The sequence below is a fragment of the Ictidomys tridecemlineatus genome, chromosome 4 (assembly GCF_052094955.1).
Source record: "Ictidomys tridecemlineatus isolate mIctTri1 chromosome 4, mIctTri1.hap1, whole genome shotgun sequence".
In the NCBI taxonomy this organism is placed as follows: domain Eukaryota; kingdom Metazoa; phylum Chordata; class Mammalia; order Rodentia; family Sciuridae; genus Ictidomys; species Ictidomys tridecemlineatus.
Window position 1 is genome coordinate 59,618,332 of NC_135480.1, and position 144,179 is coordinate 59,762,510.

Here is a 144,179-nt window from a genome sequence, read left to right on the forward strand (position 1 = left end):
GAAGGATTTATCTTCTCCCTGACCCCTTCTTCCCGCTCCTTGTCCCTATCTCTCTCCATCTCCTTCTCTGTCCTTCCTGGCTATCATGAGCTTAATAGATTTCCTTGGCCACACTTCTACCGTGATGTTTTGCCCCACCTCAGGCCCAGAGCAGTGGAGCTGGCAATTATGAGCTGATTACCTCTGAAGCCATGAGCTAAGTTGTTCTTCTTTGGGGCAAAGTGATGCAAAGCTGACTAACACAGAGATCAAGAGTTACCTCATATCAGATGACATCTCTGGCCAAATAACAGCAAATCCTTGGTACAATACAACATTCTCAAAAACTGAACACAATAATTTGGGAGAACCCCGCATTATTATGATTAATTTTCTTCTACCTAAGGGATTGGAACTTCAAAATAGAAAATAGATCAAATCAAGAAAAATTAAATAAAACAATTTAATTGTTTTAAGTTGTGGGCTGAGATTTTGACCCATGGTATTCATCAAGCACTTGCTTTATGCCTCTAAGAGAGCCCTGTCATTGGTTAACACATACTCATTGGTTGATCATATTTAACACTAAAACCCTGGACAGTAAGAGGTATGTTGTATTCTTTTTTTTAAATCTCTAGCATTTACCAAGATGTTTGGAATATAAGTGTTTTTTAATATGTGTTTTAATATATGTTTTTTAATATAAGATAGTTTTTCATCACTCTGACTAAAAACCTAACAATAACAATTTTAGCAGGGGAAAATTTTATTTAGTGTGAGTAATTTCAGAGGTCGCAGACCACAGACTGCTGACTCCATTGCTCTGAACACAAGATGAGGCAGAACATCATGGCAGAAGGGTGTGGAGGAGGAAAGCAGCTCATCACATGGCATTTAGGAAGCAGAGAGAGCTCCCCTCACCAAGGACAAAATGTAAACCCCTAGTGACCCACATCCTCCAATTATATCCACCTTCCCACAGTTACCACTCAATTAATCCATGTTAGTGGATTAATCCACTGACTCAGTTAAGACTCTCACAACCTAATCGCTTCACCTCTGAAAATTCCTGCTTTGTCTAACATATGAGCTTTTGGGGGGCACCTCATATTCAAACTATAATAATAAAACACTCTTATAAAATACCTATGGATATATGCATGCATGAATAAATGAATTATTGTTCCTAGCTGTAAAAGATTGCTGCCACTATAAAAAAAATCACAGGTAATGAAAGAATACCACACTAACGAACCAGTACTACTGTGAATATGACAGATGGTAAGGAGTTATGGGGGACAGTATTACTCACACTCGTGATAGGAGATGCCTTTACGCAATTTGGTGTAAATTTCATATTTTAAAGTCATCCCCTTTAAAAGGACTGCTAATAATGATGGGGTTTCTTTTGTGGGGTGTTAAAAATTTTTCCAAAATTATGTTATAAAGGTAATTGCTGCATAAGTCTGTGACTTTGCTAAAATCTTTTAAATTATACACTATAAATGGATGAGTTTTATAGCATATTAATTAGATCTCAATAAAGCTGTTAAGGAAAACTTTTTAAAAATAAAATGGCACAACAGAAGAGTTACATAATTAGCCAGGCCTATAATCCCAGCAGTTCTGGAAGGTAAATCCAGAGGATCACAATCCCAAAGCCAGACTCAGCAAAAAGCCAGGCAGTAAGCAACTCAGTGAGACCCTGTCACTAAATAAAATATAAAATGGGGCTGGGACTGTGGCTCAGTGGTCAAATGCCCCTGAGTTCAATTCCCAGTACAAAAAGAGTTATATCGGCCCATAAATCATGAAGCTACAATAAATAATTGCATAATGGAACAAATATAAAAAGACTGTATCAAGCAAGTCCTCTGGGAACCCATAACCCAGAGACACGGTGAATTAGCACCACCAATGGGAACTGGCCTCTCAACTGTTTGCCTTTCTCCAACCAAGCTGAAATAAGTTCAGTCATCATCTGGAATCTGAAGCTTCCTCCAGCATCTGAGTCAGACTAAGAGGACAGCAGAACTGCTGGATGTGCTCTGTGAGTAACTGTTCAGTGAGCATGCCTGACTCTAGGTGAGATGCCCCTTCTTATCCACAGGAAAGAATTTTATCACAATGGGCAGAAATAGATCAGATGATGGGATGGTGAGATAAAGAGGATGATACAATTTGTAGGGTTATTTATTCCCAGGAAATCTGCAGAAAATGGACAATTTGTTCTGCCTGGCAGGGCTTGGATACTGTTGTTAGATAATTTAATTAGTGCACTATTACATTTATCATGATCAGTGAGCCTCATTCCTAAGCCCAATGCTTTTTACTAAACCTTTAAAATTAGCAGTTTGGAATACCTTCTGCATGCCAGAAACCTGTTACGCATAGTATCTATCCTATCTTATAGATGAAGAAACTAAATCAAAGGATGTTTACATTTTTTGTAGGCATTAGTGAAATAAACTTTCCTGAAAACATTGGAATTAAAAAGCACTGAGTTAAAAATCCCAACTCTGACATTCACCAGTTGTGTGTGATCCTGAATATGTTTTTATCAGTTCTCTTAAATTCAGTTTATTTATCAGAAAAGTGAGTTTAAAGTGAATCTACTAATAGTTGCCATATGTGTTCTAGTACAAATTAAAAGAATCTTATAAAGCACAATAATGTTTGCTGACCAAGTGTCAAAAAAAAATGTAGATTTGTATTGCTATACAAGGTCTCAAAACCTGTTAGTATTTGAGCAACGAGCTAAACCCAGGTCCATCATACACTATAACCATGCCATCAGTGATGGTTTAGAGAATACTGATGAGGCCATATGGTCTAACTTGGCAGCTAAAGACAGCCACAAGCTACAGCCCTTAACAGTGCAATGAGAAAAGAGTGTCTTTGAGATCTGAATAGGAAAATTAGTTGAAAGAATATAGCTTATTTCACACAAAAGAGAATTTCAGTGTATGTGGATTGGAGAAAATGAGTCAGATTTGAGAGTGATGGAATTCAAAAAAAAGCGGGGGGTAGCTTGAGAGAAGTATAGTGCTTCCCTCAATGAATATTCATCAATCCCTTTTTTTTATTGGTTGTTCACAACATTACAAAGCTCTTGACATATCATATTTCATACATTAGAATCAAGTGGGTTATGAATTCCCATTTTTACCCCAAATACAGATTGCAGAATCACATCGGTTACACATCCATATTTTTACATACTGCCATATTAGTGACTGTTGTATTCTGCTACCTTTCCTATCCTCTACTATCCCCCTTCCCCTCCCCTCCCATCTTCTCTCTCTACCCCATCTACTGTGATTCATCAATCCCTTTTTTATTCTCTACTATGATCAGTTTAGGGTTTTTTTTAACCAAAGTAAGAAAACTGCAATGAAATACAATTTTATTTTCTCAAAGTAAGAAAATTGCAACGAAATACAACAAATACACCAGCAACAGTTTGCCACAGTTTCCTATTCTTGGTGGTTTACATATAGATCTCCTGAGGCTCCAGTTTTTGACATTTTGGAAGTAGAATCAGTATAAATTAATGAATATTTGTATGTAGGACATGAGAGACAGAAAAAAAGAGGAAGAGAATGTGTATATGTTGTGGGTGGAGACTAATTCTAATTAGATGATTACTAGAGCTTCATGCAATTTGCTGAAAAATGTAACAGAAGAAAGAGCTGGGTTTAGAATGGGGCAGAGAATGATTTCTGTTTGGCTTGCATTGAAGGTCAAGTACATGAGGGTTTATGGATGGGGATGTCCCTCAGAGATAAAGTGCTTTATTCACCTTTTATTTACTAAAAGTGAGAGTTCTGATTTTTTTTTCTCCAAACTGCTGCCAGAATTTCTCTAATTGGAAGATTTGATTGCCTACTTTCACTTTTCATTACTGCCTTCAGTTTAAGCCCAGACATGTTGCCACAACAGTCTGCTAACTTTTGAAGCATAGATCTCAGGATATGCTATAATTAGATTGCAGACTTGTGAATTATCTGGATGCAAGGTCTGTTTAAAGCCATGGAAATAATTAGGGTATCCTAAGTACATTATATGGAGAGAAATAAGAGGAACTTTTTGGAAGAAAAGCACCCTTTAAGGATACCACAATTTGTAAGATAGAACAAAAACGTTGCTTGATAAATAGGAAAAATGCCAGAACAACTGGCATTGAAGCCACTGAAGGAGAAAATTTCAAGGAAGAGGTAATCCCCCGTTGCCAAAATTTGAGATGATGGAAAGAAAAACAAATCTGAAAATAAACTATTATACTTGGTATTTAGAAAATCATCAGTGACATCAGTTGGGGGAGTCTCTGAGAGTTATTAGAGAAAAACATTCTGTTACTGAAGGTGAAGGAATAATGAACAAAAGCAGACTATTCTTCAAATAACTTTTTAGCATTATAAAAATGTAAAGAAGAAAGAAGATTTGTGTTTTATATTCTTTGCTATCTAAGCACAGAGGTCAATAATAAGGCTATTCAATATATACTGATCAAATTGAATGTGTGGAAAATAGCTATACTACAGTGTAGGAAGCTTTCATTTTTGAGTTGGGACAAAACTTGAGTATTGGAGACTGCAGAAAATGAATCAATGGTAGCAAACAAGATACTAAAGAAGGAAAGGAATTTTGTTGGAGTTAAATTAGAAGAGATGGAGAATGATTTGCTTATTTATTCATAAAATATTTGGAAATGCCTGGTTTTTGATGTTGTGCAACTAAAATCAAAGTCCTTCTTCCTTCCCTCAGAATTCAAGTTGTGTGACCTGACCCTGATGATTCCTCTAGCTTCATCACCCACAGCACCCTGCCTCACGCTTAAGTTTCCATCGTGTTAATTTTCTTGCAGTTATAAGATAAATTGATTGCTATTATTTTTCCTTCATATCTCATGTTACCTATGCTCCTGTTATCTACGTCGAAAACACCCTTCTCCTGTTGCTCATCCTTGTAAATTCACATACACCCATCAAAACTTTACACAGTTACAATTCATCTACTCTGTTCAGATTTCTTGGAACTTATTCTTCTTGACACACAGAAGTAGACACACATACTCCGAATCTGTCACTCCACACAATTTCTCTGCCTTATCTCTCAGATATCTGATATCTTTGTGCAATCTATAGCTAGTGACTTTCTTTCTTTGTCTCTTATTCCTTTGAAAAGCACTGTCCCTAATACAGTGTCTGACATGCAGCAGGTGTTCAAAATCAATTTTCATTTTTATAAGAATCACCAGACTCTTAATAAACATAATAAGATATTATAAGAAGATATAATAATAATAATAATAATAATAATAATAATATAATTCATCCTTCTAAGCATGGGGTTTTCAGCCCTTGGCAAATGCCGTGGCTTCCATGGACACAAAACTGCTGTTATTTCACTTGCTTCCTCTTCTTAGTGGCTGACACAAGATTCAGTGAATGCCCAATGTGTGTTTGCTATTGAACTGAACTAACATTTATGATAGGAGGCTAAGTAGAGCTATTGGCCATGAGAAGGAACATGTAATCAATCACCTGTCCCTGAACCCAGCATGGATGAGGACAGAATGCAGGAAGATATGGTTGAAGAGCCATGAAAAGGAGAGGACTTGAAGACAGACCAGATCAAACTGTGCTCTGTGGTTTGGTGTCAGGTTTGGTTTATGATTTCTCAGCAAGAAAAGGGAGGAAAAAGAATGAAATTGGCAACAAATAATGAATTATTGAAACAATATAAAGTGAGCTATTAAAAGGTTAGGGTGAAAAATAAATTGTTCAGGTAGCAGTTTAATTTTTAAAGTGTTTTTTAATAGGATTTTAGAACTCAATGATGAAAATTGAAACTCAATAATTGCATATGAAATAAAAGTGATGATATCCAGAGTTAATTGGTATGTACAGAAAGTCCTCTGTGCTTCCATAACCATTTTAATATTTATCTTATACACTAGATATTGAAGTTATTAAGAAGCAGTACTGATCTTTCTCACTTATTTGATTGTAAACTCTTTAAGGGATTTTTATTTACTTTGTTCCTTAACTTTTAACAGCACTATGCAAAAATAGGTACTCAGTAAATGTCCTGAGAGTGAAAGGGAAGATCAAGGTAAGAAATTTCATGACAGCATTCCTACTCAACATTTTTACATATTGCATTCTAAAGGACCTGTAACTCTTCATCTCAGTTGAGACAACACACAGAAATGGTTGATTCTTTTTAGTGATACATAACATTAGGATTCATTTTGACATAATCACAAAAGCACGGAATATAATTTGCTCTAATTCAGTCCCCAGTACTTCCCTTTTCTTCCCCATCTCCTCCCTCTGTTCCCTTCCCTCTACTCTATCAATCTTTCTGCTATTTACACATAGTTTTTTTTTAATTAGTGTCTTGTGGATGTGCATGATGATGAGATTTGCTGTGGTATATTCATATGTGTGCACAGGAAACTTAGGTCAGATTCATTCCACTGTCTTTTTTTTTTTATCCTATCCATCCTCCCTCTCCTTCAATTCCCTTCATCTACTCCAGTGATTCTGTTTTATTTTATTAGCAGCACTTTTTCTAGAAAGGCTTCTCCAAATTCTACAAACCTATTGAATGTTCACTTTATGTCTGTCTCTTTTAGTTTACAAAATTAGTTTACTTCTAACTGACCAATAATACTGTGTATATCTATGGGACACAATGTGGTATTTCCATACATGTATACCTTTTGCAATGGTCAAATCAAGCTAATTAACATATCCTTAACTTCAAATATTTATTATTTCTTTGTGATGACAACAGTTAAAATCCTATCTTCTAGTAGCTTTGGAGTAAACAATGCATTGTTATTAAATTCTCTTCCTGTTGTGAAGTTCCATTATACGTTTAAGACATTACATCCATTACTCTCCTGTAGACACTCATTACTGTCAATATCAAAATATAAACTTATAGTTTACTTATTTGGTCAGCTTATATAACACACTTCTTTTTTCCCTCTAATTTTCTGATAATTTTAGCTATTTTTTTCATTTTTTTAATAAGGTTTCTTCAGGTGATCTTTAAATTAACACTTTTCCTGGGTGAGTTCTTGGGGTCTGGAAATTTGGGATCCTTTCATTCCCCTTTTTATCTTACATTTACTGTCAGCTGCTTAGTACCTTTTTTTCCCACTGAAAAAACCTATCCTAAAATTGCTGTCTCATTGATGAGCCTTCTCCAGAAAAAGTCATAATTTCTCTATTTTTCCCATTTGTCCCTATTTTAAACTCACGTACATATCTCTCTACCTAGTCTACAACTCTCTACTCAATAAAGAAAGAATTGTGATGCTATCAACAAAGTTGTATCTGCCCCTTCAAAACAAAACAGTGACATTCTGTTAGGTATCTCCTGTGTCTTAACAAAATGGTGAACATCTGTTCTGGAGAACAAGTCTTCAGGCATAAACAAGACAGATATATACTTGAACATGGCAGCCCATTATGCCAGGTGAAGAGCAGCATTCTCTGTCTCTAAGCCTAATGGGAGGTTTGTGTTCTTCCTCTCTCTTTCTTCCAAATGTGATGGCAGGTGCTGTGGTGTAAGAGCCCCTTTAATGATTGGATGCTGCAGGCAAGTGCATGACTGCCCTAGTTTCTAGTTTGTTTATTTGTCATTTCATATATGTTACTTTCTGTAATAATTATCTCTTTCTCTATAATTTCTGGCTTCCAATATTGTCTGTGTCTCTGCTTTCCATACTTAAGCTAATTACCATTAACTCCACATTCCCAATCTATTTTTCTCTGTTGCCAACTATATAGAAAAAAATTAAATGGCTACCTCTTTCTTACAAAAAAAAATCCCAGGAAGAATGAAATATGATTTGGCAATCTAGGATAAAATGTCTATTTTTAGTCCAATCATCTACAGCTGTAACAGTGGAAGAGAGGTCACATGAGATAAATATAGCTAACAGCAAAGAGCCCCAGAGAAGGAAAATTGTGGGCTGAGGCAAATATTTTTAGGATATCTACCATAGTGGTTGAAATCTTACATGTCATTTTTATCAATTTAAGTGATCCATTCATATTTTTATATATTATATAGATATTCATCTTTGGTCAGTTTTCTGTTTGAATATTTATAATTAGAAATAATCCTAATGTAGCTTTTTTGTTTCAGACTTGTTCTGAGTACTTTTAATCCAGTATGTCAAGTTTCCAGAACTTCACATCCTCTTCCATCATTTTCCTGCTTACTGGTGTTCCTGGGCTGGAAGCCTTCCACACCTGGATCTCCATTCCCTTCTGCTTTCTCTATGCAACTGCCCTCTCAGGGAACAGCCTTATTCTCTTCGTCATTGTCACGCAGCCCAGTCTCCATGAACCCATGTATTATTTCCTGTCCATGCTGTCCACCACAGACCTTGGGCTGTCCATATCCACTCTGGTCACCATGCTTGGAATATTTTGGTTTAATGCCAGGGAGATAAGCTTCAATGCCTGCTTATCACAAATGTTCTTTATCAAACTCTTCACTGTCATGGAATCTTCAGTACTGTTGGCTATGGCTTTTGATCGTTTTGTGGCCATCTCTAATCCACTTAGGTATGCCACTATTTTAACCTACTATAGAATAGCTCAAATTGGAGTGGCAATTGTCATCAGGGGAACCCTAATGTTGACACCAATGGTAGCACTTCTTAAAAGATTGTCCTTCTGCAACAGCCACGTGCTGCACCACTCCTACTGCTTCCACCCTGATGTGATGAAGCTCTCATGCACAGACACCAGGATCAACAGTGCAGTTGGATTGACTGCCATGATTTCTACTGTTGGTGTGGACTCAGTCCTCATCCTCCTGTCCTATGTTTTGATCATTAGGACTGTGCTCAGCATTGCTTCCCCTGAAGAGAGGAGGAAAGCCTTCAGCACATGCATCTCCCATATTGGGGCTGTGGCTATATTCTATATTCCATTGATCAGTCTATCCTTTGTGCACAGATTTGGAAAAGGAGCCCCGCCATATGTACACACCATGATCGCCAACACCTACCTGCTGATCCCTCCTGTAATGAATCCCATTATCTACAGTGTGAAGACCAAACAGATACGTAGAGCTGTGATAAAAATTCTCCATTCTAAAGAAACATAGAATCGTAGTAGTCTAGAGATAGATGGATCCTTCCACCTCCAGCCATGTTATCAATTAAGAAATCAAAACAAAATCTGTTGCTCATTGAAGCTGAATATACAATTATTTAAAGTTAAAGCTGGAATGTTTTCTAGAACATCAGCTATTCTAACCTCCCTAGTTTATAGAAGAGGAGGCATAGATATACAAATGGGAAGCATGCACATTATTAGCCTTAAGTCTAGAATTTCTCCCTCTTACTACTTTTTCTTCAAATGTTGCCTTTGATCCCTTTCGATAGCCATTTTATTCTTGCCTCAACCACCTCATAGAAGTTAGAATGCACATGAAGAAGTCCCTCCTTTGTGAAAAGTAGATGTTTTCCAACTATACTAATAATTTAAACTAATATGTATTATTTCCTTTGACAGGTTATGAGTTTTAAGTATTTTTACATTAATTAAAATATTTTATTTCCAAATCCACATTATAAGATAGTTATTCCATTACTAACAAGAAATTTAAGTCATAAAATATTAAGTAGCTGGCTTAAACATCTAGTAAGTGGCAGAGCATACCCATGCAATCTGACTCCAGGGTCCCCACATTCTTAAATTAAGTGCTATACTGCTACCGATAGTGTAATATAATATATATGTATATATAATTAGTATATGTACATCAGTCCACATGATTTGTTCTGGAGGACATAAAGAAGTAAAAATACAAATAATTTTTCAAGAAATAAATGCCTCTGTCCTCTAGAAATTTTCAACCAAATTAGGAAGAAAACACTCAAATCAAAATCTTTAGACCTTACAAGTATGTCCTATCTGATGATCTTTCCTGACTGAAACATATACTGAAATTTCTCTCAGCCCTCCATCAATTTTCACTTGAAATAACCATAAATTGCAAATTAACTAAAATTTGCATCATTTACTTAGAAATGTTCAGATCTGTGTCATGTCATGTGACAGCTTACTCTAGAATGTTAATCATCTGTACCCTGTATATTTACACTAATTCTCAAGTTTTTAAAGCAGATACTTCAATGACATAGGCATCAGAACATTCTAAGCCTTAAGTCTAGAATTTCTCCTCCTTGATATCACTCAGGTAAGTTGGGCTCTAGAGCTGATATCAGGTCCAGAAAGAAAACAGAAGTATTCATTCATATTTACAGGGAATTTATTAAGTAACTATAGTACTGGCTACTAAATAATAAGGGTGATGTAAGAATTCTCAACATGTATACAAGAATAATTTCATCTTGGTTGTCATTAGTCTTCATTTTCATGTGTTGGAATACCTTGGTATTCTGTCCTCAGACCTTTTTCTTTTCCCTTTGTCATATTCCCATTTCACCTAACATCATGGCTTTAAATATCACTCATATCCTGATAAAACCCAAGTTAGTATTTATACTCCACATTCTCCCAATTGCCTGTGCATCAATATCTATACTAAAATGTCTCAAAATTCTTAGACTCAAGATGTACAAAATCCTACTATTCCCATCAAGGAAAACACAGGCTCATCCAGTCGTCCCTAACCAAGAATTACCCTAATGCCTCTCTTTCACTTTTATTCTAAAACCAACCTATCAGCAAGTCAAGAATTCACCCCCTTACCTCACCTCTACTGCTACCACCACAATGCCAGCCATCATCTCGGACCTGAAGTCATTTCTGTATAGCTTCCTAGAGGGTCTTCCTTCATTCATCCTTGCTTGATAGCCCATTTTCCCTCACAGCAGCATGGGGTTTAATAGCAATCATAGCAGAGTGCTTGTTTTAATCCACAGGCAGATCTTGTCACTTTCTCTGTACAGCATGTTCCAATGGCCTCTTGTTTTATCTGTGGAAAATTCACAGTAATAGTTCATGAGCAATCTGTCTGATCTGACTTCCCCCCACCATCCCAACCAACTCCACCCTCTGTTACTCTCCCTTGACTAATTCTACTATACCCACACTAATCTGAATATTTTTTTTAGTTCATCAAGCAGGTTTCATCATCACATTTCACACTTGCTATTCTCTCTGCCTGGAATGTTCTTGCCTCATCAACCCACATGGCTGACCTCCTCACTTCATGCAGGTCCCTTCCCTGTTCGAGTGCCTTATTGCAGGATTCTTGATGGTATGAAAATAATAACACCATCACCTCTCCCTCAATTCAGGCGTTGTATCCACTCTCATTCTTACCTGCTGTTTTTAATTTCTAGCACTTTTATAGACCAACATATTAATATTAATATTTTTTTCTGGTTTCCTCATCAGAAATAAGGTTTGTTAAGGATAAGGAATTATTTCATACATGCTATCTTCCAAGGATTTGCCACATAGTTAAAACAATAAAATGTTTCAATGACCTGACTCTATTGACCTCTCAAGTTTCACTGCTTCTCCTCCGCATAATGCTCCAGGCACAATGAATACCCTGCATTTCCTTAATCCTGACTGACTGCTATCACCTGCAAGCCTTTGCACAAACTGTTACCTCTACTGATAGCACTCTGTCTCCCTCCCCCTGATTTACAGGAGAGGTGGCCCTACTTCAAAACCTTTCCTGATCCCTTCTGTCTTCATGGTGTCCTCCCAGATACACCTGTAATACCTTGTGCTTCTTGACAACCCTCTTCAGACTCTCCAGTATCCTTTCTCCCCACAGCAGGCTCTGAGCTCACTTTTCAAGACAAGGAACTGTGTCATAGTCATGGTTGTTCCTACATTTCTATCCACAGTGTCGGTCCCACAGTAGCTTTTAATCTTGGTTGGATTAACGAATAAACAAACTACATCTTAAAAGGTACATAAGGCTTTGGAGGGCACACGAGAAGATAACGAATCTCTCCAATATCAGAAAATTATTCTTAGTGTCTACAGATAAATTTTCATGGAGCTCCACATTTTGAAGGAGACATTAGGAGATGCCCCCTTCAATATGAAAGTTTCACCATGACTCATGTAGCTTCATGTAAGCTTGCCCTCATGCCATACAGCCTTAGTTCTTCCTTAACACACCTTATCTAGTTACTAATGCCATACAGCCTTAGTTCTTCCTTAACACACCTTATCTAGTCACTAATGAGTGCTGATAAAAACATAAAAGTGAGAAGGCCATTTTAAAGAGGTAATTTATATTTTGAATCAAAAGCCAGTTTCTGCTTATTTCTATCCCTTTCTATTCCCTCACCTGTACCCTATGGATCATCCTCATTACACACACCCCAAAAAGCTACAGAAGGTCCAGGATGGAAAGTAGAAGAGCTCAAATGACATAGGATAAGACACTAGATTTTTGTTTAATTGTTTCCACATACTACATAAAGCGGGGTGTGGAGAAAGTGGGGAAGGAAAAGGAATGATGTGGGCTGGAGAAGAAGGATGGAGGTACTCAGAGTCCTAAAAAAAGGAGAAGAAGAAGGAATTTCAGTCTCAAGAACCAAACATCTGACTGTTCACACCACTTCTACAGATTTCTCCCCAACCCAGCACCTCCCCTCCTATGCACTAACCTGGACACATCCCTAAAGTCCAGCAATCCAATCCTAGAAAATGGTGAGCTTTCATCACTAAGAAGTGAGCAAGTTGGATGCTTACAGAATGGGTGAGCTGCAGAGAAAATGCCATGCTTCAGCCAGGACGGACAAGCTCACAGTGTGCAGGGACCCAGAAGCCAGAGCAGTAGCAGTCATAGGCCACTGTTACAGCTACTTGAACACAGTTGTGGGGGTAAAGATGAGAATAAAAGCAAACATTCAATAGATTATTAGAAAATTTACACAAGATTAAGAATTAGATGTGAGGAATGAAGAAAATTATGTAATTTAAGTTTTCATTTTTCTTAACTAAATTTGTAAACATATCCAATCTTATCTTCCTCAAATTCACCCTCCCAGCAGTCTGGAAATTCAATCTATAACACACATCTGGATATGATGTCCCTGCTAAGACCTATTCATTCTCCCCCCAACTCCAACAGAAGTCCTTGAGTTCACAAACTACCATCTGCTCACATCTATTTGCCTCTCCAGTTTCTCTCTTTCCATTTGTATTTCTTTTATGCTCCAGCAACACTGAACCACACCTAATAGTCCCCCCAAAGAAAATTGTTTCCTTCCTGCGTTACTTTTTCTCTGCTCAAATACCCTCTTGGATCTACCTCCTGTCTAAATAAAGGCTCTTTCTCAAGTTTTCATAAAAAAAAACAGTGACTCCTCCTGCTTTTCCATATTATTTCAAGATTGAATCAATATCTATGATCACATTTAAAGCAAAGACTTAATCTTATTTACCTCTGCAGCATCTAAGCACAGCAATGGTACCCACATAAACTAGTACTAAGGAAATGTTTGTTACACAATGAATAAACTCCAAGGCCAGATACAGGTGAATAATAAGAAACTCTTGGTGTTTCATTGGTGAGAAAGTATTTCTTTTCAGAGATTGCAGTGAAATGATAAGTGTAGACTAATGTGCTTAGCTCTCTAAGTGTGGAGAGGCTGGGGGATAAAGTACTACATAAAGTACAAAGATAGCCCTGTTGGGTATGATGCAGAGCACATGTCATTGGAGGATAAAGATCAGGGGGTCAAAGGGCCTGGGGATGCTTGCTGGAGCTAGGTCGTAAGGGCTCAGAGCATGAAGAAGTCACAGAAAGGAAATGAGGGAAGAAAGATCAGAATGGGCAATGACATACCAATGCAAACGAGTCTAGAGGGCAATTAGAGAAAACCATTCTGATAAAATTTAAAGTCTAACTCTCTTCAGATCCTTTTTTATAAATCTTTCCTTTAAATAAATCTTTTTATAAATTTTTCCCATGGACCCTCAGCACACCCAGAGGCTAAGTAAAAGTCCTTAAATGGCCTGTAAGTCCTCATAAGGCCCAATATGGCCCAATTCCCAGAACCCTCGATTCATTCCCTTCTACTTTCTACCTATTCTCTCTGCTCAGGAGCACTGGCTTTCTACCAGATATTACAAGTAAAATCCCTCCTCAAGGATTTTACTTGTAATATCTGTTCCTTCTTGGAATGGTCTTCCCTGTATATCCATAGATATATTCCTCACTTCTTGGGCCTCTCCTCAAATCGCTCCATTATGTGAGGCCTTCCTTGACAACTTCATCTAAAGTTCAGTTCCTTCCCCCTGATAGTTATCTGTTCCCTTCTCACTGATATTTGTTCTTCTTATGAAAACCTAACATCTTATTTAGTTCATGTATTAATTTCTTTATTGTCTGCCTCCCTCATCAGAATGTACACTCCGTAAGGTGGGGATTTTTTGATTATTTTGTTTATGATATTATAGGCACTTGATAAATATTTGTTGAATATGAATGAATGAAAAGTCTGCATATAGATTTCTCCAACCATTGTGAACACTGTAACCTACAGTCAAGAGTTCTTATTGCATCTGTCATTTATCTGTGACACAGGTGCAATAAGGAAAGATTTCACTACCTCAAAGGCTGTTTTTCAACTGAAAGAGAAACTGAGGAAACATATGGAGATGTGCATGACCCTATTTTGAATTGTAGGGCTTCTTTTTTTGTGTATCTTGGTTTTTAAAGATGTGAACTCCAAGAGCCCAAGAAGCATAACTGTTCACCCATTTACCTGTCGTGTCCTGCAGAGTGGCTAATGAAGAAACACACTACCCCTGGGGCTAACTGTGAGAGCTTGGGTTGGCTGAAAGAGTCAGGCCACATTGTCAAGAGACCTGTGTGATGTTAATGGCAGAGGAAAGGAGCCCTTTGAGATTGCCCCACTAGAAAGAAACAGTAGGAAGCTATGAGAGTGGCACACAGTGGACATGGAGATTTTATTCCTCTGCTGACAAGTCCCTGGGGCCTCAGCTCCTACTCCCACAGCCTGTTCCCATGGGCCTTCCAGGGAGCGTTATAAAAAAAAAAAGCCTGTTACAGAAATAGAAGGCCAACTCCAGCTGCTTTCTCTGAATTGGACTCACCATTCTCAGGTGAGTATATCCTCACCTGGAGCCTGACAAACTAAGGCTCCTGCCAGTCTCACAGACCTTGAAGCTCCCACAAACTGATTCATGATAGGACAACACTTGTAACCTACCCACACCTTCACAGACTTAAAAAGTCCCTTGGCTGCCAGTCCAGAAAGACAGGTGAGAATGAACCTAGCTGTCACATTCAGATCCAAAGAGAAGCTGAAGCTGGGTATAGCAAGGAGACTCTTCAGGCAGGAAGCCAGAAAACATGAGGTCTTCTTGGATAGAGACATTGGGAGACAAGATGACTGGCCAGAGTTCCTGGACTTCAGTAAGGAAGTACATGTACCAGCAAAGCAGAAAAGGTGCTCTGTGAAGAGAGGGGTTAAGGATCCTGTGGCCAGCAGAGGCTCTGCGTCTATCAGCACAGGGAAATATCATGCTCTCCTTGATACCCGTCCATGATGGACTACTCTTCACCCTGGGCCCCACTGCTTTTGGGCATAGTGACCTGGCCTTTCTCCAGAAATGGTTCCTTGGCTCTGTCTCACATTGTTCAGCATGATTTGTTTGAATTACTACATCCCCCCACAAGTTCTTTATCATAGAGACATAGATGGATGGATCTAAGATACCAGCTCCTCTATCTTCCTGAAGAATATAATTGTTTGCCTCTGAAAAGTGCTCTTTGTGTTTCAATAACACTGGTAGAATAACTGGGATTTGATATTTGTCTAGAAAGAGAAGCTATTGTGCCTCTGTACAAATTCTAAACATGGAGACGAGAAAATAGACGTGAACCCTGGATCTGTTTGCCCTTGCTCATCCAAGACGGGGAGAATCCAATTCAAATCTGTTAGTATTCACTTTATCATATCATATTTTAAGACTGCTGGTCTCTAAACCCCTCTCCATTAAGGCACATTGAAGGGTATCTCCCAGCTGTAGTAAAAACCCAGGTTAGACATAAAAAAATCCTTCGAGGGATCACATGAAAACCTGAATACTGTCAGTGGAAACACCTGAAGAATTGATTTCCAAGAGTCAGAGCCTCCTTCTAAATTGGCTTTTTAGAGACAATTACCTCTTAAGGCCTGGTACTAAAGGAATGTAGCAGAGAAAAAGATTAATAAGATCAGAGCCCAGGTGTTTGAGTGGAGTAGGAGGTTGGGACAAAGCAACATAGGGCTTCCAAAAATGCAATATCATCCTTGACATGAGCAATTTGTTAAGACAGGTTCTAGGAAAGACAAAGATCTCAAAATATCACTGTAAAATCAGGACTTCCAAAATCAGGACTCAAACCAAGCTCTCTTTGGGGGAAATGGGAATGGTTTAGAGGCACCTTTCAGGTGGGGTGGTATCTAACAGGCAGGAGCAGAGTGAAGAGTCTGCACAGGGAACATGCTAGGATCTGCTGGGAGGCAACCTTGGGGTGAAGAAGTTATCACAGGAAGTAACTACCTTTGATTTTACAATTCCAGGTGAGTTTTCTTTTTTCCTTAAGAGATTGACTTTGGGCCTTTTTCTCTTACCTGTGGTTTGTTTTCTTTTTCTTATTTTTCCATTGCAATTGCATTTGTTTTCCCACTTACTGATCTTAGAACTAAGGACCAACTATTTACCTAGAAAACCTGTGGTGTTGCCTATCCCCACTGCCTTGTTTTTACTCCCTTCTCTAACTTTCTCTCATGTTTCAAGACTGAACAAAAGAATCATTTTTTCCAGGAATTTTCCTCTGATCATGCCTCTCCCCCTCCAATGCATTAAATGTGTACTTTATGCTAGCACTTATCACAATACTCAAATTCATTCATTGTTTGTCTGTCTTCCACCCTAAGCAAGCGATGTAGAAGGCAAGGAAAATGTTTTTCATCTCTAAATCAACATAACCATGTGTTGAAGCCTTGGTTCTCAATGAAGCACTGTTTAAAAGTGAGGCTTTTAGGAAGTGATTGAATTATAAGGACGATGGTCACTGAGGGTAAATGCCCTGGAAGAATAGGTCTTGTCCTTTGCTTCTCTCTCTCTCTCTCTCTCTCTCTCTCTCTCTCTCTCTCTCTCTCTCTCTCTCTCTCTCTCTCTCTCTCTCTCTCTCTCTCTCTCTCTCTCTCTCTCTCTCTCTCTCTCTCTCTCTCTCTCTCTCTCTCTCTCTCTCTTTCTCTCTCTTTGCTTTCCAGTCACCATGAGACCATGAGATGAGAAACTCTACTCCACTACACTCTCTCTGCCATGATTTCCTGCCTCGCTGTAAGCCTACAGCAAAAAATAAGTCAGTTGACCATGAACTGAAACTTATGATGCCATAAGCCAAAATAAATGTTTCCTCCTTTAAATTGATTTTCTCAGGTTATTTTGTCCCAGTGACAAAAAGCTGAATACTATATCATACAAGAAATGCTTATGGAATTCAAAATAAATATAAGGAATAAAGAAAGGAAGGGAGGGAGGGAAAAAAGAATGGAGGGAGAGGCAGGGAGAGGAAGGAAAAAAAGATAGGTTTACCTAAAAGGAGTGTACCTATTTAAAAAAAAAAAAAAGCCACCTCCTTCTCAGACAATGAAGGTATGGGCCAGAGGAAAAACCTGAGAAAATTTGGGAATTCTTCATTTAGGGATAATCATGTGTCTCCCTGGGTCCCCTTCCAAAAATTTAAATCTTCCTGGAGGGCAGTGAATAATCAAAGAATTTGAGCTGTCACAGTCCTTCCTTTGGAAAAGAGGGACTTGGAGCTTAAAAAAGAGCATAAGTGGTGGTGGGGAACAGGAGGGAAGGAAAGCTAGAAGTACTCACTCCCAGGTTTCCAGGGGACTCTCTGATTGTGCTTATGTCTTAACAGGCTGCCAGTGTGACCTCTGCAGTTCCCCCTCCTCAGGGCCAGCTATGAGTTCCTGCAACTTCACACATGCCACCTTTGTACTTATTGGTATCCCAGGACTAGAGGAAGCCCATTTCTGGTTCGGCTTCCCACTGCTTTCAATGTACGCTGTGGCCTTGTTTGGAAACTGCATCGTAGTCTTTATTGTAAGAACAGAGCGCAGACTGCATGCTCCCATGTACCTCTTTCTCTGCATGCTGGCAGCTATTGACCTGGCCTTGTCCACATCCACCATGCCCAAGATCCTTGCCCTCTTCTGGTTTGACTCCCGGGAGATTTCTTTTGATGCCTGCCTTGTCCAGATGTTCTTCATTCATGCTCTCTCAGCCATTGAATCCACCATCCTACTGGCCATGGCCTTTGACCGTTATGTGGCCATCTGTCACCCACTGCGCCATGCTGCGGTGCTCAATAATACAGTAACAGCCCAGATTGGCATGGTGGCTGTGATCCGCGGATCCCTCTTCTTTTTCCCACTGCCACTACTCATCAAGCGGCTGGCCTTCTGCCACTCCAATGTGCTCTCACACTCCTACTGTGTGCACCAGGATATGATGAAGTTGGCCTATGCAGACACATTGCCCAATATGGTCTACGGTCTTACTGCCATTCTCCTGGTCATGGGTGTGGATGTCATGTTCATCTTCTTGTCCTACTTTCTGATTATACGAACAGTTCTGCAACTGCCCTCCAAGTCAGAAAGGGCCAAAGCCTTTGGGACCTGTGTGTCACACATTGGTGTGGTCCTGGCCTTCTATGTGCCACTCATCGGCCTCTCGGTGGTGCACCGCTTTGGAAACAGCCTTGATCCCATTGTGCATGTTCTCATGGGGGATGTCTACCTGCTGCTGCCTCCTGTAATCAATCCCATCATCTACGGTGCCAAGACCAAGCAGATCAGAACACGGGTGCTGGCTATGCTCAAGATCAGTTATGACAAGAACATTCAAGCTGTGGAACATAGGTGACCCTTGCCATCCTAATTCCCCTTATTCTTACTGGTTTAATATAATTATTTCATAACACTAATTTAATTCCAGTTGCCTGTAAACACATCAGTGCTTTTCTCCATCTGGAATAGTAAACTACAGTCTAGTTGCTTCATGGAATAATAAGTGGGATAATCCATATTAATGGAATATTATCTGGTTAAAAGACTGATAAAAATGAAACATTGTAATATTAACTAAAATAATAAGGATATTTGATTGAAACTAGGTTGAAAAACAGCCTATGCCTTGGAGGAAATGTATTCAAATGATTGATGATTTAGTTTTATTCCTGCTTTTTAAACTTTTTGTCATGTAGTTATTGTTTAGTTGACATGTACAGTTTTTTTTTTAATGTGGGAAATTAAACTGACAATTTATGGAAGCCAGGGCTTGCCACAGTCCCCACTTTTGGTTTATAATGCACTACCTGGGAATTTATCCAAGCCCTTAATAATAGTGTTTATACACTTATCTTGTGTGCTTGCAATGTTCCAGTCTCTATGATAAGTGCTTTATAGCTTTTTTGTGATCCTCACAGCTTTATGGGATTGGTGCCATTTTTGTCTACTCATTACAGGTGATAGAAATGAAGCTCATAATAGCAAAGTGACTTAACTAATCACGTAGCTTTTGTGTGCTGTGCCAAGGTTTGAAATTAAATTTGATAATTGAATCCAGTTACTTTACTGCCATTTATATTGCTTCCTGTTTAACATCTGCCATTTATTTCCTCTGCCTGTGCAAACCCTGTTTTCTCTCTGCTGTGTGCTAAGATGGTTATCTTTGTTTTTTGTGCCTGAGAGATAACCCTGTCCTGGTTGAGGGTGACAGAACCAGGTTAGTTCACGCTTCATGTTTAGTAGCCATGATCTGATAGCTTACTTCTTTCCAAGCTAAAGGAAAATGGTTTTGTCTATTTGTCTCATTCATATATTATATCTCTTGGATCATGTCTTCCCTTTATTAGTGTGTCCTGTATCTGTCCAATATTTTGAATGATACTGAGTTTTAATATAGGTGTCAGAAAAAAATTTAAATTTTGTTATGCTTGATTCTTTATTTTTATAGAATCCTATAAATTGATATTTGGAAATATGTGAGAGTCTCCAGTCTTCTTTTCCATCAGTACAAGGGTCCCTGACATGTATTGTTTGCAGAACTGTAAAGATGTTAAATGCATTTTATTTCAAGGTAGAATATTCTCATTGTATGGATTAGAAGCTCTAATGAGTAGTTGAAACTGGAATGAATACAATTGCTGGGCCTATGTGAGCTTGGGAAGTTACAGAGTTTCAGTTTGAGATGTTAAAAAGCTCTGGAAATGGATAGTGGTGATGGTTGCAAAGCAGTGTTAATATACTTGATGCTATTGAATTGTATGCTCAATTACTTAAATGGTGAATTTTATATTATCTGTATTTTACCACAATAAAAAATCTTCAACACTTAATGGAAAATATTTCATTATTAATTTTATGTCAAGAACATATTTAAATAATTTTATTTTGGCTTTATTGGATGGAGGAAAATATTATTTCTTAAAGGATGGTATGTATTCCAAAGTAACAAAGTTTTAATAGCAGGACTACTAATGTTGTAATTGGCCCATGATTTCAGTAGCAATATTTCCAGGCTTCAAATCCCATCATGAAGGACACTAAATATATTTATATCTGCATATAGCCTAAAAAATGAATCAATAAAAGGGAGACAGCAAGTGTTACTGTTACTGTGTATACTTGGGCAAATCACCCATGTTCTCAGATCATCTTTTTCTGCCTATAACTTTATAATAAGCTTCATTTCTGAGGTAAAAATACAGAAATAGAAAAAAATTCCAAGTTCATTTTATATATCCATCAACTAATATTAGGTAATAAGTTAGCAAGTTTTTTCTAACACAAATATTTAAGCAGTGATTATGTGTTGGGACAATCATATGACCTTGTGATGGTGAATGTTGTGTAATAGCTTGCCAAGGTCATAGAGTCAGACATTTTGGTCAGATGCATTTTTAGATATTTCCATGAGAATGTTTTTGGATGTCATTAACATGTAAATTAATGGACTTTGAGGTAAGCAGATGGCCCTCCATAATGTGGGTGTACCACATCCAATCAGTTGAAGGTCCTCAGAGACGGAAGATGGATCTCCTCTAGGCAAGAGGGAATTCTGCAGCAGACACAGCCGTAACCTTTAAACTGTAGTGCTGATACTTCCTTTACTCTATCTGCCCACCCTGCAGGTTTGGGATTTACTAGCCTCCATGAACATGTAAGCCAGTTCCTCAACATAAGCCTCTCTTTCTCTCTCCATTTCTCTATTTCTGTTTCTATTTATCCATCCATCCTATTAGTTCTACTTCTCTGACAAACCCTGAATAAAAGAGATATATGAATTGAAAAAAAGGAAAAAAATCATCCCTGTGGCCAGCCAAGCCATGACAGGAGAACTGAAAATTGAAAGAGAAGCCATCTGTACTATGTCATGTCAAACATAAAACAGATTAACTGTGCAAATTCAATATTCAATAGACATCAAAAGCTATCTATTCAAGCTCAAAATTTTGTAATGTTAGTATGTCCAAATCATGTGTCTCAAAACCAAGGACAGACTGATCACCAACTCTACATGATTCACATCTTCTAAAGCTATTACAGGTTGCAGCCCTGAACAGTAGGTACTTGGCTCTCTCAGGACTTCCTTAAAGATGTGTTCAATCTAATGTATGAAATATGATATGTCAAGAGCTTTGTAATGTTGTGAACAACCAATAAAAAAAATAAAAAATAAAAAAATAAAAAAAAAGATGTGTTAGGGAAATGTCTATCTAAAAGGAAAGTGAGAGCATTTGTCCATCACTTCTTACTCTTATAGCCAACTAGTAAGTTAAGGCACAAAGGAATTATAATTTTTTCAAAGTCACTCAGTAGTAAAATGCAGAGTCCAGGCTTGAAGCCAGGTCTTTTTGATATTGGAGTCTTCTCTTTCACACTTTATTATAGCACTGGCTGAGACTATAGCCTCATCAGGCAGGCATGGATTGACATACGAAAAGCTGTAGAGATTTAATGTATACAGCTTCATGCAGTTGGATATGAGCATACACTCCTGAAACTATCGTCACAATCAACACAGTAAATTTATCACCTCCAAGTTTCCTCCTGCTCCCTCCTGCTCCTCGTCGTTGTTTTCCTTCTGTGGTAAGAGCATTTAACATAAGATCTACTCTCTTGACAGATTCTTAAATATACAATACAGTATTGTGACTCACAGGCCTTGAATCCAGTTGCTTGTGAAGAACTACCTACTCTCCTACCCCATATTCTGTGCTCCTAGAACAGGACCAGAGAGATCTGGAGAGGGACAGAAGCTTAGCCTACCCTGGACACTGCCTAAGGAGCTGTGAGATGGGGTTTGTGAGCTCTGAGCTATCTTTCTGTTCTGCCACTCGGTGGGTGATTTTATGTAATTTATACAATGTCTTTGGATCAATATGGTGCCTGATTCAGATAATCTCTAATTCCCAGCCCCAATATATATATATATATATATATATATATATATATATATATATATATATATATGAATATATATGATACATTCTGAATACCATTAAGAATCCCCAGATAATTCCAAGGCCCTGCAAGACTGACACTCCTAGGCCTCCTTGGAACTGCCCCCTGGCCCACAGGAGAAAGAGCCAGCTCTCTTCCCTGTGGTTACACCTGCTATATGCCCAAATATGGCATTTCTCAACTTGATCTCCTACCCACTGTTCCTGCCAATTATGGTTGTTTCTAAACTTCAACGCTGCTCCCAGAGACTGGGATTTTCCACCTGGGAGATATTCATAGACTCTCTAAAAGGAAGCTTGGGGCAATAGAAAGAGCAGATGTTCTGTGACTCACCCTGTCAATTCATTCTCTGTGAGACTTGTTTCCCTCATTTCAAAGAAAGAAAATGGTACCTACCTCTCAGTGCTTTTGTGAGAATTATGTGCAATAACTCATGGATAATACTTACTTAGTACAGTATTTAGCACATAGTATGAACTCAAAAAATACTTATTATGATTACCTCGGAGCAGGCAAAAATCTCAGCCTCTCAGGGATGTCAAAGGGCTATGAATGAGCATTGGAACTGTGACAAGAAAGCTACACAGATTTTCTTAAAATATTTAAAGAACTCACTTGATGACATTAGCAGGGAGCTTAAAATTTAAGAACAGAATTCTGTCTTGTCTTGTTCTGTCTTATCTTATCATCCCATCTTATCTATCATCTATCTCTCACCAGCACCAGGACTAAGGTTGGGGGTTGGGGAAAAAGAGGAGAGCACAGCGAGTAAGAGAGATGAAATTCAAATAGAATTGAAAGGACTGATTTGTGCACTGGAGGAAGAAGCTAATAAGAAGACCAATTCCTAAAGTTTTCCCAGGAAAATGTGTTTGCATTGCAGAAGGTGGCAATCTTATGGAAGAAGTAATGGCCACGGCTTACTCCTCTTTCACACAGACCAGGGTCCTGGGAGAGTGCATGTCTGCTCCCATTTTCTGGAAGGGTTTCCTGGTAAGAGGATTTCTGGGTGCCTGGGAGGCTGAGTCAGCTCACAGAGATGGCCCGAGGCAGCCTGTGCTGTGAGAGGCCTCTGAAATTGGGAGTCTCAGGCAAGTGGTCACTATAATGAGAATATCTTTCCCAGTAAAACAGCGTCTCTAGGGACTGAGGATCATAAAAACACTGCCTGTGTTCCCAGCCATGTTTATGTTGGCCTGGTCAGCGGAGGGCACCCATTTAGGTAGCCAATTCCCTTTGAGAGCCACAGTCGAGGTTGCCCAATTAATAGAACAGCTCCCATCTCCCAGTGATTTTATGTAGCCCCCATCTCTAAGCAACACATCATTTATCCCAGACTGGGTTGGTCAGAAATAAAAGAAAAACTTAAATTTGTTTCTGAGGATAGAAATTTCCCTAGCTTTTTTTTTTTTTTTTTTTTTTTTTTTTTTTTTAAGATTTACACTCAATATATATTTACAACCAGATTTTACCAGCATCACAAATTGGGGATTCTTTTCAACAGTAATCACCAATTCTTCTCCCTGATGTTAAAGTTCATGCCCAATATTCTTTTATTTATTTTGTTGTGCTGAGGATCAAACCCAGGACCTTACCCATGCTAGGCAATGTTCTACCATGGGTCTACCTCCCCAGCCCTTATCCATTTCTTAATATCATTCAATAATAAACATTCAAGAATCATTTATAATGTTCAACATCCTGAAACACAAAGGAAAAGCAAAAGTAAATGATAGTGGATATCAGATATAAAACAAAATTTATTAATATTGAGCCCTCAGTGCCCCCACAGACAGATTTATGAGGTATAGTGGCCACAGAGGAGGGAGAAAGTAGCTTTACTATAAGAACTAGGGAGAGATTCATGAGCAGGAGATATTTAAAATGAGGCTAGTCTGGGGTTGAGTAAAGTAAATGGAGAAGCATAGGGACAATATAGAGGAAAGAAACAGTGAGATTAACTCTGACATTACAAGAGTTTTGATTGCCAAAGAACAATCTGTGTCTTCCCCTGGTTCCCCTTAAACCAAAGCCTATGTACTACTCTTCTGGATCTCAAATCCAGTGACCAGATGTGAGAGATAGTAGAACTGAAGCAGGGAAAAGAGAAATCCAAAAAATAATGCATGATAGAGTTGTCCATCCAAAAGGCAACTGTTGATACATATTGCAAGACTGCCTAAAATTTGTCTCAGAATCTTCTTCCTATTAAAAAGAAAGGAGAAGTAGTTTTCCCTCTTATACCCTGAAATAGTAAAGAATTGCCCCACAGAGCACTAACTCCTGCTACTACCATGTTGCCTGTAAGCGAATATTCAGTGGATTCCCATTGTCCCCATGACATAGCATCAAAGGAGAAACCCCAGGTGGAAGGGAGGAGGTGCATATTCGAGGCTGAGGTGAAACTCAGACAGTTTGCACCTTGTTGAGTTGACCAGAGCCTGCTAAGAACTAGTGGACATAACAGTGATTGCAATAAAAAATATATATTCATGAATTTTAAGTGGTTTACAACTGTACCAGGAGCTAAGCCAAAAAAAAAAAAAAAAAGAAAAGAAATAGTTTTCTCCAGTTTTATTGGGATATAATTGACAAATAATATTATATGTATTTATAATATAAAACTTTTAGTTCTCACATACAGGTACTTAATGAAACGATTATCACAGTCTGATTGATATATCAAGTTACATTTTTGTGGTGAGAACATTTTAAGTTCTACTCTTTTAGCAAATTTCAAGCATACAATGCACTGTAACTATAGTCACCATGCTGTACAGGAGAACTGTAGAATTTATTTATCCCACAAAATATTGAAACTTTGTATACTTTGAACACTTTTTCCCACCCCACTCCCCAGTCCCTAGCAACCACCATTCTACTCTCTCCACACTACCAACCAAGGGCTTATTTCCTGATGTTCATACAAATAGATACTATGGCACCAGTGTTTACAAAAGGAAAGAGCTTTATTTTATGCAGGTGAACCAACATGGAGATGGGAAGCACGCACAAATCTGTCTCTCCATTAGCCAGTGGTAAAGGAATTTAGATGGCCCTAGGGTTAGGGGAAATATAGGGCTAATTAATTGTAAACAGGAATCTCAGTGGAAAAGTCTGCACCACCCAGTACATGGGTCCTCATGGAACTTGTGGATAATTCTAGTCCATCTTAAAACTGTCAGCACTCCTTGCTTTTAATCCAGCTCCATGAGGCCCTGTTCTTATTCCTCAGGTTCTGCAAGTCTCTTAATGTCTTTTAGGTCAGGTCCTAGGCTTCTGTATCTGCATCTTGAAAAACATCTTGAACAATTTTAAGGAACAAGTAAATTGCCATTTTATGAATCAGTTTCATCTATTTCTATGTGTTTGACCTTTTGAGATTCTGCATACAAATGAGATCATTCACTATTCATCTTTCTGTGCCTGGTTTTTATCAACATATTATTGTTTTGATTCATTCATGTTGTCATGAATGATTGGATTTTTCCTTTTAAAGGCTGAACAATATTCCTCTGTGTGTATATGTGTTTTACATTTTTCTTATCAATTAATCTGTTGATTGACCATTTGATAAAATATGATACCATATTTTAGCTATTGTGAATAATACTAAAAGAATCTGAGAATGCAGGCAGCTCATCGAGGTACTGGTTTCATTTCCTATATATGGTAATTCTATTTTTAATTTTGGAGGAAACTCCAGGCTATTTTCCATAATGACTGGACCAATTTACGTTCCCACCACAACTATATAAGGTAAGTGTCTCCTTTTCTCCACTTCCTCACCAACTCTAGTTATCTTTTTTATTTCTTAGACTAAGCACTCTAACAGATGTGAGGTGATGTCTCACTGTGGTCTTTATTTGCATTTCCCTGATGACTAGTCATGTTGACCACCTTTTCATATACCCATTGGCCATTTGTGTGTGTCTTCTTTTGTGAAATATCTACTCAAGACCTTTGCTCACTTTTTAACTGGGTTATTTGTTTTCTTGCTATTGAGTTGTTTATGCTTTAAATATATTATGGATATTAACTTTTTATTGAATGTGTTTTCTCCCATTCCATAGGTCATCTCTTCACTCAACAGATTGTTTCTGTACAAAAGCCTTTTACTTTGCGAAATTCCACTTGATTGTTTTTACTTTTGTCATCTATGCTTTTGATATCATCTCCAGAAACAAAAAATATCAAATGGTTCAATGTTGGAAAAATTTTCCCTGTTTTTTTTCCCCTATAGTTTTACAGTTTGGGGCCTTAAATTCAAGTTTTTAATTCATTTTGAGTTGATTCCTGTACATCAGATGAGGTATGGATTCAATTTCATTTTGTGGATATTCAGACTCCCTACATGATTTATTGAAGAGACTATTCTTTCCCCAGTTTGCATTCTCAGTAATGTTGTCCAAAGATCAACTGATTATAACATGTGGATTTATTTTTGGGCTCTCTATTTTATTCCATTGTTTTGTATGTCAGCTTTAATGTCAGTATCAGGATGTTTTGGTTACTAAAGCTTTGTGTGATGTTTCTAGCTTTTTTCTTCCTGATCAACATTTTACTTTGGCTATTCAGGATCTTTTGTGGTACCATAAGAATTTTAAGATTGTTTTTTTCTACTGTGATGAAAAATATCATTGGAATTTTGACAGGGATTTTATTGAGTCTATAATTTATTTTGGGTAGAACAGACATTTTTAAAATATTGATTCTTCTAAGAAATAGGACATCTTTCTATTTATTTGTGTCTTTTCATTTTATTCATCAAGATATTTTATAATTTTCAATGTAAAGGCCTTTACAAAACTCTTTGATTACATTTGTTCTTAATTTTTTATTTGGGAGAATTTATAGTTTGGGTGGTATTTTGTTCTGTTATGTTTTGTTGTTTTTGGTTTGGGTAATGTTTCTTAAATCCAGGGTTTTATGTGTTCTATGCCCACATTCTAAAACTAAACAACAATTCCAGGCCCCTACATACTTATTTTTTAAAAGTTGTCAATGGGGTTTCTTAATTTCTTTTTCAGGTGCTACACTGTTAGTGTATAAAATGCAACTGATTTTTATATGTTGGTTTTGTGTCTGGCAATTTTACTAAGTTCACTTATTTGACAAATTTTGGGGTGGACTGTTTAGGGTTGTCTATATATTAATCTACAAACATAGACAATTTTTCTTCTTTCTTTCAGATTCAGATAACTTTTGTTATCTTATCTAATTTCTCTGGCTAAATACTCTCATACTATGTTGAACATAAGAGGAGAGAGTTAGCATCCTGGTCTTATTTCTGAGCTTAGAGGAAATGCTCTCAGTTTTTCACTACAGAGGATGACATTGCCATATATGGTCTTTCTTATGCTGATGTAGCTTCCTTTTGGACCATCAATATCCTTATCTTGAGGTTGTACTATTGTTTTGCAAGATGTTACCACTGATGAAGTTGAGTAAAATGCACATAGGATCTCTTTGAATTAGAAGTACATGAGCATCCACAACCATCTATACATAATAAGCTTTATTTTTATTTTTAAAAAATCATAAAGAGCTTTCAGTGCCATAATATGATATTCAAATTTTTTTTTTCAGAAAGTGATAGACAAAAAAGAAGTAAACTGGTGGAAAAGTAGTTTGCATGAAGCAACATGTTCATGTCTCTCTGATAGGGTGTGCATATAGGGATGGAAATAAATATCAGGTGGGTTGGGCAGGAAGTTTAGGAAAGGCCCACTCTGTGTGAAATGGGAGCTATACCAAATTAGCTACTGAGAGAAGAGTGGGCAAGTTGGGTAAAGAGTTCGAGAAAAATGGTGATGGTCTAGAGAATGAAAGAAAAGAATTATGAAGTAACTATAAGATCTCAGCTCAAGCCTTTGATATAAATTTTCAATATTATGTGATTTTTCTGTAAGTTTACTTATCTCTTCATAAAGAGAAAGGTAACCAGGACAGGCCTCATTCATCCTGGGAGAGTACTGCCAAAGTCAAAGACGAGAGTATGTCAAATGTGCCCATAGAAAGCAGTTCCAGGTGAATAACCATGGTCTTGTTTGATTTAGCAAAGAACTAAGGTCAGAGCTATTATGGAAGTTCTCTAGAAAGTGAGGCAGGATGGGGGGAAAAAAACCCTCATATGTGTACCAGAAACAGAGTGAAGTGTTTGAATCCAGAATTACTTGTGTGTAATTGTTCTTCCTTTGTCCAAATTCTCTCATTTTTGAACTGCTTGATTCAGTGGGTCAGTCCCAGGGAGGAATGTGGGCAGAATCTGTGCTAGTTTCCTTCCAGGGACTCAAGTTCTCAGTCCTGGTATCTGTCCCAGAATGAGAGCTCTGAATTTGTCATGGGACCTTTGAGTCTTCCAGAACCTGTACCCTCTCCACTTCCTCTAATGTTCTCCCTGACTCCCTTAGGCTAAGTCAGGTCACCACTGGGTCCCGAACCACATCTCGCCATATCCCTGCCCTCTGCAAAAAAAAAAAACTGCAAGTTCCTGTAGGGTTAATTCTGTGGTCTGGCTCAGAGGAGGCTTCAGGAATATTGTCTTTGGAGGATCGCAAATTCAGAGGGGCCATTGAAGATAATAGTCTCCAAAGACAACTTAATTCGATGGAATATTATCCAGCCTATGATTCTGGACTCTATTTCTTTTGTATGGTTTTATTTCTCCAAACACTTGACCCATGATTACAAAGCCAGCCTCAGCTTTCCCAGTCCACAGGGACCTGAGTAGAATTACTACTCTGTGGCTCACGCCTAGCTTTCCCTGAAGTCAGGTGCTCTGCCAAGGTGCCCTGTGCAATGAGATAAAACTCTCTCTGCTATGCTCACCCTGGGCTCCTGCAGGATGTGAGTGTCAGGGCAGCCTGGAATAGAAGCCAAGGGGTGAGTACCTGGGGCCTCAACTTCCCAGATGGATGGCTACTACATCGCAGCCTCAGATGGCAGTATCAATGGGAAAGTGCTGGATATAAAACAAAAAGAGGAGAAATACAAAATCAAGGACAATGAGAGAGAGAGTAGTCCTATCCCAAGAAAAAGGGCTGAAGGAGAATGCCTTCAAAGGTCCTGGAGTTTATAGCTCAGATAAAAATTGGAATCCCAGACCATATCTTTGGAGAGAGATGCCCCTCATAGAGTAAATGAGTGGATATGTGCACTTCTCTTCCATTCTCTTCAGAGTGCCATTCTCAGAACTGGTTCAGCATCTCATCTACCTTTATTTGGAATTGCATTGATCCAAAGGCATTCCTGGTCATGTTCTTCCAGCTAGGAGGGCCCAAGGTGCCCCTCGGGTGGGGACTCTGTGAACCAAGTGGGGAGACCTTGGCAGTCTTGCCTTTCCTCAGGTCACTTGTTTTTAATATTGTGTATCTTTCCTTTCATTCTGGCATCTCTGGGCCCACAGCCTTGCTAGTGGAGTTTTTCCAGGAAATATTCTGTCTTCTGCAAGAATGGAAGATCCAGTTATTTTTTTTGAAGTGGATCTGTAGTGTGACCTCTCTACAAGAAAGTAGACCATTTCTGCCAGTGTCTTACCACTCTTCCTATTTTCATCCATAAGCCATAATGTTGTTTGCATCCCTTATATCCATCCTGTTCTTTATGAGTTAATGACTTCACATTTCACTTTCACTTAAATGAGATTTTCGAAAGAGTCGTGATAAATTTTTGTACAAATCTCCTCATTTGATTCTTTCCACTAATGTTACTTGTCATAGAGTTTTAATGTTACTATATATAGAGAGGATGCTATTGATTTTACTAATATTTTACACAAAAATATAATTAAAATTGTAGAAAGGATAAAATGGATCTTTGTAAACCTGTATGCAAATGCTGTAATCATTAGTTCCTCGCCACTCTTGTAGTTGTAAGTGTTCCAATTATTTTGAAATTAGTCTAAGTCACAGTGTCATTCTATAGGCTTAAAATGTTTTCAGATATTATAACATTCAACCAATATTTATTCACATTTCCTTGATTATCCTGTGAAAGTATTTTTCTGTGTTCATTTTTCACTTTTTTACATTCGGTTTACTCAAAACAAGATCCTAACAAAGTCCACACATCTCACTTGGTTGATATGAGTCAGGTCTCTTTAAATCTATAGGTTTTTCCCTCTTCATTTTTAATTTTATTGTCATTTATTTGTGGAAGAAACTGGCATTTTGTCCTGTCAAATTTGTTGGGTTTGTAGTGTGTGTGTGTGTGTGTGTGTGTGTGTGTGTGTGTGTGTGTTTATTGGTGCATATTATTTATACAGAATGGTGGGTTTCATTGTGGCATGTTTGTATATACATTAAAAAAATGATTTGTAGAATTTTATTCCCCAAATCTCCCCTTCCATCCCTACCTCTCCACCTGTGGCCCCCTTTCTCTACCCTAATAGACTCCTTTCTACTTTCCTGGCATGCCATTTTTCTCCTGGTTTTTCTTTCTAGCTTTCACATATGAGAAAAAAACACAGGATACTTCTCTCTATGTACCTGACTTACTTCACTCAAAACCATGGTTTCCAGATCCATCCATTTTCCTGCAAATGACATAACTTCCTTCTTCTTTATGACTGAATAAAACTCTATTGGATTTTTCTGATTCAATCTGCTAGTAACTTTTAACATGCCTAATTGTTTGCTCTCTCCTATATTTTCCACAAACTGTTAGTTAATTATGACTCAGACTTCTTATTTTGCTAAAGTACCCAGTTTTATTATTTGTATTAGTTATAATTCTTCTATAAAGAGAAAATTTCCCTCGTCTGTTTTTTGTTTATATCATGTAGCAGTTTGAAGAATAAAGAGCAGGCTGTTTACCAGTGTTCATAGTATTGAATTCCTAGCATCACTGACCAATGCAGAGTGACTAATGAGTACATATTTAATGTGTTTCATTCCATTGCTCTCTGATGACAACATTTTTTTACTTTTTTATTTGTTCTAAGTAGTTATACATGACAGCAGAATGCATTTCAATTAATTGTACATAAATGGAGAACAACTTCTCATTTCTCTGGTTGTACACGATGTAGAGTCACATCATTCATGCAATAATACATGCACATAGGGTAATAATCTCCATCTCTTTCCACCATCCTTCTCACCTCACACCCCCTCCCCTCCTCTCACTCCTCTCAGCCCAAACAAAAGTTTCTCCATTTTTCCCTAGCCCCACCACCACCCATTATGGATCAGCATCCACACATCTCAGAAAACATTTGGCCTTTGCTTTTGGGGGATTGGCTTACTTCACTTAACATGATAGTCTCCAGTTCCATTCATTTACTAGCAAATGGCATAATTTCATTCTTCTTTAAGGCTGAGAAATATTCCATTGTGTATATATACCACATTTTCTTTATACATTTATCTGTTGAAGGTCATCTAGGTTGGGTTCTATACTTTAGCTATTGTGAATTGAGCTGCTATAGATATTAATGTGGCTGTGTCACTGTAGTATGATAATTTTAAGTCCTTTGGGTATAAACCAAGAGTGAGATATCTGGGTCAAATGGTGGATCCATTTCAACTTTTCTAAGGAATCTCTATACCGCTTTCCAAAGAGGTTGCACAAATTTTCAGTCCCACCAGCAATGTTCGCGTGTACATTTCCCCCCACATCCTCACCAGCACTTCTTGTTGCTTCTGTTCTTGATAATTGCCATTCTGAAAGGAGTGAGATGAAGTCTTAGAGTAGTTTTGATTTGCATTTCTCTAATTACTAGAGATGTTGAACATTTTTTCATCTGTTTGTTGATCAATTGTATATCTTCTTCTGTGGAGTATCTATTCGTTCCTTAGCCCATTATTTGATTGGGTTATTTGTATTTTTAGTGTTAAGTTTTTTTAGTTCTTTATATATCCTGGAGATTAGTGCTCTATCTGATGTGCATGTGTTAAAGATTTTCTCCCATTCTGTAGGCTCTCTCTTCGAATTATTGATTGTTTTCTTTGCTGAGAGGAAGCTTTTAAGTTTGAATCCGTCCCATTTATTGATTCTTAATTTTATATCTTGTGCTTTTGGAGTAGTGTTAAAGAAGTCAGGTCCTAAGCTGATATAATAAAGATTTGGGCCAACATTTTTTTCAATTAGATGCAGGGTCTCTGGTCTAATTCCTAGGTTCTTCTTACACTTTGAATTGAGTTTTGTGCAGGGTGAGAGATAGGGTTTTGATTTCATTTTTCTACATATGTATTTCCAGTTTTCCCAGGACCATTTGTTAAAGAGGCTATCCTTTCTCTAATATATGTTGTTGGAATCTTCATCTAGTATGAGATAACTGTATTTATGTGGGTTAATCTCTGTGTCTTCTATTCTGTACCATTGGTCTACATGTCTATTTTGGTGCCATTACCATGCTGTTTTTGTAACTAGAGCCCTGTAGTATAGTTTAAGATCTGGTATTGTGATGCCTCCTGCTTCATTCTTCTTGTAAAGGATTGATTTGGCTATTCTGGGTCTCTTATTTTTCCAAATGAATTTCATGATTGCTATGAAGAATGACATTAATATTTTAACAGGGATGGCCTCTTTCACCATTTCTATTCAACCTAGTCCTGGAAACTCTAGCCAGAATTACTAGACAGACAAAAAAAATCAAAGGGATCTGAATAGGAAAAGAAGAACTCAAACTATCACTATTTGCTGATAACATGATTCTATATTTAGAAGATCAAAAAATTCTACCAGAAAACTTCTAGCGCTAATAAATGAGTTTAGCACAGTAGCAGGATATAAAATCAACACCCATAAATCAAATGCATTTCTATACATCAGTGATAAATCTTCTGAAAGAGAAATTAGGAAAACTATTCCATTTGCAATGACCTCAAAAAATAAAATAAAATATTTGGAAATAAATTTAACAAAAGAGATAAAAGACCTCTTCAATGAAAATTGCAGAACACTAAAGAAAGAAAATGAAGACGACCTTAGATGATAGAAAGATCTTCCTTGTTCTTGGATAGGCAAAATTAAGGTTGTCAAAATGGCCATATTACCAAAAGAATTTTACAGATTTAATGATGACAAAATTTCAACTAACTTGTTTGATTTTAAATACACATCCTTTTTTCCTTAGGTTAGTGTTTATTTCCCAATATATGATAAGAATATTTATATAAAGATTTCTTTAATTTTTCAGAAAAATCTTATTAAAAATTGAAATATATTGTCAATTTTTTATACTTAATTCTCTTCAGGAATATATGTTATATTTGTAATTCTACTCTATTCAATGTATCTCATGTTAACTTAAATATTATCATCATTTTCGTATTATTTTGTTTATCCTCAATCATATTCTCCATAAATCTTAGTGTTTTAACCAGTGTGTCATTTTGTAATAAAAATATTTCAACTTCATATTGAATCTTATAAATTATTTTCTTTAGCATACTATGTTAATCTTCATTTTCTCTCTTTATTATCAATTCAATTTTACCCTTAAATATAACACATTTTAATTTGGTACTTGCTTTCTTTAATTTATTAGAAAAATTACATAGAGAAATTTCTTCTTTCTTTTAATAATGCTTTACCTCAAAAACTTACTTTGACATATTGTTACCTTATTTTGTCTCTTTTAGCTTTCTTAAAAAATGTCCATACAAATTCTATATTGGAAGTTCTTTATTCCTTGCCCATCTTTCTGATTGGACAAACACAACTAACAATTTTACTACATGTTTCTTAAAATTCTACTAATATATACACAATCTTCTATCCCATAGGCCCAGATGACCAAAGCTTGTCAACCTCTACATCATTCTGCTCCCACACTCAAAAGAAAAAAAAAAAGGGTCATTTTTACCATTCCTTCAGAGTAAGATAATTACATTGCCCAGATTTGGCATTGAATGTAGACTTCAGTGATCATAATAAATCTTTAGCTCACAGATCTATAATTCTGTCTTTGGCATATTTTTAAATATGTGCTAAGATATGTAAGAGTGACTGTTTCCCTTGGGTTTTTTGTTTGTTGGTTTGTTTTGTTTTTTACTGACCTACCTTCAAGCTATTTTTTATATTCTTCTTTACTTGTTTCTTATTTGAAATTTAAAAAATAATCCAGGAAAAGAAAAATAAATCCCTAATATCTACCCTTTGGATGTCCACATATGTTTGCGGTTTATTTCCATGAAGTCACTACTTGCTATTCAAAATACACTGTTATTCACTGGGCTCCTCAGAATTAGTTTGCATGTATGTAAAGCAAATGTTGTTTTGTTCAATTGTGGAGAGAACTGTATTCCACACAATAATGTGATACTTTGTAGTATTTGGGTTTATAGCACGCTTATAGGCATTTTTCTTTAGAATGAAACTATACTTTATTTTTAATCTGCTTCATATCGGTCATACTTGCTATTCTGCTTGAACCCATGTCACCAGATATCAAAATTTATTTTGTCAATAACTTATTTTATCTCCTTACATTTCTTCCCAGATTGGAGAGATCACATCTGTCTGGAGCCCTCAGCTGCCTTCCAAGGATGCTCCCTTCCGAGTCTTATGGAAATATCACCTTCTTTCAGCCACCTGCTTTCCTCATGATTGGCATCCCAGGACTGGAGGACTTTCATGGTTGGATCTCCATCCCCTTCTCCTCCATGTACACTGTGGCACTCACTGGAAACTGCCTCATCCTCCTGGCTGTGAGAAGCACACCCAGCCTGCATCAGCCCATGTACTACTTCCTGTCCATGCTGGCTCTCACTGATGTGGGCCTCACCTTGTCCACACTGCCCACAACCCTGGCTGTGCTCTGGTTTGACCATCGGTTCATTGGTTTCAATGCATGTCTGGTCCAGATGTTCTTCCTGCACTCCTTTTCTGTAGTGGAGTCCTCAGTGCTCCTGGCCATGTCATTTGACCGCTTTGTAGCCATCTCCAACCCCTTGCGCTATGCAGCTGTCCTCACAAATAACATCATAATCAGGATTGGGATGGCCATTGTGGCTCGAGCCACTCTGTCCCTCTTCCCAGTTCCTTTCTTGCTAAAAAGACTAAACTTCTGCCCTGGCAAGATCCTTCTGTCCCACTCATTTTGTTTCCACGCAGATGTCATGAAAAGGGCCTGTGATGACATCACTGTCAACATTCTGTATGGGCTCTACGTGGTTCTGTCCACAGTGGGTGTGGACTCCTTGCTTATTGTCCTGTCCTACACCCTTATTCTTCATACAGTGATAGGGCTGGCCTCTCCCAAGGAGCGTGCCCGGGCCCTCAACACTTGTGTCTCTCATATCTTAGCCGTCCTGGTTTTCTACATCCCAGTCATAGGTGTGTCCATGATCCACCGTTTTGGGAGGCACCTGCCCCCCATTGTACATGCTCTTGTTGCCTATGTGTACCTGGTGGTGCCTCCTGTGCTCAACCCCATCATCTACAGTGTCAAGTCCAAGCCCATCCGGGGGGCCATGTTCAGGGTGTTGAGGAAGACAGGCCAGAGATGATGATGTAGGATGCTTACAGGACTTGGAGCCCTGTAAAGAAATTGCTAATCCCATCCCACCCTCACCTCTGCAAAAAAATAAAAATGAAGCAGCCAACTCCTGGTTAGATCAAATTCTACCCATGACTTCATTATATGTACATGAGAGGGAAGGTGTCAGATTGTGGTTAAAAATCATTATTGTTATTTTTTTGTTTGTGTGATACAATGCTTTGGTCTAATCAGATATAAGTGGCACTATGATTTACAGGGTTATATGTGCTGGGGATCCAATTCAGGGATTTATACATTCCAGACAAGTGCTATACCACTGAGCTACCCTCCTAGCCCTGAAAAATTATTTTTCTTTATTATATTATTTATTTCACATGCATTTTTTGTGACAATTATTTTCTTGCCCCATGCTAGGTAAAAGAATCTCAAAAATGAATTCTGCATTATTTTGCCCCTCAAAAGCTCAAATCTGATTATACATCCAAAACATATATATGGGTACATGTTTAATACAGTGTAATAGACACAATGTTACAATGCTAGGTAAGCACAAGAACAAGTTATTTAGTTCCTTCTATGATTAAATGGAAACAATTACAGCACCTATCTTATAGTGTTTGTGAGTATAATTTTATATTAAGTGACCTATAACATATAGTAAATATAAAGATATTCTATTCTTTTTATTGTATTCATTGTTCATTCATCAAAAAATACTTTATTTGTGCCTATTTAAGGTTTTGAGGTTTCAGAAATGAGTAAGACACAATGTTTTTTGCTTTTGAGACTCACATAGTCCATTGGAGTAAAGAGAGAAATAAGTAAGGAACTACAATGACAAGATAATGGTACTGGGTGAGAACAGAAGAATGGGGGGGCAAACAGGAACATGGAGTTCAGAATTGTTCTGAAGGTTCTAATTCAACTTGAAACAACAATTTAAAAAAAAGGCATACTTTGCTGATGAAGGGATGTGAAGTAGTATGGAGAAGTAGAGAAATGTAGAGGGAGAAGACATTGCAAATTGAGGAGTGAGTACCCTACCTGCATGGGTGGTTAAGTATAAGGAGAGAAGTCAGTGAGGTGGCAGAGGGTGAGGCTGGAGTGGAAGGCCAGACTGGCTCAAGGAGAGCTTTCTCAGGCTGTGCCAAGAGAGTTGGATCTGTTCTTAAACATGAGCTACAGTCTGACTTCATTGGTCAGATCCCATCTGAAAGGCAAATGGGATCCCAAAAGAATACTTGTTCTTTTAAAAAGCACTTACTATCATCTGCTCTGAATTCTAATGATTATAAATTTGTAACCACTTCCAAATAAAAGAGGTTTTTTTTTCCTCTTTTATGTCTACATACCTCCAAGTTATATCTTATTTGGGCTTGATAAAGACTCCACACAATGTCTTTGTCTACCACAGATAAAACTGGAGCTATGGTTTTACCAGACTATATAATACTAACACCAAAACTGCTTGTACCACAGACTTTATCTGCTATATAGCCTTCTCTTGTTCTCAGCCCTTTAAAAACTAACAAAAAAAAAACAATAGAGAGAGAGAGAGAGAGAGAGAGAGAGAAATGAGTTATGGTAGATGAGGTAGAGAGAGGGGAGGGGAGGGAAGGAGGGATAGGAAGGGGATAGGAAGGGCAGCAGAATACAACAGACACTAGTATGGCAGTATGCATAAACGTGGCTGTATAACCAATGTGATCCTGCAATCTGTACACGTGGAAAAATAAGAATTCATACCCCATTTGAAACAAATGTATGATATATGATATGTCAAGATCAATGTAATGTTTTCAGCAACTAATAAATTTCTGATGTTTAAAAAAAACTAACCTGATTACCTGATAAATGAATCATAGAATTATTTCTAAGTGCAGTACGTGCTATCTTTGAAATCCAAAGAAAACTATCAAGGGCTAAGCCTCTTTTTTTTCTTTCATTTTCTTTTCTTGCAGTACTCCAGGTGTACAAAACTGAGAATGTAGTTCTACCACTGAACTATATTCTCAGTTTTGTTGTTGTTGTTTTGCTTTGTTTTGTTTGGGTTTTTTGTTTGTTTGTTGTTGTTTGGTTGGTTGCTTGGTTTTTGTTTTATACTTTTGTTTTGAGATAGGGGTTTGCTAAGTTGCCCAGGCTGACCTCAAACTTATGATTTTCCTGCCTCAGCCTCCTGAGTAGCTGGGTTTAAAGGTATGTGCCAGTGCCTCCTCCCTGGCCTCTTTCCTAGTGGTAAGAAGTATAAGGAGTAATAACCTCCCCTAACTCTGAAGAAAGTGCACCACCAGGACAAAGACCACTGAACCCATAAGAACTTCACTAATGTGATATGCTGCTGAATTTTCGAGGAGTTCATCAAAACAGTGTCTTACTGGGACATTTAGACATTTGCTACTTGGTGATTTCTGATACCTTATTCAGCAATCTCCCTGTTCATATTGATATATCATGTTTCTTTGGGTTTTGAAGCTCTTTTGGTGCATCGTGTTTTTTCCATCTGTGTCATATCCATTATTTCCTTCCTCAGACTCCTATTGAATCTTTATTGTTAGTCCTATGCAGTCTGATTTCAGGGTTAGCTAAGTCTGTCTTCTTCCAGTAAATAGAAAGATATACTTTCTAAAACCAAGGTAAGAAGTTAATTGGGCCACCAAAGAATCAAAACCTGCAGGAATTGTGTCTTGGAGAAAGCTGGGCTAGACAGTTCTGATTGCTCTCATTTCTAATACCTCTCAGCTTTCTTTTCTCCTCACTGCTCCCTCAAGCCACCTTACCCTCTCCTCAAGTATTGCCATCCCAAGAGTAAAGGTGAGCAGAAAGCAATTTCTCTGTGACCTAAAGCCTGTTTTCCCTGGAGACTGGATGTGTTTTCCTGTTGCAGAATAAAATAGCATCTTAGCTGTCCAGGGTTCCTTGGCCTCTATAGATGTGATACAACAGAACAGCTTAGACCAGCAGCTAGGGTAAGTAATCCCAGCCCAAACTTAGGCTGTTCTCTGCTTTCCAGATTGCTGGAGGGATCCTTTTCCCTTCCCTCAAAAGAATAGCCAAAGGAAAAGAAAAGCCAAAAAGCAGAAATATCAGGGAAATAAAGAGACCTAAGTATTTAATATCTCCAGTATAGCAGTTACATACTTTGCATAAGAGAAAAATAAAAAATACCAAGAAGACTAGCTCCCTTTCTGTGGCCCATGGATAAAGTAGCTCAAGCAAGTGCTCAGAAGCCCTGACAATGCTTCAAAGCAAGATACCTATGTTGATGACCCAAAGTATTTAGGCTGAGGGGCTACTCAAAGTCTATATACATGGACTTGAATTCTAGAAAAAATATAATTGTTCATAATTGACAACACATAAGTATGGTCCATAGATTTCTCCAGTGATTTTTTTTATGCTTTCATTTAAATGATTCAATTTTTGATAGGTGTTGTGTATTAATTAAAGCTCTCTAGAAAAACAGAACCAATAAATGGTGTGGAGAGAGGAGTTGAATGGGCTTTTATGAATTGGCTTGTGCAGCTGTGTGGGCTGACATCTTAAATATATTGGGCAGGCTAGAAACTCAGGGAAGAGTTGATGTTACAGTCTGGAGTATGAAAGCAATTTGGAGCAGAATTTCCCTCAAATGATTAGATGAGGTCCACCCACATTAGAGAGAGTAATTGCCTGTATGATAATCACATATTTTTTTCATATTCTTCAATGTGTTTTATTTAACCCAAACAAGTAAATTATTCATCTGAAGAATACAGAATTTTTCACTTCCTCTTCATCCTCTTCATCCATCCACAAATATTTACAAGTCATAACATTGGGAAAAGAGGTATGTGTGATTCTGCATATGTCCAATGGCTTCTGGACAAAGTTGCCATGAATAAAAATAGCAAGACTTATTTGAAGAAGTTAATTATTTGGCATTAATGATGTTTTCAAGTCCATTCATAATTCTTTCATTTGTAACTGTCAATAATTATGAAATAGTTTCTAAATTGAGTTGTATGATTCTGTAGGAATTCAATAGTTCAAACAAGATATATAATTGTCCACTCTATGTCTTCTAATTATGTTCAAATACTATTGTGATTTTTTAAATTAAATTAATTTTTTTGAAATTAAATTCACATCCTAATTATGTGAATTCTATATAGAGACATGGAAAAATTATACAATTATTTTTCACTTTTAACAAATATGACCTATTTCAACTATCTCACCTTAATCATGGGACCCTGTTTCTTTCTGATTATCTTAAACATACACACATCATGTAGACTCTGTATAGTCAAACTAATGGGAACAGTAACCTTAACTCATTGACTTGAGCTGAATTATTGAAGAAAAGCATACTATTTGCTTGAAATTGTCATGTTAGTATTTTGAATAATATGATAAATTTGTGCCAATTGGTGTGATAGAGTAATGATATCATTGTATATAAAATATCACTATATAATATTAAGTTAGTAGAATTAGATCTGATCATTCTATATACATGAATATTTTAACTTGATAGTGAAGGTGAGAATGATAATGTGAAAAAAGTTTTTTGTTATGCTATTTGGAAATGAGGTATTTCTCTCTCTTTCTCAGCTATTAATCTGTCAGATCCTACATGTCATCTAATTTCAATTTAGGATAAAGAGAACATAAAGAAAATATTTTGAAGTTGAATTAGTTATTGAATATTCTGGAAAGAGAAACTCAGTTTTCTTTAGTTTTGTTCACAGTTGTGCCTTTCTTCATTCTAATTGTCTCCCAATTCTGTAACTCAGTCTCATAGTATGTGTCCAATTTGTGAAATCAGTAAACAATGATAACAGATCATATCTGTTGTTAATGATAAAAATGTCATATCACTAAATCAATTGTGATATTGAACTTCTTCAGGATTTGAGAACAGATCTAAAAGACAAAGAACAAAGATAGTGAGAAGATAAAATGGTTCTCACTACTCATACCAAAGTCAGAAATTGAGTGGCTTCCATTAGCTTTCAGTTTAACTAGGGGTACAACAAGAGAGATATTGAGACATATTTTTAACAATTTAGGGACAGAACATACACAGGTAGGGAAATAAATGACCAAACCAAAAGACACCAATCATTTGAGAGGCAGAAATGTATTCAGGTTAAGGACACAGGTACTGGAAGCACTTTGCCTGGCTTTGAATCCTGCCTCTAAAACCTGACCACTTGGAACCTTGAGTAAGCTACTTGGCTGCATTTGTATCTCAGTTGCATTTATATGAAACGGATAAAATAAAGTACTTAACTCACAGAGTTGTTGTTACATTTAAATAAATTAATACTTTATTTTATAGACTATGAGGGGGTTTTTTGTTTGGTTGGTTGGTTTTGTACCAGGGATTGAACCCAGAGGTGATCCATCACTGAGCCACATCCCCAGCTCTTTTTTATTTTTTATTTTGAGACCTAGACTATAACATTTGATGAATCAAATAAACTATGCCAAATAATGGATAACTTCCTGTAGATTTTCATACTAATCCCAATTTCAGATGATAAGCATCTGGCAAATTTTGTATGCATATAATAGACAAGCAATTATTATTTTTAATATTCAGGTAATGAATACATACAAATATATGCTTGGCAAATTCCATATGCATATATTAAATGTTAGTTATTATTTGTAACAAGTAATAAATATACTAAGATGATCCATAATCTGTATTTGTATTGTTGTGCTCTATATGTATAATAAGAATTGTAACACCTTCTGCTGACATATATAAATAAAAAATAAAAAACGAAGGACAGGGCCTTATTTTACTTTTATTGCAGAACAATTCCTTTACCCAACAGGAAAGGTTCTACCCTCCATCAGTGTGTGGCTTTGGGAAGGGTAAATGGGGAACATTGAACAAGTGTGGCCCTTCCTGACTACCACTCCACATATCAGTGAAATACAAACTATCATTACCAGATAAAATATTTACCTTCCAAACTATTCTGTTTTATGGATGAACACAATTGTTCCTTCTACAGAAGCTAAAAAATGGAGACAATATGATAATCACATATTTAAAAAGACCTTCACAACAACATCTAGACTGGTGTTTGACCAAAAGCTGGGTAGCATCACTTAGCCAAATTGACACAAATCAATCATCATCTGTACCATATGCTGTTAAGCAGAGCTTTATCGATAAGAATCAGACATACTAGTTTTAGAAAATTCAAACTGTTGAGAAGAAAGAGAAATCACAAATTATTGAGAAAATGTATATGCAGGGTTTTCTAAAGTCATGAACTGATGAACAGAAGGAAAAAATGCTCATAGGTTTTTGTCAAAATAAACAGAAAGGAAAATGGATAAATGAATGAATGAGCAAAGAAATCTTAGGAGGAAGAGACTCAGAGGATAAAATTAAGAGCTAAGTGAAGAGGTAGGAAAGTAAAATAGAATTTTATTTTAGGAACACAGGATATTGCAATCACCAAATGCCAGGGTTTGAAAGAAAAACCTAGTTCTATTTTTACAGATAAGGAAATTGAGAACCATAAGGAGAAAATGATCCTGGCACCTAGCACCATATGCAACAAACAGTGTAGTTCATTTGAAAAAACAAGGTAATTTTTGTCAAAAAGAACCAAGATTGAATTGCCCTTCCAATTCAATAAGACATTTGATTCCCTAGATTTGACATCTTTGTCTTTATGTACAAATAAAGAAAGTTATATCTTGTATCTACCATACAGTGCTGCATTGGAGCTGAGGGACAGTATATTGAAGTTATTGTAGCAGTTATGTAGCACATGTGTAGCACATTAAAATTACTGAAAAGAAAGTAGCATCACTGAATTTATTGTTCCTCAAAGCTTAACTGGATTCTTAATATATATATCTACCATAACAATGTTGCAAATAGAGTACTGAATCAGCAGCCTCTTCTCTCTCAACATTGTAAAAAGTGTTGAATTTCATTTCTTCTGCTTCATACTGTCTGTTAGTGTTTCTCAACCATAGTGAGACATGGAGAGAAAGCCTCAGGGATTCTTCAGCTGTGGTCATCCCAAATATCCCAGTTCCAGAGTCGTACAAAGAAATGCATGCAAGTGCCAGAGCTGAGCTCCAACTGAAGACACTGATGGCCTGGCATAGAAATTGATGATAAAAATTATAACAGTAAAGCAACTGCTTAAGAAACTGAGAGAAACAATGAAATTATGAGTAGTTTACTTAGGGATTGAACAAGGGGAAGGAGAGCATAGATGCAAGGCATATTGGTCAGAGAAAATGAATTGCTAAGAAGATGTTCATCAGCCTTAACCCTATGCAGATAATCTGACAGCAAGCTTAAGAATGCCTTTTTAATTGGTTCTATTTAGTTATGCATGACAGTAGAATTCATCTTGGCATAATGATAAAAGCATGGAATATATCATGTCTATTTCAGACCCCAGTACCTCTCTTTCCCTTTCCCTTTCCCCACCCTCTGCACCCTTCCTTCTATTGATCTTTTGCCATTTACCTATAGTTGTTTTTTAATTAATTTCTTGTGGATGTACTTGATGGTGAAATTCACCATGGTGTATTCATGTATGTACATTGCAAAGTTCTATCAGATTCATTCCATTGTCTTTCCTTTCTCCTTCCTGCCTCCCTTCCTTTCAATCCCCATTGTTACTCCACTGAACTTCTATCCCTCCCCCTTATTTTGGATTAGCTTCCACATATACTTGAAAACATTCAACCTTCCGTGATAATCTCCAGATCCATCCATTTACCAACAAACGTCATAATGTCATTTTTCTTTATGGCTGAGTAATACTCCATTGTGTATATATACCAAAATTTTTTTTATGTAAGGATGCATCCCCACCAGGCATCTCAGAGTAGGGTATAGATCCATCAAATACCTGAGATTCCTTGTTGCTTGATAAAAATCCATTTTTTTCAGAAAATTAACTAAGCCCATTTTTGGAAATTTCTTCTGTCTGAAATCACCTATCAATTTAACCTATGTGACATTCATCCCAAGTGAATAATAACTCATGATCTTCAGAGATAGGGCCTCATTTCCCCTCATCTTCCAAGCCAGTGCTGAACCTAGTATTTAAAACCTAGGGACTCACAATTTATCCTGACTTCCTTTTCCTTCAGGTGTTTATAGGTTTGGTTATTCGTTCTATTATTTATTCATTCAAACAAGCAAATGTTGACTGAGAATTTCCTTTGTTCCAGGTACAGCACTATACAAGAATTATGTGTTAGCAAACAAACCCATATGATTGCTGTGTTCATGGATCTTACAATCTAATGTGAGAGAAGTAGAAAAACATTACAGAAAGAAATAATCATAAAATTAAAAATGAACTGAGTAGTATAAAGGAAATTAAGAATATTTAGTGAACATAACAAATGGGTGTATAGCTCAGAGCATCTACTTGGTGTTACCTAAATGGCTCTGAGAAGACAATGTTTAAGATCTAAAAGAATGAGGAGCCAGCCACATCAAAAGCAAGAGGTGAGTAGAGATAGCACAAAATTCCAAACTGAAATAATTTGGCCTATCCAAAAAACTGAAATAAGATCAGCATGGCTAAAGATTATTGAGCAGGAGATAGTCTAGCTTACAATGAGAGTGGAGACTAGGCAGGCCCTAGATCATTGGAGTGTATGGGTCATATCCTAAGCATTTTGCTAGAGAGCACAAGGGAACCCTTGAAAGATTTAAAGTAGAGGAGTAACACAGACAAGTGTTTCCTTGAATCTTAGTTACATCATCCCTGAAGTAGGAATAATAATCTTTCAGGTCTACATTTAAGAATAACTGTGAGGATTAAATGAATTATATGCAATGAAAGAACTTGAGAAATAAAAAGTGTTAGTACAATTTAAAAAATCATGTTTGGGGTGTTTTGCACTTCAGGAGATTTTTCTCATACTTTGTACCATCAGAAGAGGCCATCATCAGAGGAAAGAATATTAAATTTGGAACCAGACACACATATTCAAACTCCAAGACTGTAACACATGAGTCACTCACCATTGGTTAGTCACTACAGCCTTATATCATAAAAAAAAAATAAATCTGCCTAACAGAAAGTCTCTGTTGATTCTGAGCATGAAGAAATTTGGCCCAAAATGTTTAATCACAAATCATGTAACTTATTACATATCAAAAGTGTATTATAGAAAAATCAAGGGCAAGATAAACAGATGATCTCAGGAATAACTGACTTTAGAAAAAGCACGGCAACCTCTCATTCTCTCAGATTCTGCTTATACCCTGCATGAATTCTTACCCTTCCTCATTCTTCTCTACTGATTTGAATCAGTTGTCTTTGTCTCTTTCCAAACAGGCATTCTTCATTTCCATCTATGCATGTGAAAATAACGCATCCTCAATTTGAGCAAAAAGTACATACCAACTGCATTCTCTGAACTCTAGTTACTATTTCCTGGCAGACTGAATCTCATCCCACCAGTTCAGACCCCGTGTCAACCTTAGAGATAATAATCGTTGCAAAATAAGATTTTGGAAGTAACATTGACATGGCTATAAGGGCCCAATCCTGTGTTTGAAAGGAGCCAGATCTTCAAAATGAGAGTTTATAAGATCAGAGAGTCTACGAGGATTTGAATCATTATCATTATTATGCTTTCTTACACATATCAGTAAATGGTAGAACCAGCTCTGAAACTTGATTTTTTTAAACTTTAGATTTAGCACTAGCTTGTTCTTTTTTGTCATCTAAGATCATCTCAGTGTCTATTCAGATTGGAGAGGTCACAATTCTAAGGAGCCCTCAGCTGCCCTCCAAGGATGCTCCCTTCCAAGTCTTATGGAAATATCACCTTCTTTCAGCCACCTGCTTTCCTCATGATTGGCATCCCAGGACTGGAGGACTTTCATGGTTGGATCTCCATCCCCTTCTCCTGCATGTACACTGTGGCACTCACTGGAAACTGCCTCATCCTCCTGGCTGTGAGAAGCACACCCAGCCTGCATCAGCCCATGTACTACTTCCTGTCCATGCTGGCTCTCACTGATGTGGGCCTCACCTTGTCCACACTGCCCACAACCCTGGCTGTGCTCTGGTTTGACCATCAGTTCATTGGTTTCAATGCATGTCTCGTCCAGATGTTCTTCCTGCACTCCTTTTCTGTAGTGGAGTCCTCAGTGCTCCTGGCCATGTCATTTGACCGCTTTGTAGCCATCTCCAACCCCTTGCGCTATGCAGCTATCCTCACAAATAATGTCATTATCAGGATTGGGATGGCCATTGTGGCTAGAGCCACTCTGTCCCTCTTCCCAGGCCCCTTCTTGCTGAAAAGACTAAACTACTGCCCTGGCAAGATCCTTCTGTCCCACTCATTTTGTTTCCATGCAGATGTCATGAAAAGGGCCTGTGATGACATCACTGTCAACATCCTGTATGGGCTCTACGTGGTTCTGTCCACAGTGGGTGTGGACTCCTTGCTTATTGTCCTGTCCTACACCCTTATTCTTCATACAGTGATAGGGCTGGCCTCTCCCAAGGAGCGTGCCCGGGCCCTCAACACTTGTGTCTCTCATATCTTAGCCGTCCTGGTTTTCTACATCCCAGTCATAGGTGTGTCCATGATCCACCGTTTTGGGAGGCACCTGCCCCCCATTGTACATGCTCTTGTTGCCTATGTGTACCTGGTGGTGCCTCCTGTGCTCAACCCCATCATCTACAGTGTCAAGTCCAAGCCCATCCGGGGGGCCATGTTCAGGGTTCTGAGGAAGAAAGACCAAGGGTGATAAAACTTAAGATATAATAGATTTTTTTGTTAAATGAGAAAATCTTTGCAAGCTACTCTTCCAACAGAGGATTAACTTCTAAAATATATTTTTTTAAAAAACTCAAAATACTCAGCACACACCCACATACCAAATAACTCATTCAATTCCTGGGCAAATGAAATAAACAGATACTTTTCATAAAGAAGTGCAAATGGCCAAGAATTACATGAAAATAAATGTTGAACCTCTTTAGTCATTAGGGAAACAGGAATCAAAACTATACTGAGGTTCCATCTCATTCTATCAGAATAGTAATCATCAAGAACACAAATAGCCAGAAGCACTGTTGTGGATGTGGGAGCAGGGAAGGAAGCCTTACACCGTTTTGTTGGGCATGTAAATTAGTATAGCCACTGTAGAAATCAGTATGGAAGTTCCTCAAAAAACTAAAAATAGAACTACCATATGATTCAGCTATTGCATTTCCCCACATTTATCTAAATAATTAAAGATAGCAGATTCATGCATTTTCATGTTTATAGTAGCACAATTCACAATAGCAAGTTATATAACTAACCTATGCATCAGTCAGCAAATGAATGGATAAAGAAAATCTGGTATATACACACAATGGAGTTTTACTCAGCATAAAGGAGGATGAAATTATGTTATTTGCAGGAAAATGGATGGAACAGTTTATTAAGTGAAATTACCAGACTCAGATAAGTATCATCTCTTTTCTCTCAAATGTGGAAGCTAGAGCAAGGGGTGAGAGGATCTCATGAAAATAGAAGAAAGACGTAGAGTTAAAAACCCTGTATGCCCTTTTGTTCCCTTAGGAGAGTAAGTAGAAAGTAGAGAAAGAGGACTAGGCAGAGGAAGGAAGGAGGCAAGGGGAAGTACTAGGGAGTAAAATTAATCAAAGGATGACATGTTCATGTACAAATATGACACAGTGAAACCTACTATTATTTATAATTAATATGCACCAATAACAGAGAAAGACTAAGAAGACCCTGCTATAGACTCATAGGAACCTGTAGGGCTCAGCGAGCACTGAAAACCCCTAGTCCATGCTAAGACAGTGGGAATACCATAAAGTTCAGTTATGTTATAAATCCATGTCTAGCATTTACTTTGCAAAGAAGTAAGGAGGATTAAACTGAACAATACCTCCAGAGCTTATAATCTTATGGAAGGGGTTAAAGCCTGAAAGGTAGGTGACCAGGTTGTACAGAATTGCACAGACTATGTTAAATAATTTGGCTTGTACCTAGTACATAAAAAATCTCTTATCAGATATTTTATTGTAAAATAAGTTAGTATTTGTATTTAAGAAGTTTGTATATTAAAAGTTTGTTGGGCATATGCAAAAGACTGGATGCAGGAGGAACAATCTTTAATACCACCACTCCACCCTACAACTTCAGTGGAAGAAATTAAGAGATGCTTTGGAGTCAGGAAGCTAGCTCACAAGATTACTATTTACTATTAAGAGACTATGTAGTAGCTAAAAGTCTCCTAAGGTTAGGTTCTCTGTCTTATTCTTCTCCTTAGCCCTTGCCGCTCTGACTCATTGCCTCACCTTATTAGCTTTTTCTTCCAGACATGTTTATTGAATAAGTGGATAAATAAATGTGTTGATCAGATGATATGGTGCCATATGCCTTAGCACTGATTCTTCTTGAAATTTCTTTCGGAAATGTCCATTTCTCCAAAAGACTCCCTTGCCTTTCAGCTTTCACAGTGAAGGCTGATATTGAAGATTGCTCTCTCTTCTGGGTCCTTATCTCAGATGTCTAGATTCTCCACACCCACATCCTTCACTTTAACTTACCTAGAGTTGAAAACCCTGCAGTATAAAAGACAAGACCACAATTTTATTCTGTATCAGATTCACCATTTTTGAATCAAGTCTAAAATAAAAACCCATACAAATCCAGGCAAGACCAACTTTGAGGGTTTCATATGTAAAAGAGAGATCACACACATCAGCACTGAAACCCTAAATCAATGGTATAACATAGTTCTTTCCCAAATTCAGGTCTGCCTGTAACCAGAAACCCAGATACAATGGAGGGGGATAGCACTCCTCAGGTGTGTCCATCACATCCAAGGGGGTCTTATTTCAATTTGAGGAGTGGAATAAGGCAGTTTATTAACCTGAGTAGACTCAGCGATGACAGGTTTTCTCCAATTCTTGTGAACTAGAAATGGTCAGGTTGTAAAGTTGAACAAAGAGATCTGGGAACACTATAGCATGAAGGCTTTGGGGTCCTAATGAATCACCAAGAGCTTTATTTTCTTTGGTATTGCTAAAAGAAAAATGGCAGCTGTCAATTCAGACAAAAGAAACAGTGAACCAGAGACTTTAAAGTACATGAAACATTGAGAGTCAGCAAGTATTGTAAAGTATCAGAATGCATGATATGTTGAAAAAATAAACCAAAAAAAATAGGATAAGAACAGATATGGAAGGGAAGAGGAACTACTGTATGATAACCTACTGTTAATTCTAAGAAATTTGTATGCTAGTGTCTGTTGCTAGTATGGCTGTATGTATAAATGTGGCTGTATAACCAATGTGATCCTGCAATCTGTACACGTGGAAAAATAAGAATTCATACCCCATTTGAATCAAATGTATGATATATGATATGTCAAGATCATTTTAATGTTTTCAGCAACTAATAAAAAAATAAAAAGAAATTTTATACTATTTGAGAGGCAATCTTTAATGGATTCCAAACAGGGTAATAAGATAATCAGAGCTGTGTTTAGAAATACTTATGTAATCTACATGGGATTTAGGACTGAAGCAAAGATGTTGAAGATCAGGAGAGCAGTGTGCAGGCTGTGGGAACTGCCAGTGTAGAAGATGAGCATCTGGGCCCCAGTGTTGATAGTCAGAATGGAGAACATAAGACACATCAAGAATCATTTCTGGATTAAACCTGAAAAAAATCCTAGAAATGACTTAGATACTAAGTTTTAGTATTATTCTGACTTCTCCAGGACCCAACAAATATCTGGGATTATAGGGCCAGAGGCAGAAAGATCTGAACAAAGGAACCAGCGGAGGTTAAAAGGATGTCCATGGGAAAGGCATGTAATGAAGGTTTGTCCAGAACATATCCCAACTTTCCAACCAAATCTCCTAAAAGAAGCAACATTTCTCCTTCATCCTACTTCTTTCTCCAGACCCTTCCAAGGAACCCCAGAAAGTATTTATAAAGTAAATCACCAGAAATCTGGTCTAGTTTTGCCAGTATCTGGAATTTAGTACTTGTTGGGAAAAATGAGAAAGGGGTGGGAGTGGTGGTGGTGGGTATATTTACATTCACAGAACCAGTAAAGTCGTTCAGGATCATAGCCATGAGTCTTTGTCGTGGGCATATTCACTATCATAGACTAGGAATTCTTTAGAAAAGTCTTTAAATGTGTCTATCTGATTCATCTATTATCCATCTATGTTTGCCTCCAAAAGGATTCCAAATGCAAAACAGACACATACAGTTATCACGTGCCCATGGAGAAGCACTCACACAAATGCATACTAAAAATCCAGAAGAATTAACACCAAAGTGCTAATAATGTGTTTTAAAAATATTCAAAGGTGACAATTTTATTGAAGGTTTTCATTAAATTTTTATTTCTTTTATATTTTCAGGGTGTCTACGATTTTTGTTTACAGAGATTTATATTGTTTTCCTCATTTAAAAAAAAATCTCTTTTCTCTTTTCATTCTTTTTCTCAGTTCCAATGCCAAGGCCCTTGTGGACAATAGCTGGTCCTCTATACAGTTCAAAGTAACCATAGCTTGCAATAACCCCAGCTTATGCTCTCATTTCTATTAACCACCACTCACCTGGACTTAGTTAATTCCAAAGTACCCCAAATCCTCATTCTTCTGAGTTCTTGGACAAGAAGTTGGATATGCCGCCTCTATGCTCTCTCTATCAGGTAGGCCTCTGTGCTACTCAATATAGCCAGAAAATTATGAGTAGCCATGTGCCCTGATCCCCACTATGCTCCCTGCCCCCCAAACTTGCCTGCTCCTCTTTGGATCTGACTAGGACTCTCCCTTCAGGTGTTGATCTCAAATCCTGCCCAGGCCACTATTGCAACTGCACAGTGCCCAACCCATTTCTGGAACTGCTATGCTTGGCTTGTAGGCTTCTTGGGTGGACATCAAGGCCATATCCAAGCTGTAGGATTTTTACTGGCCTCTTTCAGGGTGGTGTTATATAATCATCTGACAAACTTCTCCTGCAGGACAACTCAGAGTCCTAGGGATGTGTTGTATCCACCTATGTGCTCTCCTCACTCTCTGAGGACTCATTTTTCCCCTAACCTTGCTTCCTGGCCAGCCATATGAGCCACTGGCCCTACTCAGTTTCATGGTCCCCTTTGTGCTTGATTCTGGTCTGTGATAACAAGTCCTGACATTATGTCACAGGCTCCTGGATGTTCTCAGCTGCTTCTCTTCCTAAAGTGTCTCTCAGATATCCTAGTGCCTCCAGTGTTAGTCATACCATTCCCAAATAAGCCACTCTTTGGGAACTCCCCACACAGACTCCTGCTTCCCCACACACAGGTACAGTGGCAACTGGACCAGGACAGTGAGCAAGAGCTATTGGGATTAAGGCTATGAACTCAATTGACAGGAGTTTGCTCCATAAATAATTTGGGTTAGTGACAGACAGGAATAAATACTTCCTCTAGAAAATGCAAGACTCTGGAAATACCTTACTCCTTATCTTACTGGTCAAACAGTCCTTCCACAAAATATAGGACTGGGCATGAAAATTCCATTTTTTTAATTTTTTTTTTTTTTTAGTTTTTGTGTCTTATGCAATTTGCCAGTCCCCAGAACATCAATTTCCCCATTGATATAATGAGGGTACTAATAATATCCCTGCCTGAATCAGAAGCTGAAAGAAAGAAAATTAAAACTCTCAGAACAATGTGTGCCCTCTCTCTTTAATGAAGGCAAATGTAGTCTTTTCAAGGCTTCACTTTCAGTCTTCCTCTCAGAGCCTCATACCCAGAAGAAAAGCAATTATTTCTTCTCTGTGGAGTTTGTTTTGAAGAAGGAAATCCAGGTACATCTTTTTCCTGCATGTGAAATGATGGGGAATTCTGAAGAGGAAGTCATCTTTTGGAGCCAAATTATCTAACCTTATTTTATTCTTGGGTTTATTTTCTTTTGTCAGGCCTAAGCCTTTAGCAAGTATTCTTTAGATGAATTATCCTTGTTTCAGGATGCAGCAGACTATCAATGGAAGCAATTTGCTGGGTGGCAAAATGGGAAGTAACAACTCACCCATGACTACCTCAGGGTTTTCGTTATAAAGTGAAAAACAAACAGGATGATAATATTGGAAAATGGGGAATGGCGATATATGGTCCTGTCATCTCTTTCTACATGAAGACTCCCCCACCAGTTTCATCTTCAAAGGATCTGAGTTGTATTTTGTTGTTGTTGTTGTTGTTGTTGTTGTTAAGATCTTTTTCCTTAATACTGTCTTTCAAACTATTTCTATTAAAATCAGAATTGGAGGATTTTGAATGAAAAAAAAAATGTGATCACTGACTCCTAGGGATCTGAAGTATGCATGTTCACATGGAGAAGACGAAGGATGCGCTGTCGGATCTGCTTTGTCTTCACTCCATACACAATGGGGTTGAGCACAGGAGGGACCAGCAGGTAGATGTTGGCCATGATGACGGGCAGGAGAGAGTCACGCCGCTTGCTAAAACGGTGCACCATAGACAATCCGATGAAAGGCACATAGAAGATGAAAACAGCACACACATGAGAGACACATGTGCTAAATGCCTTTGCCTGGGCTTCACGTGTCAAGCCCAACACAGTCTTAAGGATAAGCAGATATGAGAATGAGATGAGAAGTGAATCCAAGCCAATGGCAGAGATGATGACAATGAGGCCATAGATGACATTGACACTGATATCAGCACAGGCCAGCTTCATGACATCCTGGTGTAGGCAGTAGGAATGGGAAAGTTTGTTGGAGTGGCAGAAGGGCAGCTGTTTGATAAAGACAGGTAGGGGTGCCATTAGTGCAGCACCCCGTACCACAGCAGCCATGCCAATCTTGGCAACACGAGGCAATGTAAGCACAGTGGCATGGCGTAGTGGATGGCAGATGGCCACATAGCGGTCAAAGGCCATGGCCAGCAGCACTGTGGACTCCATGCCCGATAAGGAGTGGATGGCAAACATCTGTACCAGACAAGCATCGAACTGGATGGTAGTGGAATTGAACCAGAAGATGTCCATCATTTTGGGCATGGATGAGGTGGAGATGAGGATGTCAAGGCCAGAAAGCATGCAAAGAAAGATATACATGGGCTCATGTAGGCTGTGCTCGGTCCGTACGATGTAGATGATGGTCAAGTTACCTAGCACAGCAATAAGGTAGAGGCTGCACAACGGAAAGGCCAACCAGAACTGAGCCTCTTCCAAGCCCGGGAGGCCTATTAGGATGAAATATGTGGCACTAGATTCATTGCCATTGGGGACCACCATAGTGAAGAAACTGAGCAGTGACCAATGCCAGGCAGGTAGAGGCTGGAATGCAAAGGTAAGCCATCGTCAGATCTTCCAGAATCCCAAGGCACACCTCCCTTAATCCTGATGTCCTATTTGAACTCAAATTATAATTCCATTGCCTACCCAAACTCTAAACTCTGGATCCCGTTCTAAACTCAATCTAATAGAAAAGTATCATATGCAGATTCACCCAGTTCTACTTACTAACCTCATCTGTACAGTCAATCTTAATAACAAGTAAAATACTAGGACAAAATTCTAATCATATTTTAAGTTATTTAGTTCTAAAAGAAAGACTACTAACTGAGTATACATACATTGGTCTCAGATGATTTTTTTTCTTTTTTTTATTGGTTGTTCAAAACATTACAAAGCTCATGACATATCATCTTTCATACATTTGATTCAAGTGAGTTATGAACTCCCATTTTTACCCCAAATACAAATTGCAGAATCACATCAGTTACACATTCACATTTTTACATAATGCCATATTAGTGACTGTTGTATTCTGCTGCCTTTCCTATCCCCTACTATCCCCCCTCCTCACCCCTCCCATCTTCTGTCTCTACCCCATCTGCTGTAATTCATTTCTCTCATTGTTTTTCCCCCCTTTCCCCTCACAACCTCTTATATGTGATTTCGTATAACATTGAGGGTTTCCTTCGGATGATTTCTTAAAATACCATCAGTTCCTCTATCTTGTTCAGCCTTATGCTTTTTTATGCTTAATACTGACTGAGATTCTTACCATATCATTAGACTAATAAATTCCAAACCAAATATAGCAATATTAGTATTAACAAAGAATCACATTAAAATTTAACCTCACCACTAATCTGATGACATCCCCCATTCCAGCCTTAACCCCTTTAACATTAACCCAATACTTAATCATAATAACTGTTTCAATTTTAGCCTGATATTAATAACAGCCATTTTACTATGATAAATCCTACTGTAAAAAATACCCCAATTAACTTTACTCTGCACTCTAACTATACATTTCAACTTTGCCCAAATGTTCAAAGTTTTAAACTTGTCCAGACCACTCAGATTATCTACAGTAGATATCACTACTGACTTTATCAGATCCCACTTACAAAGCCAAAGCACCAGCTCCAATATGCAGTGGATGTTAAATGCTAAGAGCTCACAGTTCCCTCTTTTTCCACAGACTTGACCTTGATCAAATAGGAGGCACTTCCTCCAGAAGATTTCACAAGGCCCCAAAGAGGCATATCTAGAGGCCAGTGACTACCTGACATAAGGATACAAAAGGTCAGCCTCCTTGACTCCAGGTGGTAAAGGTAGTGATGCTGGTAATTTGGAACTGCCAAACAGAATCCACAAAGGCTCCCTTTAAGTGAAAAGATAAAGGCTTACTGTAGTTATGTATGTGTCCAAAAAGACATAGTATATGTATGGTTCAGTTTCAGGTATTCATTAGTGGTCTTCGACTATATTGCTCACAGATAAAGGGTATGTCATTTGATCAGAAACACCTCGTCTGTTTCCAGGAGACTCACTCAGTTTAAAACAGAGAAGTTGACACAATTAGAACACTAGTCCAGAGCTGATGGCATTAGATAATCAATCTTATAGTGGAGTTCAGGCTGACTCTGAACTGAACCTGGCTATCAAAGTTATATGGAGATAGAGATAAGAGAGATGGAGATAGAGGTGGAGATAGATACTTTGTTGAGGGAGGAGATGTCAGACACTTGAGTTATCACAGATTGCATCTCTAATAAGTTAACCAACCCGCCTTCTTTAAAGAGCAAATATTCATGTATACTTACTATTTATTAGCTTATTTAGACTAAGTGCATTGTAGTTTTCAAATATATTTACACACACACTGGAGAGAAAGAGAGAGAGAGAAAGAGAGAGAGAGAGAGAGAGAGAGAGAGAGAATGCCATCACACAGCAAATTGTTTCCAAAACCCCTACAAGTATGAAAACCCATGAGTGATCAATCTACTTATATAAAATTGCCACAGTCCAGCTGCAGCAAAATAACCGGGCAGTGACGAGCAACTTGTGTACATTGATACAGCAGGAGTAGGAGCCGTTTATTGTAGGACAGGAGGGGTATATATACATTCCACACAGCTTATCTTAATTAGCATAAACTAGATACAGCAGTCAACCAATAAGGAATCTCCACTCTTAATGGCTCCCTGGCATTACTTCACAAACCACTCCCTGACCTAATATTTGCATATAACCTCTGCATATCCTGCCATATACTTTCAATAATCTCTAGATTACTTACAGTACCTAATACAATGTAACTGCTCTGTAAAGAGTCATTAAACAATACAGCACCTCTAGTATACCAACACCCAACATAATTAGTGCATCAGTTCCCCTGGAAACAGGCTGAGGCTGGTCTCCAGCTGAAGCCTCAGCCTTACTTAGCTTTCTTCCCTGCTCTATCCTGCTTTCCTCATGCTTTTCACGTCATCTTTCCCTCAATGCGATGATTCATAGTTGCTCTTTCCATGATTTCAATCACTCATGGTCAACTGAGATCTAAAAATATTAAATGGAAAATTTCAGAAATAAGCAGTTCACAAGCTTTACATTGTATGTGATACAAAGTACTATAATGAAATGTGCCACCATATTCTGGTGTACCTGGGACATGAATCTTCCTTTTACCTGGTGTATCCACACTATTTATCTTACTCACCCATTAGTCACTCAGTAGCCTTCTTAGTTATCAGATCTACTGCCTCTACTGACATGGCTTCAAAGTGCTTGTGCTCAGGAAACCTTTATTTTACTTAATGGCCCAAAAGTTCAGTATTTTCTATTATTTTTGATCCATAGTTGGTCAGGTCCCCAGATGTAGAACTCATGGACACAGAGGGCCAGGCATGTGTGTGTGTGTGTGTGTGTGTATGTGTGTGTGTGTCTATGATACATATGGTCAGAACTTTAGGATTTGGCCCTTAAGAGTTGGGAAGGGGCTTTGTACATATCCATTTTTCTATGTATAAACTCTCAATTCCAAAATCTATTTAGTGTGTGCTGAATTCTCTTTTGTGGTTCAAATTCATAATTCCGAAGTCTTACTAAAAGTGTCTACCGGACTATCTCTCAAGCACATCAAACTCTTTCTGTCCAAAAAATAACCTCTTCCATGGCCATTCAGAGAATGAACTTTGAAGTCAATCCTACATTCCAATCCCAGGCATGACCTGTGTGATCTCAAATAAGTCATTTAAACTTTCTAAGTCTCAGTTTCCTCATCTTTAAAATGATAACAGCCCTTGCCTCATGGGGTCAATGTGAGAATTAAATGAGTTGAAGAGTGAAAAGCATTTAACTCAATACATCACAGAAGAAGCATAAAAAAGCATAACTATTATTTAATGTTTTCCTCCAGTATGTCTTTCTCCTGTTGTGGTGGCCTCGCCAGTCACACCAGCTACACACTCTGATCCTGACTTCCCTGCCTCTAGTATAGCCTTCCTCATCAGCACAATCTTCGTAATCTAACTGTCAATTATTTTAAAAATGTGCTTGAAAATTCCAAATGGATTGTAGAATAAAGACAAAAGTCCTTAGGATGTAGCTAAAGAACTGCCTTTCAGAATCTGGCCTTAGGCCTCTCACCATGGCCCCTGTGTTCCAGCCACATTGGAATACATGCTGCTTCATAAAAGTAAAACTGATTCTCGGGACTGTTTCATTTTGCCTGTTTTATTTCTCATCCTTTGATCAAGAGAAACGGTTCCTCCCAGACCTCCCTCCAACTTCCCACACTCATTTTTTTATGTCCTGGCTTACTTTCTCTCTCCTATGTTACTTTTCCTAAGCTTCTTTCCCCTGGGCATAATTAAATGTTTCCTGCTCTGTGCTCCCAAAGAACTTTACTTAGGTCTCTTTTTATGCATTTACCCTTCTGATAATAAGAAATCTAATTATTGCTATATTCATTTTTCCCTGAATTTTAAACTGCTGAAAGCCAGGCAGGCATCCTACTATATTTATTAGTGTTAAGTCAGTGTTTATTGACTATAAAAATAAATTTTATCAACAAAATAATCCCCCAGTGAGCATCTGAGGTTAACATGGTTAAGAGGGAGGTCGGTCTGCCAAATGTAGGAATGTTAGAGACTTTTGAGAGGGAGGAAAGAATGTTTGCAAGGTCAGAGCAGGGTGGTCTTAAGTTTAGAACAAGAATCTTTAGGGTCAAACAGAAAAGCCCTTTCTTACTCAGGGAGCCAGAGGGCACAAGAGGACATGCCGAAAACAGAGTAATTGCAATGCCTTGGCTTTAATAAATGCAAAGAGGATATGAAGCATAGTTTGCACCTGATAGCAAACCTAGGATCCCTCACCTGAAAACATTAGCAAGAAGGTTCTGATGCTCCAGAGGGGCCAAGTATCCATGCCATCCACCAGTTTCACATGAGCAGACATGGTAGAGCAAACAGATCCCCATAATAAAAATGTGCTGCATTAAAAATGTATTGGTGGGCCTAGGCACATTCCCACCCTGCTAAGTTGTTTATCTACAAATAACAGGAAAGATCTGCTGCACCAGGTGTCCCTGACTCAGTCAGGCTAGCAATCCCCTAGGAGCCACCAATCTGCATGAGACAGGGAAATACCTGGGATACCAGATGACCCTCCCAGTAGTTTATGGTGTTGGGAAACCATGTAGTTCAGCACAAACACCCCCTCTTGGCTTAAACCAATCAGTTCAAATGAATCCCCCTCTTGTAGTAACCAATCACCCCTACCCAACTTGTTCCTGCCAGTGAATGTGCTAATCATGTTTTAGAGTTGTTGTTTGATTTTCCCGCGGTGTGTGATGATTTGCTAAGAGATGCTATGATGTATGTGGGGGTCCTTGCCTTCTCAAAATAATGTATAAAACTCTTGCAAACCCTGGACTCAGGGCCTCTCAGCGTCACCAGTTGCTGTGTGTGCGTGGAGGACTGAGCTAGCTCGCAATAAACACCTCTTTGCTGTTTACATCAGGGAAAGAAAAAAAATGTATTGGTGGGGCTGGGATTGTGGCTCAGTGGTAGAGCACTTGCTTAGCATGGGTGGGACCCATGCTAAAATAAAGGCATTGTGTTGTGTCCATCTACAAAAAAAAAAAAGATATTCTCTCTCTCTCTCTCTCTCTCTCTCTCTCTCTCTCTCTCTCTCTCTCTCTCTCTCTTCCCTCTCCCTCTCTCTCCCTCTCTCCCAAAAAAGAAAAAAATTTTAAAAAAAACATACTGGTGGTCTGGTGCAGTGGCTCATGCCTATAATCCAAGCTAACTGGGAGGCTGAGGCAGGAGGATCACAAGTTTGAGGCCAGCCCTGGAAACTTAACAAGACTCTGTCTCAATGTAAAAAATAATGAGGGCTGGGGGTACAGTTCAATAGTAGAGTGTCCTTGGATTCAATAACCACCTCCCCTCCATTACCATGGTGGGTAGAGTGATGTGGTGAGCAAAATCTTGGAGCTAAGAATCTTCTCCCTAAAGAATGAGGAGAATAATAACAACCTCATAGTGCTGCTATGAAATTATATTATAAGGCATATCAAAAGGTGTTGTAAAAACAATCACAGCACGAAAGCACTTTTTTTCCATCAAAAAACTGGAAAATAAGATCTATGAAAATGTTTGAAGTTTCCAAGAATTTTTCATTTCACCCAATTTGTTATCTTAATTACCACTCAACCTCTGGCACACTCATTCTTTCACCAATAGACACACACAGTGATAACAGTTAATCTCTCACAATGGCAAGAATGGGCACTGATGTACAGATGCCCAAAATCTAAAAGGGAAGAGTCAGCTGACCTTGAAGGGGGATGTGCATGAGTAGCACAAAATGGGCTGCTATTGCTGGAAGTTGGATACCAATCTGGACCCAAGAAGACTATAGCAATAGAAAAAGAAGGAAGAGAGAAGGAGCCAGCCAGAGAGCCCAAGTAGTGCTCTTCAGGCTGCCGGCCCTGAAGCATCTCAATCTCACAGTCTCCCCAAGAGGTAGCAGAGGACAAAGAGAACTCCCAGGTAGCCTTCCAGCCTGAGCATCTGTTAGTAATTGAAACCATTTGCATGCACTCAAAAGATGCTTTGAGCTCAGAAGGAAGTTGGAACTAAATCACTCTGTTATGAAAAAAAAAAAAACAGAATTAAGGAAAAATAAACAAAGAAATCATTTTTTTTCTTTTTCTTTCTTTCTTTTTTTAGAAAGCCCACACACTGCCCTAACCCCCAAGGAATAACTCTGCCCTTGAAATTTTCTCTAAAAAGTCAAACTATCTTAGCAAGTCCCCGGAATGTTTCTTGGAGAACCATGAAGAATATCTTAGCCCTTTCTCAGAATGAGGAACAAGGGAGTCCCCAGCTATGGAGTAGAGATTCACTTTGAGGCCCTCAATCCTCTTCCTTCCTTCCTTCCTTCCTTCCCCCTGGCCTTCAGAACTCTGCCAGCTAGAGCCAGCTTAGCACTCATCCCCTATCCAACCGCTTCTCATAGATCCATGGAAAAGCACACAGAGAGGAAGATGGCACTCTTCACTCTCTCTTCTGACCCAAGGAAACAATGAAATCACCCACAACACTGATTTTGTTGTTTTTAATAATACTTTAGCAGATTTCATTATATACCTACAAAATGCCAGACACTATACAGTACCTACTGTATATTTTTATGTCTAATCCAAGAACAACTTTGCATGAGAGGAGTTTTGTGTGTCCTTTCTACATTGTAGTTGAAAAAACTGAGGTTCCAAGGAGTTAAACAGCATTCTCGGGGTTTAACAGTTGATGAGTAAAGCAGAAACTTGACCTAGACTAACTCCAAGACCTGTACACTTTTCCTGATCCAGGCTCCCTTTAACTGTGCTATACCTTCTGAAAGCTAAAAAAATCTTCCCAGGAGGTAAGGTAAAAGAATAGCTTGATAGGTGTAATACCTGGCCCAAGTATAATCTCAGAGGGAAACCAGGAGGGCAGAAAGAGGACTCTCCTGGACAGGGACTTGAGGCGGCATCCTCCTCTTCCAGCCCCATCTCTACTCTCTCTACACAGGGAGGAACCATAGTGGAGATTAAAAGATTTGTCCTCTGCCAAGTATCTCCTTGCTACCTAATTAGAACTTTTCATCAACCCATCAAGTTAGTATTATTAGTCCCATTTGGCAGATAAAACATTAAAGGTTAGAGCACAGAGTGGCAAATCTACATGTTTTCCAAAATGTCAGGCTACTGCCCTGCTCATATCCCAGTTTCCTTAAGAATAAATAGATGGGGGCTGGGATTGTGGCTCAGAGGTAGAGCACTCGCCTAGCATGGGCAGGACCCGGGTTCAATCCTCAGCACCACATAAAAATAAAGGCATTGTTAAAAAAAAAAAAGAAGAAGAAGAAGAAGAAATAGGTGATTTGTTAAGGGCTATTTCATGTTGTTCTCCATTGAATCTAAAATTGAGGACCTTGAGTCCAGGTGCCTCTCTGAAGTTCAAGACCTCCAGCTAGCTCTCCCCACTTAGGTTCAATGTGAAAGGAAAACAAGGGGTAATGGGAGAGGGGGTTTATGGTGTCTGTCATTATCTGGACACATAATGTCTCATGCCTAGAGTAACAAAGTGGGGACACTGGTGCTACTTCCAGATTTAATGGGAATATTTGGAAGCAAATTCTCCTGGAGAGAATCTTAGACATACCTGGGAGCCTCTGGTTCCCACTGCCAACCCAGGGAAGGAAGGCAAATCTCCGAAGCAATACTGTGGCTGGCAAAGACTGCAGGGTCTTTTTACAATTATTGAAGGAGACTTTATCCTAACTCTACATAAGGGCAGTCTTGCCAGATCATGTCCACCCAAATTATCTGCACCCAATGTGCCCCATACCTTGCTTAGATTTGATCAAGCTGATGAACCCTTGAAGGAGTTTGGCCATTATTTTTTAAATGGCCAATATGAAACTGGAAAGATGAAATAGTGCAATTGATAACTACAAAAAGTTGAGTGAAATTTCCACCTTATCCTACTCACTCAAGTCAAACTGGTCCCCTAAAGTTAGCCCAAGGAGGAGCTGCTAGGGTTCAGGTCCCTTTCCATTCTCCTCATAAGTAGGATCAGTCTTGCGAAGTTTGACCTAGTTATCTATCAGTGCCCCATGGAGTTAGGCTAGCTTGTGCCTAACTGAAGGCAAATGTGGAGCAGGAGAAACACCTGATTTGGGATTTGGGTCAGTACACATTGTTTCCAGCAATTTTTGATTGCTGACTACTATGTTCCAGACAACTCACTAAGCACTGGGGACACTGAGGTACAGGGGAAACAAGGCACAGCTCCAGCCCTTTAGGTGTGGGGAGAGATTGAGGCAAACATACAGTTCTCACAGCACGTTATGATAAGTGCTAGGACAAGGGTAAGCATCAGGATCTTGGAAGCAAAGACAACCATGGCTCTCCATATTTAGGCTCAGAGGGTTCCGTAAAGAGGTGACACTGAACCATGGCTTGCAGGACCAGTTACATTTAAACAGGGAGTTGGGGTGGGGGAGGGCAGAGATAGTAGGATTCAGTTAACAAAAACATACTGTCGAAGCTGGAGATCAAACAGTATATACAACAGATGAGATCATGCTCATGCACCTCATATACCAGGAGGACAACAACTAAAAGTAAATATAGAAACAGGAAAGAAAATTTCATATAAAGACATTATTAGTCAGCAATCAAAAAGTGCATTAAGGACCAGAGAGATGGATAGAGAAAGATAAGATCAAGACACAATAGAAAGCTTCTGTAAAGAGGTGACAAATGACTGAGAGCCCTGTGGTGAGAAAATACCCACCACTCTGAGATCTAGGGAAAGCATTTTCCAGGCAAAAGAGACAATAGACGAAAATGGCATTAAGGTCAGAATATCTTGGGGAGCTCGGGGAACAGAGAGAAGCTCAAGATGGCCAGAACACCAACAGCACAGGAGAGTTTAAGATGAGCCAGAGGAGACAGGGGCCAGCTTGTGTCACTATGATTTGCAAGACATAGTAAGGAGCTTAATTATGAGTGACTGAAAGGAATTTAAGCAACAGCCTTTGTCTACTTTGTTTTTGAAAGCATCCTCTGGCAAAGGTGAAGACTCAATGTAAAAGAAACCAGACCTTGTTTGGAAAGCTGCAAGGCTCTAGTGTGGTTGGGGTAAAAAGTGCAAGGCAGGGGAAGTTGCAGTGTGGATGCTGAGCTGCTTTTTAAATGGACTGAAAGATGAACCCTGATCCTAGACACAGACTGAGCCAGCATTGAAGCCCCAGGAAGATTATTAAATCACAGTTTCAGCCACAGCCTGACTCCTGGTACAGAGTATAGAATGAGCCCTGATCCCACTCAGAGTTCCCCATATGCCCCTAGCTGCAGCCTGATCCCTAGTCACACACTGAACTTCAATCTTAAAATTAGGGATGGCCCTGTCCACACATCAAAACACAATCTAACCCAAATCAACCCCTATCTAACCCCACCTCAATCTGTTCTTTGTCCCTACTGACATTTATACTCTTGCCAGCCTCTGGACAGGTACATCAGTACACTGATTATTGAAAAATTGGTTAAAAACTATTCTTAGGCAACATTTATCACCTGCCTACTTCCCTTCATCACACAAAAAGAAATTACTGTCTGTCCTCGGAGTGGATGGCTTTTCCCACATCCCCAGCCCCACCCTTGTACATCTGGTTCTTCAGCCTGGTTTCTCCGTCTCTCAGAAGGACTAACAAGTGATCTCTAGCCACAAGTAACCCACACACCCCTACACCCCCTGGTCTCTACTCACCTCAGCTGTCCTGAAGGGATGGAATGTGTGCCTTTTCCCCCGGAACTCTTTCTAAAGAGGTCTGGGAAATTGCACTGAAGCCCTGCCCTCTCTTGTCTCCACCTCCTCCTCTGGACCTCTCTTGCAGGGATTATTTATTCTCTCTCTTCCCTCCTTCCTCCTTCTGCTCCTGCCTGCTGGGGGTGCAAGGTTATGTCCAGAGGGTCCATCAGCATATGCACCTCACTAGCAAGTTTTGATGTGAGTTTCTTTCCCAGCTTCTAAGTCCTAGGAGGATGTGCCTGGGGGTATAGAGAAGGAGGGGCAATGTGTAGAATGAGTCTCTAGAGTCCTCCCCAAATGGGCTTCTGCCAGTTTGGATACTTATGTCAGCTCTCAGTGTGCAATGAAAGTAAGAAAAGGTTAGAAGAATCTCATTTTTATGCCCAGAGTCGTCTTGAGAATCCTTCTGCCAGTTTCTTCACAGGCTTATTAAACTCAGCCAGAAGAAAGGCAAAATTAATTTGCAGGAAAACCCTATGATTGACACCCCATTTCCACCCTGAAACTTTCTTTACCCTCTGCCTTCTTTCCTTTTGTGGACCATGGATCCTAAGAGGTCCATCCTCCCTTCCTCAAAGTGCTAGGAACTCCTTTGTCTCCAAGGTTCTGGCTTCTGTGTCTGACTAACTCATACCAGGGATCCCCAGGGACAGTGCCTCTGTCTACCACTCCCTGGCCTTGATCTACTGAACTACTGGCCAAGGCAGGAAGATATGGTTTTTTAACCATCTCCTACCTGCAATACCAGCCATGTAAGACCAATGCCCTCTGGTGTCTCTCTTAAAGGCAAAAGTAGTAAGAACATTTTTTAGAAAGTTAGAGAGTAATTTGAATATGAAAATAATATCTTAAATTTTGAAATAAGTTAAAACTGTTTATAAATAAAGCAACATGATTTTTATTTGGTTTCTCTTTATTTTCCACTGATCAATGTCATAGTTGAACATTTTAATTTACAACAGAGGGCATGTTAACTCAAACTTTGCCAAAATAAATCATGTGAAACCAGGCCATTCTGTCTCAGATTTTATCAAAATTACCAATCATAAAATCTTCCCAGTGTCTGCAGAACTTGTAGCCTGATAGCCCCTGTCATCACCCTAGAGCCACCTCTGCTGCCTCCATTAACCACCCCCCCAGGCTTAGATGGTGAAAAGACTTTTCTGAAAAATAACCTAGGAACTTCTACTTCCATCCAAGATGAAGTAACAAGAATTACATCCGCCTGAAGGAATGAAAAAGAATAGAATAACCATAAAACGACGGTTTGCAAGACACTAGACATCAGGCAACAAAGGACAGTGGGACATGAGACAAGGTAATCGAGTGAGGTAACCTCTACAGCTTACCTGTTTATGAACTTGAGAGTTTCCATGCTGCATCAGAAAAGGGGAACCAGGCTGTCTATAGCGCTGCCTGAGAACAGAAGGTGGAGTAAGGGTTTAAGACCAAGCCAGTTAGAATTTGAAGGTACAGTATCAGAGATGAGAGATCTTCATAGAGAAAGAACACATAGAGAGATACATAGAGAGAGATAAGCAGAGGCTCTTCCTTCAGAATTCATCTGAGTAATAATCACCTCTTCAGGTGAGTGAGTTACCTAAAGTGAGGGAAAGAATCTCATAAAAAGATCAGTGCTAACATTGTCCAGTGCTCAAGGGTAGTGACTTTCTACCAGTCACACTAGAAAAACCTCAAGATCACAGGGCATACTTCAGTACTGAGAATATAGAAGGATCATGCCTCAGTGGTAACCAAGTTCCACCTAACAAATCTCAGAATGAGATCCAAAATAACCAAACTAGTTCCAAGCTACTTAAAAGCCTCTTGAAAAAAAATCACAAGAATATCTATACGGAGAGTAAAATATTTAGCACAGATGTAAAATTTACAGTGTCTGTAAATGGATCAATTATCAGGTATGCAAAAACATGACCCAAAATGAAGATAGTAATTACCGATCCAAACCTAGCAAGAATTAAAACAGATGTTAAAACTAGAAGACACAGACATTAAGATTGATTTTTATAACTGTAATAAATAGGTTCAAAAAGTTAAAAGCAAAATTGAAAGATATCTTAAACCCAACTGAAAAGTAGGCATCATCATTTTAGATAAAAATGTAAGACTGCCAGACACAGTGGTATACAACTGTAATCCCAGCAGCTCAGGACGCCCAAGCAGGAGGATTGCAAGTTCAAAGCCAGCCTTAGGAATTTAGTAGGCCCTAAGCAACTTAGTGAGATCCTGCCTCAAAATAAAAAATAAAAAAGGCTGAACATATAGCTCAGTGATTAAGTGCCCCTGAGTTCAATCCTTGGTACAAAAAAAAAAAAAAAAAACCCACAAGACTAACAATGTGCTGTCTATGAGAAAAATACTTCAAACATAAAAACACAAATAGATTAAAATTAATAAGAAAAGATAGATCTTGGTTACACCAATCATAAGACATCTGAAGTGGTTTTATTCATACAAGACAGTAGATTTCAGAGCAAAGAAGAGTGACACAACTAAAAACAAGTGACATAATTACAATAAAAAATAAACAACTTCAAAATTATAGTAAAGAAATTTCAATAATTCTCTCAATAATTGATAGAACATGCCTAATAGTAAAAGACTGGATTTTTTTCCCTTACTATGATAAATAATAAAGGCAGTTCATAGTTACCTTCTCTGTGTCCTGGTATTCCTGGTCAATGCAATAAATCAAAAAACCCATATTTTTGTGATGTATTTGTGTGTGTCATAAAATTAATTTATATCAAAAATGCTATGCACAACACACATATACCCAAGGATAAACAGCACACATGCTAAAAGGCACAGCCATCCCAACACTACACATTCCACAAGATTGTGCACCACATCCCACATTTTACAAATATGAAGAAAAGACAGAGGTGGCATTCTCACCACGCACACATAAAGACATTTCCCACCATACAGATGCATATATCAGTATTCTCATATAAATACACAACACATACCAACTGCCATATAGTACATAAACACAGGAAAGGCACAATCAGAGACATTATTCACGAAACTTATATTCCAAGATACAGCTACTACACTCACCAGAATACATATTCTCTCTCTCCTTTTCCCCTCTTTCTTTCTTTCTCTCTCTTGTGAATGCACATGTACACACACACACACACACACACACACACACACAAACACACATACAAAGTACATATGTCCATATATACCACACAATCACACCCACAACCAGAATACATGGTGTCCTTATGAACTTACACAGATGAATATTGGAAGATTCAACACATACACACACACACACACACACACACACACACGCATAAAAAAAACTTTAACCTTTGTGTCAACTTGCCTCCTCTCTTAATACAGTTTCCCTCCAATTACTATCCCCCCATTACTTTCACTAACTCTTAATTATGACTGTGTAACCACTTCAGGGTACAAGCAATAAATTTTATAGCCAACACAGATTAGCTGATGTGAATATATTTTGGCAAACAAAATTAAAAACCATGTATCAAGTCCAGAATGAATCATGAGATATAGCATTTATAGTCTTTCCAAGCCAAAACCATGTGTATTTTCTAGTTGGAAAAGAAGGGGAAGTCAAGGTCATCATAACAGAGACTAGAGCAGTCATTTTCTAGAATAGCCTGTCCAGACTGGGTCATAAATTCTTCTATATTGATAAATCCCTAAAGGCAGAAATATAAGGTCTATTTAGGTAACTGGAAGCAGAGATCCCAGTGGGTTGGTTACTCCAATCACCAAGACATTTTACAGATTCTCATCCTCTCGTCTTTGGTAGTATTCTGGACGCTTAGGTGAGATTCTTTTCCATCTGCCACCTTGTGAGAACATATGGACGACCCTTGAACGGATCTCCTTGGTCTTGGCTCCATAGACAATGGGGTTGACTACAGGTGGTAGCAGTAGATAGATATTAGCCATAACCACATGAAGTAGGGTGGTGGGACCACCCAGCCTGTGAACCACTGAGAGCCCAATGAGGGGCACATAGAAGACCAGGACAGCACAGAGATGGGAGATACAGGTGTTGAAAGCCTTGAGTGCTGCCCCTTGAGAGGACAGCTCCAACACAGCCCGCAGAATGAGGATGTAGGAGAAGCCAATGAAGAGGGAGTCCACACCCATGACTGAAAGGATGATGAAGAGTCCATAAACCACATTGACGGTGGTGTCAGTACAGGACAGCTTCATAATATCTTGGTGCAGACAGAAGGAGTGTGTGACAGTATGCGTTCTGCAGTATGACAACCGCTTCAGGATGAAGGGCAGAGGGAAGAAGAAAACAAATCCCCTGGTAAGGGCAGCTAGTCCAATCTTGGCCACAGTAGGCCCTGTCAGCACAGAAGCATGTCGCAATGGGTGACAGATGGCCACAAAGCGGTCAAAAGCCATGGCCAGCAAGACAGCTGACTCCATGGCTGAAAGAGCATGGATAAGAAACATCTGGGCCAGGCAAACACTGAACTCAATCTCCTGAATGCCCATCAGGAAAAGGATGGTCATCTTGGGCATGGTGACAGAGGAGAGGACAAGGTCAATGGTGGAAAGCATGGCCAGGAAGAGATACATGGGCTGATGCAAACGCCTCTCCATGCGAATGATGAGGATGATGGTCAGGTTGCCCAGAGTAGCCAAGGCATACATAAAACACAGTGGGAAAGCCAGCCAAAAGTGTACATCAGGCCCCACACCAGGGATTCCCACCAGTAGGAAATAGGCTGGGTGGACTAGAGTTCCATTTGAGAAAGCCATGACAGGGACCAAGGGACCAAGAAGAGCTATGCCTTCTGCATCCTAAATTCAGGGTCTAGGAAATAAAAAAAAAAAAGGAAAAACATGGTTCAGTCATGGCTCAAAGAAGAGAAAAAACTTGTACACAAAAGGCATTGGAGCAGTGACAGTTGCAAACAGGACTGAGTACATCTATTATTCTATACCTCTGCCTCTCTCTGCTCTGACTCTCCTTATACAAGCTTCCCTGAACATTCCAAACCTTATCTTTACCCTCCAAGGTCCCAGCACTGCATGAGCAAATTCTTTTTTTTTTTTTTTTTTTGCACGAGCAAATTCTAATCCTGTCCTATTAGTCTCAGCATGTGAATGTCCACTCATAAGAAATGTAAAACAATTTTCATTTTCAAAGCTGATGTGTCTCACCAGGCCATTGCTCTTGTCCACTCCCAAGAGAGTTAAAAGGTTTCCACTAACCTTCCACTCTGACCCTGGCTCTTCTGGGGCATGTCAGTGTTAAGGTGGGTTTAGGTCCCAAGTCTGAGAGTTCAGTTTGTGATTGCCTCTAAGACCCACTATAACCAGATTTAGGGCAGGATTTAAAGATGGACTTATGTTTACCTCTGTGTGTTTTTTCTCAAGCTTCTCTGGTAGAATCATCAAAAGTAGCAGCAAACACCATTCCCCCCAAGGACTTGCTCCAAGAGAAACAGAATTTCCAGGGGAAGGGCCCAGAAATATGTTTGGAAAAAAACATTTAGTTCCTTTCCCTACATGATTTTTTTTTTCAATCAGAGAAAATTGGGGGAGGTTTTTCTCTCTGGAGAGTGGTAAGGTAGGGGTAAAAAGGAATTGTATTTCCAGCCCTAACAAACAAGAGAACAGAATCTGCCATTGAGATCTCTCAAGTCCAAAATTGTACTTGGCTGGGGTATGACATGGAAACTAGATGCAGCCTGGACACAGAAAGAGAACCTTTCACTGCTGCTCCATTACCATCTGGAGGTCACAGGCACACCCCTTCTTTCTCCCTCTCTGCATGGTGATCTTGCATCACTACAGGCTCAACTTCTCTTTCTACACAGACCACTCTGTTCTAAGCCTCTAACCTAATTTGTCTCATGCTCATTTGCCCCCAATAAGATCCTTTCGAAACCAGTGCCTCAGCTCTGATCCTGAGCTCAGTGAGTAGACCACCCAGCACCCAAGTCACCAAGGTCAAGGCAGCTAGTCCCATCTCCACTTACCTGTCCTTTCACTCCTACATGTGACTTTACTTTTGCAATTAATCTGTTAGGGCTTTTCCTCTTATTTGACATAAGTTCCCTGCTCCCAATCTCATTAAATCAATCCCTTTGTCCTGATTATGAAAAGAGCCTTCTATCTCACCTCCCTGCCTCCAAACCCAGCCTACTGCAATCCTCCTTCCACACCACTGCCTGTAAACAGCAGGAGGACATATTGAGTGATTCCGGAGACTTTGAGACCAAGTGGGAATTCCATAGTCTGCACACAAGCCTCTTCCCAGTGTGACTCCAACATAACTTTACAGCCCGACTTCTGGGTTTCCTTCTTTGTTACCAATTACCAATCCAAACAACAACAACACTACCACCACCACCACCACTACCCCCCCCCCACACACACACACACAGCACACTTGACATTTTTCCTGGAAATTAATTCCCCTTGCCTTGCTTCTTAAGTGAAGGGTAGGAGGCTGCAACTCAGGGTCCTGTTCAAGGGGTCTGAAAAGCTTGGAACTGGCCTCAAAGAGGTTTGAAGAAATTCTTCTTTGGGTAGGTCACTGAACACAGGGTAGGGTCTGGGCTACTGTAATCTGGAAAGGCTGCTTACTGTCAGACCTTGCCAAGCAGAGCAGTCAGACTGCTCAGAGGTCGGGCTCCCTCATATCATGAGACCTCTGTGCAGTGCTCAATCTGCGCTGATTTCCCAAAGCCAAGCAAGCCTCGCCTTGCCTCCTCCGTCTGGTCTAAGCCTGGCATATTCGCATCAAAGTCTCTCTCTGCCCAAGGGCGCCACGCATATATAGCTTCTCTGGGGACCCTAGAGAGTGCATGGAGTGATGAAGAGTGAACTGGGACCGACAGGCGCCTAAGGGCAGCTGATCCCTGACTCCTACCTAATTCTTCTGAGGCCAGTGTAGGAGACTAAGGGGAGTAGTAGTTGCGTAGGATGGGGGGAGAGAGGAGGAATGGTCGGGATGGAGGAGAGGAGTTAATGGAATGGGAATGTGGACGCGCATCAGAAGGTGCAACGGGGATCCCGCGCTTGGCTTTGAAGGCACTCTCCAAGGGGATACCAAGCTGCATCAGGGACTCTCTCGCGTCTTGATGCTGCCCTCTTATGGTCACAGAGGGGAGTTACAATCGCGTAGCTGACTGAGCAAGGCCTCTTAGGATGAAGCCTCCAGGGCCAAGACTCAAGACTCAAGGACTTGGAAGTCTGAGCGCCTCATCGCAGCAGCACTACCTTGCACTTCAGCTCTTCCTCCCTTACCTCTCATGCCAACCTTTTCTTTTTTGGGACACCATTCATTGCTCACTTGTCCCTCCAGAAAGAGACAGTGTAGTGTGTGGTTTGAATATGGGGCTGAAACACTCATTAATGATATGAGCACCCTAAAGCTCAGTTTGATGTGAAAAATAAGATAATAGCAATTCTCCAGTGAATGTTTTTGTTTATTATTAGTTGAAACAACTGCCAATGGAGTCAAAGGAAACCCGTGAGAGAGTGTTACAATTGCCTGAAGTTAAGAGGGACAAGTGTGAGGCCAGAGAACAAAAGGTCAAAAGGTCCCTGGTCCCCTTAACAAGTGTGGGGTGGGGACAGAAGCTTGAAGGCAGCAGAGTGAGTGGGTTGGAAGCAAATGGAGAAAGTAGTTGAAGATGACTCTTTAAGACGTTTGTATGTGAACAGAAGGAAGTGAAATGGGCAAGACCTGAAGAATTAAAGCTCCACAGAGGTTGAACACAAGTAAATATCAGCAGAATGGAGTTAACAGGGAGGCCACCTGTCCTTCACATCTCACACTATTGGTGGGGTTCTTCTAGGCTATGACCCAGGTAGACCCTCTGTATAGCAACCATGAGCAATTCTACTTGATCCCATAGTTTCCGTCACCCAAACAGGCCAGACCACTCCCCTAAACTTAAGATATAATAGTGTGTATTGGGCATTGAAGTCCCTCAAGCACTTTAAACTCAATACTTAACTCATTATCTCTAAACTCATTCTCATTATCAACTAAGCTTATTATTTCTGATGCCCAGTGTGAAACCTGTTCTCTGTTTCCTGTCCCTGTCCTAAAAATGACTCTCTTGGTGCTATAACTTGGATCTGGAATGTCCCCCAAAAGCTCATGTGTTGAAGGCTTGGTCCCCAAGGCAACAATGTTTAGAGATGGGACTTTGGGGAAGAGATTGGATCATGCAGGCTCTGATCTCATCCATGGGATAACCTCTGGGTGGGCTCATCATTGAATGAGCTACTGGGAAGTAGTGGAAACTTTGGAGGTACAGCCTGGTTGGAGGAAGTAGGTCACTGGGAGCATGACCTGAAAGGGTATATCTTATCCCTAACTCCCTTCCTCCCTCTTTCCCTTTTCCTTTCTTCTTTTCTTCCTTCCTTCCTTCTCCTTCCTTTTCCTCCTTCTCTTCTTCTCCTCTTTCCAGATGCCATGAGGTGAGCAATTGTGCTGTGCCAGGCCTTCCCCTCCCCTATAACGTTAGGCCTCACCCCAAGAACCAATGGAATTGAGTGACCATTTACATAAACTTATAAAACCATGAGCCAAAATAAATATTTCCTCCTGTAAGTTGATTTTTTTTTCAGGCATTTTGTTGCAGCAACACAAACTTGACTAACACAGTTGCCCAAACCAGAAATGTTCAAGTCATCATTCTGGCATGCTCTCTCTCTCTCACCTCCCTCTCCACCATATCCAATTAATCATTAAGTCCTCTTTTTTTATGTACTAGAAATATTGTGAATCAGATTATTTTTCTCTATCTCCTTCAACTTTTATTCAGTCCAAGCCAAGATAATTTGTTGCCTAAATTATCAGAATAGTTTATTCACTGGTCAGTCTCCCAGAAGAGCTTTCCTACCAATCCTTTGTCCATATTATGGCAGCAAAAGTTTCCAAACACAAATTCAGTTCATAGAAATTTCCCACTGCTTTAGGAATGGAAGCTGGAAGGTCATACTCCATAACCCAGCTCATTAGAACTCCATGAGCTATCTTAGTGCAAATTACTCATCCCCATCTCTAACCATTCTACCTTCTTTTTTGTATGCTAGGTCCAAGATGTTCCAAAAGAGTCCAACCACCTAAATATGGCATACTCTGTCATCCTCTGCCTTCATATACATTCTCCTCATGGTAAGAACACTCATTTCTTCCTTGTTCTGATTCATTCTTACTTTCATTTATCTGTTTAAATATCCTTCTTAGATTTAGGATGCCAATTCAGATACTAGGAATAGGAATATAAAGAAGAGATGCCACACTGAATCATTATGATGAAGAGGTCTGATAGCAAACATAGCAAAGGTAGAGATTCTAGAGTTAGCTTCTAGTTAGCTTCTAGTGGCAGGTTTGGGAGTAAGATCTGAAGATGGAGTGAAAACTCCACTGGAGTGGAACTCCAGGGTAGTTTGATGATATTGCTGGCTGCATCATCAATAAGTCACTGAATATTTTTTAATATGTCATTTTCATATTTAAAATAGGTTCCTGTCATATTTTATTGTTATTTTTGGTCAGCATTTTGGTTGGCCTCAGTCCCTTGCCTCCTGCCTAAATCTTCTGCTATTCACATCCATAGCAATGGGTCAATACAAACAAACACTATACTGGTATGAGGGCACTATATAGTCTTTAACACTATAGAGCCTATGTTTTTTGTCCACACCTCGTGAATAATTATATAACGCAATTACATTGTTGGTCACATAACATATTCTCACAGTAGAATTTATAATGACATTTTTAAAGTTGTTTTTTTAATTTTTTTGCATTGTGGTCATATAGCAAACCTAAAAAATTGTATATTTAAAAATTCAATTAAATGATATTTAGCCAGGCACAGTGGCACATGCCTGTAATCCCAGCAGATTGGGAGGCTGAGGCAGAAGGATCTCGAGTTCAAGGCCAGCCTCAGCAAAAGCAAAGCACTAAGCAACTGAGACCCTGTCTCTAAATAAAATACAAAATAGGGCTGGGGATGTGGCTCAGTGGTTGAGTGCCCCTGAGTTCAACCCCCAGTACCAAAAATAAATAAATAAATATACATATATTTTGTAAAAAAAACTAAATTCAAAACTGTTCTTACGGTTCTTTTAGTAACTATTGAAATAAAAGTACCAATGTGATTTATGGAAGGTAGCCTGACATATTTAGAGAAAATTTTATACTCCTCAGTAAAGGAATTTAAAAGTACTAAAAGAAGCCAGAAAAATAAGACAATGAACATAAGTAAAACAAATCAAACACAAGTAATAAAGTTAAAATTGGAATGAATAAGTTAAAATAATAAACAATTAACAAAGTTTTTAAATGGGACAATCAACTAAATTGATCTCTGGGAAAAAAAGATAATTCTCTCAGAAAATATAATAAAATGTTGGCAGACACATAATATTAGGGACCAAAATCCAGAAAAAATAAAACTCAGAAATCAAGGGAAATGAAAAAAAAAGGTACTACTTTGTGTAATTCAAATCATTATTGATGGAGACATTGGCACTTGAAGAAAAAACAGCTTATTGAAACAGATTTAAAGTTAAAATAAATATAACTAAACAATAATACAATAAATTGTGAAGCTATTTCTTCTTGTTTTAATCCGACATAACATTGACATCATGTACCAAGATTTTTCTGGCTTATTCTGAGCCAACTCTCCAAATATCTTGCTGTTAGTAATCTATAATTAGTAATAGTTGTTATTGTAATATTTGATTATGTTCTGATACATAGTTATAATTTATTTATTTTTACATCAAACACAACATACACATATGCTACTATATTCCCATCTGTGGCAACTCATACTGAAACGTGCCCAGCACATTCTTGTAAAGGTCCTCTCCGTTCTACTCTCTGACTGTTGGGACTCTTAAAGCCTAATACACACTCTTGGTGACCACCCCTCTAACCCAGAAGCACTTTTGGAAAGGTTCTCCACCTCCTTTAGACAGAATCCTAAGTCTCAGCTCTAAACTCACCTCCATCTTCAATCTCTTTCCTCTACCTAAGTGATGCTCAATAAATGTTTTAAATGACTGTTTTCAAAAAAAATAAAAATAAATAAATGGTTGGTTTCAATTAATTCACTCACTATTCCATTAGGGTAGCCATTTATCCAGACCCAGGTGACAATCCATCTCAGATCTCAGTTATCTCTTTTCTTCTTTGTGTTTATAGTCCCATTTGTTTCAGGAATTTTCTGGGTCTCACCTTTCAGAATTTCAACCATGGCCTGAGCTCCAACAATGGCATGAGGATTCAAAGAGTGTCAGTCTTAGTGAGGAATCATTTGGGACTGGGCATCAATTAAAGGATTTCCTGGTTACGTCCATATTGGATGTACCTTCACTAGTTTGTTTGGTATCGACCTAAGTAGTTTTAAAAAAGACAGAGCCCTAGAAATACAACATACAGGTCATTGTCTCAAGTAGCATGTTGTGTGTGTGTGTGTGTGTGTCTGTGTGTTTGGGTGAGGAAGTGGGTATCTGTTGTGTGGGGGCGGGGGAAGTTTTTAAAATGGAAGTTTGTAACCAAAGATTCCACTTCTCCTACTCCATTATATTGGGAAATATATTTTCCCAATATTTGCTCCTAATTCTTGAGTTGGATTATTGGAATTGTGATGAGAAACTTCTTTGTAAGCATTCAAGGATAAGAGTTTGCCAGGGAAAACAGGAGGGTTTTTAAATGAAGAACCCAGCATGTGACTCAGGAGCTATGAGAGGTTGCAGATCTTGCAGGGAACTAAATACGTGTACCCAGCCCTGTGCTAGATTGAATCACAAAACCAGATATGCCTGATCTCATAGGCTGCTCAGTTTAACATGAAAAACCAGCAAATGAACTGGGCGTCTCTTAATGCAGAACCTGGACCTTCGTTGGATGATCTCACTCCTATGATGACTCCTGGAAGATTTTTTTTTTTTTTTTTTTTTTTTAAGTAAACCTTTTAAGTGGCTCTGAGTGAGGAATGTGGCCGGGAAAACTGTGGAGATAGACACGCCTAGAGGCGGCCACAACTCCGGTTCCCAGCTCCGATAGGCTAGGATTCTCAGATTCCTGTCTGTGATTGGTTGCTCCTGAGGAAGCGTCACCAGCAGGGCGGAGCCGGCGCCTGGACCCTCCCTGATCTCTTTGGCGCTGGCATTCAGGGTCGGGCCCACTGCGCTGTGCAGTGCCAGCCGGGAGCTGTGGATCGCCTGGGCTTGGTCGCGGGGTTCAAGTCCCTGAACCTAGGGCGCTGGACTGGCGGGTAAGTACTGAGTGTAAGTCCTGCGCTGGTGCGGGATGGGTCCCTTCTCACGCAACGGACACTGGGCCGCCGGACCTGGACATTTCCACTTTCGATTTATCCTGCGAAACACTAATCCAGATGGAGAAGGGAGGTGGTAGACAACCGTGCCCCTTTTGAAGTCAGGAATCCTGCAAGCTCGTCTTAGTCGGCCCCCATCAGCCAGATGCCCTCGGGACCTGCCCAGCGCCCTAAAGCCAGAAGATTACTATACCCCACTGCTCCTCAACCCCCAGGTTCCCGCCTTCCCCTCTCCCTTCTCCCACTGGCCTTCTGCCTCCAAAGTCTTTTCCAGTCTCTGTCCCCTCCCCTCAAATGTCTTCTCAGACCTGTGTCCTACTCTGCCAGAGGCACAATTGAAACAACTAAACGTTTAATTACTTAATTTGTCGAAGTATTTTATGTATAATAAAAAAAATAAAACATCTTCTACCGAAGAGCAATAATTATCCATCCCTAAATCTTTGCAGAGGTCACCACTATTAATGTTTCCACGTTATATCTTTTTATGACTTTAAGTCAAAATAATATGCTTTCACTCATCTCATTTCTTGATTTATTTTGATATTTATTTGCCTCAATTTCCTACTGTCACTGTCTTCTCAATTTTCAGTTGCTATTTTAGTTTTTTCTGTTAACCTTTCTAGCTGTAAATAATAGATGTCAACCTCTTTTTCATGTTCTGTCAGCTTCAGGCTGTGCCATTTAGTGCCTCCCCCTCCACTGGCTTAGATGAGGATTTAATATTTGCTCTACTTCTAACCTACTATCAGCTGAACTTCAACAGTTACATTTAATTCTCATGCATTCAACAATATATAAGCACTGTTCTTGGCACTGGAAAAATAGTAGTGAACAAAACAGACAAAATCCCTATTCACACAAAACCTTTAGTGTACAAAGTAAGACAGTCAATAAATATTTGACAATGATGTTAAGAGTAGGATCATGGAGACATCATTCCAGCTAGGAGAACAGCATGAACCCAAATCACTAATAATGAATGGACATGGAATCTGCAAGACATTCTGGAAGTTTATCCATTTGCTGTCCTGCCACTGGTGCTGTTTCAAGATTGAGGGAAGAGCATTTTCCACAGGATCCCTTTGATACAGCTTGTTTTGAGCTGGAACTGAGAAGCTCTTGAGTTGGTTAGTAGTTTAGCAAAACTGGATTCCATAGTTTGGTACCGATAGTAGATGAAGAAAAAGCAAGAAGCAGGAAGATATGACCTGCTGATATCTTCTAACAGAGTCCTGCATGATTTACTAACCTGCTTCATCCAAGAAGCCCTCCTGGATGAGCCTGAACCACAGTGATTTCTCTCTTTTGTCTTGAATTTGTATTATACCTTGAAATCAGAGAGGTTAGGTAATTTGCCTAAAATAGAATAGTGGAACCCTGGGTCAACCATCTGTAAAATGAGAACAATAATGATTTCTATCTAGAGTTGTGAAATAAACAATCTGTGTAAAGTGCACAGAACAGTACCTGGAACATAGTGCAAGTGTTCAAGGAGTACTTGCTATTATTATTAATTTATGCTCTCAATTACCTATAATTATAAAAGCATTTTTTCATTTAGAAACTATTTTTTTCCAGATGTGGTGGCACACTCCTGTAATCCCAGCAGCTCAGGAGGCTGAGGCTGGAGGATCACAGGTTCAAAGCCAGCCTTATCAGCAAAGGTGTAAACCAACCTAGTGAGACCATGTCTCAAAATAAAAGGGGCTGGAAATTTGCCTCAGTGGTTAAGCTCCTTTGGGTTCAATTCCTGGTACCAAAAAAAAAAAAAAAAACTACTCTATGCCAAGCTGGTTTATTCAACAAATATTTATTGGGCAATATCTGCATGGCAGGTACCATTTAGGTGCATAAACCAGCATGATCCTTCCTTTTACAGACTTTATCACATAACACAAACTTGCAAAGTAAATAAATAATGCCCAGTGAGCCAAGAGCCTACCCAATATTGACCATGCAAGTTCCATATCCATATGTGGCCCTGGCAAAAATCTCAGGGTTTTGTTGTTGTTTTTTTCCTGTAATGATGGCTTTATCAGTCTACTGTCATGTATAGCTAATTAAAACAAATTAAAGAGTTATAAAAAACAAAAGGTTGAGTCTTGGCGTGTTAGTGAATGAAAAGGTATGTTAGTGCAGGAATTCACAGAGCAGAAGGAAAGAACTACTGTTTTTCTTATATTTTTTTTAAATATTTATTTTTTAATTGTAATTGGACACAATACCTTTATTTTATTTATTTTTATGTGGTGCTGAGGATCAAACCCAAGGCCTCTCACAGTGTGCAGCATAAGAAAACAAATTATGCATAAAAGCAATGGGCTTCCAACATAGGCCTTTTGCACCTTGAAGTATATAAATGTACACACAGACAGACCAGAGTGAGGCTGGAAGTATTTATGATCTTACTCTGACAACTGAAATACCACATATTATGTGTTCTTACCCAACTTCAAGAGAAACTGCTGCTGTATAGAGCATGACTGCAGTGAGATGGTCTAATAGTACAAAACCCAGAGAAGAACCAAAGTTGATCAAATGAACGAAAACTGAGAACTCACAAATTCCATCAGCTAAGACATCCCTACCTATCCCTAATGTGATATGAGTAATGTGGCCTAGTCAGAACTCCAGCTGAGAAGTTAAATAAAGTCAGTAAAGGATCCAAAGGAAAGAGATCTTTTTTGGTCACTTATCATTTTTATTGATCTCTCTGTTCTTCTTTTACCTTTTTCTCTTAATTGTTTTTCTTTTATTCTTGTAGGTTTCAGTACTTCTCCCTAGTTTTATTCAAGTTTTATTCATGTTCTGAGGAGGACATGAGAAGGAACCATGGATCTCATAGCCTTGGTGGAAGCCATTATGGAAGAAGTGGCCTGTCCCATCTGCGTGAGCTTTCTGAAGGAGCCTGTGAGCATTGATTGTGGCCACACCTTCTGCCATAGCTGTCTCTTTGGACTCTGGCAAGTCCCAGCAGAATCTGAGAACTGGGATTACACCTGTCCCCTTTGTCGAGCTCCTATCCAGCTAAGAAACCTGCGTCCTAATTGGCAGCTGGCCAGTGTTGCAGAAAAAGTTCGTTTGTTACAGCTTTGTCCAGGAATGGAGCTGAAAGGCGATGTGTGTGAGCTCCACAGGGAAGAGATAAAAATGTTCTGCAAAGAGGATGGACTGATTATGTGTGAGGCCTGCAGCCAGTCCCCAGAGCATGAAGCCCACAGTGTCCTGCCCATGAAGGATGTTGCCTGGGAGTACAAGGTGGGAGATAGAGCCTGGCCATTCCATATCACAGATCTGACTGGCCCCTCATTTGGCCATCTCCACAACGAGGGCCAGCCCAAGAGACTGAGAGCCAATTCCTTTGGCTCCTGACATCCACCCACAGTTCCCTAGAATCTGGTACATTGAACTTTCCTTGTATTCATGAACTTCTTTGATTTTCTTCCCTCCCACTTCTTCCACTTCCTACCTCAAGCCCAACATGGCTTAATGTCCAAACAAGTATATTTTCAATTCTGATAGTTTGAAGGATACCTTTAACTTCAGTTCTGTGTGGCTTGGGTGAGTTTAGATAGGAGGCTATTATTTAGTAGTCACAGCTACAGTTATCAGAATCTGTAAACTTCTAGCAGTGCCACAAGAAATCACTTGAAATTGAGTGAATCACTTTAACTCCTTCATTTTATAGACAAAAATGAAGCTTAGAAATTTAGGATCTTAATAGTTGATTTTAGAGCTGAAAAGAACCATGGTAAGACGACACTTAGAACGGATTTGCCAGTGCCAGTTTTGGTTTAAGCACTTAATATGTATTAATGCTCACAGCATCTGTTTTCAGATCCTTTCTGACTTTAAGTTAGTTAAAGGAAGATCAAAGGCTAGTCATTGGTTTTTTGCTCTTTGGCCAGGATTCTTTCTCATTTCCCAGCTCCTATTGTTTAACTTATGTATGGGGCTGGAGTCACCTCTGTCACATCTGCTCCTTTTTTGTAGGCACCCTTGTCAGCTTCCAGCCTCCAGGCTGCTCCTTGCTCTTCTCTCAGGCCTATGCTGATGATTCTTTATTAGAACCATTTATTTTTTTCTATCTGGGAAGAATTTCTAAAACATCGGAAGTATATACTTTCTTTTCCTTTTTCTTTCTTTTTGAGAATATTAGCATAAGAATGAGGTATAACACTATAACATAGGAATTAAGAGCTGAGCTAAATCCCAGCCCAGCCATTTATTAGCTGGATGACTTTGGATTAACCTCAGTTTTCTTATTTATAAAATGGGGATAATGCCAAAGTATTAGTGCATGTTTGGTGCTTAAGCCATATGTGGCATTTGGTAAATCTTTAACAAAATCATCAGAATTTAAACTCATATTAAAATACTTACTTCTTTCTAGTAGAAATCCCTTGTATTACTGTTCTAAGAAAGTGCTTCTTGCCCTTTATGTGCATACGAATCACTCAGCGATCTTGCTGAAGTTCAGATTCCCATTTGAAAGGTATGTGATGCAGCACAAGAGTCTGCATTTCTAACAACCATCCAAGGAATGCTGGTATTGTTGACTCTAGACCACACTTTGAGTAGCAGGGTTCTGGGATACCATAGAATAACAAGACAAATAAGAATAAAATTAGTCATGAACAGGAAAATCCAGGATGTTTTTTCTAGAAAAGTTATAATGGGCCTTTTCTTCTACTTACAGACACTTAGGCATTGTGGGAATTGAAGTGATTTTTAGCTCAGAGAGCTACACTGCATGTCATCTAGCCAGGTCCACTCCTTCTATGGCATTCCTTTTTCTCCCAGCATCTATTCAGATTCTTGCTATCTGAGGTTCACTGGTTTTCCCATTACCTTCCAGTGTTAAAAAGCTTTTTTTGTTTTTTTTTTAATCAGTGTGAGGTGGCTTTAACAGTTTCTTTATTTATCTCTTACAGTGGAAACTCCACAAGGCTCTGGAACATCTGAAGAAAGAACAAGAGGAGGCCTGGAAGCTGGTAGTTAATGAGAAGAAACGAACTGCCCTTTGGAAGGTAGGTTGCTGTCATCCCCATGTTGTTCTGGAGCTGGCTATGGTGCTTCTCATCTTTGTGTAGCAGAATGTGGGGCTTGAAGTCAGAGAGCCTGGAGTCCCAATACCAGCTTTCCTTTTACCTCAGGCCACAGGCTTTTCCACCCATTGCTTGATTATGATTAGGGATACCTCTGATCTCATGCCCTCATATATTAGAAAGGAAAGTATGTGCCTCATATACATGGTAGCTCATGGTAGTGTGGCTTGTCTAATGCTAGTAAATCATAGTTTCCATTTCACTTTCCCAGTTAAAGAATAGTTGCTATGAGTTCAATTATTAAAATATCAGAAAATAATCTCTGACATACACTTGAAGCTGATAAATATGAAACTGTCAGAAAGGTTGATCAAGAAAGTGATCTAAAGTACTACATTGAACAGGTATAACACCAGCAAGAGGAAACACCATCTATCTGTATAGTTCATTTACACTGCTTTAGCAAGTATATCTGGTTATTATTCTGAAAATGGAAAATATTCTAGCTCTTATGGTACTAGTATAGTATCATGGATCCTACTGGGGTCAATAATAGTGGTACAGGTTGAATACCCCTTATCTAAAAAATCTGAAATCCAAAGTGTACTAATATCCAAAATTTTTTGAACACCAACATGATGGATTGCATTCAAAATATAAGAACATTAAAAATTATTATATAAAATTACCTTCATGCTATGTGTATAAGGTATATATGAGACATAAATGAATGTTTTTGTTTAAATTTGGGTCCAATTCCCAAAATATCACTTTACATATAAGAAAATACTCCAAAATTCAAAAAGATCCCAAATCTAAAACACCTTTGTACCAGGTACCAGGTATTTCAGATAAAGGATATTCAACATATAAAAGAGACCCAGAAGAATGCCCTGAAGCTGTGGAAGAATAAAGGTAGGAACAGTTAGTATCCTTTATCTTTGTCTCTACGGTGCCTAGTACTTGGTTGTACCAAACATTCCACAGTATATGCATACACACCTGTCAGTGTCCCCAATTCAGAATGACCCTTATACCAAAAAAAATATCAGTGCTGATTCCAATCTTGGCTCCATAGATACAGGTGGAAATCCGAAAGCAAAGTATCATGCGGGAGTTTGAGAAGTATCGTCAATTACTAAATAATCAACAGCCACCGGGTCGGCAGCTAGAGGTGGAGGAAGCTGCAGCTCTGGCCAGTCTAGAACAGGAGAAAGGAGAGACTGTGCATAAGCTGGAGTTGAATCACGAGGAGCTCAGACAGCAGAGCCAGGTCTTATGGAAGATGGCTGCAGAGTTGGAAGAGAGGTATCAGAGACCTGTCCGTTGGATGCTGCAGGTGAGTACCACCTTTTCTTGGGAGGCCTAAGTGAGAGCAGAAGATAGACTGAGATTCCAAGAGAGAGGATTACCTGGTCTTCCATGCAGCCTGTCAGCACTCTGCCTGCCAGTTAGGGACCCTGTGTGTCCCTAACTAATACATGCTGTTCTCCTTTCCCTGGTTAGGTGGTAGTTCCATAGACCAGCTCATTCTCCAAACCAGGAATAGGTCAGCAGGTACTCAGGCAGCTTGGCATCATTCCAGTTCCTGCCCTCCACACTGGGAATCTTGGATGGAGCCTAATGTTGGCCAATGCAGCCAACTCTGCTCTGCTGCCCTCTCACAGGTTCTCCTGCTATAGCACTGCTCAGCTTTTCTCCATTTCACTCTGAGAAACCCCTTCCAGAGTTCAGTGTTTTGTCTGTTCCCTCCAAAGCACTCATGTGCTGCATTTTTTTTTTCTCCTTCTAGGGTATTCAGGAAGTCTTAAACAGGTATGTTCCCACCCTTGGAGCCTCTAGGCAGCCTTTTAGGGGATAGAGAAGCCAGACCCACAAATGGGAAAAGAAAATGATGCAACAAAAGTAGACACTGATCCATAATCTCTTCCCTCTTCCCTTATATTGGCTGAAGAAAAATTGTTGATATTTCCTTTTTCTTCTTGGTACTTGATCGAATTCATTTCAGGTATTACCAATGAGAATTTTAGGTAAAGTTTATAAAATAGGTGGTTTCCAGTAAATCACCCATGGGCAGGAAAAGACTGCATAGAGGTTCCAGCCTTTCTCCTTTGCAGGACACTTTTTCCTCTTCTGGTGTCAAATACATACCCAAACTTTTCCACAGCATGGAGATCTGAGAGTTTTCATTTCTATGTCTTAGTTTGAGACTCAGCCAAATCATCATCACATCTCTGCTTTGCTAAGGAGGGGCACCTTGCTGACTGTCCCTGGCCATGCCCTTCTTCCATATTCTAAGGAAAGGCTCATATGGCAGAGCCAGAATTCTTGGCCCCAACATTAGCCCTCCTCTACCAGGAGCAAGTCTTGGAGCCTGCAGCAGCCAGAACCAGTCTCCCTGGAACTGAAGACAGATTGCCGTGTCCTGGGGCTGAGAGAGATCCTGAAGACATATGCAGGTAATGGATGCTGGGATGATTGGGATAGCAGTTTGAGGGATCCCTCCCTCCTACAGAAGTGAAATAACTCATTGCCCTCTAGATGCCCATCAGTGAGAAATCGGTGGCTGGATTTATCAGAGAAATCTCCCTGGTGGCCCTTGCTCTGTATTAGTGTAACCAACCAGGATCTTTTTCCCTAGCTGATGTGCGCCTGGATCCAGATACTGCTTACTTCCGACTGATCGTGTCAGAGGACAGAAAATGTGTGCACTATGGAGACATTCAACAGGAACTCCCTGACAATCCTGAAAGATTTTACCGCTATAATATTGTCCTTGGCAGCCAGTGCATCTCCTCAGGCCGGCACTACTGGGAGGTAGAGGTGGGAGAGAGGTCTGAATGGGGTCTTGGAGTGTGTACAGAAAATGTAGACCGGAAGGAGATAGTCTATTTATCCCCCCAGTATGGATTCTGGGTGATAAGGCTGAGGAAGGGAACTGAGTACCGGGCAGGCACTGATAATTACCTGCTTCTGTCCTTGCCAGTTCCTCCTCGCCGCGTGGGGGTCTTCCTAGATTATGAGGCCCATGATATCTCCTTCTATAATGTGACTGACAATGGCTCCCACATTTTCACTTTCCCCCCTCATCCCTTCCCTGGACGCCTCCTGCCCTATTTTAGTCCTTGCTACAGCATTTGTGCAAACAACACTGCTCCTCTAACCATCTGCTCCCTGGATGGTGAGGATTAGTAGAGCCACTGTCTACCCTAGCACCCTTGGAATTTGGCCTGGCCCACAGGGGTGTTGGAGGATCCTGCCACTGAGAAGTGTCCCCTTGAACCAAGCCTAGAATCCAAGGACTCCTCTGCCCAACCCTGTGGTCTCTTGGTACTGGGCCAAAGTTGATCACTAAACCACTCATGTGAAAGAGTGGAGTGTCAGTCAGATGATCACTGTGATCCATGAGGGAAAAGTAGCATGGCCAGTGGTGAGGCTCATCAGTGCTCAGATACTTTGTTGGTGTAAGGATCAGGACTTTGACGATTCTGTAGCTCACAACCCTCTTGCCTGGTCTCTGTCAAATGCCACAGTTAAGTCAGTGAGCATGACAAAGTGGTTCCAATCTCAGGAAACCTTTTAAACAGGGTTTACCATTGAGCCTAAAGAATAATGTCCCATTGCCATCCCCCTCCTGAGCATGAGCTGAGCAAATCATTGTCCCTCAGATTCTTAGCCCTGCCTTTTTCTCTAACTAGCAGTATCAGAAAACCTATGAGCCTTAGTGTTTTATTTTCACTTTGTGGATGTGAAAACTGAAATGGCCTTGAAGCAAGTTATTTCTTACAAAGCTATAAATAATTTATTTAAAATATTTTTTAGTTGTAGATGGAAACACAGTATTTTTATTTATTTTTATGTGGTGTTGAGGATTGAACCCAGTGCCTCACACATGAGAAGCAAGCACTTTACCTCTGAGCTACAGCCCCAGCCCTACAAATAATTTTTAAATCACTTTAAAAATTATAAAGTTATTTTTCACATTCAAATGAAACAAGTGACAAACTCACTTCTAAGGTCACTTGTCATCATATCATTCACTACATTTGGGTCTGAAAATTCTCACATATTTGAGAAGTATTAAGTGTCCTCATTGGAAAATGGGCATAATTTGGCTCAAAACAACTTATTTGCCTACTCCATAGGGTAGCTGTAAAGATCCCAGATCCCAGTCATGCCATTGTTCCTTTCTCAGGGATAAAGGAAGGCAAACCATGGATTTGGCATGTGGTGACCTTTTCACCTGCCTATGGTGCAGTCAGCATCTACATAGCAGTGCCTTTGTTTCTGAGGACTTCTTGTGACACTCTGTAGCCATTTAGACAGAAAGGTACTATGTCTGTGTTTGTCTTTGGAATGGAGTATGGTCTTCGACCTCAGCTTACAAAATAAAGATAATGAAAAGTAAAAGGAAACAAAACAAGAAAACAGGAAGGAAACCTCATCTACCAGCGAGTTAGGCTAAAATTTGGATCTTTCGATGTCATCAAGGGAATCTTCATTCTTCTTTTTACTTCCATTGTATTCTTTCTTTTCTCTGAATCTATAGGGGAGGGAAATGTGCAGAGAAAGAACAGGACTAGACACAAAAAGTGAGTTTGAGATCAGATATTATAATGAAAGGGAATTAAGACCACATATTGGTCTTAGACCTTAGAGAGATTATTGTTAGCCTTAGAGAGAAAGGTTGACTTTAGCGGGAAAGGTTGTACAAAAATAGTTCATTACAAGTCCTAAGATTATGATGTGGAAGCAACTATGGCTAGAAACAAATTTCAAGGCAAGCCAAGTATTTGAGAATTATTGGCCCTATTGTGAGTGCTACAATGTTTACAAAATTGCATGTTGTCTCTGTGAGGCAATATAACACAACCTCTGGCACAGTTTATCCTTGCATGAAAACCCTTATCTAAAGGGTTAATTTAGGATTGGAGAGTAAAATTGATACTACATTTGGTGTACACAGACACATAGCTGCTTCCAGTTGGTCATAATAAGGAATAATAAAAATCGCCTTTCTGTGTTAATTGTATTGGTTGTTTACATATGAAGAAGGTCAAACAGGCCACAGTAAAGAAATAAACTCATTCTACCACCATGTGTCCAAGTTGCTTCTCAGGAATTAGGGGAAAAAAGGGGTGAGGGGTGGATATTAATATCAGGAAATGATCTGGTAAGTCAAAGACCTGATCCTGACAAAAGGTTGAGCCGAGTTGCATTAGAAGGATCATGTGTGTTTGTGTGAGGACTCCCTGGGAAATAGAATTGAGAAATAGGTTCTTAGAAAGTGCTCCCAGTTATATCCAAGGACACTTAGCAAAAGAAGATGGGGGCAAATCAACGTTGCTTAGAAGGTACCTAGAAATAAAAAGGACGATTAGGTGATAAATTTATTCAAACCTAGAGTAAATTAAGGAATGAAATTACCTCAAGTGTAATTTACTATATGGGGTTTGTTGGTTGTTTGCTACAATTTAACATTGATTTGTATGCATTGGCTATTTGTTAAATGAATTAAATAACATTGTTATCTCACATTGTCTAATTTTTAAGACCAGACAAAAAGATAATTTTTTTCATGCATGAAAACCCTTCTCTATAGGGTATTTGCTTATACTTCCTTTTTAAGTATTCCATAAAGATGAGAACCTTATTTGTTTGGTTTAGCATTACAAATCAGTCTAGTACTGTGTGTGTGTGTGTGTGTGTGTGTGTGTGTATACACATGCTTGCGCATGCACCTGTGTTTACACATGTGTGTGTTAAATATTTAAATATCTAAGTGAGAGAATTTTTATTCAAGTGCCTAAAATTTAATAAAAAATAAGTTCTTCCTGCCTCAAAGAGGCAATAAAAGCTAGATAGTACTCCAAGGAACAGTAAAACTAGATGATAATGATACTTCTGTCCAATACTAATTTGATGGATAATTTCTTTCATTGTAATTCTCAAAAGTGACTCCAACTGGAAAGAGACAAGTAGTTGTAATGGGGGTAAAGTGCCTGCACTGCTCCCTGTTATGCCTAGGTTGACACTTCCAGCTCAGTGTGATCAATCCCTATAATACATGGCCTGCTTTTCCCAGCCTTGTTTTACTAATAGACAGGGATGCCATACCTGAGCTTTGAGGAGACAGTTGTTAAAATGTAAAAATGTTTGAGTCCTACAAAAGGAGGAGACACGAGGACAAATTCTTGGGTTTCAAACTCTCCACAAGAAATGCAGTCTACCTTTTTTTCAAATAAGATTGATGATCTCTTAAAATCCAAACAGTGTTTACTATGGGTCCCAGACACTAGTTAAATGGGGACACATCACTTCATGCAATGGGACAAGGCAGTGTCTGCATGTACTGTAAGAAGCACAGGATATTCTGTTTGGAGGTAGCCAGGGCAAGAAACCAGTACACTTTGAGAAGTACATAGCTCAGAAAATATTTGAGTAGCCACATGGGTCACCATAATTTCAGAGAATGCCAACCCGAATGAAACACAAAGCTGTTAGGGCAACCGTCCAGTTGGAAATGCTGGTAGAAATTTCTGTTTTACTTGCAAGTGGGACTGGAACTTTGTTGCTTTACATCATATCATTTAATCCATCACATATTCTTTGATCTAATAAATATATTCAATTCTTCAGGTTGCTTATGCAGAAAGAATAGTATGACTTTCAAAATGAAAATCTTAACTATGGAATAAATTTATAATCTTGTTTCATTCTTGTTTATGGGTTGCAAGAAAAGAGTTTCTTTTCATTGCTCTTTGGTACATCATTATAAGATTTTTAAGAGGCTGGCTTCTACTCTGTTGGTATTAATAAATAGAAAACATCCTTGGTAGGTAAACAAGTCAAATATTAATAAATGGATGCTAATTAAGCAGCAGATCTATTTGAATAGAGTGAACATATTAGTACCAGTTTATAGGACTACAGTTGTAATATGACCTAGAACTGCCTCTTAAAAGTGTGGAAATATAAATGTTCTGGGTGCATTTTTAAGTACATGTATTGTGTCAAATGTTGTGTTATGTGCTCTCTATTTACAATTTCACTGAACTTTAAGTACCATCTATAAGTTATCTTTGTTTCCACCATCACTAGAAAAAAAAGTTAAGATTGATGATAGAACCTCTTGCTTTCAACACAGTTTCTTCTTGCACTTTGAATTTTGATGTTACCAGAAATTATTTTTATTAATATTTTCAAATGCACTACAATTGAATATATGAGTCTTTTGCATGTGAGGTCTTTTTCCCCCTAAAATATATAGATTACTCAGTTTAACATATTCTTAAAGAGCAAATTAAAAATAGAAATATATGTGGATCCAGGGACCCAGAAAAAGAAAAGTGCCATTTCTTTATATTCTTATATGCTAACCTTTTTATCTAAGTACATACACCTAAGTGGTGCCATGAGAAGTACCTCTGTTATATTTGATTTCCACCTAGGTGTTTTGAGATTGAGCTACAGAGAGGAGGACTAGTAAGCAAAAATAACAATGTCCAAAGTCAAACTCACATAGACTTGCTCCTGTTGCTTAAAAACAAAAAGATTACCATTGGCACCCTAACTTCAACTAGTTTAACAATAGGGGATGAATTAAAAACATGTAAGAGTATTTTATAAAACTTGATGATGGAGTGTACCTTGGTATCAAGGGTGAACTTGAATCAGAGAACCGGAGAAACATTGTTATCAACCTAACTACATAAATATCTTACTTGCTTTGGTCTGGGTTTCTCTTTTCAATTACATTTATTGGAAAATGGCCACTGTGATTGATCTCAAGTTTGTATCCCCTCAAATAAACTGGAATCCATTTGTCTGGAGCTTGATTTTTGTGTAGGTGTGAGCATATGACACAACTTGAGTGGACTCAACCACAGGTTCCAAGAAGAGAGTCATATAGAAAAAACTTTTCCCATATAACCACATGAGGAGAGAGGCAGTTCTGAGAAAATCAGGCAGGTGAATTTATACTGGTTGGGCAGAGGGATATATACACATTTTTTTTCAATATACAGAACCACATGTTATAAATGTTCTTGTGTATATTTTCACATGTATATTTATATAAATATTCATGTTTATGGATATGTATATTCTAACCCTACCCTCTAACTAGGTCCAAATTCTAACAGTAGTCATTAGATGACTTTTATTAAATATCATACCTGTATATATGAATATTCACTTACATTGACATCTACATTTACATTTCTACATATAAATGAGGTATATGTTCACATACAGTCATTTGCATGTTTATACCATTTGAGTAGGCCAAAAACTGTAACTATGCATGTATCATGAAATTCATCCATATGTAAGACAAATATCTATACGTTTTTGTATAGATTTTTACATTTTTCAAACAAAAATGCATGTATGTGGATATGTTTGTTCTCAAGTTTATATCCTCAAATAAACTATCTCGTAACCTTAATGAGTTCAAAACTTAGTACTTAAGCCTGACACAACTCTCACCATGGAATAATTTTTATATAAAACATTTCAATACAGATTTATACATTCATTGACATATAGGTAAATTATGAGTGAGTATATTTATATATATATTTATATACTCACACATAATTTACCTATATGTTCATAAACATTCATCTGCATAAGCATGCCCTATAATTCATCCAAAGAGTAGCTATGCATCTTATACTAAATTTTTTCATATTCAGTACCACACATTTTAGATAGGGCTGTGGCTCAGCTGTAGAGCTCTCCTCTCACATGTGTGAGGTCCTGGATTTCATCCTCGGCACCACATAAATAAAATTATTTTTAAAAAAGTATTGTGTCCACCTACAACTAATAAAATATTTTTAAAAAGAACCACACATTTTAAATGTTTTTGTCTATATTTTCACAGGTATATTCATAAAAATAGTCATATTTATGCATATATATGTTTACACCCTAACTTTAAACCTACCACTACCCCCACCCTTTAACAAGGTTCAAACCCAAACACTCAGTAGCCATGAGTGACTTCTAATAAAAATCATGTTTATATGAATATTTATACTTACATTTACATCTACATTTACATTTTCATGAGTAAAATGGCATACATGTTCATATACAGTTATTTGCATATTCACACCCTTTGAATAGAACAAACAGTACCTATACACTTATCACAAAATTTATCTGTATGTAAAAACAAATACATGTTTTTGTATAGATTTTCACACAAAAATTTGTATTTCCAACCCCAAACCTAATGCTACCCCTAAACTTAGTGCTTAAGCCTGATACAACCCCTAAAATGGAAGCCTTTTTATATAAAAGTGTACATTTTCAATGCATATTTATATATGCATTGACATAAATATTGATCTATTCACATATAGTTTATATGTTCACATACATTCAATAGCACATTCATGACTTTTATTTTATACAAACGGTAAGTATGCATCTTACCCCAAGTTTTTCCATATACAAAACCATATAAACATCCATACCCTTGCCCTAACCCTACCACTACATTCTAACTAGGTCTTAATCCCAACACTATAATCACCATGAGACAATTTTTATTAAGTATCATGTATGTTTATACAAATATTCATACTTATATTGACATCTACATTTACATTTTCATGTATAAAATGGCATTTATGTTTATGCACAGTCATTTGGATATTTGTCCCTACTAGTAAACCAAACCTTAATTATACACATATCACAATATGATTTAGAGATTTTCACACAGATATTTATATAGGTGAACATGTATGTTCTAACCCTAACCTTAACCTTAATTCTACCCTAAAGTAAGTGCTTAATCCTAACACAATCCGTACCATACAAGCCATTTCAATAGATAGATTTCAATGGATATTTACATGCATTGACATAAGTATTTACATATTCACATATAATTTCTATATTTGTTATATACATTCACATGTATATGCATGCAAAATATTTTACCCAAATGGTAGCTGTGCATCTTACCCTAAATTTTGCCATATACAGAATCACACATGATATAAATTTTTGTGTATATTTTCACATGTATATTCATATGACTGTATATATTTATGGATATAACTATCCATACCTTTGCCCTTACTCTAACTCTACCCTCTAACTATGTCCTAGTAGCCCATCATGAGACAATTTTTATGAAAAAATCTTATATATTTATATAATATACATACTTATGTTGACATCTACATTTATATTTCCATGATTTATGACATATATGTTCATATACAATCATTTGCATATTCAAATTCTGTGAATATACCAACTGTAACTATACATGGATCACAAAATTCATCTGTGTATTAAATACTTATACATGTTTTTGTATATATGTTTGCATACATTTTCACACAAAATTTCATGTATGTAGATATGATTGTTCTAACCATCCTAACCCTACTGCGAGCTCTAAACTTAGACCAAAGCTTGACCCAATGCCTACCATGGAAGCCTTTTTATGCAAAAATGTACATATTTCAATGCATATTCATACAGCATTGACATAAATATATATTTTCATATAATTTACATATATGTTCATATACATTCCTTGGAATATGCATGCCCTAAATTTTATCCAAATGGTAGATATGGATTGTTTTAGTCAGCTTTTTCACTGCTGTGACTAAAGGATCTGACCAGAACAATTGTAGAGGAGGAAAAGTTGAGGACTCATGGTTTCAGAGGCCTTAGTCCATAGAAGGTGAGTTCCATTCCCCTGGGCTCAAGGTGAAGCTGAAATCATGGCAGGAGAAGTTGATGGAGGAAAGCAGCTCATATCACGGTGACCAGGAAACAGAGAGACTCCACTTCTAGATACAAATATATACCCAAAGCCACACCCCAATTTCCACCTCCTCCAGCCTCACCCTATCATTTCAGTTACCACTCAGTTAATCCCTATAAGGGGATTGAATCACTGATTGGTTAAGATCTTACAATCCAATCATTTCTCCCCTGAACCTTGTCTCACACATGAGCTTTTGGGGAACATTGCACATCCAAACCATAACACAGATCTTACCCTAAATTTTTCCATATACAGAACCACATGTGACATAAATATTTTCCTGCATATTTTCATATATATATTTATATAAATACTTATACTTATGGATATATATTTTCTAACCCTAAACCTAACACAACCCTCTAACTGGTCATAATTCTAATACTAATAGTCACGATGAGACAATTTTAATTAAAAATTATATATATTTATATGAATATTCATACATATACTGACATCTAAACTTACATTTTGTGTATAAAATGACATATGTATGCATATGTTCATTTGCATATTCATAACCTATGAGTGAATCAAATGGTTACTATACACATATCAAGAAATTTATCCATATATAAAAACAAACACCTATACATGTTTTTGTATATATTTTCACATGTGTTTTTACATACAGACTTATATATATGGATATGTATATTCTAGCCCTTACCCTAGCCCTAGTGCTCACCCTAAACTTAATCTTTGGGGTTTGAGCGTGGATTGCTCTCATGTTTTTTAATTGCAGTGGCATGAGTATTTTGCTCACAAAATTGAAGGGTTTTTGCCACTAGATGGTATTAGAGGCTCTCCACTAGAGGAGAACTGTCTCCCAGACAGCCATTCATGAGTGATCTCCATCTGCAAAGCAATTCCTCCCATATGGGTCATGCTTTGAAATGTGTCCGTTTTGCTCTAACAGGCCAGCACAGGGCCTTGAGTTAGTCAGACCGGTAGGCAGAGGCCTTTCATCCTCCATACTTACCTGTTGTGCACTTACCTGTGAGTTGCTGGTTATGATTGCATACATAAGCAAGAAGACAGTACCAGGGCTCTGGTCTCCAGCAGATGACGTGGTCTGAGCTTGATCTGATAGGGCTATGATATCAACCTAGGTTGTCTTGTGTGCACTCCAGTGGGGAGATCATGGTGGTCTCTTTCTTTCTTCCAGGCTCAATTTCCAGAGCTTGGCAATTGGTTGGTGGCTGGTGTAACATTTCTTGTCGGTTTATAAACTGTCCACTCATGGTTAAGAGAGGCCCCGGAACATCCCATGCATTTGTTATGGGATCCTTTCATAAGACCATAGTTAGATGGGAAGACCCCAAGAAAGGGGCCCAATGCTTATGGGCTGCTATTTCAGTAGAAAATTTTGAAATAGAAAATTTAAAGCAAACAAGATTGTTTCTAAAGCATCATGCGGGGCCTTGGCATAGTTTCTGGTGTGTTCTTTCTATAATGCCTTGAGTCTAAGGGCTATAGGGAATCCCAATTAAGTGATGTATATGCTAACATTGCAAATTTCTTGAAATGTCTTGTTAGTATAGATTGGCCCTTTGTCAATTAAGAGACATGGGAACATCCATAATTTTAAAATGTTTAAGCAGATGGGAGATGACCTTTTTTTGCATCTAGGTCAAGGAGACTTGGGGCCAGGGAGGCTGCCATTCTTAGTATGTTCAATGTGCCCTGGCTGATTACAGCCCTAGTAAATGGGATCTGATCTTGGTTGGGAAGGCCCATCATTTTTGTGAATTGCTAGTTTGTTAATGACAGCTGTTAGAGCCTGAATGGGCCCCGACAGGGGGCCACCTCTTTAGTGACAGAGATCCATTTAGAAAGTGATTCACTGCCCATAGGAGCTATTGCAACTCTGGTTTCAGTGGTTGCCCCTTCCTATGCCAATTGCTTGACTAACGAACCTTGAGGGCCAGGTTGAATGAACTTCCTGAGTGCCTCATTACTCTAGATAAGAAATCAGGAAACCGTTCATGGGGGCCTTGGATTATATTTCTGAACAATTCCTCATATTTTGGGGGGTTGATATTTTTAAGACTTCTTAAAGCAATGTCCTTGACTTCATAAGATGCCTAATACAGGGGCCTAGGACGTTGACATAGAGGGCCTTGACTAGGACAAACAAAAGATGTGTTTACGGTCCAGTGTCTTGTGCTTCCTGGGGGACTTCCTTGACTTGTTAAATCAAGGCCATGTGCCCACTCAGTGTCTCCGGAGCAGAGTTCTCTTTAACAGAGAAAACCCAGGTTCTGAATTCTGGGAGGACCAGTCCCTTATGTGAATTCGCCGGGTAAACCAGGGGAAAGGAGGGGTCATAAGGTGACGCCAGTCCTTATGATGGTGTGTGCCTCAACTCGGGGTACCAATGATATGACAGGGACAAGGAAAGGGGGTAAAGGAGGGGGCTCCTTGCTCACTTTCAAGGAACCATGAGCACACAGAACTCAAACGGGGTCTACTACCCAAAATCCTACCTGAAACTTACCTGAAATCAACAGGGTGATCAGTCCCGAGGTGTGAGGGTGTGAGAGACCCTGTGGTGGCGCCAAATTGTATGTGTTCCTACAGCCCTGGTGTGGTCGATGGTCACTCGGCTACCTCAGTCGCAGGGGGGTAGAGACGCAGTGTCAAACCAACACACAGACATTGGGAGCTGGTGAGAGCTGGCAGGTGACAACCTCAGTCAATCTCCAGGCAAGCTCATTTATTTTTGGAATGCATACAGCTGTTATAGGGTTCAGGTAGGGCGTGCCTGCCAATCACACATAAGTACCTTAACATCTATAAGCCAATCATCTTATGCCTAATGTAACCGCACTACAAGGAAGCACTAAATATTGCTGTCATGCTGGAAGGCAGTCTGGAAGGGTCTTCGTCCCTAAGGTAGGGGGGCTATGAGCTGGAGGGTTACATGCCCTGAAGCACTTGACTCGTGGTTTCCTGACCTGGAGTCTGGTAGCTTTGCAATGCTGACCACAAGTGCTGAGGATGCGGTTTCACAGACGGCTCTCTAGGGCAGAGTACTCTGTCCTGCAGGTGTTCCTGTCAGGCCTGTACGAGCGTAGGTTTTCCTAGCACTCTGAGCTGTTCTTAGCTACTAGCCTGAAAGTTATTCCAACACATAACTATGTCAATGCATGCATAAAAATGCTTTAAAATTTATATATATATATTTAAAGTCTTCCATGGTAAGAGTTATTCAGGCTTACAACTAATTTTAGGACTGGCATTACCATTTCAATTAGAATATATATGCTCAAATAGCCACAAACATGAATTTCTGGGTGAAAATGCGTGGCAAAAAATAATCAAAAACATATATACATAGTGTTTTCATGTACAAATGAACTTCATGATTGGTGTATAATTATGCTTTGGCCTACTTATAGGGCATAAATATGGGCATATGAGTGTTTATGAACATATTTGTCATTTTGTATGACAATATAAATGTTGATATTTATATAAGTATTAATAATCATAGAAACATACATGATATTTTTAAAAAATGGTCTCTTGGCTACTGTTAGTGTTAGAATTTGAAACTAGTAAGAGTGTAGGGTTAAGATTAGGGTTAGAACATACATATCCATAAACATGAATATTTATATGAACATACATGTGAAAATATACACAAAAACATTTATAACATGTGTATTTATATATGAAAATATGGGAACAAAATACATAGCTACCATTTAGATAAAATTTAGGGCATGAATACACAAATAAGTATGTGAACATATATGTAAACTTATGTGTGAATATATAAATATGTCAATGCAGATATAAATATGCATTGAAAATATACATTTTTTAATAAAGTGATTCCATGGAAGGTAGATATTAGTGTTAGAAATATGGGTCATTAGCCAAGGAAAAAAATTCAAATCTATATTCTCTGCCCATACTTATTTCTTGTTCAGAGATAAGTTGAGTGAAACCATTAGAGATGGTGAATCATCCTATTTATTTTCTTTTTACAAGTTGAAAAATTAGGTCAGAATACTCTTCACAGCTTCTTGTTATAATTTCTATAGTGCCAGGTATACAAGTCTTGCTCCGAAGATCCCTAAAACTAGGCAGTTCACATAAATGCTCAAGGACAGAACAACTCATGGGCTCATGAACTCTGACTGGAATGATGAAAAGGGCAGATAAGCAATCTCCATATTCTCTCCCTTAGTTGTTTAGTCCTCAGGCCATAGATGATGGGGTTCAAGGTGGGTGGAATGATCAAATAAAAGTCAGATAACAGCACCTGAGTGTGCAGAGGGACTGAGTCCTGTCCTAGCCAGGATATATAGACTGACACCATCCCAGGTAGGTAGTACAAAGCCATGACCACCACATGGGAGCCACATGTGCTTAATGCCTTCCACTGAGCATTCTTTGAGGAAAGACCAAATACTGCCCTGAGAATCAGGATATAGGAGGCAGCAATTAAAACTACATCAGCGCCTACAACAATGGAGGAACCAATTAAACTATAGAGACAGCTGGCCATGGGGTCAGCACATGCTAACTTGGCCACAGCCATGTGCTCACAGTAGGAATGGGGAACCACATGGGAGCCACAGAAAGGTAGATGGCTAATCATCCAACTCAATGGGGTTATGGATATGACAGCCCTGGTGGTGATGATCACACTCATCCCCAGCATCACTCTGGGTGTGAGAATGCTCTTGTAGTGTAGGGGCTTGCAGATGGCTACATAGCGGTCAAAAGCCATGGCCAGCAGCAGCCCTGTCTCCATAGCTGTGGCTGCATGGACAAAGTACATCTGAGTGAAACAGGCCTGGAAGCTGATGGAGCTATGTCCTGAGGAGAAGATGCTCACCATCTTGGGGACCACAGAAGAGGACATGACAATGTCCACAGCAGCCAGAACACACAGGAAGCAAAACATGGGCTCTTGTAGAGTGGAATCCATGCAAATTACCATCATAATGATGCTGTTTCCTACCAGAGCTGTGGTGTACATGGCACTCAGTGAGATAGCCAGCCAAAAGTGTGAAGACTGCAAGCCTGGAATGCCCACAAGGAAGAAGGTGGCAGGGTTTTCCTCTGTGTGGTTGTAGGGTGGCCCCAGCATCACAGGTGAGAATGCTTTTCTATTCATCTAAAAAGTAGTATAAGAAAGGATATAGTCATATCATATTTATTTCACTCTGTGGTATTGGTGAAGTATAATATAGAACAAACCTGCATACATCATAGTCAACAAAACATAAGCTATTTCATCTAAGATAAATTTATTGCATAATTGCTATTTTAAGATACATGTTTAGGTCTTTTCAGTCGTGATTCCAGGAGTTGAATTAAGTAAATACCGTGATAATCAGGTGAATAATTATGGATGCTTACCAAAAAAAGTGTTACTGCTTTACTTGGACAGTTTTTAATTAATTTATTTATTTTAATTAGGTATATATAACAGCAGAATACATTTTGATTCATTGTACACCTCGGACAGTTTTGATAAGGAAAAAAGAAGCTACCCATCTGCACATCCAGAATCTGAGCTCCAACACTTGGTAATTTCAGTTCATTGCTGCTTTTGTTTATATCTCCTCATTCGAGTGTTGCCATGTTATGTAATTTGGATGACCTGGTAGGATAAACTAAAAGGTTCATCATGAATTCATTCTCTATTCATCTACAGGCTAACTCTCAAGCATAGGTTTTTTGTTTGCTTGCTTGATTACTTTAAAAAAAATTGTCAGTTCTGTGAAAATGTCTTACATTTACTTATAACCCATCTCTAATAACAAATTCTTGGTAAGAGTAGTTGACACCTTTGCTGCCATAGTTTTTACAAGATGAAATTAAAGATAAAATGGAAGTGGGCAATATGAGCATCTTTGATTCAAACTGAAGTGATGCTTCAATTGTTTTCCAGTTACTCTCAGATCATTCCACTCCCCAGAGAAATGGGTAAGTAGCTCAGTCCCAGAAGTAGACTTAATATCTCAAGTGTGGATCAGGACATCTTATGTCTCTTTGATCTATTATGGCAAACACTCATTGCCCTAATACTGCTCTAATACTCTCAAGGCCTCAGCTCAGTAAGCCAGCACGCCAATTGTGTTGACATTACAGTAGTCAGATCTAATCCAAGAACTGTTTCCTCGGTTTCCAGGCAAGCTTCAATGATGGAGGCTTATTTGCTAAGACTCGGGACTAGCCTGAATTCAGTACCTGTACCTCCCTGCAGTAAAGGGTTTCCAGGTTGAGAAGTTGCCACATCCTTCTCCTTGAATATTGACTGTCTCCACTCTCAATTTAGACATTTTTCCTGTGAGCCAGACACTAGAGAAACATTCACCTGACTCAGCATCCCAACCATGTGGCATACACTTGCCCCTTCCATTTGCTTCTGGGGCTGAACAGTGATGACTCCATGCCCAGATGCCCTCAGGAGCCTTGTGGGGAGTCCTCAGGAGTTCTCAAAAAAGCCCAGTGTCTGAGACCTGAATTCAAAGTATGGTCCTCACTTAAACAACAATACAAAAACCCTTAAGAATAAATAAATGCTATATGATAGGACAGACTAAATGAAATAATGATCTCTTCAGAGCAGGTCATGAGAAACTTGCTGTGTATCACCACATCATGAGATGTTTTCAGTGATAGATCAGAAGACAGGAGAAGCTTTGAAAGAAGAATACTTGTGACAAGTAAAAAAAAATATATCTGGATGTCCTTAAGACTGCGATGTGTATGATGAATGCCACAAATTTAGAGCTGAGCCTCACTGCGTGAACAGCTGGAGAAGAGCAGAGGATTCAGAATGCCTATTCTCCATCCTCCTCTGATCCAGGACATCCCCTCCTGGATGCTCTGTGTAAACACACCTTTCTTCTGAGGGCAGCCACAGTCTATGTCCCACCCCATCCTTCCTCCCTCCAGCCCTACCCAGTGGACATTCCTTTTATGATGTTTGGAGTGTTTTTTTTTCCTCTTTGTACTTTTGATCTTCATCAGCACTGCTAGAGGTTCACCAATTTTTTTATTTTACCCAACCTATTTCCACTGAACCTATTTCCTTTCACCAATTTTTTCATTTTACCCAACCTATTTCCACTGAACCTATTTCCTTTCACCAATTTTTTTATTTTACCCAACCTATTTCCACTGAAAATCTTATAAGATCTCACTGCAAAGATCAGCAGTGAGCTCCATCAAAGATCTGTTGCCAGTCTAGTAGTTTCTTTTAGCATCACTGAGTGCTCCTTTATAATTTGGTTAACTCTTTGAAGCATGACATGCATACTTTTAGATGCAGAAATTAAAGGTATACAGCATGATAAAACATCATAATGTAAACATAAGAACACACTTGCTGAGCCACTGCCCAGGTCAAGATTCAGACACAATGCTTCCTGGTTGTTGAGGTCTCTCTTTTCAGAAAGCTCTGGCCAACCTTAGTCTCCTAAGCAAATTTCCAGCTCTGTTTTCACCTCTGACTTCAATTCTAAAGAGATACTCACATGAAGACCCAGAGGGTCATTAAAATCTAGCTTAGAGAAGTCATTTAAATCAATAGGAATTCATAGGATATATGACATTTTCATTCCTATTTTAAGAATGGGATATTCATAACTCAAAATTTTCTTTAAAGTTGAAATACTAATGCATAATTCATTTGAATGGAGCCTTTCTGTTTATATAACCCTGCACCTCGACTCTCCAACCCAGTGAGCTCTCAATTATCCCTAACCTTGGTTGCTTTTCTCAAAGTTCATCCTGAGTCCTAAAAAAAATGTCTGTCCACCATCCCAAGTTTAGACTTACCTCATATTGTCTCTACTTTCAACCAAAGTTGTCCTATGTTCCTGTCCCCTCTCCCACATTCTTTATCCTTCATCCTCCCATCATTTCCAAAAGAATCTCTTGATGTTAGCAGTACTCTCCAGACCTGGAAAGTAGTCTATAATTGTGTTGTCCACTTGAATCCTCCTTTCCATGGTAACTTTGGCCTTAAAGACTCCATCGACCCAACCTTCAATCCCCAGGTCAATCATCTGCATCCCTGAAGTTTTCTCTATTCAACTTTCTCTGGTGGTCTATGTCTGGTAGTCCACATTTCTGACACCCAATAGAGGGAGGATTTATACAAGGCCCCTTCAGAAGGGGAAGAGCAAGCCAAGGAGATCAAAGATGACAATGTAGAGTCATGATGATTATTGTCCTTTATAGATTCCCCCCTGGAATCCTTCTTTCCCTGTCAGATACTCTGTTATCCCACCTATTCCCTCTATACCCATTTTTCCTTTACCTTTGCTGAGCAGCCAAACACTGACTCCTGAGACTAGATTATCCCTGCACCCTGCCTCTGGGGCTTGCAGAAGATGCTTAGGGACTGAAGAGTCCTTGTTTCATCAAGTCCTCAGAGAATAATTAAATACCAGAGTAATGATATACAGTGCATCCTGAAAGGAAAATAAAAAGCCTAACATTGGTTATGTTTGTTAAAATCTGCTATATGCTTCTCATAGATTGTTCTCATTCAGATTTCACAGTCCTCTGATGTGAGCATCAGTACATCTACATTTCATAGATGAATGTGAGGTACATAGAAGGTCACATAGCTAGCAAGCCAGAGAGTCAAGATTCACATTCTATCATGACAAATTTCACTGTTTTGTACAACTTTTGTACTTAATTGCTACTGTGAAAATGAGTATGTCTTGAAGATCCTGATTGAATCCTTTGAATATATATCCTTAAGTGAGATTCATGCATCATATTGTAGTTCTATATTTTTTTATTTTTTGAGGAACCTTCACATTCTTTACCAGTGGTGGCACCATATTATATCTGTATGACACTATACAAGGGTTTCAATTTATTCATATCTTTGCTAACAGTTTTTACTGTTTTATCTGGTGACCTCTGGCCATGTTTTGTCTCTTATTCCCCAAGGGTTCCCTGCTTCTGCTTCCTCAGTGACACAGAACTTTGGTATCATTGGTCTCAGACACCATTTTGAGGACTACAATCCCACAGGTGGCAGTCCTTTTAATATTTCGCATAGAGTTGCTGCTGTGTAGGCCATCATTGACATTGAAGTCCTTCCTGACTTCCAGCAAGCAGTGGGAAAATGGGCAATATCAGCTTCCAGACTGACCTTGATGTTCAGCAGGGCTTTGTATGTCCTGGGTCTGGTCTGCCTTTCTGCCTGTGTCTATGCCACCTCTGATTCCAGGTGTAGCAAGACCCAATTATGTTATTCTATACAGAAGGTGTAGGAAGTTTACAGCCCCTCAGACTGTTCTCTAAACTGGACTTCATATTTCTCATGGCATCCAGGTGGATCTCCAAGGACTGGGCTATGCATCTCAACTCTGTGATCATTATCTCAGCAGCCCCAATCTCAGCACACTGCAAAGTGACCACTGTGGTGCTCTCCTTGATCTGTTGGAACCAGTACTTGTTCAGCGACTCTCAGTTCTTCTGAGCCAGCTCATCATACTGGGCCTGGATGTCTTCCATGATCTTGCTAAGGTCCTGAGATCTGGGGGCATTCACCTCTTGGTCAATCCACAGCTAGCAATGTACCCTTGAAGACCATGCCTCCTCGTGGTTCTTCTTCATGAAAAACTCCTCCTCTTTTAGAGTCTCAGTTTCCTCTAGTTGAAGTCAAGTGATACTAGTGTCATCAATGACCTTGAGGAGCCCGTGGATGTCACTGTCTATCAACTGGCACATGGCCATCTCTGTCTCAAAATTGACTCTAATGTCCTCAACAGCAAGGTGAAAATTGCCAATCTGCAGAGTAATTCAGGTATTGTCCACAAAGTTTGCCAAGATCTGAGCCTGAAGCTCCTTGATGATCTTGTAGTAATGCCCCCAGTCTTTTACTTGGGGCCCATTCTCCAGATTTTCCCAGAGTTTTCTTTCTAGGATCCTCACTCTATCCAGGTAGGAGGGCAGGTCTTCCATGATTTCCATACTCCGAATGCTTCCCATTTCTGCCAGACCGTTGGTCATCCCCATCACAAGGAAATTGGAACCCCCAGCCTCCCTGGAAATTAGGAAGAATGGGAAGCAAGCCAAAATCCCTGAACCTAAGCCTCCAGAGCTTGCATAGACTCTGGCTGTGCTACTGCCAGGCCAGACCTGATGACAAGGTGACCAGATGGAGCCAGAGACCAGTAATTTGTGGAGCAGGGAGTGGAGGAGGTGATAAAACTCATACTGGAAGCAGGCCAGGGACTAGGATTCAGGTTCAGGCCACCTCTATTTTATTTTATTTTATTATTATTTTTTATTGTTGGTCGTTCAAAACATTACACAGTTCTTAATACATCATCTTTCACAGTTTGATTCAAGTGGGTTATGAACTCCCAACTTTACCCCATATACAGATTGCTGTATCACATCAGTTACCCTTCCATTGATTGACATATTGCTTTTCTAGTGTCTGATGTATTCTGCTGTCAGTCCTATTCTCTACTATCCCCCCTCCCCTCCCCTCCCCTCCCCTTTTCTCTCTCTACTCCTTCTACTGTAAATCATTTCTTCCATTTGTATTATCTTGTCTTACCCCTCCTTTCCTCTTATATATCATTCTCACTCCCTTTCCCTCCCACCTCTCATCCCTGTTTAATGTAAATCTTCTTCTCAAGCTCTTCGTCCTTACCCTGTCCTTGTTTACTCCCCTTATATCAAAGGGGTCATTTGGTATTTGTTTTTTAACGATTGACTAGCTTCACTTAGCATAATCTGCTCTAATGCCATCCATTTCCCTCCAAATTCTATGATTTTGTCGTTCCTTAATGCAGAGTAATACTCCATTGTGTATAAATGCCACATTTTTTTTATCCATTCATCTATTGAAGGGCATCTAGGTTGGTTCCACAATCTTGCTATCGTGAATTGTGCTGCTATAGTGGTCATGAGGTAATACCTATTTCTAATTTTCCTTCCCTTAATATTGATGATATAAAACATCTTTTTACCCATTACATATTATCTTTACAGAAATACTAAGCCCTTTGCCCAGTTTTTATTGGGGTCTTTGATTTTTTGTTGAGCTGTAGGTCTTCTAAAATTACTAAATAGGAGACCCTTAATAAATATGATATGCAAATATTTTCTTCCATTCTGCAGCTTGTTCTTTACTTGGTTGGGTACTTTGTTACACACCATCAGTTATGTTTCATGCATATTTTGCCTTTGTTTACTGTGCTTTTGATGTCATAACTAAAAAATTCTCATGACAGGAGAATAGGTAAAATATTCTATGTTTAATGGCTATTTTTCTGTATTATTGATCTTATAAATAACTTATCTGGTTATAAAATTTTAGTTTAGAGTGATTCCAAGAAAATTGAATAAAGTTACCCACAGATCACCTCCTCCACACCAAAGAATAACCAAATAAACAGATGTGTAATTGCATATTAAAATTAATGAACAACAGAGAATGCTACAACTGAGCACGGAAAGTCTGAAACCCTGTAAGAATCAGATACCTGGAATGGTGGCATAGAAACAAGGAACAAAGCACGATAATTAGGGAGTTACTGTTTGCAGAGAAAAGGGCGAATTGAAGGATCCATCAGAAACTCCATCAGTATATTAGCAATCATAGCTACCAGAGAGTTCCTTGACCTCACAGACTTATAGCCTTCATAAGGAAGCTAAGTGGGGTCCTCATAATAGATTTATTTGGGGGAAGGGATTAGTGTTTTCTTCCTTCAAATCCTCATAACTCAGGATGCTGTAACTCAGCACCAGCCTGAAAAGAGAATAATTCATAGTGTCCTGTGGTCAGAAACATCTGAATAACCTCAGATTTGGAACCCCATAGATATTTCACCAACCAGCACAGGGGCCTGAAGCCTCATGAACCCAGAATCACCCAGTAGAGCAACTATAACCCTAGAACCAAATGGTTCAACTCTGGATGAGGGAAGGGTGATGCTTTCAAGATCTGATACATGAAGACACTTGTTTCCTACAACAAGGGGCATGGCCAGCTGTTCCAGATGGGAATGAAGGCAGGTGCTGATACTGCCTTTCCTCAGAGCCAAATGTTCCTGGCAAGCATGCACCACTGCTGGATCTGAGAGCATTGCTGCAGCCTTCTCACCACCATTGAAGTTGCCATGCCAGAGGTCCTTGCTAGTAGTAGAGTGCCTGAAAAAAATGTCTACCAGATTATCAAGACAATCACTTCTATTTTCAGGGTGTCTGTATAGTACACACCCAACCCACACTGCTGTATGTACTACACTTGTCAGGGCTGCTAGAGTGCCCCACACCAGCATGGCCCCTGAGTATAGTAGGTCTCTCTTACCCCAACACTGCTCACACTATACCCAAAGAGATCAATCACAAACAAAGTAGTCATAGGGAGGCAATATCACAGTGCCCAGATGGATCCAAACGTAAGATCACCTTCCAAATTGACACCATAAGACATCTCTTAAAGAGAAAGCCATTTGCTAAGAAACTCATTATATAAAAATGACACAAAACTTATACCAAATATTTACAAATTAAAATAGGGTCAGGTATAGAGATGGTACAGTGGTAGAATACTTGCTAAGCAGGCATGAGGTCCTGGCTTCAATGTTCAGTGCACATACAGGAGCATGCACATGTGCACACACATGAGTCACACAGCACTTCCGAAAGTATAAAATAAGTCTCTAGCATCAGATTCTGAGGAAATTATATTGATAAAATGTCTGAAGAAGCCTTAAAAATAATAATTATAAGGAATCAATGAGGTTCAAGAGAGTACAGAAAAACAGTTGAACAAAATAGAAACAAAACTCATGATATGAATCAAAAATTTAGCAAAAAGATCTTTAAAAAGAATCAAATAAATATGGCAAATGAAGAGCTCAATAATTCAAACAAAATATATTTGAAATAGCTAAAATACGAAATCAACACAGTTGCCCTTCAGTGAATGAACAGATAAACAAAATATGATATATATGCACAATGGAATATTATTCAATCACAAAAGTAATGAAATTCTGCTAGGCACTGTAGTGATTGCCTATAAAGCTAATGGCTCAGGAGGCTGAGGCAGGAGGATCACAAGTTCAAAGCTAGCCTCAGCAGCTTAGCAAGGTCCTAAGCAACTTAGCAAGAATATGTCTCTAAATAAAATATTAAAAAGACTGGAGATGCGGCTCAGTGGTAAAGCACCCCTGAGTTCAATCCCCAGTACCAAAAAAATAATTTCTTTCATTTTTCATTTGAAGCAACATCATAGAACTGAAGGTCATTCTATTAAGTGAAATAAGCCAAAAACAAAGAAAAACTCAAGTTATCAGGCATTCTTGTAAAAAATAGAAAGTGGTTATTAGAGACCCAAAGGATAGATGGGAGGGGATCCAATATGCTAGTCTATGTCTTTTGATTGGTGAGTTTAGGCCATTAACATTCAGGGTTATTATTGAGACATGATTTGTATTCCCAGCCATTTTTGTTTATATTTTGGTATTCAATGTAACTTAGTTTCTCCTCTGATTAGATTTTCCTTTAGTGTAATCCTCCCTTTGTTGATTTTATCATTGTTTTTATTTCCTCTTCATGGAATATTTTGCTGAGGATGTTCTGTAGTGCATGCTTTCTAGTTGTAAATTTTTTTAACTTTTGTTTATCATGGAAGGTTTTTATTTCATCATCAAATCTAAAGCTTAGCTTTGCTGGATATAAGATTCTTGGTTGGCATCCATTTTCTTTCAGAGCTTTCTATATGTTGTTCCATGATCTCCTGGCTTTGAGGGTCTAGGTTGAAAAAATCTGCTAAGATATGAATTGGTCTCCCCCTATATGTGATCTAATTCCTCTCTCTTCCAGCTTTTAAAGTGGCCCCGAGTTCAATCCATGGTACCCAGTATACAAAAAAAAAATAAGAAAAAAATGATTGATAACAAAATACAAAAACCTACAAAAAGAAATAAAGAAGGTCGTATACTACATAATAATGAGAAGATCAATTCAGTAAGATATAACAATTATATATATATATATATATATATATATATATATATATATATATATATATACACACACACACACATACATTCACCTAATGCTAGAGCAGCTGATTTTATAAAGCCACACTAGTAGATCAAAAAGGGAAATCTCCAACACAATAATAGTAGAAGACTTCAACACCCAACTTGCCTTGATGAACAAATCATTCTGTCAAAAACAATTAACAGAAAAATCAGAGATAAACTGCACTTTAAACTAACTGTAACTAATAAACTTTATAGAATAGCTCATTCAACAGCTACAGAATATACATTATTCTCATGAACACACAGAAAGTTCTCTGGAACAGACTGTACATTAGGCCACAAAACAAGTCTCAAATTAAAAATATCAAAACATCTCATGTATATTTTCAGACTGCAATGCAACAAAATTAGAAATGAACAGCAATAGAAACTTTAGAAATTATACAAATTCATGGAGACTAAATAACACACTATTAATGCACAATGAGTCACTAGAGAAATTAAGAAATTTTAAAAAGCAAATGAAAATGGAAACAGAACATATGAAAACTTATGAGATATAGCAAAAGCAGTAACAAGAAGGAAGTTTATTAGCAACAAATGCATACATCAAAACAGCATATAAAAATTTCAAATAAGCAACCTAATGAAAGCAAGGGAAGATCAAGCCCAAAATCAATAGTAGGAAAGAAGTAATGAAGATCAGAGCAGAAACAAATAAAAGAGTGACTAAAAAATTGAATTCAAAAATCAGTGAAACAAAGAGTGGGTTCTTTGTAAAGACAAACAAATCAACAAAACTTTATGTAGACTAATCAAGGAAAATAGCAGCGGCGGAGGAGGCAGCATGTGAGGTTCTTTAACAAAAAAGGGTGCTAAGAAAGAATGTAACACAGGAAAATAATTAAATATTTTCAGTGTGGACACTTTGACATTAAGGGATGTGGTCATTGATTTTTCTGAAGAGGAATGGAAATTCCTGGACTCTTCTCAGCAGACTTTACATGGAGATGTGATGTTAGAGATCTTTAGAAACCTACTCTTTATTGGTTTTTGTGCTTAAATAACATCCTGTAGCCTACATGACAGGAATCTGAAAATATAAGTGTTCTTGCATGAGTTTTACTGGAATTGTGAATTATATAGGCTAAATATATCAAACCTTCAGTCAGCACTGTGATAGAGGGCTTGCTAGTAATGATCTGGACTGTGGAGTATGGGCATCCCAAGTGAATGGGAAACATTCTGACTCATAATTTTCCATAACATTTTAAGATTTCAGAAATCATTCCAGAGTATAACCAGTAAGAATTCTAAAAAAGAAGATACTTCCACAGAGAGGAAACAAACATTGGAGGTCCCAAGAAGAAGAAAGAAATCATCTTTGATTAAAACAAGAATTTTATAGTCTAAATTTTAATAATAAAATTATCTTCCTAATTAAAAAAAAGAGACAAACCAAATAAGATTAGAAAAAATGAGATATTACAACTGATAATAACAAAAATATAAATATCACCAGGGACTAAATAACTAAATTATTTACTATAAATTGGAAAACCTAGAAGAAATGGATAAATTCCTGGGTACATATAACCTACCAAAAGTGAACTGTGAGGACATGAAAAACCTGCACATACCAATAATGACTAATGAAATTAAATGAGTAATAAAAAGTCTCAGAACAAGGAAAAGCCCAGGACTAGATGGCCTCACTGCTAAATTATACCAAACATTTGAGGAAGAACAGAAACCAATTCCTGTCAAACTATTCCAAAATATTGAAAGGGAAATAATTGTTCTAAACTCAATCAACAAATTGAACCTTACCATGATATGGAAACACACACACACTTTTAAGCCCAACACCTTTAGTGAACATATGTGCAAAAGTTCTCAATAAAATAATAATAAATCAAATACAAGAGCATATCAAAAAGTACATTCACCTCAATCAAGTGAAATTCATTCCAGGTATGCAAATATGGTTCAATATGAACAATAAGCACATCAACAATCAAAGGACAAAAATCATGATTCTTTCAATAGATGGAGAAAAAAATTCAATAAAATTCAACATTCCTTTCATCTAATATCTATTCTATATTTTATGAATAACTAGGAGGGAAGAGCTCAGAGTTTCCACACACAAAATGATAAGAATATGAGAAAATTAAATTATTCTGATTTGATCACTACACATAATAGGTATGTATTAAAATATCCCAGTGTACCTCATAAATATGAACAATTTTATATTAATCAAAATTCAAAAAAATGTTTAAGTAGACAGAAATGCTAAATAAACTGAATTCAATCACAATTCATTATACTGATCATTACACATAATGAATTATCATACCGTATCTCATAATAAAAATGTATAATTAAAATTATAATAAATTAAAATAAACCATTAAGAAAAAATATTTTTAGTTCATAATTTCGGTTCTTGAGGGGTTTTTGTTTGTTGGTTTAAAATTGTAACTCTACTCTTATTGGATTTACATGCTGCTGTCAAGAAATGCCTACCCAAAAGAATGGGGCCCCAATTAGACCAAGATATATTCTATGCTTGTATGATTTCATCAAAGTAGATTCTACTGTCATGTACAACTAAGAAGAACAAATAAAATAATTTTTTTAAAGCAGTTTAAGCCTGGTTTTACTTTCCTTGAACATGACTTAGGTTTGGGGTGTTTTGTTTATTTGCTTTCTGTTTTTGTTCAGTCTGAGACCAAAGGCAATTTTTGTTACTTTAAATATTTGACAGACTCAAAAATATTATTCAGAGAGTTGACAAATTCAGATAAATATTTCCAGGTGAGTTCTTTGAAAATACATGTAAAAATCATTTTTAATTCCATTAATTTTGAAATCCTCTTGAGAGATTCCATGGATATAAAAATCTAACACATATTCATTATACTTCTTTATCTTCTTATGTCTGTTATTTTCTATTTGATCCCAGTCATCTCCTTATTCTGTTTTCTAGTCCAAGTATTCTAATAGTCTATCTTTAATGTTCCTAATGAAATATTAATTTCAATCTCTTTTTCTTTTACCAAAATATAATTAATTGCCAGATATAATTTTGTCTCCTTTAAAACTACATTTCCAAGACCAATCAAGTTTTTTTGTAATTCCTGATTTTTATTCATTTTTCTTCAAGATCTGAGTTTCTTATGTGAAAAAAATTGTAAACTACAAATATTTAAGACAAATGAATTCATGTTGTACTGCCATTTTCATTATTATCAGATTTTTGTAAGGCTTCCTCCTACTTTGTTGGCACCCAAGTAGAAAACATTCTTGGTTGGTAAAGAAGTCCAATGCTAGCAAAATTTATGGATTATGAGTTTTAGTCAAAATTACTTTGAAATAGTTATCGTATTAGTATTAATTTACAAGGACTAAGTTCCAATCCTAGAACTATCTTTTAAAAGTTGTCTAACACTTGTATAATATTAAGTACATAAAATGTGTCAGGTATTATGTAATTTTTTACCATTCATTATTTCTTGTAACCTTAATGAGTTAACATTGTTTCCACCATCCATAAAAACAACCCTTAAGACAGATATAACAACACACTACCAATAGTTTCTCTTTATACTGTCAATTTTACCACTATTAAGAATTTATATTTAAATTGATATTCAAATGTACTCTAATCAAAAATATGCTCCTATGTATGAGATCTTTTTTCTTTTCACAGAGTTGATAACTAGGTTTAAGACTTTCTGAAAGAAAAATATAAAACAAAACCCATGTAAGTATGCCTGGACCTATTAAAGAATGGTGATATTTCAATGTCTTTCTCTATATTGAGAAATAAAGATCCTGAGATGTACCCACAGGAAGAAACACCTAAGTTATATTTGGTCCCTCTTTTCTATGTCTTAAAGTTGAGTGACAAAGAACAGAACAGGGATCTATCTTGGTGACAGAGGTGAAATTGAGCTAGACAGCCAGAAAATGTTATTGGCATCATATATTGATAATTGGCTTCTCTTGCTATGATTCTTTTTCCTCTTTCCAAGTTCAACTGTTGAAAAATTGCCACAATCTTTGATCTCAAGTTTCTCTCGGATAAACTGGAATCCATTGTGGTTAGAAGACACTGGTCTAGGTGTGAGCACACGACCCAAATGAGTGGATCGCTAATGGAACAAAGGAAAGAATCACATAGTAAGAGCTTCCTCCATGTAATCATATGGGAAAGAAACAATTCCAACAAAATCAAAGGAGGATTGGGGGAAGTTTTTAAATCATTTTTTTCCTTCAGCAAAGGAACTCTTGAGATATTAGGTTAAAAATACAGGTCAGAAGCTAAAGAAAAAAAATCAAAAATATATTTTCTATGTCCAAATTGGTCCCTAATAAATAGTAATAAAAATATTGTCAGACAATCAGAATTATTTCATTAACATTATTAATAGAAATTGAAAGCTTTGAAAGGATGCTCTTTATGGCTTCATCTTAGAATTCCTGGGGTATAGGTTAGAAAAAAATCTATCTCCATAGATGACTAAGATACCTTTGAAGTTGGCTGGAATGTTCACGGTCTGAAGAGTTCAGTGTTCATGAACACTCACAAGTGTGTTCCAACACACAACAGATCAGCAAACTCCATATTCTCTTGCGTATTTGTTTGGTTCTCAGGCCATAGATGATAGGGTTCAAAGTGGGAGGAATGACCAAATACAAGTCAGCTAACATCACCTGAGTGTGCAGAGGGACTGAGTCCTGTCCTAGCCAGGCTACATAAATGGATGCCATCCCAGGTAGATAGTACAAAGCCATGACCCCCACATGGGAGCCACATGTGCTTAATGCCTTCCACTGAGCATTCTTTGAAGAGAGACCAAATACTGCCCTGAGAATCAGGATATAAGAGGCAGCAATTAAAACTACATCAGAGCCTACAACAATGGAGGAACCAATTAAACTGTAGAGACAGCTGGCCATGGGGTCAGCACATGCTAACTTGGCCACAGCCATGTGCTCACAATAGGAATGGGGAACCACATGGGAGCCACAAAAAGGTAGATGACTAATCATCCAACTCAATGGGGTCATGAATATGACAGCCCTGATGGTGATGGCCACACTCATCCCCAGCATCACTCTGGGTGTGAGAATGCTCTTGTAGTGTAGGGGCTTACAGATGGCTATATAGCGGTCAAAAGCCATGGCCAGCAGCAGTCCTGTCTCCACAGCTGTGGCTGCATGGACAAAGTACATCTGAGTGAAACAGGCCTGGAAGCTGATGGAGCTGTGTCCTGAGGAGAAGATGCTCACCATCTTGGGGACCACAGAGGAGGCCATGACGATGTCCACAGCAGCCAGAATACACAGGAAGCAAAACATGGGCTCTTGTAGAGTGGAATCCATGCAAATTACCACCATGATGATGCTGTTTCCTACCAGGGCTGTGGTGTACATGGCACTCAGTGAGACAGCCAGCCAAAGGTGTGAAGACTGCAAGCCTGGAATGCCCACAAGGAAGAAGGTGGCAGGGGTTTCCACTGTGTGGTTGTAGGGTGGCCCCAGCATCACAGGTGAGACTGCTTTCCTGTTAATATAGAAAGTGGGATAAAAAATGGTGTAGACCTATAAAATTTGTACCTGTCTGTAGTGATGATAAACCCTGTGACTATTGTCAGCTGGATGGTAATCTCAGGATCAGAAAACTGACATGATAATGTTATCCTACTCCACTTCCTGTCCTCCTCAATGTTCGTCCCCTACTAATTTCTATTCATTGTTCAAAGATCAGCTCTTGGGATACCACCCTTGAGAAGTCATGTCTGTTCTCTCTCCATTCCATGTTCAGATGAATTTAGGTACATTTCTTCTGGGCCTTCCTGAAATCTCACATGCTGACCTGAGTGACAACTACAATTATCTACCTATGGTTATGTATGCATTCAAGTATGTAGGTCTTGCTGGTTACCTTATGCCAAATATGTAACCCTGAGATGTGGTACAAAATAAACTACTATAAGTATATGTGTATTCTTATCATTTCCTATGCTTAGGTACTAATAATCATTCTTGATCAACTTCTTAAGATCAAATGTTACATTTTGTGTCCTGTATAGAAACAAGGCAAAACCTCAACCAATCATTCTTGTAATTAAAGAAATTCATTAATGCATTCAGGCAAAATAAGATCACTAGAGAATAATATTAATTTCCACAGGGGATAACAAAATGTCTGGAAATATTTATAACCCGTATCTTCCCTAAATTCAGCTTGGATATCTTCAAGCTAGGTTCAATTAATAGATTAAAAAACTAAAAAATAAACCCTTGGTACTAACTCATAGATGAACCCTCCTATAAGTTTTCTGATTCTTCAATAAATTAACCAATTTATAATAACGAACTGCCAAGACATTCTGGACGACAAGATGCTATATGCTTTGGAGAGTTAGGCAATGTTTATAGCAGCAAAATTCACAATAGCTAAGCTATGGAACACACCTAGATGCCCTTCAACAGATGAATGGATAAAGAAATTGTGATATATATATATATATATATATATATATATATATATATATATATATATAGACTTTTACTCAGCCATAAAGAAGAACAAGTCTATGACACCTGTGACAACTGGATGGAACTGTGAAGTGAAATAAGCCAGTCCCCCAAAGCCACAGGTAGAATGTTTTCTCTGATAGGTGGATGCTAATCCAAAATAAGCTGGGGAGAGGGGAGGACAGAAAAAAGATTAGTGGAGAGCAGACGAAGAGGAATAAAGGAAACATAGGAGGTCTGGAATTGGGAGAGAGTGTGGAATGAATCTGACCCAACTGTCCTATATACCTATATGAAACATACCACAGCAACTTTCACCATCATGTATACCCACAAGACACTAATTAAAAAAATATAAGTAAATATCAGAAAGATTGGTAAATTAGAGGAAAGGGAAAGGGGAATGAGAGGAAGGGAGGAGAGGGGGAAGTACTGAGGCCTGAATTTAAAAAATTATATTTCATGCTTTAATAATTATATCAAAATAAATTCTTTTTACTTATACATGATAGTAGAACCAATATAAATAAAATAAAATACCCAATAAAAGAAAGTAATACATGTTTTACAGAAGATGTTATGTGCTAGCACCATAAGTGAACAATCTTTCCAAGGGCTCTTCTTCACTGAGTGGTATCACTCTGTCCTGGGAGATATGGGCTGATCTTCTAGGAACCCTTATTCTACCTCTTAGATTGCAGCATAAAAATGCTTTGTATTTCTAATGACCCACTTATAATGTACTGTTGTACTACATCATTCTTGAAGGAATGATTGAAGCAGAAAAAGAGAAGGAATTAGAGCATTCTGCTACAGTCATAGTCCCCAGACTGAAAACCCTATTCTGTCATTGCTAAACATTTTGCCTCCATCAAAATACATAAATAATCCAAGCTTTAGATTGCCCCTTGGTAAGTTGGAAAGGCTAGTTTCTCCATCAAAGAGATGTTTTCAGATTTACAGGAGATGCTATGTAAAAGTGCTTGGTACATAAGTGTTCAATAGAAGGTAGCTAATAAAGCTGATACTATTTTCCCTACATAATCCTATAGGTCCAGGTTGCTCCAAATAGCATAAATAAATGACTAAGAGTGACTCAGGGTCAAATTAAAAAAGAAAACAAAACATATATAAACCAATTCCACCTGAATTGGCTGCAGCTTTTCTCTTGTCCTCCCATGCTCTACCACTGAAGATCTCTCACCCCGAGTGGCTATATACAATAAAGTACTTATAATCTAGATAGAAATTATGTGGAGCTCATTCTGTTCCATTATGAGAATGCTACTCAAATTTAGGATATTTGTTTTGTTTGTTTGCATTTTCTTTCCATTGTTACTTCAGTGAAAAGGTTTCTTCTATATTTACCTAGAACCCATCTCTAATAAAAAAGTCTGAGTGGTTAACATCTTTATTGCCATATAACAAAATTGCTGAAATGAATTCATTAAAGGTGAAGTGGAAGTGGATATTATAGGCATCCTTGATCCAGGCAAATTGCTACTGTAACTATTTCTACTGGCTGGGGGTATGGTTTGCCTAGCATGTACAAGGCCCTGGGTTCAATCCTCAGATCCTAAAAATAAAATGAAATGAAGTAAAAATGGTTTTTCCTGTTGTTCTCAGATCATTCTGCTTCCTAAGGAAATTCATGGATGATTTGATCCCAGACTTGGATTTGAGGTTCTAATTGTGGTTAGACCAAATTGTAAGTACTTTTGAACTCCTGCCTAAACCCTTATTGCCGTATTATTATATCTCTCAGTGACTAAGCTTAGCGGATCAGCACATCAATCATTTTGACTTATCAGTAGTCATATAACCCGAAACTGTTTTCTAGGATTCCAGGCAAGCTTCAATGAAGGAAACTTACTAGCCAAGGTTCAGGACTAGTCTGACTTTAGCTATCACTTTCCGTATCCTTCCCTCAATAAAGGGTTTCCAGATTGAGAAACTGCCAAGTCCTTACCCTTGGATCCTGTTGCTACTTAATCCTTCCTATACTCTCTTCAGGAGCCTGGCCGCTCCCTGAACAGTTGGATAGATAGATTGATGGAATTCTGGGATCACATTCTCATCTCATGCAGTAGACATTTTCTCTGTTACCAAAACTAAACAAGCATTCCCCTGGATCTGCATTCCAACCATGTGGCATTCATTTTTCCTTCATTTTCCTCCTGGAGAGCTGATCAGTGACAACTCCATACCCAAGTGCCCTCAGCAGCCTGCGAGGAGTCCTCATGAGTTCCCTAAGAACACAAATATCTGAGAACCAATTCCACTCTGTGGTCTTCATTGAGACAAACAAGTAAACAGCCACTAAAAGAAAAGGCCTATACATAAGAAATTATATATAATGGGACAGACCCAATGAAATCGTGGTCCCTGTATCACAGATCATAAGAACCTTGCTGTGGGTAACCATAGGGTAAGATGTGTTTGGTGATAAATCAGGAGAAGACAAGAGAAAGCTTATAAAGTAGGAGGTAAAAGTGGAAAAATGTCTGGGTATCCCTAAGCCTGCTGCACATGGCCTGATGACACAAGTTTAGAGCTGAGCATCACTTCCTGAACAGCTGGAGAAGAGCAGAGGATTCAGAATGCCTACTCCTCCATTCACCTCGGATCCAGGACCTCCCCTCCAAGGCCCTGTGTAGATACTTTTCTTCTGATGGCAGCCTCAGTTTATCCCCTGCCACATCCATTCTCTCTCCAGCCCTAGAGACTTCTAACTGGGCATATCTTTGATGATCTTCATAGGTTTTTTTTTTCCCCCTTCATTTACTTTTCTTCTTAATCAGCTCTGCCAGAGGTCTACATATGATATTGCTCTCTTCAGAGAACAGGACATTGGTTTGTCCAGTTTCCTTTTTAAAAAATTTTATTGCACTCAATGTATTGCCCCTGAAAATTTACTTTCTAAGATCAACAATGATCTCCACAAAAATCTGTTACCTATCCACTGACTTCTTTTAGCATCCCCAAGTGCTCCCTTATATTTTGGTTAGTTCTTAGATTGAAGTATGCCATACATATTATAAGATGCAGAAGTTGAAGATCAACAGCATAGTAAATTTTATAATGTTAACTGGTTTGGTGGCGTATATCTCTGATCCCAGAGGCTTGGGAGGCTGAGGCAGGAGAATCACAAGTTCAAAGCCAGACTCAGAAACCTAGCAAGGCCCTATGCAACTTAGCAAGAACCTGTCTCTAAATTAAAACATAAAAAAAAGTCTGGGGATATATGTGCCTCAGTGGGAAAGCACCACTTGGTTCAATCCCTGATACCAAAATACATAATTAAAATTATTTTTTAAAAAAGTTTTATAATGTGAACATACAAACATACCCACACAGCCACTACCCAGGTCAAAATTGACACAATGCTTCCTGGTTGTTGAGGTCACACTTTCTGGCAAGCTTTGGACAACATCCTCTAAGTCACATTCCCAGTCATGCTCCCACCTGTGTCTTCAATCCTACATAGACACTCACATGCAAACCCAGAGGGTCAATCAACATAAGCAACCAAAATAAGTCACTCAACATAAGCAACCAAATCACAGGATATGTGAGGTTTTCATTCCTAGTTAAAGGATGGGAATCTCATAATTCAAAAATTTCTTAAAAGTAAAAGTACTACATAACTCATTTTAAAGGAGCCTTTCTTTATACGATAGCCCTGTGGACTCAGAGTGCCTCTCCTCTCCAACTAAAAATGCTCCCAGTCAGCCTAAACTTGATTGCATTTCTCATAACTCTTCTTTATCCTGATAATTGCTTTTCCACCTCAATTTTGAACTTACCCCATCTCCTCTCTGCTTTCAACCAAAGTTGTCTTATGTTCCTGTTTCCTATCCCACCTCCTTCATCTGCCCATCATTTCCAGAAGAATCTCTTGGTATCAGCAGCAGCCTCCAGGCTAGACAGTAGTCTATGGTTGTGTCGAGGACATGAATCCTCATTTCCAGGGTGACCCTGGCCTTGAGATTCCATCAACCCAACCCTGGTATCCACTGGTTAGATATCCACATCCCTGGAGTTTTCTCTATTCAACTTTCTCCTGTGACCTATGCCTGAGAGTCCACATTCCTTTCACCCAACAGGAGGATTTATACAGGACCCTTTAGGAGGAGCAGTTAGAACCCAGGGGATCAAAGATAACAATGTATACACATGGTTACTATTGTCCTTTTCAAAGACCTTTGGCTTGGAGCCTCCATTCTCTGTTAGACAATTTATCACCTGTCATTTCCCATGGGCACCCATCTTCCTTTGGTTTCTGCCTAGCAGTCAAACTGTGTAACTTCTCCAGAGACTATATTTTCTCTCTGCTCTGTCCCTGGAGTTTTTAAGAATGCAGGAGGAGTTAGATTGTTAGTGTCTAAAATATCTTTGTTTTTTCAAGCCTCCAGAGGATATCTAACCATTACACTAAGTATGTAGAGTTTTCTACGAGGAATTTCCCAGAAGGAAAGAAAAAGGTCCAAGATTGGTTAGATCTGTGAAAGCCCACCAGGAACCCCTTCAGATGCTTTCCAAAAGTTCTCATTCAATTTTCACAACCCTCTGATATAGCTGTCAATACATCTGCATGTTCTAACAAATACAGGTGCATAGAGTTTGAATCTTATTAGCTGTGGTGAACTTCTATCAATCATAATGCATTTCACTTTTTTGTATAACTCATTGCTATACAAATTCCTAATTGCTACTGTAAACATTAGTATGCCAAAAAAATTAAGTCTAGGAGCACCTCATATCAATTCCTTGGATATATACCTTGAAGTAAGATAGCAGCATCATACAAAAGTCCCTTGTTTTATTAATTAATTAATATAAATTAGGTATATACGACAACAGAATGTCATATATTTATATGACAACAGAATGCACTTTGATTCATTGCACACAAATGAAGCACAACTTTTCATTTCTCTGTTTGTACACAATGTAGCATCGCACCATATGTGCAGTCATACATGTACCTAGGGTAATGTCCATCTCATTCCACAGCCTTTCCTGACCCCAAGCCCCCTCTCCACCCATCCCTCCCCTTTGCCCAAAGTTCCTTCATTTATCTCATTCCCCCCACCCCATTATAGATCATCATTCACTTATCAGAAAGAATTTTTGGCCTTTGGGTTTTGGGGGATTCACATACTTCACTTAGCATGATATTCTCCAACTCCATCCATTTACCTGCTGACACCATAATTTTATTCTTTTAGTGTTGAATAACAGTCGATTGTGTTTATATACCACAGTTTCTTTACCCATTCATCTAATGAAGGGCATCTAGGTTGCTTCCACAGTTTAGCTGTTGTGAACTGAGCTGCTATAAACATTGATGTGGCTGCATTACTATAGTATGCTGATTTTAAGTCCTTTGGGTATAGAGTCAGGGGTGGGTGGGATACCTGGGTCAAATGATGGTTCCATTCCAAGTTTTCTAAGGAATCTCCATACTGCTTTCTAGAATGGTTGTGACCAATTTTCAGTTCCACCAGTAATGTATGAGTGTGTTTTTTCCCTACATCCTCACCAACCCTTACTGATGTTTATATTCATGATAACTGCCATTCTGACTGGCACAAGAGGAAATCTTAGAGAAATGAAAATCAAAACCACTCTAATTACTAGAGATGTTGAACACTTTTTCATATATTTGTTGATCAATTGTATATCTTCTTCTAAGAAGTGTCTGTTCAGCTCCTTAGCCCATTTATTAATTCGGTTGTGGGGTTTTTTTTGTCTTTGTTTTGTGTGTGTGTGTGTGTGTGTTGAGAAAATCCATATTCTTTATAAGTGGTTACATAATTTTACACCTAAAAAATCAAAAATTCACAAGGAATTTAGTTTCTCCACATTCTGGCCAACAGTATTACTCTATTTTGTTTTGATTTTGATAGTTGTCACCCTAATGAGTATGAAGTATTATCTCAATATTGTTTGATTTTTAATTCTCTGTTGATCAATGTTTAAAGCTTCTTTGCATATGTTAGTTGGTCATTTCCATACCACCTTTAGAGAATTGTAAAGTCCTTTGTCCAAATTTTAATTGGTGTATTAGACTTTTGTTGAGTTGTAGAAGTATTTTACTTACTGGATAGGTGAGCCTTATAAAATATAAGATCAGGAAATATTTTCTTCTATTCTGTAAGTGGCCTTTACTCTGTTGTGTCTTTTGTTACATAAAATGACTTACACTTTATGTAATGTCATTTGTCTATTTTTCTTCCTGTCACCTCTTAGAATATTAGAAACACCTACACTGGAAAACTATCTTCAGTGTGCCTTATGAAATTTTAAGTTCCATTACTCACTTATCAAAATATAATTCATCATGTAATCCCAAGATATTATTTTGACTAATTAAATTTACATTAAGTTTGATCAATTATTTTTATAACTTATGCTTTTTATACATTTCACTTCTAAAGCTTTGAGTTTCTTGTGTAAAAATATTATCTATAAGTGTTTAAGACATATTATTAATTCATTCTCTTCTGCTGCTATTTTCACTTTTGTCAGGTTCTCAAGAGGTTGATGCCTACTCTGCTAGGCATTCAAAAGTAGAAAACATTCTTGGTAAATAAACAAGTCTATTTTAATGTTCCTTATATTTTGGTGCTCAATTATTTTCTAATAAATGGGAACAGAATAAAAAAGTTCAAAATTAGCAAAAGGTATGGAAAAATTAGCAAAATTAGCAAAAGCTAAGTAGTTAATCAGAAGATTTATTTCAAAGTTATATTAATACTACTTTACACAGGACCTAGAAATATCATTCAAACATGGAATTAGGAATGGGTTGGGTTATGTTTTTAAGTATATACACTGTGTCAGATGTTGTGTTATCTGTTTTTCATCATCCTCTCATTAAATCTTCTGCATTCTCTAGGAGTTAACAGTTTCCAGCAGTGGAAAGCAACCGTTAAGACTCTCAGAGAACACTCATAGCAATGCAGTTTCTCTCTTTTTTTTTTTCAGTTTCTCCTTGTACTTTTAATTTGGGCACTATCAGAAAGTTATGTTCTATTAAGATTTTTCAAATGTACCCTAATCAGATATATATGTCTCTTATAAATAATATCTTTTCTTTTATATTTTATTGATTCTTCTTAGTTATACATGATAGTAGAATCCATTTAAATAAAATTATACAAGCATAGGATGTATCTTATTCTAATTAGAACCCAACTTGTGCAGGCAGGCATGATGGTGGGGTTCACTTAGGTAGTTTCATGTGTATATAGAATAAGTTGAACATAATTTTCCTGTCTTTCCTATTCCCTTCATCCTCCTCCTCCCTTCCTTTCATTCCTTTTGTCTCATCTATAGAAATAGTCTTCCTGTTCCCCCTTTATTGTGGTTTAACTTTGACATATCAGTGAAAATATTTGGCCTTTGGTTTTGGGGGATTGGCTTATATTGCTTAGAATGATATTCTCCAGATCCATCCATTTACTGGCAAATGTCAAAAAGTATTCTTCTTTATGTTTGAGTAATATTCCACTGCATATGTATATATATATATGCCACAATTTTTTTATCCATTCATCTGTTGATAGGCATGTAGGTTGGTTCCATAGCTTAGCTGTTGGGAATTGTGCTGCTATAAGACATCAGTGTGGCTCTTCTTTGGTAGTAGGCTGATTTTAATTTTTTAATTTATGCCAAGGAGTGGGATAACTGGGTCAAATGATGGTTCCATTCCCAGTTTGGGGGAGAAATCTCCATACTGCTTTCCAGAGTGGCTGCACCAATTTGCTGTCCCACCAGCAAAACATGAGTGTTCCCTTTTCTCCACATTCTCACCAACATTGGTTGTTATGTCTTCTTTTTTCTTTTTGAATTTTTTTTAGTTGTAGATAAAAACAAATAAATAAAATAAAGATATTGTGTCTATGTGGTGCTTATGATCAAACCTAGTGTCTCACATGTGCTAGGCAAATGCTCTACCACTGAGCTAGAATTGCAGCCCTTACATGTATTCTTGATAATGGCCATTTTGACTGGAGTGAGATAGAATCTCAATGTAGTTTTAATTTGCATTTCTCTAATTGCTAGAGGTGTGGAACATTTTTTCATATATTTGTTGATCTATCATATTTCTTATTTGAGAAGTGTCTATTCAATTCTTTGCCCATTTATTGATTGGATTATTTGGGGTTTTTTTTTTGGTGTTAAGTTTTTTGAGTTCTTTGTATATCCTGGAAATTAATGCCCTATCTAAAATTGCACACAAAACACATTAAAAAGATTGTACAGTCAGGTATGGTGGCGCATGCCTATAATACTAGCAGCTTGGGAGGCTGAGGGAGGAAAATCATGAGTTCAAAGTCAACCTCATCAAATTAGTGAGGGCCTAAGCAACTCAGCTAAACCCTGGCTATAAAGAAAATATAAAAAAATGAGCTAGGGATGTGGCTCAGTTGTTAAGTGCCCCTGGGTTCAACATTCAGTACCAAAAAATATATATATCACCACAATCAAGTGTATTTCAATCCAGGGATACATGTTTGGTTCAACATATAAACATGAATAAATGAAGAACATCATATAAACACACTTAAAGACAGGAACCACATGATCATCTAAACTGATGCAAAAAAAAAAAAAAAACGACAAAATACAACATCCAGTCATGTTTATAACACTGGAATAACTAGGGATAGAATAAGTATACCTCAACATTGTAGGAGCTAAGTGACAAACCCACTGCCAACATCATTCCAAATGGAGAAAAACTGAAAACATTCCCTCTAAAACAAGAACAAAACAAGGATGCCCTCTTTCACCACTTCTATTCAACATAGTCCTTGAAATTCTAGTCAGAGCAATTAGGCAATAGAAAGAAATTAAAGGGGTACAAATAAGGAAATAAGAACTCAAACTATCTCTGTTTGCAATGGCATGATTCTATATTTAGAAGACCAAAAATCTCCACCAAAACACTCCCAGAACTCATAATTCAGCAAAGCTCATTTTCTTTTAAAATATATTAAGTACACAGTTTAAGACTTTCTTAAAGGAGAATATAGAATGAAATAAAAGCAAAAACAATGTAAGTATCCAGGTTCCTAGAAAGAAAATGGTGACATTTCAGTTTCTTTTTTTATATGGATGTCAATTAATCTTTTCATCCCAGAAAGATCCTGAGAGGTGCCCATCAGAACAAAGTCCTCGCTTATATTTGATCCCTCTCTTCTGTCCTTCAACCAGACAAGGACTAGGAAGAAAAATGAAGGATGCCCTAAACCAAAAATCACATTGACATGGATACCATTGTTTAAGAACAAAATGTTGAAAGTCAGCACACTAAATTCAGAGTACTGACAAAAGTCTGAAAGGATGTAGAGCTCTTACAGAAGTTAATAACAGAGGTGTACCTTGGTGTCCAAAGTGAACTGGAACTATAGAACAGCAAAATAAACATTCTTTGGATCCCATACTGGTAATTGGATGTTCTTCCTATGGTTCAGATTTCTTTTTCCAAGTTTCTATGTTGAAGAATTGCCACCATTTTTTATCTCAAGATTATAACCCTCAGATAAACCAGAATTCACTCAGACTAGAAAGGGACTCCTCTCTGCATGTCAACACATGACTCAAGTTAGGGCCAGAGAATAACAGCTTCTTCCATATAACATGAAGGCTGCAACAATTCTAAGAAAATGAGACAGGTTTTGGGGTCTTCTAGGCACAGAATCATATCATCAGCAAATAATGCTAATTTAAGTTCTTCTTTTCCTATACATATCCTTTAATTTCTTTCATCTATCTAATTGCTCTGACCAGTGTTTCAAGAACTATGTTAAATAAAAATGGTGAAAGACAGCATCCCTGTCTTGTTCCAGTTTTTAGAGGGAATGCCTTTAACTTTTCTCCATTTAGAATGATGTTGGCCTGAGGCTTAGTACAGATAGCCTTTATGATGTTGAGATATGTTCCTGTTATCCTAGTTTTTCTAGTGTTTTGAACATGAAAGAGTGCTATATTTTGTCAAATGATGGAAAGGGAAATGAAAGGGATTATCAAGGATGGTGGAAAGTGATAGACATCATCATCCAAAATACATGTATAAAGACATGAATTGGTGTCAGCATACTTTATATATGACCAGAGATATGAAAAATTGTGCTGCATACATGTAATAAGAATTGTAATGCATTACACTTTTATTTTTAAAAAATTTTAAATACTGTTAAAAAAAGAAAAAGAAAATGAGATAGGTGTTGATGGAAGAGTGCAAAAAAGTTGTTTTCTTCAGCAGAGAGACTCACAGGATATTAGGTTGGAAATATTGAACAGGAAATAAAGGAACCAAATCTATATTCAAAAATACCAAATCTATATTCCCTGTATAAACCTAAAAAGGTGTCAGAAATCAGAATCATTTCATTGTCATTACTTTTATGTTTTTATTAGCACATTACAGTTATACATAATGTTGGGATTCATTTTGACATAATAATATATGCCTGGAACATGACTTGCTCCATTTCAGTTCCTAGTACTTCCTAATCATTCCCTCTTCCTTCCCTTTGTATCCCTTATTCTAATCCTCTTATATACCTTTGAGGATCATGGGATGCCCTATTTTTGTCCTCATTTTGGTCTAGCTTCTCTACATAAGAGGAAACCTTTGACCTTTGACTTCCAAAAACTGACTTATTTCACTTAGCAAGATATACTCCAGTTTCATCCATTTACAAGCAAATGCCATAATTTCATTCTTCTTTATGGCTGAGTAAAACTCCATTATGCATCTGTCACATGCTATCTATATCCCATTCATCTATTGTCTGGAACCTGGGCTGGATCTATAAACCAGCAATATTGAATTCACAATGATCTAAAAATAATTAAATACTTGGAATAAATCTCACCAAGGAGGTGAAAGATCTTTACAAAGAAAATAGAACACTGAACAAAGAAATTGAAGAAGACCTTAGAAAATAGAAAGACCTCCCAAGTTCTTGGATAGGCAGATTCATATTGTCAAAATGACCATACTACCAAAAACATTATACATTATACATCAATGCAATCCCCATCAAGATTTCAATGACAGTCTTCCCAGAACTAGAAAAACAAAACAGTCCTAAAATTCAACTCAAAGAATAAGAGACCCAAAATAGCCAAAGCAATCCTGAGCAAGCAGAATGATACCTCAAATTATATTGTAGAGCTATAGAAACAAAAATGAAATGGTACTGGTATGAAAACATACATGAAGACCTATGGAATAGAAGACACAGAGCCAAATCCACATAGATGCAGTGACCTGCTACTTGACAAAGGTGCCAAAACCATACATTGGAGAAAAGACAGCATTTTTAAAGGAAAATGAATATTCCTAAGGAGAAGTATGAAACTAGATCTCCATATCCCACCCAGCACAAAAATCAACTCAAAGTGGATCAAGACCCTGGAATTAGATCAACACTTTGCAACTGCTGGAAGAAAATATAGGTTTAACACTCCAACATATTGGCACATGCCCTGAATTTCTTAACAAGACCCTTAAAGTGTAAGAAATAAAACTATGAAGCAATAAGTAGCACAGCTTCAAATTAAAAAGCCGTATGGAAAAGGAAAAAAAGTATGAAAAGATTGCATAAAAATGGGAGATTTTTGCCAGTTGCTCCTCCCACAGGGGATTAATATCCAAAATATATAAAGAACTCAAAACAAACTCCCCAAAAGCAAATAATCTAATCAAAAATAAGCAAAATAGTGGAGCATGGTGATACATGCCTATGATCCCAGAAATTCAGGATGCCGAGACAGAAGGATTGCAAGTTCAGAGCCATCCATCTTCAGCAATTTAACGAGCCCTAAGCAATTCAGTGAGACCTTATCTCAAAATGAAAAATAAAAAGGGCCAAGAATGTGGCTCAGTGGTTAATTGCTCCTGGGTTCAATCACCACTTCCCACCCGACACCTGCAAAAAATAGCGGGGGAGGGAAATGGGCAAATGGACTAAACAGACACATCTTAAATGGAGAAATACAAATAGCCAACAAAAAATGAAAAAAAAAGTTCAACATTTCTAGCAATCATGGAAATGCAAATAAAAACTACATTGAAATTTCATCTCACTCAGTTAGAATGGTATTCATTGGGGATATGAATAATAAAAAGTACTGGCAAAGATATGGGGGAAGGATACACCCATACATTGTTAGTGGAATGGCAAGTTAGTACTGGAAAGCAGTATGGAGGTTCCTCATAAAACTAGGAATGGAACCACCATATAACCCAGTTATCCCCCTCCTGGGTATTTATCCAAAAGAACTGACATAAGCATAATACAGTGATACAGGCATATCAATATTTACAGCAGCACAATTCATTGATATTATTTTTTTTTAAAAAATCAGAAATTTATTAGTTGCTCAAAACATTACATTGATATTCTTAATAGAGATTAAATCTATGCAAGGATGCTCTTTAAAGCTTCATCTTACAATTCTTGAGGTGCTAAGCAAACAATTCACCTCCTTAGATTACTAAAGCATCTTTGAAGATGAATTGCTCAAGGCGTGAACAGTTGTGTGTCATTCACCTTGACTGGAATGGTGAAAGAGGAAGAACAACAAACTCATTATTCTCTTCCGTAGTTGTTTTGTCCTCAGGCCATAGATAATGGGGTTCAAGGTGGGTGGAATGACCAAATACAAGTCAGCTAACATCACCTGAGTGTGCAGAGGGACTGAGTCCTGTCCTAGCCAGGCTACATAAATGGATGCCATCCCAGGTAGGTAGAACAAAGCCATGACCCCCACATGGGAGCCACACGTGCTTAATGCCTTCCACTGAGCATTCTTTGAGGAGAGACCAAACACTGCCCTGAGAACTAAGATATAGGAGGCAGCAATGAAGACCACATCAGAGCCAACAATAATGGAGGTACAAATCAAACTGTAGAGACAGCTGGGCATGGGGTCAGCACATGCTAACTTGGCCACAGCCATGTGCTCACAATAGGAATGGGGAACCACATGGGAGCCACAAAACGGTAGATGACTAATCATCCAACTCAAGGGGGTCATGGATATAATAGCTCTGATGGTGATGGTCACACTCATCCCCAGCATCACTCTGGGTGTGAGAATGCTCTTGTAGTGTAGGGGCTTGCAGATGGCTACACAGCGGTCAAAAGCCATGGCCAGCAGCAGCCCTGTCTCCACAGCTGTGGCTGCATGGACAAAGTACATCTGAGTGAAACAGGCCTGGAAGCTGATGGAGCTGTGTCCTGAGGAGAAGATGCTCACCATCTTGGGGACCACAGAGGAGGCCATGATGATGTCCACAGCAGCCAGAACACACAGGAAGCAAAACATGGGCTCTCGTAGAGTGGAATCCATGCAAATTACCACCATAATGATGCTGTTTCCTACCAGAGCTGTGGTGTACATGGCACTCAGTGAGACAGCCAGCCAAAGGTGTGAAGACTGCAAGCCTGGAATGCCCACAAGGAAGAAGGTGGCAGGGGTTTCCACTGTGTGGTTGTAGGGTGGCCCCAGCATCACAGGTGAGAATGCTTTTCTATTCATCTAAAAAATGGTATAAGAAACGATATAGACTTATAATATTTGTTTCACACTGTAGTTCTGATGAAGTATAATATAGAACAAACATGCATACCTCATAGTCGACAAAACATAAGCTATTTCATCTAAGATAAATTTATTGCATAATTGCTATTTTAAGATATTTTAAAGTCTAGGACTTTCCAGTTGTGATTCCAGGAGCTGAATTAAGTAAATACAGTTATAATCGGGTAAATAATTACGGTTACTTATCCAAAAAAAATTGTTACTGCTTCTCTGGGACAGTTTAATTAATTTATTTTAATTAGTTATATATAATAGCAAAATGCATTTTGATTCATTGTACACCTTGGACAGTTTTGATAAGGAAAAAGAAGCTACCCATCTGCACATCCAGAATCTGAGCTCCAACACATGGAAATTTCAGTTCATTTCCACGTCTGTCTTACATCTCCTCATTCAGGTGTTGCCATGTTATGAAATTGAGATGACCTGGTGAGGTAAACTTTAAGTTACCTTTAAGGTTCATTATGAACTCATTCTCTGTTCATCTATAGGCTAGCTTTCAAGCTTAGGTTTTTTGTTTGCTTGCTTGATTGCTTTTTTTAAAAAAAAATTGTCAGTTCTGTGAAAATGTGTTTTACATTTACTTATAACCCATCTCTAATAACAAATTCTTGGTAAGAGTAGTTGACACCTCTATGGCCATTTTTTTTTCAAAATGAAATTAAAGATAAAATGGAAGTGGGCAATATGAGCATCTTTGATTCAAACTGAAGTGATGCTTCAACTGTTTTCCAATTACTCTCAGATCATTCCACTCCCCAGAGAAATGGGTAAGTAGCTCAGTCCCATAACTAGACCTAATATCTCAAGTTTGGATCAGAACATCTTATATCCATTTGATCTATTGTGGCAAACCCTCATCATCCTAATATTGTATCTCTCAAGGCCTCAGCTCAGTGAGTCAGCACACCAATTGGGTTGACATTACAGTAGTCAGATCTAATCCAAGAACTCTTTCCTATATTTCCAGGCAAGCTTCAATGATGGAGGCTTATTTGCCAATAATAGCCTGACTTCAGCTGTCACTTCCTGTACCTCCCTGTAATAAATGATTTCCAGGTTGAGAAGTTGTCACATCCTTACCCTTGGATATTAACTATCTCCACTCACTCGATTTTAATTCTCTTAAGGGGCCTGGCCCCTCACTGAACAGTTGGATAAATCAGGCTGATGGACTTCTGCTTCAGTAGACATTTTCCCTGTGAGCCAGGCACTAGAGAAACATTCACCTGACTCAGCATCCCAACCATGTGGCGTACACTTGCCCCTTCCATTTGCTTCTGGGGCTGATCAGTGATGACTTATACCCAGATGCCTTCAGGAGCCTTGTGGGGAGTCCTCAGGAGTTCTCAAAAAAGCCCAATGTCTGAGACCTGAATTCAAACTATGGTCCTCACTTAAACAAATAACAATACAAAGATCCTTAAGAATAAATAAATGCTATATGATAGGACACACTAAATGAAATAATGATCTCTTCAGAGCAGGTCATGAGAAACTTGCTGTGTATCACCACATGATGAGATGTTTTCAGTGATAGATCAGAAGACAGGAGAAGCTTTGAAAGAAGAATACTGGTGACAAGTAAAAAAATATATATCTGGATGTCCTTAAGACTGCGATGTGTATAATGAATGCCACAAATTTAGAGCTGAGCCTTACTGCCTGAACAGCTGGAGAAGAGCAGAGGATTCAGAATGCCTATTCTCCATCCTCCTCTGATCCAGGTCCTCCCCTCCTGGATGCTCTGTGTAAACACACCTTTCTTCTGAGGGCAGCCACAGTTTATGTCCCACCCCATCCTTCCTCTCTCCAGCCCTACCCAGTGGACATTCCTTTTATGATGTTTGGAGTGATTTTTTTTTTCCTCTTTGTACTTTTGATCTTCATCAGCACTGCTAGAGGTTCACCCATGTCTTAATTCTCCTTAACAAACAGGGCATTTGGTTTGGTCAGTATTATCTTTTAAACTTTTTATATTACCCAACCTATTGCCACTAAAAATTTTCTAAGATCTCACTACTAAGATCAGCAGTGAGCTCCATCAAAGATCTGTTGCCAGTCCAGTAATTTCTTATAGCATCACCGAGTGCTCCCTTATAATTTAGTTAACTCTTTGAAGCATGACATGCATACATTTAGATGCAGAAATTAAAGGTATACAGCATGATAAAACATCATAATGTAAACACATGAACACACTTGCCAAGCCACTAGCCAAGTCAAGATTCAGACACAATGCTTCCTGGTTGCTGAGGTCTCTCATTTCAGAAAGCTCTGGCCATCCTTAATCTCCTAAGCACATTACCAGCTCTGTTTTCACCTCTGACTCCAACCCTAAAGAGATACTCACATGAAGACCCAGAGGGTCACTAAAATCTAGCTTAAAGAAGTCATTTAAAAAAATAGGAACTCAGAGGATATATGAGATTTTCATTCCTATTTTAAGGATGGGAAATTCATGACTCAAAATTTTCTTTAAAATTGAAATACTAATGCATAATTCATTTGAATGGAGCCTTTCTGTTTATATAACCCTGTGCCTCTACTCTCCATCCCAGTAAGCTCCCAATTATCCCTAACCTTGGTTGCTTTTCTCAAAGTTCATCCTGAGACTTAAAAAATGTCTGTCCACCATCCCAAGTTTAGACTTACCTCATATTGTGTCTGCTTTCAACCAAAGTTGTCCTATGTTCCTGTCTCTTCTCCCACATTCTTCATCCTTCATCCTCCCATCATTTCCAAAAGAATCTCTTGATGTTGGCCGTACTCTCCAGACCTGGAAAGTAGTCTATAATTGTGTTGTCCACTTGAATCCTCCTTTCCATGGTAACTTTGGCCTTAAAGACTCCATCGACCCAACCTTCAATCCCCAGGTCAATCATCTGCATCCCTGAAGTTTTCTCTATTCAACTTTCTCTGGTGGTCTATGTCTGGTAGTCCACATTTCTGACACCCAGTAGAGGGAGGATTTATACAAGGCCCCTTCAGAAGGGGAAGAGCAAGCCAAGGAGATCAAAGATGACAATGCAGAGTCATGATAACTATTGTCCTTTACAGACCTCCCCCTGGGAACCTTCTTTCCCTGCTAGATACTCTGTTATCCCACCTATTCCCTCCATACCCATTTTTACTTTACCTCCACTGAGCAACCAAACACTGACTCCTGAGACTAGTTCATCCCTGCACCCTGCCTCTGGGGCTTTCTACAATATAGGTTGCAGAAGATGCTTAGTGAATAAAGTGTCTTTGTCTCTTCAAGTCTTCAGAGAATAATTAAATATCAGAGTAATGATATACAGTGCATCCTGAAAGGAAAATAAAAGGTCCAACGTTGGTTATGTTTGTTAAGGTCTGCTATATGCTTCTCATAGATTGTTCTCATTCAGATTTCACAGTCCTCTGATGTGAGCATCAGTGCATCTACATTTCATAGATGAATGTGAGGTACATAGAAGGTCACATAACTAGCAAGCCAGAGAATCAAGATTCACATTCTATCATGACAAATTTCACTGTTTTGTACAACTCTTATACTTAATTGCTACTGTGAAATTGAATATGTCTTGAAGATCCTGATTGAATGCTTTGAATATATATCCATAAGTAAGATTCATGCATCATATTGTAGTTCTATATTTTTTTATATTTTGAGGAAACTTCACATTCTTTACCAGTGGTGGCACCATATTATATCTGTATGACACTATACAATTTATTTATATCTTTGCCTACAATTTTCACTGTTTTCTCTGGTAACCTCTGACCATTTTTTTGTTTCCTATTACCCAAGGGTTCCCTGCTTCTGCTACCTCAGTGACATAGTACTTTGGTATCATTGATCTCAGATACCATTGTGGGGTCTACAATCCCACAGGTAGCAGTCCTTTTAATATTTCGCATAGAGTTGCTGCTGTGTAGGCCATCATTGACATTGAAGTCCTTCCTGACTTCCAGCAAGCAGTGGGAAAATGGGCAACATCAGCTTCCAGACTGACCTTGATGTTCAGCAGGGCTTTGTATGTCTTGAGTCTGGTCTGCCTTTCTTCCTGTGTCTATGCCAGCTCTGATTCCAGGTGCAGCAAGACCCAATTATGTTATTCTATATAGAAGGTATAGGAAGTTTACAGCCCCTCATACTGTTCTCTAAACTGGACTTCAGATTTCTCATGGCATCCAAGTAGATCTCCAAGGACTGGGCTATGCATCTCAGCTCTGTGAACATTATTTCAGCTGCTCCAATTTCAGCACACTGCAAAGTGACCACTGTGGTGCTCTCCTTGATCTGTTGAAACCAGCACTTGTTCAGCGACTCTCAGTTCTTCTGAGCCAACTCATCATACTGGGCCTGGATGTCTGCCATGATCTTACTAAGATCCTGAGATCTGGGGGCATTCACCTCTTGGTCAATCCACAGCTGGCAATTTTTTCCATGCCTCCTCATGATTAGTTTTCATGAATAACTCCTCCTCCTTTAGAACCTCAGTTTCCTCTAGTTGAAGTCAAGTGATACTAGTGTCTGCTGAGAGCCATTGCCAAGTAGGAATGACGCATGGCAATTTCTTTGTCAGCCTACTCCATGTTGCTTAGAGGAAGGACTCTTCATTGTGGAAATGGGCTTGCCTTTGGACCCAGGTCATTTGCAGTGACATTGCATGTATGCTTGAGTAAGGTGACCTTGCTCAAGGACCAGGGCAGATCCAGGTTTAGGGTGTATCCTGCTGGAATTAGGGAGTATCCAGCTCCTTGGGTTTAGAGCCGTTCCAGGTTTAAGGTGTACCCTGCTGGGAATAGGGCGTATTCTGCTGCCTCAGGAGCACCTGCTCCTTGAGTTTCCTGAGTTCTTGTGGGATTCAGAGAGTATTTGTGATTCGAGCCCGGTGGAGTACGTGGATTTTGCCCAGAACGTGGATTTCCTGAGAACGTGTATGTAGAGGGCAGGTGAGAGTTCGGGAATAAAGAATTGCTGTTTGAATCTACAAGGTGTGAGTGGCTTGTGATTTTGTACCCAGCCAGACTGCGGCATTTGGTGGCCTGTACGCGGAACATCTGAAACTTGGAGGTAAGTAAAATTGCTCGCCCCTGAGGGAAGGCAAGAGAATGGGTGACCATTTCAAAAAACAATGTGTTCTTGTTTTGATATATTTTGTTTTTGTTTCAAGCTACATATCCTTAGAAATTTCTCAGGCAAACTGGGAAAAATGGTTGGCTCAAGGTCTGAAGTTTGTTGGCCCTGAGAAAGAGAAAATTGATACAACGATTTTTTATTTCATTTTTGTTTCATTCAGTTTTGGTTTTGTTTTGTGTTATCTTATTGAGTTGCATTATCTTTATAGTAGATTAGAAATTAGTAAAAAACAAACTGAAAGAGTGTTTAGTAAATTGTTAGACGTTCAGACCATGGAGAAAGACATTTTAGATCAAGCAAAAGAGAAGGGCTCTCGAGCTACTCAGACAGAGGAAGAAAATTTAAAGGAAAAAAGCTTAGAGGAGAAACAGCTATTAGGAAAAAAAAGCTACAACAGGATGCTGCTACTAACTCCGTTTTATCACCAGAGGGCATAATTCAACCAACAGCCCCACCTATGGAGACAGCTGAGTGGCCCTCAAACCCCGTAGTTGATAAATGGGATCCTGAGACAGGACCTCATAGAGTAGCATGCCCTGTACTTGAAAAGGTAGGAGGGCAGTGAATTCACCATGCTTTAGATTTTACAACAGTGAAGCAGTTAAAGGAGGCTGTAACAACCTATGGTCCCCAAGCACCCTTCACGGTAAGCATGGTCGAGTCCATTACTAACTTGGACTTGACGCCAGCAGATTGGGCTAGCATGTGTAAATCTGTGCTAAATGGAGGACAATATTTGTTATGGAAGGTTGCCAATGAGGAATTTTGCACGGAGACAGCTAGGCGAAATGCAGCAGCCGGTTACCCTCAAAGAAATCTAGGTATGTTGTAGGAAAAGGACCTTATGAGGGTCAGCGGCAACAAATTGAATATGATCCTGCAATATATGCACAAATTGCTACAGAAGCAGTTAGGGCATGGAAGACTTTACAAGGACATGGAGATTTACAAGGTCAGCTATCTAAGGTAATACAGAGAACTAATGAACCTTACGCTGAATTTGTAGATAGGCTTATTTAAACAGCTGCCAGAATTTGGGGGGATACAGAACAAGCAATGCCATTAATAAAACAACTGGCTTATGAACCAAGCAAATAGTTGCTGCAGAGAGGTCTTTAGACCATGGAGACATGAAGATTTAAACACATATATTAAATTATGTAGAGACATTAATGAACAAGGGCAAGTCTTGGCAGTTGCAGTACAATAGGCTTTAGATGCCAGGCCAAAAACATGCTATAATTGTGAACAAACAGGACATTTTTAAAGGAGTTGCCCCATAATAGGAGAGTTTAACAAAACTAGAAATCAAAGGAATAGAATACCAGGTATTTGCCCACAATGCCATAGAGGGAGACATTGGGCTAATGAATGTCATTCTCAAACCACCATAGAAGGTACTCCCTTATCAAAAAGGACCAGATATTTACCCACAATATTGTGGAGAAAGGCATCAGGCTCCATTGCCAAAAAAACGGACTGGGGGGCCCAATGCTCCGGGGCTCACAACCACAAATATACGGGGTACTGGAGGAACCCAGCACACCATCAGGGTAGTGCCCAGGACACATTGTCCATTAAATACTTCATCAGACAAACCCGAGGGAGTGCAGGGTTGGACATCTGCGGCTCCGCCAGAGCAGTACTAACTCCAGAGATGGGAGTTCAAATCATTCCCACAGGAATAAAAGGACCTCTTCCCCAAGGAACAGTAGGATTATTATTGGGACGTAGTTCATCTACACAAAAAGGACTTATGATAAGTCCTGGGGTAATTGATCCCGATTATGTAGGTGAAATAAAAATTATAGCTAGTTCTCCAAGAGGTATATCAGTAATTTCACCAGGAGATAGAATAGCACAGTTGTTAATAATACCCAGCCTACATGATAAATTCTCCAGCCATAGTGTAGAAAAAAGTTCCAGGGGATTAGGCTCCACAGGTGTAGATTGGGCTATACTATTTTAAATTTAGATTCTCGCCCAATGCTAAAACTAAATATTCAAGGACATGAGTTTAATGGGCTACTGGACACAGGTGCTGACCTTAGCATCATATCTCATCCAGAATGGCCAAAACGTTGGCCATTACAACAAGCCACTCAAACGCTTTGAGGCCTAGGAGTGACGACTAATCCCCATAGAAGTGCAATGGTATTAGATTGGAAGGATCCTGAAGGATGTGAAGGAACTATACAGCCATATGTATTGGATCATCTTCCTATAAATTTATGGGGATGAGATGTCCTAGATCAATTAGGTTTGACATTAACAAATAACATCAATCCTAATGCACTCACTACTAGGGCTAGACAAGGTTTTGGGAAAGAAAAACGATTAGGAGAAGAAGAACAAGGTATATCAGCACCAATTCAAATAAAGGAATAAATAGACATGGATTGGGTTTTCAGAAGGGGCCACTGAGACAATCAAAATTACTTGGAAATCAGAAAGACCAGTATGGGTTCCTCAGTGGCCCCTGACTAAAGAAAAGATACAAGTAGCCCATGATCTGGTCAAACAACAATTAGTGGAGGGACATATACAACCTTCCATATCTCCCCATAATACTCCCATTTTTGTCATCAAAAAGAAATCTGGTAAATGGAGATTATTGCAAGATTTAAGAGCCAATAATAATGAGATGGTTATTATGGGATGTGCTCAATCAGGGATTCCTCGATTGTCTGCTTTGCCAAAAACCTGGCATGTTTTAGCTATAGATATTTAAGGTTTTTTTTTTTTTATTCCAATTCATCCCGAGGATAGTCCATGTTTTGCATTTACTATCCCTACACTAAATCATGAAGGTCCTGATCAAAGATATGAATGGAAAGTACTCCCTCAAGGGATAGCTAACAGCCCAACTATGTGTCAAACCTATGTTAACAAAGCAATCCAGCCACTTAGAAATCAAAATCCTGAACTACAAATATTTCACTATATGGATGATGTATTATTAGCACATAAAGATAAAAACACATTGCTGGAATATTATGCCAACTTACAAACTTATTTAAAAATTATAATCTAGAGATAGCAATAGATAAAGTACAATTAAATTTTCCAATTAATTATTTAGGAGTTCTATTATCCTCAACCATGGTCCATCCACCAAAAATTCAAATACGAGTAGATCAACTCAAATCACTTAATGACTTTCAAAAGTTATTGGGAGACATAAATTGGATAAGGCCTTATCTAGGCATACCAACAGGAAAGTTGGGACCTTTATTTGATATTCTAAAAGGTCCATCAGATCCAAATTCACCCTGCATGTTAACTCCTAAAGCAAGAAAGGCATTAAAAATTATTGAAACATATATGGAAAATATGCATTTGGATAGAATTGATATACGTTTGCCTTTGTTATTTATTGTACTACCAACAAAAAATATTCCTACAGGAGTATTTTGGCAAGAAGGTCCATTTTTGTGGATACATTTATCTTATTCTCCTAACACTATTCTTACTAGGTATCCTGAGGCTGTAGGACAATTAATACTCAAAGGAATAAGAGCAGCAAAGGGAGTGTTTGGAATTTCTCCCAATAAAATTATTACTCCATATACTATGGATCAAATTGATGAGTTAGCTAATGAGTTAAATACTTGGGCAATAATCATATGTAAATATAATGTTTCATTTGATAATCATTTACCATCTAATACTTTGTTGTCTTTTTGGTCTAAGCATCCTGTAGTTTTTCCAAAAATGACAAGAAAAGTCCCTATCATGAATGCTCCAAATATATTCACTGATGGGTCAAATAATGGTACAGCAGCTATAGTTACCCCTGATCAAACATTTACATTTCTAATACCCAAACAATCAGCTTAAAAGGTAGAGCTTAATGCAGTATTACAAGCTTTTGTGATGTTTAAAGATACTGTTTTTAATTTATTTTCTGATAGTCAGTATATAGTTAATGCTATAGCATCCCTTGAAGATGCTGGTAGGATTTCCCCTTCCTCTACTGTTTTCTCTTTGTTTTTCACTATACAAAGTCTAATCTGGGACAGAAAAGATCCATTCTTTATAGGACATATCAGGGCACATACAGGATTGCCTGGAGCCCTTAGTTTGGGCAATGATTTAGCAGATAAAACTACACATGACATACATATTTTCTCTACACTAGAAGAAGATACAAATTTTCATAAAAGATTCCATGTTAATGCTAATACTTTACAAAAGCATTTTAAAATAACTAAGGAACAAGCCAGACATATAATAAAACAATGTCAAAATTGTGTGACCTTTTTACCACAAGTTAATCTTGGAGTCAATCCTAGAGGACTGATACCTAATCATATTTGGCAGATGGACATCACACACTTGCCAGAATTTGGAAAATCTAAATATTTACATGTTACAGTTGATACTTCTTCCGGATTTTTAAAAAATTTTTTTTAAAGAGAGAGAGAGAGAGAGAGAGAGAGAGAGAGAGAGAGAGAGAGAGAGAAAGAATTTTAACATTTATTTTTTAGTTTTCGGCAGACACACATCTCTGTATGTGATGCTGAGGATCGAACCCAGACCGCACACATGCCAGGCAAACACGCTACCGCTTGAGCCACATCCCCAGCCCTTCTTCCGGATTTTTGATGGGCTCCCTTCATGCCAGAGAAAAAACTATAGATGTTATAGCTCATTGCTTACAAAATTTTGCCACTGTGGGCGTTCCAAAACAGTTAAAAACAGATAATGGTCCTGGCTATACCTCTACCTCTTTTAAACAATTTTGCTCATCATTTGGTATTACTCATATAACAGGAATCCCATACAATCCACAGGGACAAGGCATAGTTGAAAGAGCTCATCAAACTATTAAAATGTACTTATTAAAGCAAAAAGAGGGAATTGGAAAGGGGTATATATCCCCCAAAGGTAAACTTAAAATAACCCTTTTTATTCTAAACTTTTTAAATTTGGATTCATCAGGACTTAGTGCTGTGGAAAAACATATGTATCCAAAAAAATGTACATAAGCCTAAGGTACTTTGGAAAGGTATTCTAACAGGACAATGGAAAGGTCCTGACCCAGTGATTGTCTGGAGTCGGGGTTCTGTTTGTGTGTTTCCACAGGGAAAACAGCAGCCGATTTGGATTCCAGAGAGACTAACTAAAGGAATTTCTACAGACCAAAAAGAAGATGATTTGACTCAAATCCATAATAGCTGATATCCAGAGCTCCAGCTTGGCTATTCTTACATCTTTGACAGTGATTAACCAGGATGCTTTTTTCAATATTTATTTTATTATTGCATTTTTCCACATCATAAAGTTCTATTTTATTTTTAAGCTCATACAAACCTAGGTTAATGTTTTTCTGATCAGTTTTATTTTTTTGACTGTGGAGTTTTTAAACATTGCAATGGAAATTTCACCTAGGTAAAGCTACAAGGCCTTTACTATTGTCTTATGTGTTGTATGTTATGTGTGCACACTTCTATTTTGTGTTGTATGTCTGTATGTGCGTATGTCTATATATCATATATGAGGAGCGCTCATGAAAATATGGATCTGAATTTTTTTTTATTCATGTGATTTAAATGGTTTAATTTAAATTACGTAAACAGCTGTTAAGGATTGTTTTTAAAGGAGATTAACAGATCTGTTTGTTTACTTTCACTTTACTTTTCATTATATTTAATAATTCTGTTCAGGATAATGTCTCTTTAGCATCATTGCCAGAATTCCTATCTCCATCCCAGTGCCAGTGAAGACAAAGATAAAACCAAACTACAGCTTCTATGATAGCTATCATAGTAAACTGTATAAACTGATGCATCAATGAATATAGCTCAACAAGTAATGCTCAATCAAGGACTCGATTTACTTTGGGAGGAAATGGACATATTGATAGACTCCTCCGCTTTGAACTGCTTGCAGAACTTGCCTGGACTATGTATCACTTGTATACATTGTGAACTATAGTTTGGTGCAGCGAATTGTGGTAGTGCTAGCATATCTTTGCTGATGGTGTCACCAGTGATGCAATTTTTCCAAAGGAGCCATCAATTGGCTTGGTGTCGTGGCATTTCTGTATCCTCCTCCCTTCTGCTAGTGATGGTCTAAAATTTGGGGGCCACCAGAGGTGAGGCAAAGAACCTCACCCCCCCCACTGGCACCAAGGCCAAATTTGGGGGCCAACAGAGGTGAGGCAAAAACCTCACCCCCCCGCACTGGTGCATAGGCCTATCCACAAGTATGGCTGTATGCTGGACCAGTAGTCAGTGACGGGTATGATCCAATTGCAGTGGTATCAACCTAAGACAGGAGGCTGACGCCTACAGGTCAGTTTTTCCCATGACAGGTAAGAACCATATGTTGAATTGGACAATCTACCAGGCACGGTCCTTAAGCCACATTACTTGTTGTTTAATTAATCAGAAGGGGGGAGATGCTGAGAGCCATTGCCAAGTAGGAATGACGCATGGCAATTTCTTTGTCAGCCTACTCCATGTTGCTTAGAGGAAGGACTCTCCATTGTGGAAATGGGCTTGCCTTTGGACCCAGGTCATTTGCAGTGACATTGCATGTATGCTTGAGTAAGGTGACCTTGCTCAAGGACCATGGCGGATCTAGGTTTAGGGTTTATCCTGCTGGGATTAGGGAGTATCCCGCTCCTTGGGTTTAGGGCGGTTCCAGGTTTAAGGTGTACCCTGCTGGGAATAGGGCTTATCCTGCTGCTTCAGGCGTGCCCACTCCTTGAGTTCCCAGTGAGTTCTCGTGGGATTCAGAGAGTATTTCGGATTCAGAACCTGGTGGAGTACGTGGATTTTGCCCAGAACGTGGATTTCCCAAGAACGTGTATGTAGAGGGGCGGTGAGAGTTCGGGAATAAAGAATTGCTGTTTGAATCTACAAGGTGTGAGTGATTCATGATTTTGTGCCCAGCCAGACTGTGGCAAGTGTCATCAATGACCTTGAGGAGCCCATGGATGTCACTGTCTATCAACTGGCATATGGCCATCTCTGTGTCATAATTGTCTCTAATGTCCTCATCAGCAAGATGAAAGTTGCAAATCTGCAGAGTAATTTAGATATTGTCCACAAAATTTGCCAAGATCTGAGCCTACAGCTCTTGATCTTGTAGTAATGCCCCCAGTCTTTTACTTGGGGTCCCTTCTCCATATATTCCCAGAGTTTGCTTTCTAGGATGCTCACTCTATCCAGGTAGGAGGGCAGGTTTTGAATGGTCTCTATACTCCGAATGCTTCCCATTTCTGCCAGACCCTTGGTCATCCCCACTACAAGGAAATTGGAACCCCAGCCTCCCTGGAAACTAGGAAGAATGGGAAACAAGCCAAAATCCCTGAACCCAAAAATATCTAATGAAGCCTTTAAAATAATAATTAAAAGGAAACAATGACATTCAAGAGAGAACAGAAAGATAGATGAACAAAATAGAAACAAAACTCATGATATGAATCAAAAATTTAGCAAAAAGATCTTTAAAAGGATCCAAATAAATTTTTCAAAAGAAGAACTCAGTAATTCAAACAAAAAATGTATTTGAAATTGCTAAAATATGAAATCAACACAGATGCCCTTCAGTGAATGAACAGATAAACAACATATGGTATATAAGCACAATGGAATATTATTCACTCACAAAAGTAATGAAATTCTGCCAGGCACAGTGGTGATTGCCTAAATGCTAATGGCTCAGGAGGCTGAGCTAGGAGGATCACAAGTTCAAAGTTAGCCTCAGCAGCTTAGCAAGGTCCTAAGCAACTTAGCAAGAACCTGTCTCTAAATAAAATATTAAAAAAGATGGGAGATGTGGCTCAGTGGTTAAGCACTCCTGAGTTCAATCCCCAGTACCAAAAATAAATAAATAAATAAAGTAGAAGAAGAAAAAACAAAGAAAGAAATTATTTTATTTTTTCATTTTAAACAACATCAATAGAACAGAAGGTCATTATATTAAGTGTAATAAGCCAAAAAAAAATCTGAAGTTATCAGGCATTCTTGTAGAAAACAGAGAGGAAAGTGGTCATGAGAGACTTGAAGGGCAGATGGGAGGGGATCCAATCTGTTATTCTATGTCTTTTTTTAAAAAATATTTAATTTTTTAGGTGTAGATGAACACAACACAATGCCTTTATTTTTATTTGGTGCTGAGCATTTAACCTGGTCCCACCAATGCTAGGCCATCGCTCTACCACTGAGCCTCAATTCCAGCACCTAGTCTATGTCTTTTGATTGTTGAGTTTAGGCCATTAACATTCAGGGTTATTACTGAGACATGATTTGTATTCCCAGCCATTTTTGTTTATATTTTGGTATTTAACATGACTTAGTTTCTTCTCTGATTAGATTTTCATTTAGTGTAATCCCTCCCTCTGCTGATTTTATCTTTGTTTTTCATTTCCTCTTCATGGAATATTTTGCTAAGGATGTTCTGTAGTGCAGGCTTTCTAGTTGTAAAAATCTTTTAACTTTTATCATGGAAGGTTTTTATTTCATCATCAAATCTAAAGCTGAATTTCGCTGGATATAAGATTCTTGGTTGGCATCCATTTTCTTTCAGAGTATGGTATATGTTGTTCTATGATCTCCTGGCTTTGAGGGTCGAGGTTGAAAAATCTGCTGAGATATGAAATGGTCTTCCCATATATGTGATCTGATTCCTCTCTCTTGCAGCTTTTAAGATACTATCCTTATTCTGTATGCTAGGCATTTTCATTATAATGTGCCTTGGTGTAGATCTGTTGTAATTTTGTTGATTTGGTGTCCTGTAAGCCTCTTGTATTTGGTTTTCCAATTCGTTCTTTATGCTTGGGAAATTTTTTGATATTATCTCATTGAAGAGATTGTGTGTTCCTTTGGTTTGAAACTCTGTGCATTCCTCTCTCCCAATAACTCTTAGATTTGGTCTTTTGATGCTTTCCCATAATTCTTGGATGTTCTATTCATGATTTCTTACTATCTTCACTGTGTATTCAACTTTATTTTCCAGATTGTATATTTTGTCATCATTATCTGACGTTCTTTCTTCCAAGTGATATAGTCTGTTGGTTATGCTTTCTATTGAGTTTTTGTTGAGAGCCACAGTCAAAGGGGCCCCAGCAAACTTCCAGCTGCCAGCTGATGATTGGCTCACAGCGGCCCCAGCAACATCTAGCTGATTGGCTCCTCTGCGGTGATGCTCATTGGGCTGTTTCCCTGCCCTTTCAGACCACGGAGCTGCTCATTGGGGGACTTCTTTGGCTCCGCCCATGCGACCCAGCCAATTGGCCTCAAGAGCAGAGGATTGTGGGAGGTGGAGAGGCTGGGGTGGAAGTGAGAGACTTGTGGGAAGCCGGTGGTGGCAGTTGGGCTCTGAGGGTTTTTTCCTGAGGAGCTGTTTTGTTTGGCATTTGTAGTTCTAAAAATAAACTTAGTTTCTTTTGACAAGTTGCTCCTGAATTGTGCCCAGCCAGACTGTGGCAGTTTTTTATTTGATTTATTGTATCCTTCATTTCAAGGATTTCTGATTTTTTTTTCAGGATCTCTCTCTCTCTCTTGAAGTAATATTTTTGCTATCTGCATTTGCTCTCTTATTTCATTGTTGGAGTGGTCAATTTTTGCTTGTATTTACTCATTTAGGTAATTCTTTAATTCACAAATCATTTTAATTATGAACCATCTGAACTCCTTCTCTGAAATTTCATCAACTTTGCTGCCTGTGGGTTCTGTTATTATAGTGTCCTGATTTGTTTGGGGTACTTTCTTCCCTTGTTTTTTCATATTGTCTATGTGTCTTCCTTTCTTGCTACATGGATCTGAGATATTAATTTCTTCCCTATATTCTTGTAGTATCTGTGTCTGTACCTCACCTTGATATTGGGCTTCTAGATCCTGCTGGTGTCCCTCAATGGATACTACCGCATCCTGTGTCTGGGACCTGTTTAAGTTGGAGTGGGTGGATCTGGGCCACTGGACTTGAACCCTGCAGTAGTCTGCTGATAGGAAGGGGTGGTCCTGTGCCAAAGGCTAGGCTCTGGCAGTGTCTGCACCACCAGGGGAGGGCTGAACCAGGCCTACTGAAATCCTGGATACTGCATGGGCTCTTGTGAGCTGTCTGGGCTGGATCTTGGCTCTCGCGGTAGTGCACTGGTCAGAAGGGGTGGTCAAGACACTTTAAAACACACACACACACACACACACACACACACACACACTTTTAAGCCCAACACCTTTAGTGAACATACAAAAGTTCTCAATAAAATAATAATAAATCAAATACAAGAGCATATCAAAAAGTTCAGTCATCTGAATCAAATGACATTCCAGATATGCAAATATGGTTCAATACGAACAGTAAGCATAATACCCCACATAAACAATCAAAGGACAAAAATCATGATCCTTTCAATAGATGGAGAAAAAGCATTTTATTCAACATCCCTTTCATCTAAAATCTATTCTATATTTTATGAATAATGAGAAGGGAGGAGCTCAAAGTTTCCACACATAAAACAAAGATAAGAAGCTGACAATATTAGTTATTCTGATTTGATCACTACACATTATAGGTATGTATTAAAATATCACACTGTACCTCATAAATATGAACAATTTTATGTTAATCAAAATTCAAAAAAATATTTAGGTAGAAATGCTAAATACACTGAATTTAATGACTACTCATTATACTGATCATAACATGTAATGAATTATCACACTGTATCTCATGAAAATGTACAATTAAAATTATTTTTTAAAGAGAGAGAGAGAGAATTTTTTAATATTTATTTTTTAGTTTTCAGCAAACACAACATCTTTGTTTGTATGTGGTGCTGAGGATCAAACCTGGGCCACACGCATGCCAGGCAAGCACGCTACCCTAGCCCAAATTAAAATTATAATAAATTAAAATAAACCATTAAGAAAAAAATTTTAGTTCATAATTTCTGTTCTTTAGGGGTTTTTGTTGGTTGGTTTTAAAGTGTTACTCTACTCTTATTGGATTTACATGCTGCTGTCAAGAAATGCCCACCCACAAGAATGGGGCCCCAATCAGAACAAGATATATCCTATGCTTGAATGATTTTATCAAAGTAAATTCTACTGTCATGTACAACTAAGAAGAACCTATAAAACAATTTTTTTTTAAAAGCAGTTTAAGCCTGGTTTTACTTTCCTTGAACATGACTTAGGTTTGGGGTGTTTTGTTTATTTGCTTTCTGTTTTTGTTCAGTCTGAAGACCAAAGGCAATTTTTGTTATTTTAAACATTTGACGACTCAAAAATATTATTATCAAGAGTTGACAATTTCAGATAAATATTTCCAGGTGAGTTCTTTAAAAATACATATAAAAATAATCTTTAAATTCCTTTAATTCTTAAATCCTCTTGAGGGATTCCATGGACATAAAAATCTAATGCATATTCATTACACTTCTTTGTCTTCTTGTGTCTGTTATTTTCTATTTGATCCCTGTCATCTCCTTATTCTGTCTTCTAGTCCAAGTGTTCTAATATTCTATCTTCACTGTTCCTAATGAAATATTAATTTCAATCTTTTTCTTTTACCAAAATATAATTAATTCCTGGATATAATTTTGTCTCCTTTAAAACTATATTTCCAAGACCAATCACACTTTTTTTTAAATTCCTGATTCTTATTCATTTTTCTTCAAGATCTAAGTTTTTTATGTGAAAAAATTGTAAACTACAAATACTTAAGACAAATAAATTCATGTTGTACTACCATTTTCATTATTATCAGATTTTTGTAAGGCTTCCTCCTACTTTGTTGGCACTCCAGTAGAAAACATTCTTGGTTGGTAAAGAAGTCCAATGCTAGCAAAATTTATTGATTATGAGTTTTGTAGTCAACAAATTACTTTGAAAGAGTTATCATATTAGCATTAATTTAAACAGGACTAAGTTCCAATCCTAGCACTATCTTTTAAAATTTGTCTAACATTTGTGTAATTTTAAGTACATAAAATGTGTCAAATGTTATGTAATTTTTTCCATTCATTATTTCTTAGAATCTTAATAAGTTAACATTATTTCCACTTTCCATAAAAACAACACTTAAGACAGATATTACAAAATACTACCGATGGTTTCTCCTTATACTGTCAATTTTAGTACTATTAAGAATTTATATTTAAATTGATATTCAAATGTACCTTAATCAAATATATATATATTATATATATCTCCTATGTATGAGATCTTTTTCTCTCACAGTGTTGATAACTAGGTTTAAGACTTTCCTGAAAGAAAAATAGGTAAAACAAAACCCATGTAAGTATGCAGGGACCTACAAAAGAATGGTGATATTTCAATGACTTTTTCTATATTGTTGTGAAGTAAACTTTTCATCCCAGAAAGATCCTGAGATGTACCCACAGGAAGAAACACCTAAGTTATATTTGGTCCCTCTTTTCTATGTCTTAAAGTTGAGTGACAAAGAGCAGAACAGGGATCTATCTTGGTGTCAGAGGTGAAATAAAGCTAGACAGCAGAAAAATGTTATCGGCATCATTTATCGATAATTGGCTTCTCTTGCTATGATTCTTTTTCCTCTTTCCAAGTTCAAGTGTTGAAAACTGCCACCATCTTTGATCTCAAGTTTGTATGTCCTCGGATAAACTGGAATGCATTGGGGTTGGAAGACACTGGTCTAGGTGTGAGCACATGACCCAAATGAGTGGATCGTTAATGGACCAAAGGAAAGGGTCACATAGTAAGAGCTTCCTCCATGTAATCACATGGGGGAGAAAAAATTCTGAGAAAATAGGAGGATTGGGGAAAGTGTTTTAAATCGTTTTTCCTTCAGCAAAGGAACTCTTGAGATATTAGGTTAAAAATCAGGTCAGGAGCTAAAGAAAGAAAAATCAAAAATATATTTTCTATGTGCAATTTGGTTCCTATTAAATACTAATAAAAATGTTTTCAGACAATCAGAATTATTCCATTAACATTATTATTAGAAATTGAAAGCTTTGAAAGGATGCTCTTTATGGCTTCATCTTAGAATTCCTGAGGTATAGATTTTTTTTTAACCTATCTCCATAGATGACTAAGATACCTTTGAAGTTGGCTAAAATGTTCATGGTCTGAAGAGTTTAGTATTCATGAACACTCACAAGTGTTTTCCAACACACAACAGTTTGCGCATTTGTTTGGTTCTCAGGCCATAGATAATAGGGTTCAAAGTGGGAGGAATGACCAAATACAAGTCAGCTAACAACACCTAAGTGTGCAAAGGTACTGAGTCCTGTCCTAGACAAGCTATATAGACTGACACCATCCCAGGTAGGTAGTACAAAACCATGATCCCCACATGGGAGCCACATGTGCTTAATGCCTTCCACTGAGCATTCTTTGAGGAAAGACCAAATACTGCCCTGAGAATCAGGATATAAGAGGCAGCAATTAAAACTACATCAGAGCCTACAACAATGGAGGAACCAATTAAACTGTAGAGACAGCTGGCCATGGGGTCAGCACATGCTAACTTGGCCACAGCCATGTGCTCACAATAGGA

General features: G+C 38.3%; 10 protein-coding genes and 3 pseudogenes across 12 annotated transcripts; 5 read left to right on the forward strand and 8 right to left on the reverse strand.

Annotated features, from left to right (window-relative positions):
- The first annotated feature begins 8,175 nt into the window (after nucleotides 1–8,175).
- Nucleotides 8,176–9,192, forward strand: LOC101962939 (olfactory receptor OR51C1). The gene has a single exon (XM_013357639.2). The coding sequence runs from the start codon at nucleotides 8,176–8,178 to the stop codon at nucleotides 9,118–9,120; it is 945 nt and encodes a 314-aa protein (XP_013213093.2). The 3' UTR covers nucleotides 9,121–9,192.
- An 8,669-nt stretch (nucleotides 9,193–17,861) lies between these two features.
- LOC101955772 (olfactory receptor 51E2) lies at nucleotides 17,862–20,391 on the forward strand. Its single transcript, XM_078045119.1, has one exon. It carries the CDS (start codon nucleotides 17,955–17,957, stop codon nucleotides 18,915–18,917), a length of 963 nt encoding a protein of 320 aa, XP_077901245.1. The 5' UTR covers nucleotides 17,862–17,954; the 3' UTR covers nucleotides 18,918–20,391.
- A 14,622-nt stretch (nucleotides 20,392–35,013) lies between these two features.
- Nucleotides 35,014–36,059, forward strand: LOC101956066 (olfactory receptor 51I2). The gene has a single exon (XM_005323117.3). The coding sequence runs from the start codon at nucleotides 35,014–35,016 to the stop codon at nucleotides 35,974–35,976; it is 963 nt and encodes a 320-aa protein (XP_005323174.2). The 3' UTR covers nucleotides 35,977–36,059.
- A 9,706-nt stretch (nucleotides 36,060–45,765) lies between these two features.
- LOC144376843 (olfactory receptor 51I2-like) lies at nucleotides 45,766–46,728 on the forward strand. The gene has a single exon (XM_078045120.1). It carries the CDS (start codon nucleotides 45,766–45,768, stop codon nucleotides 46,726–46,728), a length of 963 nt encoding a protein of 320 aa, XP_077901246.1.
- A 3,713-nt stretch (nucleotides 46,729–50,441) lies between these two features.
- Nucleotides 50,442–63,453, reverse strand: LOC101956358 (olfactory receptor 51E1). The gene is made up of 2 exons (XM_078046595.1): nucleotides 63,094–63,453; nucleotides 50,442–53,305 (listed from the first exon to the last, which is right to left on the reverse strand). Exon 2 carries the CDS (start codon nucleotides 53,261–53,263, stop codon nucleotides 52,310–52,312), a length of 954 nt encoding a protein of 317 aa, XP_077902721.1. The 5' UTR covers nucleotides 53,264–53,305; nucleotides 63,094–63,453; the 3' UTR covers nucleotides 50,442–52,309.
- A 3,468-nt stretch (nucleotides 63,454–66,921) lies between these two features.
- Or51d1 (olfactory receptor family 51 subfamily D member 1) lies at nucleotides 66,922–74,163 on the reverse strand. Its single transcript, XM_078044937.1, has 2 exons — nucleotides 74,158–74,163; nucleotides 66,922–67,968 (listed from the first exon to the last, which is right to left on the reverse strand). Exons 1-2 carry the CDS (start codon nucleotides 74,161–74,163, stop codon nucleotides 66,922–66,924), a joined length of 1,053 nt encoding a protein of 350 aa, XP_077901063.1.
- Nucleotides 74,164–75,292: 1,129 nt separating this feature from the next.
- Nucleotides 75,293–88,374, forward strand: Trim68 (tripartite motif containing 68). 3 transcript variants are annotated; one of them, XM_005323119.5, is made up of 7 exons: nucleotides 75,293–75,431; nucleotides 78,259–78,752; nucleotides 80,429–80,524; nucleotides 81,621–81,881; nucleotides 82,335–82,357; nucleotides 82,901–83,001; nucleotides 83,184–88,374. In XM_005323119.5, exons 2-7 carry the CDS (start codon nucleotides 78,327–78,329, stop codon nucleotides 83,732–83,734), a joined length of 1,458 nt encoding a protein of 485 aa, XP_005323176.2. In that variant the 5' UTR covers nucleotides 75,293–75,431; nucleotides 78,259–78,326; the 3' UTR covers nucleotides 83,735–88,374. The 3 variants fall into 3 exon arrangements, with proteins under 3 accessions (XP_005323176.2, XP_021580707.2, XP_021580706.2); XM_021725032.3 differs by lacking the exon at nucleotides 82,335–82,357 and having other exon boundaries at nucleotides 83,184–83,322; XM_021725031.3 differs by lacking the exons at nucleotides 75,293–75,431; nucleotides 78,259–78,752 and adding an exon at nucleotides 78,759–78,893.
- A 7,113-nt stretch (nucleotides 88,375–95,487) lies between these two features.
- Nucleotides 95,488–96,486, reverse strand: LOC101963509 (olfactory receptor 52I2). Its single transcript, XM_005323311.4, has one exon. The coding sequence runs from the start codon at nucleotides 96,484–96,486 to the stop codon at nucleotides 95,488–95,490; it is 999 nt and encodes a 332-aa protein (XP_005323368.2).
- Nucleotides 96,487–100,312: 3,826 nt separating this feature from the next.
- Nucleotides 100,313–101,566, reverse strand: LOC101963802 (keratin, type I cytoskeletal 18 pseudogene; annotated as a pseudogene).
- An 8,382-nt stretch (nucleotides 101,567–109,948) lies between these two features.
- LOC101964096 (olfactory receptor 52I2) lies at nucleotides 109,949–110,937 on the reverse strand. Its single transcript, XM_005323312.2, has one exon. It carries the CDS (start codon nucleotides 110,921–110,923, stop codon nucleotides 109,949–109,951), a length of 975 nt encoding a protein of 324 aa, XP_005323369.2. The 5' UTR covers nucleotides 110,924–110,937.
- A 13,552-nt stretch (nucleotides 110,938–124,489) lies between these two features.
- Nucleotides 124,490–125,488, reverse strand: LOC144376680 (olfactory receptor 52I2-like). Its single transcript, XM_078044938.1, has one exon. It carries the CDS (start codon nucleotides 125,486–125,488, stop codon nucleotides 124,490–124,492), a length of 999 nt encoding a protein of 332 aa, XP_077901064.1.
- Nucleotides 125,489–129,364: 3,876 nt separating this feature from the next.
- On the reverse strand, nucleotides 129,365–137,929 carry LOC101964377 (keratin, type I cytoskeletal 18 pseudogene; annotated as a pseudogene).
- A 5,845-nt stretch (nucleotides 137,930–143,774) lies between these two features.
- Nucleotides 143,775–144,179, reverse strand: part of LOC101964648 (olfactory receptor 52I2-like) — a 947-nt pseudogene continuing 542 nt past the window's right edge.

Excerpts from the sequence above, each read along its gene's own strand:
- LOC101962939 (XM_013357639.2), top strand. The coding sequence starts at position 8,176 with ATGTCAAGTTTCCAGAACTTCACATCCTCTTCCATCATTTTCCTGCTT.
- LOC101955772 (XM_078045119.1), top strand. The coding sequence starts at position 17,955 with ATGAGTTCCTGCAACTTCACACATGCCACCTTTGTACTTATTGGTATC.
- LOC101956066 (XM_005323117.3), top strand. The coding sequence starts at position 35,014 with ATGCTCCCTTCCGAGTCTTATGGAAATATCACCTTCTTTCAGCCACCT.
- LOC144376843 (XM_078045120.1), top strand. The coding sequence starts at position 45,766 with ATGCTCCCTTCCAAGTCTTATGGAAATATCACCTTCTTTCAGCCACCT.
- LOC101956358 (XM_078046595.1), bottom strand. The coding sequence starts at position 53,263 with ATGGTGGTCCCCAATGGCAATGAATCTAGTGCCACATATTTCATCCTA.
- Trim68 (XM_005323119.5), top strand. The coding sequence starts at position 78,327 with ATGGATCTCATAGCCTTGGTGGAAGCCATTATGGAAGAAGTGGCCTGT. Across the intron at positions 81,882-82,334 it reads CTGTCCGTTGGATGCTGCAG|GGTATTCAGGAAGTCTTAAA; the intron begins GTGAGTACCACC and ends TTCTCCTTCTAG. Across the intron at positions 82,358-82,900 it reads ATTCAGGAAGTCTTAAACAG|GAGCAAGTCTTGGAGCCTGC; the intron begins GTATGTTCCCAC and ends CTCCTCTACCAG.
- LOC101963509 (XM_005323311.4), bottom strand. The coding sequence starts at position 96,486 with ATGAATAGAAAAGCATTCTCACCTGTGATGCTGGGGCCACCCTACAAC.
- LOC101964096 (XM_005323312.2), bottom strand. The coding sequence starts at position 110,923 with ATGCTGGGGCCACCCTACAACCACACAGTGGAAACCCCTGCCACCTTC.
- LOC144376680 (XM_078044938.1), bottom strand. The coding sequence starts at position 125,488 with ATGAATAGAAAAGCATTCTCACCTGTGATGCTGGGGCCACCCTACAAC.